Source organism: Mytilus edulis, chromosome 14, assembly GCF_963676685.1.
Source record: "Mytilus edulis chromosome 14, xbMytEdul2.2, whole genome shotgun sequence".
NCBI classification, from domain to species: domain Eukaryota; kingdom Metazoa; phylum Mollusca; class Bivalvia; order Mytilida; family Mytilidae; genus Mytilus; species Mytilus edulis.
The window spans coordinates 70,631,127-70,775,305 of record NC_092357.1 but is presented as its reverse complement, the minus strand read 5'-3'; the positions used below and the strand labels follow the sequence as shown (position 1 = coordinate 70,775,305).

Genomic DNA, 144,179 nt, shown 5'->3' with positions numbered 1-144,179 from the left:
ACCACCTTAATTGCTATTCTTCATCTCAAAGTCATAGTGCAAGTTTAAGACGGCCCCTCTAGCACTGGCCTGAAAAAAATTCTTTGCAAAAATTATTTTGATAGACTTAGTAAGATGATACACTACTACTTTCTCAAAAATGCTGGCTATTTAGAGAATCGGTTTGTTTATATTTAATCAGACTCTTCAGATAAAAATAAACCTTATGCAAAAATGTATAATAATGCAACTGTTTATCTATTTCGGGTTGAAAAAAGTAAATGCAAAGTCTTTTACCATTGAAAATTGAGTTGATATACATGATATTTGAACCCTACAATAAAGACCAAAAATAGTGATTTTTTTCATATTTGATTGTTCCAAAATCAATGAAAGTCTTATACATGTACATGTATACATGCACTTGCATAAGGTCAATTTCTATCCGACACAGCTCAAATGTTAATTAATTTCCCTTTTAGTCCCTCTTAACGAAATCTAATTTCTCTTTTAGTCCCTCCTAATGAAATCTAATTTCCCTTTTAGTCCCTCCTAATGAAGTCTGAAGTAGGAGGAGTTAAATCTGGAACAGACAACAGCAGTTCAATAGCAGACTTGGTTGCCATGGAGATAGGAAATATTGGAGAAAACATGCAACTAAGACGAGCCCTATTTTATAAAGCTACCAATGATTTACAATTAGGATCTTATGTGTATGGTCCTGCAGGTAAATATACAATTACCATGATTACTGTGGATTCATTATTATTCGTTGCATACGAATTTTCGTGGATTTCGTGTTAACCAATAACCGGGAATGTTCAACTAATCACAAATTTTATATAGGAATTTATGCAGACTTTTGCAAAACCACAAACTCAAATATCCACGATAATGCAAGTTTTCCTCAATCCACGAAAAATTGGTACCCACGAAAATAATTGAATCCACTGTTTAAGTTTTAGTATCATAATTCCTGGTTTTAAATTTTTGGGGTACTGATGAAGAAAAGTTCAGAAAATGATTAGACCCTCAAACTTTATTAATTGATATTTTCAACTAATTGCAATACTGTACATGTGTTTACAGATAAAAGATTAAGAAATATGAACCTCAGATGTCTGCAACACAAAAACATTTATTAGTTAGTTACAGTTCATGTAACAGGTATAAAAAAAAAAAAGGAAATTAGGACTGTTCCAAAATTGATTAAGAGTGATGAATGCGAGGCAATCAAATACGGTTGCTTAGAACTTTTAGAATAATTATAAGTAGAATTAAAATTTATTTTATGGACTTTATAAAATTGAGAATGATAATGGGGAATGTGTCAAAGATACAAGAACCCGACCAAAGATCAGAAACCAACGGGTCTAAAAAATGCTTCTTTTATGATTAATTCTGTAACATCTCTTGTGTAGGTAAGAGAAATGGTAATGTTTTCATATTTTTATACCAATTATTAAAAAAATTGAGAATGTTTGCTATCTTAAGGTCAGTATAATTTAAACCAAACTTTTCATTTACCTTTCAAACATTTGGCATTTTAAAAAAATGATTATACTGTAAAATTAGAAATTATTGAAAAACTTATAAATGTGAATAATGCAACTAGTTGAGTATTGTAGTAATAAGAACTCACATTTTATAACTAAAACATATATCTGTATGTGGATTTTTCTGAAATCACATTAATTAAACCTGCATTTTTGTCCATTTTTGAAAAATCACAATAATGAATGCAATAATTTCTGAATTTACAGTAATATATTTAAAGGGAAGCAACTCATAAAAATTATTTCCACAATTTTCTATATATTCTCTATGACACTGATATAATCAGACATTAAATGATTTTTTATTTATTTAAGGTAAACCACTGTGGATAAAAAATGTTCAGTTAGGAAAATATGCTGCTGTTGTTCAATTTAGTCAAATAATAAATGGTACAAAGGTCATCCCAGGTCATAGTCTAAGTCAGCAACTAGGTCAACATATTGTTGGCATGAATCCAAAAACAATTGGTAACTATGACGATATAGCTTTAGAGAGTAGTAAAGATGAAGAGATTGAAACTGATGAAAATGTGTCAAACAACAGCTCCGCAGAGAATGCAGAGAAATATGAAAATGAGGCTCAAGATTCAAGAGAAGGAGAAAGTGATGATGAAATTGAAAATTTACCGAAAGAAAAAGAAAAAGATGAATCACGATTCTTATTTCAAGAATATTTAATGGACCCTGATACAAAAGTGTATGAAATTTTAACAGAGAACAATATGAAAGTAATGGACTTTGTTAGATTTGAAGTTGGTGAAGAACTTCCTGAAGAATCAGAAGCAGATGACAAAGTGTCTACATCTTCATAATGTTTATTATCATTTCTAAATGTTGGTTAGATCGAAGCTTCTGATTTAGAAGATGAATAAGTGTCTTCATCATCATTATGTTTATTTTCACTGTTAAAAATATTGTTTAGAGCCAAGATGTTCATTGCTGTAGACAATGAAAAAATACACTACAGTCAGTAGGTTTTGTAATTTTTAACTGTCATGGTGAGAGAGGGTGCAATGTGGGGAAATTTCTACCTGGGAAATGGTATTAAAATTTCTTTTGAATGCAATGTTTTTAATTCTAAGGTTCAATTTTAGTTTGAAGAAGTGGTCTGCCCATGGTTGTCAAAATCTACTTGAGTTTTTTAGAATGTCAAATTTTCTAGCAAAAAAGGAAGTGTTTAATTTAAACAGCAAAGAAAATATTGGACAACTACCCAGTTTCAACAAAGATCCAGCAATTTAGATATTAACAGGAATAGCATGTATCATTATGCATTGTCATTTTAGACATCTGATCATTTGTATAATTAAAATAAAGAAATATCTGTATCATTGTTAAAGTGTTTATAGAAGTAAGATTATGTGGTATGACTTACAAATGAGACAACTCTCCACTAGCAACCAAAGGACATGGAATTTAACAAGTATAGGTCACTGTACACCCTTCAATACTATTTATAACGGTTTTCAAAATAATAACAAAAACTTCAATTTTCATCATGGTTGCCAGGCATTGCTATCAGACATAGTTTTTAAACTAGATACCTAAATGATGATTATGGCCAAGTTTTTATCATTTGGTCCAGTCGGTTCAAAGGAGAAGATTTTTGTACTGACGACAATGACAACCAGATGCTCCGCAGGGCGTAGCTTTATACGACCGCAGAGGTTGAACCCTGAACGGTTGGGGCAAGTATGGACACAACATTCAAGCTGGATTCAGCACTAAATTTGGATTGTGATTAAATAGTTGACACAGCATAGGTTTCTGACACAGAATGAATGTGTTCTAATGAACTTAAAATTTTTGTTTTCTCTTAGAGCAATTCACTATGCTGTTGAATATTAATCCTCTCAAAACAAGAATGTGTCCTCAGTACACGAATGCCCCACTCGCACTATCATTTTCCATGTTCAGTGGACCGTGAAATTGGGGTAAAAACTCTAATTTGGCATTAGAATTAGAAAGATCATATCATAGGGGACATGTGTACTAAGTTTGAAGTCGATTGGACTTAAACTTCATCAAAAACTACCTTAACCAAAAACTTTACCCTGAAGCGGGACAGACGGACGGACGAACGAACAGACGGACGGACGGACGCACAGACCAGAAAACATAATGCCCCTCTACTATCGTAGGTGGGGCATAAAAATGTTTGAAGAAATTTTCTTTTTTATTTATGAAATTTCAAATGAGAAAAATTGAACCCAATTTTTTTAATCACATCCCCCTTTCCCTTATTCCAAAACTAATCTCAATTAAAATTTCTAATGGAGTTTGCAACAATAGCTACTCATTTAAATACATCATAAAATATTAAGATGTAAAAAAAACTGCTTGTTATCACTGAATGTTATTTATTATAATTTATCAGTTGGTAGTAAAAAGTGAATATACATTGTATATTGTATATAACAAAGATTTAAGTTGATTCTGGACAAAGAAAGATAACTCCAATTAAAAAAAAAATCTTGCTATTGCACAATATTTTGCAATTAGATATTTCTTGCTTACTATTCTGGACAAAGAAAGATAACTCTAATTAAAAAAAAAATTGCTATTTCACAATATTGTGCAATTAGATATTTCTTGCCATTGCGCAATACTGTGCAATTGAAAAGACTTGCTATTGCACAACACTTAATATAATAATTTTAGATCCTGATTTGGACCAACTTGAAAACTGGGCCCATAATAAAAAAATCTAAGTACATTTTTGGATTCAGCATATCAAAGAACCCCAAGATTTCAATTTTTGTTGAAATCAGACTAAGTTTAATTTTGGACCCTTTGGACTTTAGTGTAGACCAATTTGAAAACAGGACCAAAATGAAGAATCTACATACACAGTTAGATTTGGTATATCAAAGAACCCCATTTATTCAATTTTTGATGAAATCAAACAAAGTTTAATTTTGGACCCCGATTTGGACCAACTTGAAAACTGGGCCAATAATCAAGAATCTAAGTACATTTTTAGATTCAGCATATCAAAGAACCTAACTGATTCATTTTTTGTCAAAATCAAACTAAGTTTAATTTTGGACCCTTTGGACCTTAATGTAGACCAATTTGAAAACGGGACCAAAAGTTAAGAATCTACATACACAGTCATGACAGTTAGATTCGGCATATCAAAGAACCCCAATTATTCAATTTTGATGAAATCAAACAAAGTTTAATTTTGGACCCTTTGGGCCCCTTATTCTGTTGGGACCAAAACTCCCAAAATCAATACCAACCTTCCTTTTATGGTCATAAACCTTGTGTTTAAATTTCATAGATTTCTATTAACTTATACTAACGTTATGGTGCGAAAACCAAGAAAAATGCTTATTTGGGTCCCTTTTTGGCCCCTAATTCCTAAACTGTTGGGACCTAAACTCCCAAAATCAATACCATCCTTCCTTTTGTAGTCATTAACATTGTGTTTAAATTTCATTGATTTCTATTTACTTAAACTAAAGTTATTGTGCGAAAACCAAGAATAATGCTTATTTGGGCCCTTTTTTGGCCCCTAATTCCTAAACTGTTGAAACCTAAACTCCCAAAATCAATCCCAACCGTTCTTTTGTGGTCATAAACCTTGTGTCAAAATTTCATAGATTTCTATTAACTTAAACTAAAGTTATAGTGCGAAAACCAAAAAAATGCTTATTTGGGCCCTTTTTGGCCCCTAATTCCTAAAATGTTGGGACCAAAACTCCCAAAATCAATACCAACCTTTCTTTTGTGGTCATAAACCTTGTGTTAAAATTTCATAGATTTCCATTCACTTTTACTAAAGTTAGAGTGCGAAAACTAAAAGTATTCGGACGCCGGACGACGACGACGACGACGACGCCGACGCCAACGTGATAGCAATATACGACGAAAATTTTTTCAAATTTTGCGGTCGTATAAAAATTGGTATCAGCTAATATTCTCAGTATTCATTCTTTTCCAAAAACAACAACAAATGGTAATGTTGATATATATTTTTGCCGGAATTAGAAATGTCTCATCGGTGAAAACAAAGAGCAGAAAACAGCCTTATGCCACCAATGAGTCCTCAACACAGCAAACAATTCCCCAACATAATCAGGGCATCTATAAAACCAAGTTCAGTGAAAATTTAATTCACACTTGACTTAACTTTGAAACAGGACTAACAAATATCAGAGGTTCCTGAAGATAAGAAGAAAAATATAACCTTGCCTAAAACAAAATTAAAAGGAATACTTTGAAAATTCAGGAAATTATTGTGTACAAAAGGGAAATTTTTATGTGGTTAAGCTGTGCCAAAATAAATGAGACTTACAAAAGCATAAAATTTACATACTTTCAGAAAGCAATCCTCCCTCCTCACACAATATAAAATAGTCCTCTTAAAACACTCAGAGACAAAGTTATATTAATACACAATATATAGTTCAGATTGATACAGATTGGAAAGCCTTTTTCAAGAAAAGGTCCTCACTCATTATTTTCTGTTCAAGTTCACAAACTAGTATAACATTGTGATTTCTTAATTGAGCAATCCCTTGAAAATCGGTGTTTACTGCTCTTCTGTTTGGCAATAGTTTCAACTTTCAACTAAGACTGTATACTGTAAATTAAGAAATTATTGCGATGCTTTTATTATTGCGAAAAATGTGACAGGGTTAAAATTGCAATAATTTAAACTTGCATTATAAAAATCTTTTTTATATGAATTCAACAGGATTTTTTGCCATATCGCAAAAATAAAAATAGCATTTTAGTCTAAAATGACAAAATTACAATAAAAAATGCATGCAATAATTTTTGAATTTACAGTAGTCCATTTAATCGATTTGAAATTATGTACATTGAACCTGTATAGGGTGACATGTATTCATGTGGACTGATGTGTGTACATTGTGTACCAGCACTTAAAATTCTCCATGTCTAGTACGTTAAATTCATATCGGATCAACATTTTCTTATCCTGATCTGCTACAAAACAACAAATCCTTTTTATGATCATCCCCAGTTTTACCAGGATTAGAAGGTATCTCATTCACTCTAAATTCAGATTCATGCACATTTATTTTGTACTAATGGTTTTGATTGTAACTAAGGAAATTGACATTTTGAATTCTGGAATGTATTGACATGTAATTTCTCCAATAATAAGCTTCGGCCAGTGACTTTAATGTTCATCAATTTGCCGCCAAAGAGTACCTCCAGCCATATTTGTTTTTAAAGTTTCGGTAAAGCAGATATAAAGATTGTTTTTTTTCATTTCTTCTAGTGCTGAATTCAAGCAGGTTTCATATTATGGTTTCAACTGGTTTTAACCTGAAGAATTGTGGTATTTGGAGGATTAAATGCTCAATAACATGTTTAGCCCTACCACATTTATTGTGTACCAATCCTAATTGTCTACCACATGTATTGTGTACCAATCCTAATGGTCTACCACATGTATTGTGTACCAATCCTAATGGTCTACCACATGTATTGTGTACCAATCCTAATGGTCTACCACATGTATTGTGTACCAATCCTAATGGTCTACCACATGTATTGTGTACCAATCCTAATGGTCTACCACATGTATTGTGTACCAATCCTAATGGTCTACCACATGTATTGTGTACCAATCCTAATGGTCTACCACATGTATTGTGTACCAATCCTAATGGTCTACCACATGTATTGTGTACCAATCCTAATGGTCTACCACATGTATTGTGTTTCAATCCTAATGGTCTACCACATGTATTGTGTACCAATCCTAATGGTCTACCACATGTATTGTGTACCAATCTTAATGGTCTACCACATGTATTGTGTACCAATCCTAATGGTCTACCACATTTATTGTGTACCAATCCTAATGGTCTACCACATTTATTGTGTACCAATCCTAATTGTCTACCACATTTATTGTGTACCAATCCTAATTGTCTACCACATTTATTGTGTACCAATCCTAATTGTCTACCACAATTAAATTTCTCTTTAGAACTGTTTCATATTTAGTTTTCTATGAGCTTTTTATTGCTAACTATGTGTGTGGGTTTGCTCATTGTTGAAGGCTGTACAGTGACCTTTTATTTACATCCTCTGGTAGATATGAGTCTCATTGTCAACAGATATGTATGTATACATTAGTTGGTTTTGTCTTTAAATAGTCAATTAGAAAATAACTACAATTTGAAATCATTAACCATAAATTTATTTCAATCATAATAGTCATGTATACACAATAATTTTATCATACAGAATATTGTTTGGTAAAATAATGCTTGCCCTTTACAAGGTTTAGAATCTGATACTGTTAACATACAAATTTTCATGCCATCCAAAACCAAACAAAAAGTAAAATAACAAAAAATACAAACCTCCAAGGGAAATTCAAGGGAAATTCAAAACAGAAAGTCCTTTAATATAAATTGGCAAAATCAAAAGCTCAATGGACATGATGAATTAAAATCAGAAATGACTCTTTCAATCTGAACACCTTAATCTTAAATACATTGAAGTTTATATTAATATGATGCAAGATATTTTACAGAGATGTCTATTGCCATACATCAACTTTTGTTAAGACACTTGCATGCAGTCAAGTCAGGTCAGATCAGTTTATAACAAAGTCTTTTGTGATCAAAAATATTGTGGAACAATTATATCTTATTTAACTAACAAACCAGTAAACAATAATTATCACGATTATATATATGTATGTTTGAACTAAATCATCAAACAATTTTTAGGTCTATCTATTGACTCTATTCCATTTAAATTGATATGACAGGATCGAAAGGGACTTAGGTCTAACCATACCCAACATAATTTCTTTGATTTATTTTTGGGTACATCAGAAGGAATTTCAACCTTTAAACATCCAAGTCAAAACCGAAATTTCCCTTCCCACCCATCACCATTCAGGACATTGGACATGAGGAAAGCAAGCTAGCTATCAGTCATTTAAATTAACTCTGTCAATTTAAACAACCAGGTAAATCTACAGGTAGTTAAATGACCACCTGTTGGTAATAGCTCTCACAATACCTACTGTACAATTTAAATGGACAAATTGTATTGACAATTTTTTAAACTGGTCAGGCAATAGGTAATTCACTACCACAAAGGTTATTGGCTAAGCACAGTAAATTCATGTTTCACCTGGTATCCAACGAATAATAATGAACTCACAGTAACTGTTGCATACCTTAATAAATAAATGATGAGCAAGCTTCATTTCAACAGATCTCACTGTTTATGATAATAGACATGGTAGAGTAACATGAATTGAATTAAAAGCCAATGTGTTAAATTGTTAACATACATGTATTCTTTCCCAAAAATGCAAATTCAGTATTTGACTTTTACAGACTTGAGTTGGACTCCAATACAACTTGAAGCAGATCATTTCCTGGCAAATGTTACTGTTTCTCAGCAACAATTCATTGAATAGATTGGTTTTTAATTCAAGGTTCTTTGCATATAACATAAGTGTATCTTTGACTATAGCATGTATAGGAATGTTTGCAATTTATTTTTGGATGATAAATACATTTGAAAAACAATTTTATTTGCAAAAAGATCAAAGTTGCTGATTTTTCATACAAATTCATTGGAAGGAATGAAGCGAATCTATATTTATCATTTGTGTCATATTTCAAATGAACTCTGATGGTTGTCTTATTGGTAATCATACCATATCTCCAATTAAAGACAGAGGGTACAAATTAATAAGGAAAAGTTAAATACCTAAAGGGATAAATGACTGGGGGTTGGGTTGGGGTATGATCCTTCATTTCTGTAAAGAGTATAATTTGAGTCAATTGACTGATCATTGTTGACTGATCATTGTTGAAATGTCTTTCTATACTTCTATTGTATGCTGTTTTTATGTTTGTTATATAAGTCCACTGATAGAGAGTAAAGAGAGGGAGTGTTGATCTAAAAACCCATGTTTCATCTTACCAAACAACATGTGCCTGTCCTGCTCAATCATTTTTTTATGGTTTTTTTTATCAAGTGTTGAAGGCCTAATTTATTTACAATTTTCCAGGATTTAAAGCTTAACATATTTATATACTGAGGCTGGTATAATGCAGAAGACTGAATGTTGCCTTTAAAAAAAACTCATCATAGATACCAGGACTAAATTTAGTATATACGCCAGACGCCATTTGGTTATTTTTTGCTGTTTGGTTGCTGTATCATTGACATAAACCCAACATCTCAGGTTTCCAATTTGTATTCATACCAATTAACAAATGACAGCATTATCCAAAAGTAACTTAAACAACTGAGGTCAAAAGTCAAATTTTAAAGGTCAAAGCACTATCACAAGGTCATTCATCCAAAACGTAATATGTTTTTTTTTTCTTTTCTTGTCTGTTTCAGAATGGTGGGGTCATTCTTCCAAATCTAAAGTTTCTAAATCTTCTTCTATTTGATCAAGATCTTCCCCGTCAAATAGGTCCTCGTCAATTTCAATATCACCGTTCATGTTCGCTGCATCTGTATCGGACATATTGTCTGTTGTAGGTAATGCACCAGCTTCATTTAACTTGGACTCTTCGTCTAAAATTATGAAAGTAAAAAATAACATATATTATATTTGTTCTGTTCATTTTGTACCAATAAATCAAGGTGCTGTCTGTTATGCCTTTTCATTTTGTTTATGGTCTTGTCATAAATCAAGTCCTTTGCTTTATCATTGAATTCTTTCATATTTTGACATGTGGAGGTCACCTATATGGTATATTTTGCATATTGTTGAAGGATAAAATGTGACCTGTAGCTGTTAACTTTTAAGTCATTAGGGATCTGTGGTGAAGAGTTGTCTCATTTGCAACCATATCACTTATCTTTTGGATAGCTGACTCATTGACAAGCATACCAAACCTCCTTATCTTATATCAATAATTCTATAATGAGGTTCTTTAAAAGCTTTGAGTACACCTGTTGTAAAATATGAATATATTGTTTCGGCTGTTCCATTCAAATTTCCACGTCATATGTTTTTTTAATGAATGAACTTCATGAAGCCATTGAACGATGGCGTAAGATTATAAGCATTTTAAGGGAATATGCAAGATTATGAAATTTAAAAATCATCACAAGGAAACATAAACAAACAATGATAAATGTGATACATGTATAAGCCAATTTTTTAAATATAAGTAAAATTGTCATTTTTCAATTATTCCAAACCTATCTCAACATCTTATAAAAAATAGTTTAAACATTAGCATGTCACTAATTCAATTTGCCTTGTTCATTTTAATCAATGTAATAGTGCGTTTATTTGAAGGAACAGCAAATAGTTGCTTTCATCTACAGCGCTTCAATTCATAAGTATTGCCGTCTTTTTCCTATAGAATAGAAATAGAGGGTTTGATACTGATTTTACCACAGGTTTGCCCATTAGGACTATTTTACCACAGGTTTGCCCATTAGGACTATTTTACCACAGGTTTGCCCATTAGGACTATTTTACCACAGGTTTGCCCTCAATGTAGCTCGTCGTCCAATATTTAGCATACAGGGCCAACCCAGGTAAAATTACAAGAAATATTTCTTTCATCACTTTATTGACTTGGTAGGAAATAACATGGGACTGTGCAGTATCTTGCATGCTGATTTTCTCTGCCAAGCTACCATAAAATCCCCTCTAGACCTAGTTAACCGTAGATAATGTTGGATAACCTTCTTTGGAATAATCCTTTGGCAAAGTTAACCTTAAACATTTGTTAAATGGTGTTTGATATTCTTTTAAGATCCCTATGAAACACCTAGGTGGACTTCATTTGGATATCTAGAGTAGATGGGATTGACATGATTATATATAACACCTGTTATAATTGGATATAATAGCTTTCCCACCATTAGAACTCGGGGAGCCCTGGATTGTGGCAGGGTTCCTTGAGATCGACTCGATATCCCAGATGTTATGATGTCAATCCAATTAAATTTGAATGTTAACATATTAAGACATTTAAGAGTAAGGGCCTTGTACTTCGGGTAATCTAGAGACCTTACTCTTCAAAATTATTTACTGTTCATATGGAACTCTAGTCAGAACTCTGGTTCCAAATGAAGTCGCCCCTATAGTCAAAACTAACCCTAGAAGGTTTTTTATATTCTTTCCTATGAAACACCCTCATGTAGGGGGGGGGGGGAGGCACATTATATTAATAATACATGGGTGATGGGTATCAGAGCAACTTTTCACACTATAATGCACTATAATTCTCAATTACAATTGTCTGGGTGGCGGGTGCTGACATAAACTGCCTTCCAACCAAATACATTTTTTTCTGGAATAGCCCTTAGTCAAAATTGACCCACTAGGTGTTTTATATACTTTAACCTCCCTATGGAATATCATATAGCATAGTTAACATTAGATGATGTTTTATATTCTTTAAATCTTCCTATGAAACACATTCAGTCAAAGTTAATTTTAGATGTTTTGAACATTCTTTAACCCTACCAATGAAACACCATAAGTCAACATTTAAAGGGATTGGACATTCTTTTAACCATCCATTGAAATGCCCTTATACAAAGTTAGCATTATTTGGTGTCGGATATTCTTTTAACCTCCATATGAATGTCTCTTAGTTGGACATTTATAGGGAGTTTTAACAACACTTTTTGGGCTATTTCATGGTGGCCAGTTGTTTCGGCAAAGGAAGCAGGAGTGCCCAGAGATAAACACCAACCTTAGATAGGGAAACTGACAATCCTAGTCAATTAAGATTGGAGTGGAGTGCACCTACAATTCAAACTCACATCAGTTTTTACTGGCTAGTGATTACAGTAGTAGCTTTTTAGACAATTTAGCCACCGATTAAGAAATTCTTTTAACCACCCTATGAACACTCATTATACAATGTTGTTGGATATTAATGTATCCTAGGTTAACACTGCTTAGGTTACAGTGACCTATATTTATCTTACCATTATTTCGTACAACACCATTTGTCATCGGTACCCTGGACTCTGGGGCTACTGTCCCTTCACCTTTACCCACGTAATTGTTAAATGAATCTAAATTGATTTCTTGGACGACAATTTCATCCTCATCCTGAAAAAAAAGATACACAAAAATGCATAAAAATAATAGCACTAAAATGATATATATATGTAAATTACACAAGAGCACATATAAAAATTCAATTTTTAACATGCTAGTTTCTATGTAAAAGACTCTAAGATCACAAGTCTTTATTTTTAATGTGTGCCTAGAAAGGCAGAAGCAAATACACCTCATCTTCAGTTTGACCTACACAGTTCTGAACTTGACCATATTTCCATCTTCAACCAGGTGCTCCGCAGGGCGCAGCTATATACGACCCCAGTGGTCGAACCCTGAACAGTTGGGGCAAATTTGGTCACAATACTCAAGCTTGATACTGTCTGAATTTGGATAGTGATCAAATTTTTTTACATAATACAGGTTTTTGTCACAAAATTAATGTGGTCAAAGATCTTACAATCTATTGCACAATACTGTGCAATTGAATGTTTCTTCTTGAAACTTTTCAAAATTTGAAATTTGAAAAATTTTGTAAAAATGGTAAACAAAAAATCCCCCCCCCCCCACTTTTTGAAACATCCATTGGAGCAATAACCCTTAAACTCAATCCCATGCTTTCTTTTGTAGTATTGAACCTTGTAGTACAATTTCTGAGAGGCCCCTAAATCCTTAACCCAAAACTTAATCCCAGCCTCCCCTTTTGAGATCCATACAATTACACACAAGTTATTGTCTGGAAACTAGAAAAATGCTTGTTTTGGCCCTTAATTCCTTAACTTTGGCCCCATAACCCTGAAAATGAATCCAAACCTTCTACTTGTGGTTTTAAACATTGCGATATAATTTCAGAGCAATTGAAATACTTGTACACAAGTAATTATCCTGAAACTAGATTAAATGTTTGTTTTGGGCCTCTTTTGGGCCCCTTTTTCCTAAACGGTTGGGACCATCATCCCCAAAATTAATCCCAGCCTTCATTTTGTGGTATTGAACCTTCTGAAAAAATTTCATAAAGATCTATTCACTTAAACTCAAGTTATTATCCGGAAACCAATGTGTCTTCGGACGACGATGACGACGACATCATTCCATTCTACAATCCCAAATTTTTTTTGGGGTCGTATAAAAAGGGGGCCTACAATACCCCCTCAAATCTTAAAAAAAACCAATGGTTTGCATAATCTTTGACATAAGTTTTCTCCCTTGTCATCTTGAAACATTTGCTGTCATATCAACATTTTAACCAGATGCTCCGCAGGGCGCAGCTTTATACGACCGCAGAGGTCGAACCCTGAACGGTTGGGGCAAGTATGGACACAACTTTCAAGCTGGATTCAGCTCTAAATTTGGACTGTGATTAAATAGTTGACACAGCATAGATTTTTGACACAGAATGAATGTGGTCTAATGAACTTAAAATGTTTGTTTTGCCTTTGAGCAATTCACTATGCTGTTGAATATTAATCCTCTCAAAAAAATTGAAGAAATAGCAATAACTACTCATTTTAATACATCATAAAATATTAAAATGTAAAAAAAGTGCTTGTTATCACTGAATGGTAAAGATTGTTTTAATTTATCAGTTGGTAGTAAAAGTGAATATACATTGTATATTGTATAAAAAAAATGATTTAAGTTGATTCAACTACTATTCTGGACAAAGAAAGATAACTCCAATCAATTGAAAATTTCTTGCTATTGCACAATATTGTGCAAGTAGATATTTCTTGCTATTGCGCAATACTGTGCAATCCAAAATATTTGCTATTGCACAATACTGTACAATTGAAGATTTCTTGCTTTTGCTGAATACTCTGCAATTGAAAATTTCTTGCTATTGCACAATACTTAATATAATAATTTTGGATCCTGATTTGGACCAACTTGAAAACTGGGCCCATAATCAAAAATCTAAGTACATGTTTAGATTCAGCATATCAAAGAAGCCCAAGAATTCAATTTTTGTTAAAATCAAGCTAAGTTTAATTTTGGACCCTTTGGACCTTTATGTTGACCAATTTGAAAACGAGACCAAAAATTAAGAATCTACATACACAGTTAAAATCGGCATATCAAAGAACCCCAATTATTCAATTTTTGATGAAATCAAGTAAAGTTTAATTTTGGACCCTGATTTGGACCAACTTGAAAACTGGGCCAATAATCAAAAATCTCAGTACATTTTTAGATTCAGCATATCAAAGAACCCCAAGGATTCATTTTTTGTCAAAATCAAACAAAGTTTAATTTTAGACCCTTTGGACCTTAATGTAGACCAATTTGAAAACGGGACCAAAAATTAAGAATCTACATACACAGTTAGATTCGGCATATCAAAGAACCCCAATTATTCAATTTTTGATGAAATCAAACAAAGTTTGATTTGGGCCCCTTTGTAAACTTTTAGTTATAGTGCGAAAACCAAGAAAATGCTTATTGGGGCCCTTTTTGGCCCCTAATTCCTAAAATGTTGAGATCAAAACTCCCAAAACCAATCCCAACCTTTCTTTTGTGGTCATAAACCTTGTCTTAAAATTTCATAGATTTCTATTCACTTTTACTAAAGTTAGAGTGCGAAAACTAAAAGTATTCGGACGACGACGACGCCAACGTGATATCAATATACAACGAAAAATTAAAATTTTTGCGGTCGTATAAAAACAATTTATTCATTTTACTTACATCTTCATCTCTTTCTCGTTCTATCTCCCCCTCATCAGCCTCATCGTCATCCATTCCTATCAAGTCAGGGTTAAACTCAAACATATCTCTGCCAGTAATCTGAAATTATAAATCAAAGCACTGTAGTCCTAAAAGTCAGGGTTAAACTCAAACATATCTCGGCCAGTTATCTGAAATTATAAATCAAAGTGCTGTAGTCCTAAAAGTCACGGTTTAACTCAAACATATCTCGGCCAGTAATCTGAAATTATAAATCAAAGTGCTGTAGTCCTAAAAGTCAGTGTTAAACTCAAACATATCTCGGCCAGTAATCTGAAATTATAAATCGAAGTGCTGTAGTCCTAAAGGTCAGGATTTAACTCAAAACATATCTCTGTCAGTAATCTGAAATTATAAATCAAAGTGCTGTAGTCCTAAAAGTCAGTGTTAAACTCAAACATATTTCGGCCAGTAATCTGAAATTATAAATCAAAGTGCTGTAGTCCTAAAGGTCAGGATTTAACTCAAATATTTCTCTGTCAGTAATCTGAAATTATAAATCAAAGAGCTTTATTCCCCACACTAACATTCAATACTGACAATGACTGATATAAGCTTGAAACACATCCTCTTCTGTTCTCCTAGGCCTTAAGGTGGTACACAACACTACAGGGAGATAACTCTGTAAAATTAGCTGCTTTAATCACATTCTTCTGATGCAGTTTAATTAAGCTTAAGTATAATTTGTGTTTGTCAATTTGCTATATATATCAAATGAAATTTTCTGATAAAGTTTTTTTTTTTTAAATGTTTATATTTTTGTCTACAAAGTAAATATTTTGTCAATATTAATTATAATCAAGGTGTTTTGTACAACATTGAAAAAATATTAATAGAGAGAACAATAGCTACTCATATCCATAATTCTATTATACTTACTCCCAACATTTTTCCAGCTTTAAAGTCACATTTCTTTTTGTCTTTAGCCTCTCTTGCAATTTCAATCTTTTCACTTCTCTATAAAAAAAATTTAAAAATCATCGATTTAAGTAACCATGGTCAGGTGATTCACTCGGCAAACAGGAAGTAGGTAAAACTTAAAATGTGTCACATGACATTGATGAAGATTGTTGTCATATAGTCAGAAATTAGGACTTGTAGGTACTAAGAAAAATGACAAAAAAATCATACATGTGTGCATGACATTTATTTTTTTTCAACACTTTTCAGCAAAGAAAAAGTAAAACATTTAAAAATGAACTGATAGCCTGCTATTTCGGTGTAAAATTTCATAGGAACCATTCACTTAAACTAAACATTATACAAACCAAAAAAATGTTTGCAGTCGTATAAATATGTAAAACAAATCACATTTATTCAATGAAACAAAATAAACTTCTTATCGAAATCATTTGTGGTTTTTAATGACATAGTTACATTAATAGTTGACCTGAGGTCAATTAACATTAATGTGGTCATTTAACAATCTGTTACCATGACAAATTAACATAAGCATTGTGACATACAAAATGTATGGAATATCCCCATGATGAAATGAATTTGAAAGTCATTTATTTATCCTACCTTTCTTTCCTTCCATTTTATGAATGTTTCATATGTAACCCTGGTAACATTAGCCCCTAAGGCTGCTCTCTGTAAAACAAAACAAAAAGATATTTTTGAACATGTTGAAATAAAACCATTAATTATCATATAAAAAAGGCACAATCGTCAAAATATCTTCTGTATACAAATATCCTATCCTAATTCATACAGTTCAAATTAATTACAACACACTCGTCCTTGGATGTGTCGAACCTCAGATAAGTCAAATACTTTTGTCCAGTCCTTCATCTTCCACTTAACAAGGTTCAAATGTATCCACAAAGATAAAGGTTTTCCCCAATCCACATAATTTGAACACAGGAAATCAATTATTCCACAGTAAATATTACCCAACTTAAGACCGTCCATTTATAACACTTTAAGAATTAATGTCAAAAGCCGATACTGTGGATTCATTTATTTTTGTGGGTACCAATTTTTTGTGGATAAACAAAAACTTGTTGTTTGTGGATACTTAATTTTGTGGTTTTGCCGAGGTTTGCATACAAGCTGATAAAAAATTTGTCTTTCGTTTAATTTCTTTTTTTACCTGTACTCGTGAAATCCACAAAAAATGTGTATCCAACGAATGATAACGAACTATAGTATATAGCTATAGACCATGTAAAGTTTTAAGTCTATATTGCCTAAAAGGGCAATTAAATAAAATAGATTTGGGTGGGCAGGAAGGTCTTCACAAATCTCTATACCAAATAAAATATTGATCACATACCGATATTAGTATACAAGAAATGGACAAGTATCAATAATTTACCAATGACCCGCATCCAAAATAATAAACTTCCAGTCCTACCCTCTACAATTGTTTTAATTTAATTTCTCTATTAATTACAACAATCAGACAAACCTCTTTCTCTATTAATTCCTCAATGGTAATCTGATCCTCTTCTGTATCCTTCTTCTTGTCTTTCTTCAGAACAAATCCTGCAAATATTAAGGGAAAAAAGTTAAAACAAATAAATAATATTTACATCAAACCAACTTATTTACAGATACTTTTTTTTCATGTTCAGCTAGTTTTTGCAGCAATTTTCCCAGAAAAAGTACTTAATTACCCACTAATTAATATTGTTCATACTGTTTACTTATATTTTGACATTTCACAAGGTAATGTCTTTCTTAGACAATGTTAGAGTTAAGTCTTTACACTAAATCAAATGCATGTGTACCGATTGATAATTCAGTCTGGGAATGCATGAAATATATAAGTTGTAATTAGATTTGAACTAGCTTTTAGTAACTGTAGGTATTCTTCTTTTAGTGTCTGTGTCATTCTTTTTTTATCATGTTTATTGCTATTCGTTTTTGTGACTCATGAAATTCTTATGAGATATGCCAATTGCAACTGATTTTTAGTTTGTTATTATGTTGTGCTGTTACGCCACTGTCCAAGGTTAGGTTGACTGTTCATATTTAACCCACCACATTATTTGTGTGCCTGTCCAAAGTCAGGGTCCTGTAGTGCAGTGGTTGTCTTTGGTAGCCAACTATTAAGTATGGGTGATAAGTAATCAATACACTATATATAGATAAATAATTTTAAAAGTACCTGGAGGTAGACAATGTCGATAATGACATTTGTCTGCACCGTTTGGACAGGCCCAGAACCATCCATATTTACCATTTTCGACAGCTTCCAGGAAAAATTTGCATATCTATAAATAAACAAAAATTTACATATCTATAAATAAACAAATATCTATTTATATTGTGTATACAAGTGTTGAAGGGTAATCTGTAATTTTAATGGTGTCTTCCTCAAATGCCAACATTTTATATGTTATCTATTCCTGGAACGCCAACAAAAATATTTCTATATAAGAACAATAGGTGTTTTCATAACTATTTAAATCATTTTACAAGTATTTAAATGTAAAAAATAATTAGAGAATTTGATAAAATTGCAACATTTTATCACTTTTTGATAAGAACAAAGTAGATTTTTGAGGTTAAAATTATCATGAATATTCAAAAAATAATTAAGAAAATAAAAACGTTTTTTATTACTTTTCATTAAAAAAAAATAATTTAGGAATGGAAAGGTTTATTAATATAAGACATGTTTTAAAAAATTTAAAAAGTCTACTTAAATACGATTATTTCTAACTAGAGAGGATATAAAATATTTATTTAAATCCATATCATTTTAAAAATTTTATTAGTTAGTATGAACTACTTATAATATGATTTTTTCACAATTAGTTAAACTTTACACTTGTAATAGACTCTTAAATGTGGAAATTGCTTGTATAGAATATTCAACAATAGTTATCAGATCACATATGTGTGCTTTTTGTCAATCTTCTTATATGTTTACTTATGTTATATGTATTGTTTTCTGTATATAAAAAATAGAAGATGTGGTATGATTGCCAATGAGACAACTTTATGCTATGAAAAAGTATGAGAATATCTTCCATAACTCTACAAAATTTCAAGTCCATAAAATAGGGTAACAAGAATTCTGATGAATTGCTAACATAACAAATACCTGAACAATATATTATAAATGACTTACAGTAAATAAAAACGGGTGTAATATTAAACCCAAGAAAAATATCCTGAACAACTGAACAAAATAAAACATAGTAATCTAACATTACATACAAAGTTTCGAGAAATTCAACATAAGGATATGACAGTCCACACAACTATAGAAATATTGGAAAAAAGTATATAAGTCCAAAAACTTTGTGATGCAATACATTTCGAAGTTTTATTTTTAGAGAAGAGCATACTGGTTAAAGCATGCGCAGTTACAGCAAAAAATGATTTTCAACAACTTTACAAACATGAATGTGATTTAGCTACCTGGAATATACCTTTCTGTTTAATTAGTATAATTGTTTTGATAAGCATGCACTTTTGTTGTGATAACTACTTGCACCTATTCCTCGAACGCCAACATAATTTTACAGGTAAATTGTCGGTAGATCAAAGGATGTTGGCATTCAAGGAATAAACCATTTTAATCAATTGTAACTTAATACATATTTTCAAGTAATCAACACTTATCTGTAATGGACAACATTTTTTGATTACATGTAATCTTAGTATCATCAAATACGTTTGACAGACACACACGTCCTCTGTTGAAAGATATACTGTAAATAAGTGCTTTCTCTTTTCAGTATAGAATGTATAGTATATATGGTAAGTGTCTCAACAGAAATTATATTGTGATTGATAACATTTGCAATGATTTGTTTTGTGAATTTTTTACACTTCTCCTTTTGTGAATTTTTTACACTTCTCCTTTTGTGAATTTTTTACAGTTCTCCTTTTGTGAATTTTTTACACTTCTCCTTTTGTGAATTTTTTACACTTCTCCTTTTGTCCATGGAGTTATGTATTATTGTTATACTTTATTGTCTTGTTGGGTTTCTGTCTTATTAATGTGTATTTCTCATTTTTACATAAAATACACCATATATACTTGATTTAGACCTAACTTACAATAGCCGTTTCCATTTTCTGTTTCTTTGTAACTTACAATAGCTGTTTCCATTTTCTGTTTATTTGTAACTTACAATAGCTGTTTCCATTTTTTGTTTATTTGTAACATACAATATCAGTTTCCATTTTCTGTTTATTTGTAACTTACAATAGCCATTTCCATTTTGTTTATTTGTAACTTGCAATAGCCGTTTCCATTTTCTGTTTATTTGCAACTTACAATAGCAGTTTCCATTTTCTGTTTATTTGCAACTTACAATAGCATTTTCCATTTTCTGTTTATTTGTAACTTAAGATAGCCGTTTCCATTTTCTGTTTATTTGTAACTTACAATAGCCGTTTCCATTTTCTGTTTATTTGTAACTTACAATAGCCGTTTCCATTTTCTGTTTATTTGTAACTTAAGATAGCCGTTTCTATTTTCTGTTTATTTGTAACTTACAATAGCTGTTTCCATTTTCTGTTTATTTGTAACTTACAATAGCCGTTTCCATTTTCTGTTTACTTGTAACTTACAATAGCAGTTTTCATTTTCTGTTTATTTGTAACTTTAAAACAATAGCCGTTTCCATTTTCTGTTTATTTGTAGCTACCAATAGCCCTTTCCATTTTCTGTTTATTTGTAACTTACAATAGCAGTTTCCATTTTCTGTTTATTTGTAACTTACAATAGCAGTTTCCATTTTCTGTTTATTTGTAACTTACAATAGCCGTTTCCATTTTCTGTTTATTTGTAACTTACAATAGCAGTTTCCATTTTCTGTTTATTTGTAACTTACAATAGCAGTCTCCATTTTGTGTTTATTTGTAACTTACAATAGCGGTTTCCATTTTCTGTTTATTGGCAGCTCCATGCTTCTTCTCAACAACTTCTTGTAATTTGGTTTCGTCCCAATCTTCAACGGTTTCTTAAAAAATATAACAAAGAATAAATCACTACCTCTACTATTACATTCACATGTTGTAGTGAAATAACTAATTGCTCATGGTAGCAGGTGGCTGGGGTGATAAAGTTGCTTTCCTGTCTTACTTTGCTTTGCTGGTCAAAAGCCATACCTACTCATGGTAGCAGGTGACTGGGGTGATAAAGTTGCTTTCCTGTCTTACTTTGCTTTGCTGGTCAAAAGCCATACCTACTCATGGTAGCAGGTGGCTGGGTGATAAAGTTGCTTTCCTGTCTTACTTTGCTTTGCTGGTCAAAAGCCATACCTACTCATGGTAGCAGGTGGCTGGGTTGATAAAGTTGCTTTCCTGTCTTACTTTGCTTTGCTGGTCAAAAGCCATACCTACTCATGGTAGCAGGTGGCTGGGTGATAAAGTTGCTTTCCTGTCTTACTTTGCTTTGCTGGTTAAAAGCCATACCTACTCATGGTAGCAGGTGGCTGGGGTGATAAAGTTGCCTTCCTGTCATACTTTGCTTTGCTGAACTGCAAAAGCAATACCTACTCGCCCTGTTGTTCACAATACTTGACAATTCTTGAATTGCTTTCAGAAATTTTGAATTTTGACCAAGTTGATGAAAATCAATTTTTCATTTAATAATAAAGAAATTAACAATTTATTTTCTTTAGAACATGTAGAAAAGAGGTTAAACATGCTAAAGCATTGATTATAAAGTTGGTTACATGTTATTTCATAAATAACAATTTGTTATCTATTCCAGTACTTGTTTCTCCATAGACCATACATCAATCATTGTAAATTTCAGAGAAAAATACTTGATTTGCATAATAAGGAAGTTCGCTTGTCGTGTTTTGAATTTTTTGTCAGATTTTCTAAATCCTCTGGTTTTTATCTATTTGATTGCTTTAAAAAAAATTGCCCACTGACCCCATTTTCTTTCTATAAATCTTTTACATGTATAATAATCATCCATCTGTAAAAGTCGTATAAAATCCTTGTTATTTTTTAATAGTTTTTGAGAACTTAAACTTGTCAATAATAAAGCTATGAAAAATCAAGACAGAACATTTTCCTGCCAAAATTTCAATGGCTAATATCTCGAAAACAGGCAAATTTACCCATATTTTATTTTTGGCTCTTTTGGTTCCGTTTATCATTCATCCATCAATATATACATGTACTAGTGGTGTGAAAATCTTGTTATTTTGAAACCTAGTAGGAAACTTCCTTAATGTAGTGATACACAATTTTATGAAAAGCTGAGAACAGACCAGAGTGATATTTATAGAATATTAACTAATTGAAGAATTCAAATATAGAAAAAATATTCAACGAGTGACCAAACAACACATTAATTCACAAATGGAGTTTGGCAAACAACTTTTTTTAAAGAAATTAATGTAGAACATGTGAGGAACTGTATCTTTTTTTCTATGCATTCACAATTTGTTATGATCTGCCTTTATCAACATCTTGACAACACCTATTGTTGTATGACGTCAGAGAGTGAAATAACCACGTTTATTTCAAATGCAAAATTAACGATTTTTATTTAACTGGGAAATCAATGTAATTCATTGCAACCAATGTAATAATTCGCTGTTTCAGAATCTAATGCATTCTGGGTAATATTTTCAAAAGCGTACACCAAAGCGTTGTGATTGGTTTAAAACGTTCTAAACAATGTAAATTCAACCAATGACGGAACGTTATTTTCATTTTGGGGTACGAACAATGAAATTACCCATGATTCTTTAGATTCTGAAACGGCCAATTATATTTACCTTTATCTTCACTTTTATCTTCATAAATATTTCTCTTTTCTGCTTTTCTTTCTACACCAAGGTCATGGGAGAATTTACACTTGGAACCTTTAGAACACTGGCCCTGTTTAAAAAAGGCACACAAAACAGATTTGGGGTCAGCACCTGAAAAAAACAGCATAATGATAAATCTCAGGGTGGGCATAAAAATAAATGGGGAATGATGGTCCCTTTTGCAAATAACGTTATAATGGGACATAACTCAAGAACCGTAAAAGTGACGCTTTCCCAATAAGCATTGTGTATCATAAGAATTGGTTGAAGCAAATCTAGATAGAGAACAGAAACTTTCCAAATAATAGATTTCTAAGCTGTATTTTGCAAACTTTTCTGAAGTTTTGTCTTCAATGATCCTCATCTGTGTTCTTTATTTGACCATTTTATCTTTTTTTATGTATATTTTGATGTATAGGTGAAGGGACACAACTCTTACATATCCTGTGCAAAGTGTCCATTAGTTTTGATTGGATGTTTACCTCAATGTTCAGTGAAAACCTCATTTTGATTGGATGACAATGTTCACCTCAATGTACAGTATAAATCTCATTTTGATTGGATTATTACATCAATGTACAGAATAAGCTTAACTTTGATTGGGTGTTTACCTTTGCCTACTGTCTGTACTGGTCTAAACAACATATTTAACTCATCTTGCTCTTTTTTCTTGTCTTCCTTTTTCTTGCCTGCTTGAGTCAATTCAGTAAGCTACAATAAAAAGCATCAATATTCATGAAATCACACTGAATTTCCATGGCTGAAAAATCTGATCAAATATCTATAATAACATGATTCAATTGGTCATGTTGGTTGAAACATTTAATCAGATATCAACAATAGCATGATTCTATTGGCCGAAACATTTGATCCAATATCTAAAATTACATGATTAGCACCATTAAATTGAGTTACTGTAAACTTCAGAATTAGATAGTAAAACCAGGACTTTCGTTCATGTGAACGTATTGGTTTCAGCTTTACCTTGTGCAGACAGAAAGTCATGGGTCTGTTAGTCTTTATTTACTTGAAGAAGTAATATTATTATACTTATTTAAGTAAATTTATAAGATACTTATTCAAGTGAATTTTATTTACATGTACAGGTATTTTTTTTAAGGTTAGTTATGTCCCTTACACATTCAGAATTTTTTACTTATGTAAGTGAAAAAGACATCCTATCTTCTTTTCTTAATTTCTTAGGATTTATTTGCTCTAATAGAATCTTAAATTGTCTGTCCTTTGCAAATGTCTGTTATCTTCAGAACACTGCTCATTTACAAGCCCCTAGGGGAAATATTTAAAGGCCTTGTGCAAATACTTAAAATCTTTGAGCAATCAGTTTATTTGTTTTTAATTAACATGATTAATGAGATGAAACATTGAACATATAATTTATAAAAAATTATGAGCTAACCTGGTAAAATCATTAAAAGCATGTTTTTACATCTCAAAACATCAGAACTTTTGTGGAATTGAAAAAACAATTTACATATATACAAGTGAATTTTTGAGAAAATTAAGGGGGGATTATTCAAACATTATAATTAACTTATATTAGTATATTATTTTTACTTCTTCAAGTAAATAAAGTATACTTGTAAAAGACTGAAGTAGAACCCCTGACTGTCTATAATACTCTATATGCACCCGATTAAGAAACCTCCACACAGAAAACTTTATGCTTGTCTGTAAACACTTTAGCTCCCACATGCACAGGTAGAAATGAAAATAATCTATATAAGCTGAAACACATACCTTGCTTGTTTTTACGTTCCCACATTTGACTTGTTTCTCCACATGCTGAATGAACTTCTGTTGCTTTGATCCTTTCTTGTTTTTCAATCCAAAGGTTTTATCCTGGAAAACAATATTACAAAATTATTTTTATTTTAAAAAAAAACTGAATTAGAATATGTTTTTTATGTATAAGTCCTATTATTTATATTCTCAAGAACAAAATTTGTGTTTTTTTATTATTACTGTAACTTGGTATTTAGAAACAAATTTTGATTTATTTATACGTGAAATTTTATTCATTTAAAAAAAAAATCCTGACCGTAGACCCAATTTCTTGAAACGAAGTTGGCAACCTTTGGCTTCCCTCTATTAGTTGAGTTTCACATTGTTAGTAAACATGCATTTATTTAGAGTCAAAATATGGTATATTGGTTTATATATGGTACTTATCAGTGATATGGGGATGAAGTCCCCAATTACGGAAGAAAAATCAATAAAAAAAAAATAAAAAATTCAGGAAAATTTCCTGAATTTTTCATTCTACTAATGAACTCAAAATTGGTAACTTTTTTTTTCAGATCTGCTTCCTTTCCGGTCTGCATCTGCGCACAAATGTTTTCCCGGTATCGTTTACGCTCGGGATTTGAGGAAAATATTATGGGAAATTACCTTATAACAAGCATGACAAGTAAGAAGGCCAATTAATTTTTAATAATTATTTGATATGAAGAAAACCTTTCCTGATGAAAGCGTTTCTTTGTTTTAATACATTGAATATGACGTCATAACTTAAATAACGTCACAACTAAATCCCTAACAACAGAACCAAAATCGGAAACGTTACGGTATTTCCGTTTCTTTTATTAATGTCTTTGAATTAAAAAAAATAAATCATACAGACATCATCCCCATTCACAGGTAATGCCTGCCTAATATTACACATTGAAAAATCTAGGATTTATGATAATAAGGTGAATGGGCTACGAGGGGCTCATAACAGGATCCTGTCCTTGAGCACCTATGACAGGTTCCCATAAAATTTTGATGTCATAAAACACCACAAAGGAAAAGTGATTGATGTATGAGGTAAAAAGGTCAAGGGGCCGGGTCAGCTGGGAAATTATAGCGATAAGGTGTATTGTACATAAATCATTGGTACATTTACTGATTTAGCATGTTTAGGAGAATTTTTTTTTTAAATTCCCAAATAAAAAAATAAAAAAATTGGTCTCTGTTCTCAGATTCTAGCCATACAGTTAATCATCAACAAATTCACTAAAAATACATTTGTCCAAAAAGTGTGTCGATTGTCCAGTTTCTAAGGTATCAGGTCCGTTCGCGCCCAATATACTTTCGCACCCTACACGTTCGCACCTCGCACGTTCGCACCCAAGGTCCGTTCGCACTCTACACGTTCGCGTCCAATTTTAATTCAAATTCCAGTTGAATAATTGGAAAATCATGATTGTCGTTTTTAATTGGATTCGTGTAAATACTGAATTTATTTATAGCTTGGTATGAGTAAAAGATTGAAGATTTTAAACTTGTAAAACACAAAAGATAATTTATTAATTGTTTTTTAACAGCTTGGTACCTTTGATCTGAAACTATGAAACAATAAAATATAGCAATACACTAACCAAAACATGATTAAGAGTTATTCCACACAAAATAAAACGTTGACAGAATCCCAATTTATTTAGAAAGGAATATTTTTTTTTTTAACAATACACTATCCAAAACATGATTAAGATTTATTCAACACAAAAAAAAACCGCTGTCTCACTTTATTTTGAGGACAATTATACTTATAAGAATACTACTTGCCAAAACTTGATTACAAAGTTATTAAACACAAAACCAATTAAAATTGGGCGCGAACATGTAGGGTGCGAACGGACTTTGTGTGCGAACATGTAGGGTGCGAAAGTGAAAGGGGGCGAACATGAGTGGGTGCGAACGTGAATGTGCGCGAACGGACCCGGATTCAGTTTCTAACATCAGTAAGTTGTTACTACTCAGACCGTTACACGAAAACATAGTATTAACCTCTATTGTTCTTTCTTTTTTCTTCGCCTCATTTTTCTTACTGGGTCCTTCTTTTTTAGGAGGCATGTTTAGAGGAAAAGATTCTCTTATTTACTGGGGAATCTTTGAAAATATTGCACAATACAGAAAATGTGTTCGGGAAAATTATGGCGGAGATGATCAATTCTCAGTTTCGAATTTACAAAGGATCATAAATTTTTAACTTGTTTTAGCAATAGAATATTTAACAAAACGATTAATTCATACCCTTCAGATAAAAAATACAAGGGTTTATTAACATTTGTATTGTTTGCTAATGTAGTTCGAAAATAATGTAAAGCTAGTCCGTTGTTCACGGTGAGGTCAAAATAAAGAAATCATTCCGATAAAGGCCCATAAATCACGTGTTTTGTGAATAAATGGTAACTATCGCTTAGTGATTTCCTTTAGTTAACAGCTAGTAATAATAACTGTAAACAGCCAAAAATATCCAATTCAGATACCGATACACTGTAAAAAAGTATTTGGATATTTGATAAAATTCATCCAAAACTTCTTTTTTTTAATTTTAATTACATGGTTGAAATGAATTTCCGCATAAGTTTAAAGTTTCTGAACAGGTAATCTGAAAAGATTTGCAGTATCATACAATTACATATGGTTTGTTTGTGTGCATGTGAAATTGTGTAAGTCTTAGGGAGCTATCATGTCATTCGAGTTTCAAGGGGGCTTGGATGCAATCTGCAAAAAATGGCAGAACAGGGAGGTTTAGTGTAAAAAGGTAAGACGAGACACTATGCCAAAAGAAAGGACAGCATGACAATTTATGTAAAAAAAGGGCCAGGATGAAGCAGGACCGAAAAGAGTGAAAATAAAATGTCGGACAGAGATTGCGATTCGAAAAAAAATCAGGACAATATTTCCATCCTAGAACCCCCCACCCCCCAAAAAATGAAGTGGTAGCACCTTTAGGACATAAGATTTGTTTTCTTCAGATCAGTGACATGTTAATGTCTCCAGTTGTTGTGAGTCTAGGAGGGTTAGAATTTGCCCTTTACTGTTAAGCGTCAAACTGCCATTTTCGGCCACCGTTAGCGTCAAATAGATTTAGATTATACCATGAGTCGTCAAAATTTTGGGATTCGTCAAGGATCTCAAATAATTATCGTAAATCGTTATTTTTGAGAAAAACTAACGTGATCAATCGTCAAAATCAGTCGATTTTCACAGTTTTTATCGTTTAAAAGAAATATGATGTACGTTTTATCGTCATGCATGCACCAAAAGTACCGATAACGTAATTTGGCAAGCCTTTTTACAGTTATTGTTATGAAGGTACCCCTCTTACGACCATTATGTTATGCATATGTTTTTTATATTCGGTAAAAATTTCCTTAGAGCTTGTGTTGTGTATTTAACTTATGCCGAATCAAAATATTTTTTTCTTATATATTTTCTTATCCACGACAATTCAGTGTTTTCGTTTTTTTTCAAAAATTATAAGAAAAAGATTTGAAATACAGTTGTGCACCACTTATTGCGGACCTGTTTTTGTATTGTTATGAGTTACAATTTATGAAAAAAAATAAGCAAAGACCCATCGAAACAACATCTGATAAACAAATTTAATAATACTTTTAGATATTTGGATGATATTTTGGCTCTCAATAATGACGACTTCAGTATGTATATTAATGAAATTTATCCTGTTGAACTTACTTTAAATAAAGCTAATACTAACAATGACCACTGCCCTTTTCTCGATCTTGATATCTATATCACTAATGGAAAGCTGAATACTAAAATTTATGATAAAAGGGATGATTTTTCATTTCCTATCGTTAATTATCCGTTTTTAGATGGTGACGTTCCCTTGTCACCATCTTACGGTGTTTATATATCTCAACTTGTACGATTCGCTCGTGTATGTAACTATGTTTTAGATTTTAACGAGAGAAATTTATGTATTACTGAAAAATTATTACACCAGGGTTTTCGATATCACAAACTAGTCAAAACATTTACTAAATTTTATCATCGGTATAAAGACATTATTCGTAAATATAGCTCAACATGCAGACTTCTAATACGTTCAGGTATTTCACATCCAATTTTTTATGGTAATATTCTTTATAAAGCACAAAGGTGTCAGTATTCACCTCAGAAACTTACAAAACCTTTGAATAGACTTATTAAGAAGGGATATAATTACGATACTGTTGTCAAGTCATTAAAGATTGCATATTTTGGCGTTAATATTGAGTCACTGATAAGGTCTTTGCATCGGAACTAAACACATTTATTCTAAAAACAGTTGTTGGCATGACACGGGTTATGTTCTTCTCATATATGTTATGATGGTATGATACTAAACCCCTAACGGGAAGGATTGTGCCTGATGTTCATATGATGAAATCATAATCTTTCAGTCAGTTTAGTTGAAGTCTGGAGCTGGCATGTCAGTTAACTGCTAGTAGTCTGTTGTTATTTATGTATTATTGTCATTTTGTTTATTTTCTTTGGTTACATCTTCTGACATCAGACTCGGATTTCTCTTGAACTGAATTTTAATGTGCGTATTGTTATGCGTTTACTTTACTACATTGGTTAGAGGTATAGGGGGAGGGTTGAGATCTCACAAACATGTTTAACCCCGCCGCATTTTTGCGCCTGTCCCAAGTCAGGAGCCTCTGGCCTTTGTTAGTCTTGTATTATTTTAATTTTAGTTTCTTGTGTACAATTTGGAAATTAGTATGGCGTTCATTATCACTGGACTAGTATATATTTGTTTAGGGGCCAGCTAAAGGACGCCACCGGGTGCGGGAATTTCTCGCTACATTGAAGACCTGTTGGTGACCCTCTGCTGTTGTTTTTTATTTGGGCGGGTTGTTGTCTCTTTGACACATTCCCCATTTCCATTCTCAATTTTATTCATTCCATTTTTGATACTTACCTCTGTACTTTCCGTAGAGCTCAGACAGGCGATATGCCTTACACAAAAACTTTATTCAGCCAGTATTATACGGAAGCGTATTCTCCAATAAAAATAACAAAGTAAAATATAGGCACTGTCTACCATTACGCTGAGATTAACCAGATCGCTTTATGACTTGAAATTTCTTCTTCTTCTTCTTCTTCTTCTTCTTCTTCTTCTTCTTCTTCTTCTTCTTCTTCTTCTTCTTCTTCTTCTTCTTCTTCTTCTTCTTCTTCTTCTTCTTCATGGTACGGGAAAGACTCCGGTGCCAGAAGGTGGAATATCCCGGAACTGCAAATGTGGGTCGAAACATTGTGTTATAAAAAAATAAAATATTTACCACAGTTCAATTATAATTTAAAATAACACTAGTTGTAGCTTAATGTTAAACATATTCACATTATGTACAGTGGTTTAAATACAATAATTAATTAGCCAGACAGGATCCTCCAAATGTTAAGGCGGATATATATTTGAAGGATTCTAGGGAGGGTGACATGCAAATTGCTTCTTGGAGATTGTTCCAGACAGCTTGGGAAAAAAGATGACTTAAAAAAGTCTTTATTTGTATAAATATGCCTAAATATATGCTGTCCTCTATAGCTAGTACGCCTGTCAGATTGAGTCGGGACATCATTAGTGACTTCGACTGACCCCCCATTAATCTTATAAATAAAAAGGTTTTGGATGTCAATTAACACGGGTAGGAGGGATACAAACCAAAATGACCTTCTCTTATACCAGAGAGGATGATAAAGAGCTATCGCCCTGGAGTCAATAAAATAAAACAAAATAATCGTCAAATTTTAGAAATTCGAGCTGTGAGGCAGCACAATTTTGGATACACCTAATTTGGCTAAGCTAAAAATAAAATTCAAGCTGGCGTGATAGGCTAAAATATTTCTATAATGTCTCGAAATGAGCAATTTGTAACTTTCCTTGTGGATTTTTAAGTTAAATCGAAGTGTTGTTTTTAAATTTCATCGTATATTTATTTTTTGAAATTTAGCGTAACATTGTGCGGAGAACGCCTTGCAATATTTAAGAAAGTTTAAATTTAGAGTCAATCGTTTGCTCATCGTTTGATACTGTGTTTTTTGTTCAAAATAAGCTTTTTGAACGCTTTTGCTTTTTGACCGATAACTTTGCTTTTTGTCCGACACTTTTGCTTTTTGTCCGTTGCTTTTTGTCCGTTTTGCATTTTGTCCGATAATTTTGCTTTTTGTCTGACGCTTTTGCTTTTTGTCCGTTTTGCTTTTTTAGCTCACCTGGCCCAGAGGGCTAAGTGATATTTTCTCATCCCTTGGTAGCCGTCTTCGTCGTTAACTTTTAAAAATCTTTTCCTCTGAAACTACTGACAAAAATCAAATATACACCGTAGTGTATCACGAAAGTCCGGAATTATTATCAAATTGTTCTTAATCTATAAACGGTGGTTATGAAGTGAAATTTCATCACATTTATTGTTAAATACTACACGGTGACCTCAACAATAACACTAAATTGTACTTAAGAATTTGTTATTTTGGTTGACCTCTTACTTAATTTGACCTCATACATCTTTACAACATCATAGTTTATTTCAATTGTCAACTAACAAAAGACAATTAGAAGAACATTTTCTAAAACAAGGATTTTAGATTCGGAAACATGTCACGACCCTAACAATCGTCTGCAAAGATAAGGTGGAAATATTTGATATATAAGATCTGACTTCGTATCTCGACCACTCGTTCGGATTGTACTTTAACCAACAATGGCGGCGATATTGTTATGCTTGCTTTCTCTGATGGTTTCAGCAAATGCTAAATATACCTCTTTACAGTGGAGCAAATGTGGTAAGTCACTATTTCAATAGGAAGGCAGGAACAGCTTACCTTTAGGAGAGTCTGGGCGGGGACGGGTCCTTCATTTCTGTATTTAAAAAAAAGAAAAAAAAAAGGAATTGTTTGCCTTTTTTTTTCTCTGTTCATTATTTTTTGCCATTTATTTTGCATATTTTTTCTACTTTTCCCCTATTCTATAAGCCTAGTCCAGACCCTCCTGAGTTAAGAATAAATTAGGCTAGTAATTACCTATTTACAATGTTGAATAAGATCTCCACAACAGACCCCCAAAAAAGACACAGAAATTAACAACTGTAGGGCTTTCAACAATGAACAACGTCCATACCGCATAGTCTATCTGCAATTTAAGACCCTAAATGATGACCAAATCCATTGAGATGTTGGCTTTTCATAATAATAACAAGCCGGGAGGCAGGGCTGATATGCATAAAACTACTTATGGTAATATTTGTTCCGAACAAACAGATTGTACTACATGTCTTACGATTAAATAGTACTACGACTGGCTATTGGAACTGAAGTGGTTTTATGCATATCAGCCCTGTAATTCAGTAGCTATCGTTTATTGCTGTATATCCTAACAATTTCCTTCACTGTTTTGTACATAAATCACGTCGTTAGTTTTCTCGTATGAAATGTTTTACATTTTTCCTTTCGGAATAGTATAATACATGTAGCATATATATGCAGTGTGGGTTTTTCTCATTGTTGATGGCCGCACGGTGACCTTTATATAGTTGTTAACTTCTCTGTCATTTGGTCTCTGGTGGAGAGTTATCTCATTGGAAATCATACCACATCTTCTTATTTTTATTTCATACATTGTATTGTTATGCGTTTACTTTTCTACATTGGCTAGAGGTATAGGGGGAGGGTTGAGATCTCACAAACATGTTTAACCCCGCCGCATTTTTGCGCCTGTCCCAAGTCAGGAGCCTCTGGCCTTTGTTAGTCTTGTATTATTTTAATTTTAGTTTCTTGTGTACAATTTGGAAATTAGTATGGCGTTCATTATCACTGAATTAGTATATATTTGTTTAGGGGCCAGTTGAAGGACGCCTCCGGGTGCGGGAATTTCTCGCTACATTGAAGACCTGTTGGTGAACTAATATAACCAGGAAGATTTGGACTATTTGCGATTAGATATAAATCAAGTTCAGACAATATATTTTAAGTGCTAAAGTGACAATTTGTTAATCCGTCTATCTAACCTTTTATATTTCTTTTTGTTTAATTAATTCTATTGTTAAATATATGTTTGTCGTGATGGAAATCACTCTGACCATGACAAGTTAATCCGTTGGACACTTATCCTTTTCTATAGTAACTGTTTTTTATATATGCTTTTGTATGTTATTTTGTGGTCAGTTTAGGTCTTAGGTCTGGTACTGTCCGGACCTTGCTAATAAAGTTTAAAGTATTGGTATTCCGTCTTTGCATCACTATAACACGGAAAACTCCCGGTTATATATTGGTGGAGGTACCCGCGGCACGATCTTGAGCTAGTTCCCCCAAACTAGCAAATATTAACTTCAGAAGCAACAATATGGAAGGATCCTGGATTTTCCAGCCTTGCAGAAATGGACATCCGTTTCCGATGAGAAAAGCCGATACCTGTTTGGACTTTCTGTGCAAATATTGCGGTAAGACATTGAATGTTTTCACCTACCATCGGTGTTATGCAGTTAACGCTTATTGTTACAAGTGCAGACATAATGGACATTTTGCCCGTATGTGCAATTTTCACGTTAAGTCATGTGAAATCCGAAAACCGAAGAAAAAGTCGAAATCCAAAATCCAAAGAGACAGCGATCGAATGAGAACGTTTATTGAGAAGAAACAAATGTCTCAATTTCCGTTTCAAGGACTTGAGGGCAAGGAAATATCTTCATTTACGTGCTCCGTACAGGACGAATCCGTGAAACAACACCTAAACAAGTTGAAAGAGTCTAACCGAAACTTCACCAAAGAAATCAGTATACTCAAGTGTGAAAATTCAAAATTGGATACCGTAGTGAAAGATGATGTGATATTAAGGAACAATTTGGACAAAGTAAATTTGGAACGTTTAGAACATGGCCGGATAATTCAAAAGATCGAACACGAGTTAGCCGAACATACCAGTAGAACTGAACATTTGGAAAGAGTAATAGTTCAACTGAAAGAGGAAAACCTAAATTTAACGAACGCCAGACAACGCTTAACAATGGAGTTTAAAAATACTGACATGCACTACAATCGCATCTTAAATGATATGGAAGACGAAATGCAGAGACTGAGGGAAGAGAACGTAAACAGTAGACACGAGATTCAACATCTAGATATAAAACATTCAAACCGAGGTGCGCGTTCGACCCTTGCAATTTGCTCGCGTGGCAATTCGCAGCAACATCATCGGCGTGGAGGAGGATACCCACGACGATAACAAAATTCATTCGGCCAACTCGGAGACCGAGTTTAGGTGGAGTAGTGGCGAATATAACCAGGAAGATTTGGACTATTTGCGATTAGATATAAATCAAGTTCAGACAATATATTTTAAGTGCTAAAGTGACAATTTGTTAATCCGTCTATCTAACCTTTTATATTTCTTTTTGTTTAATTAATTCTATTGTTAAATATATGTTTGTCGTGATGGAAATCACTCTGACCATGACAAGTTAATCCGTTGGACACTAATCCTTTTCTATAGTAACTGTTTTTTATATATGCTTTTGTATGTTATTTTGTGGTCAGTTTAGGTCTTAGGTCTGGTACTGTCCGGACCTTGCTAATAAAGTTTAAAGTATTGGTATTCCGTCTTTGCATCACTATAACACGGAAAACTCCCGGTTATACTTCTGCTGTTGTTTTTTTCTATGGTCGGGTTGTTGTCTCTTTGGCACATTCCCCATTTCCATTCTCAATTTTATTGCAACTCATGCACAAAATATGTTTTCCGGTGAACCCTTGAGACCTAAGTCAGACTAGTTTAAAAGTACGGCAAATGCTGATAAGATGATGAACCCTTGAGATCTAAGTCAGACTAGTATAAAAGTACGGCAAATGCTGATAAGATGATGAACCCTTGAGATCTAAGTCAGACTAGTTTAAAAGTACGGCAAATGCTGATAAGATGATAAGAAAAATAAGAGCAGATCCTGTTCTACTTTATGTCCTATATTTTCACATCTTTCTGCATAAATTTAGATAATGCTAAAATTATGGCGCTCACAGATTATAACGTACAGTTTGGATGACGTGGAACGGAGTATTGACTTTTAAACTTGACCAATTAGTTTTTTTTATTAAAATTTATAATGGCATGTATTTCAAAAATTGCCATTTGTGTTAATTTTCGTTCATTATTTTGAAAATAAATCTGTCTGTTAGTTTCTCTCGTTTGAATATTTTTTTATAATTGTCATTTCGGGACATTTTTTTGTCTCTCATTGTCGAAGGGCACGTCTTGAGTGGAATTTCATAACATTTTCTGTTAATTACAAGATAAATTAACCCTAAAATTCTTGTTAAATTTTTTTGTTATTCTAATCTAAATGTTGATATTTTGAATTTCTATAGTTTTCTATGTTACTTTTTAAATTTTTGCATTTTGTGACGAGTATTACCACATCCAACACATACAGAATGGAAGTTAAACACACAAAAAACGTCAAGATAAGTATATTATCTATTTTTCGGCTTTACGGTGACATATATTTGTTAATTTTTGTGTTATTTTGGTCTCTTGTGGAGAATTTTCTCATTCATTGGCAATCGTACCACATCTTCTTTTTATATATATATGAGCGTTTTTGGTGAAGTTAAATCTTATAAAGCTCATTGGAAGCATTATATTAAAGTGTTATTTTCATTCTTTATAAAGAGTATTTTTCATTTTCAGGAGCGACTCTGAAATCGAACCCACCTCTATCCCTCGGAAGTGTAAGCGTAACCCCAGTACCGGTAGTAATTCCAGGTGACATCAACCTATCAATCAATGGGAGCCTCACACGGAGTATCTCTAGTTCTTCTCTAACAATCTCTATAAAGAGGAAAACCTTCTTGTTGGATATCCCTATTCCGTGTATCTCCCACGTTGGTTCATGGTTTGTATTTCTTATTTCATAATTAAGATTATTTTTTATTTTTTGGGGGGGGGGGGTGGGGTTTAAGGGGACAATGGCATATAACAAAGACGACTGAAAGGCAACTTAGATTACATAATTTTCATTGAATAAATGCATATTTATACCCCAATGCAGACTTGCCTGAAGTGTGGGTCATGCTTCAGTGGTTCCCTATATCATCAACAAAATTTTTACCACAAAAAGGGGGGTCCAAACAAAACAAAATAAAAGGAAAACATTAACACCAACCTTTTTTCTTCCAGGAGACAGCAGACAAGTTTACGGTTACATATACATGTATAGCCTATATCCTCTTGATTTGAACTACGGAGATTATTGTCTCATTGGTAATCATACCACATCTACTTATTTCAATATATCATGTTATGCCTGACTGAATTGTGTTTGTTTTACAGTACACACAACGATATCTATATCATGTTATGCCTGACTGAATTGTGTTATCATGTTATGCCTGACTGAATTGTGTTTGTTTTACAGTACATACAACGATATCTGTATCATGTTATGCCTGACTGAATTGTGTTTGTTTTACAGTACATACAACGATATCTGTATCATGTTATGCCTGACTGAATTGTGTTTGTTTTACAGTACATACAACGATATCTGTATCATGTTATGCCTGACTGAATTGTGTTTGTTTTACAGTACATACAACGATATCTGTATCATGTTATGCCTGACTGAATTGTGTTTGTTTTACAGTACATACAACGATATCTGTATCATGTTATGCCTGACTGAATTGTGTTTGTTTTACAGTACATACAACGATATCTGTAGCATGTTATGCCTGACTGAATTGTGTTTGTTTTACAGTACATACAACGATATCTGTATCATGTTATGCCTGACTGAATTGTGTTTGTTTTACAGTACATACAACGATATCTGTATCATGTTATGCCTGACTGAATTGTGTTTGTTTTACAGTACATACAACGATATCTGTATCATGTTATGCCTGACTGAATTGTGTTTGTTTTACAGTACATACAACGATATCTGTATCATGTTATGCCTGACTGAATTGTGTTTGTTTTACAGTACATACAACGATATCTATATCATGTTATGCCTGACTGAATTGTTTGTTTTACAGTACATACAACGATATCTATATCATGTTATGCCTGACTGAATTGTGTTTGTTTTACAGTACATACAACGATATCTATATCATGTTATGCCTGACTGAATTGTGTTTGTTTTACAGTACATACAACGATATCTATATCATGTTATGCCTGACTGAATTGTGTTTGTTTTACAGTACATACAACGATATCTATATCATGTTATGCCTGACTGAATTGTGTTTGTTTTACAGTACATACAACGATATCTATATCATGTTATGCCTGACTGAATTGTGTTTGTTTTACAGTACATACAACGATATCTATATCATGTTATGCCTGACTGAATTGTGTTTGTTTTACAGTACATACAACGATATCTGTATCATGTTATGCCTGACTGAATTGTGTTTGTTTTACAGTACATACAACGATATCTGTATCATGTTATGCCTGACTGAATTGTGTTTGTTTTACAGTACATACAACGATATCTGTACAATGGTAGATGATATGGTCACACAAAACTGGGCAGGGATTATGGGAGGAATAGGGACACAGATTAAGGCCATGCTAGCCAAAAGTGGTGTCACATATAACGCATGCCCACAACCAGCTCAAGCAGTAAATATTAAGAGCTACAGTCTCCACATTCCTGAAATACCAAAGATACTTTCTTGGTTCGCAGCGGTAAGCCTGAAATTATTCTATGTATAGTTATCAACAGCTATTTCATCTACATCCCTCAATGCCAATGACATTTTCTTGGTTTGCAGCGGTAAGCAATCATTCTATTTATAGCTATCAACAGCTATTTCATCTACATCCCTCAATGCCAATGACATTTTCTTGGTTTGCAGCGGTAAGCAATCATTCTATTCATAGCTATCAACAGCTATTGCATGTTCATCCCTGAAATGCCAAAGATACTTTCTTGGTTTGCAGCGGTAAGCAATCATTCTATTCATAGCTATCAACAGCTATTGCATGTTCATCCCTGAAATGCCAAAGATACTTTCTTGGTTTGCAGCGGTAAGCAATCATTCTATTCATAGCTATCAACAGCTATTGCATGTTCATCCCTGAAATGCCAAAGATACTTTCTTGGTTTGCAGCGGTAAGCAATCATTCTATTCATAGCTATCAACAGCTATTGCATGTTCATCCCTGAAATGTCAAAGATACTTTCTTGGTTTGCAGCGGTAAGCAATCATTCTATTCATAGCTATCAACAGCTATTGCATGTTCATCCCTGAAATGCCAAAGATACTTTCTTGGTTTGCAGCGGTAAGCAATCATTCTATTTATAGTTAATAACAGCTTCAACATACACATTCTTGAAATACCAAAGATTCAATCTTGGTTTGCAGCGGTAAGCTATCATTCTATTCATAACTATCAACAGCTATTTCATCTACTTTTCTCAAATGCCAAAGATACTTTCTTGGTTTGCAGCGGTAAGCAATCATTCTATTTATAGTTAATAACAGCTTCAACATACACATTCTTGAAATACCAAAGATTCAATCTTGGTTTGCAGCGGTAAGCTATCATTCTATTCATAACTATCAACAGCTATTTCATCTACTTTTCTCAAATGCCAAAGATACTTTCTTGGTTTGCAGCGGTAAGCAATCATTCTATTTATAGTTAATAACAGCTTCAACATACACATTCTTGAAATACCAAAGATTCAATCTTGGTTTGCAGCGGTAAGCTATCATTCTATTCATAACTATCAACAGCTATTTCATCTACTTTTCTCAAATGCCAAAGATACTTTCTTGGTTTGCAGCGGTAAGCAATCATTCTATTTATAGTTAATAACAGCTTCAACATACACATTCTTGAAATACCAAAGATTCAATCTTGGTTTGCAGCGGTAAGCTATCATTCTATTCATAACTATCAACAGCTATTTCATCTACTTTTCTCAAATGCCAAAGATACTTTCTTGGTTTGCAGCGGTAAGCAATCATTCTATTTATAGTTAATAACAGCTTCAACATACACATTCTTGAAATACCAAAGATTCAATCTTGGTTTGCAGCGGTAAGCAATCATTCTAATCATAGTTACCAACAGCTATATCATACACATTCCTCAAATGTCAAAGATACTTTATTGGTTTGCAGCGGTAAGCAATAATTCTGTTAATAGTTATTAATAGCTACAGCACCACATTCCTGAAATACCAAATATACTTTCTTGGTTTGCAGCGTGGTGATCATTCATTTTATTTATAGATCATTCTATCGTAATTCAGTCTAGGTTTTTATGCAGCGGTCTTTAGCAATGATTATATTATCTGGGTCATTTTCAAAAAGTGTCGTATTTTGAAATTGAAAAATTTATTAAAAGTTACTTATTCAAACAACCCTAGCTCTACATAAGCAAATCAACACAAACAGTACTTTAAGAACAACATATTAAAAGATGCAATCTTAATGATGTCATACAAGAATATCTTGAAACATTTTTTGATCGGTGGTACAATATTTTGTCCATCCTGTTACCATTTTCAAAAGAAATTTTGGGTTATTAAGAAAAGGTTTAGATACAATATTAATTAAGCTTGTTTTAGGTAGTCAATTGTATGGTTTTCAAGAGAATAAACTTCTATATATATTCATTCTGTAAAATAATCATTGAGATTATTTGCCAATTTTCCAGGTTGTACTGAAAAATGCCTCTAAAAATTGGTTTTCAAAAGTTGTAAAAATTACCAACAGTAATGCAAGTCTATGATAGCAATTTATATTGTTCGGCATTTTTTCACCCTTTCAAATAAACCCAACATCAAGTAAATCCCTCATAAGTTAGTTTACTTTTCTCTTTATTTCATTGGTAACAGGAACGTACGTTTCTGATATATCACTATATAAAAGTCTATCCTGTTACCTTTTTGTCTATCCTGTTACCGATATCAGTATTGCACTTGCAAATACTTAATTGGGAAGATTAAGACGTTATAACCTTAAGATGAGTTCAAACAACGAAATATTTCATTCGTTTTGCACCTAGATATGTTGAGATAAAAACATTAACGACGTTTTTGTCTACAATTGTCTATTATGTTACTGTAACCATAGCAACCATAGTAAAAGGATAGACAAATTTCTTCGGTTTTGATTGTTGTTGTGAAATAACTACTCCCTTTGGTGAAGTGATTATGGTTTTCTATTGTGAATTTGGTTTCCAACACGTTATTGCACTTTTTACAAGCATACTGTTGGTGTAATTAATCAAAATTGTTGGTAACAGCATAGAAATGAAAAAAAGTACACTCTATTTTTTTTTCACTAAATGTCTTGAAATTTCTTTTCTCTACACTGTCGTTGAAGAAACGAGGCGTTTTAAATGTAAAGATTACTTTGCACTTTTGAAATCAACACTGACTGATTCAATATTCATAGGGAGAATATTTTAACGGCTGATTTAAGTAGCGGTAACAGGATGGACATGAACCTCCCGTACGCTGATTGAATTTAGTTTGTAGATAATATTTTACATACAATTATAAAGAAGCTACGATTTTTCGTTAGAGTAATAATTAACGTTCTTAAAAAGTCCCTTTTGCAGATATCAAGGCGATCAGAAAATCGGAAAAAAATCATTTGAAATGTGTTTTTCTGACACTGTACGCACACAAATACCCCCAAAATCGGACTTAAATGCAGTTTAATCTTATCAAAATAGATATAAGGTGTGTTTATTATTAATGTTCTGAATCACGAATCCGACAAGCTTTCATTTAAACCATTACAACTGAAATTTCCATTAGAAATACAAATTTTAGCATGGGTGTACTGAACATTCGACATTTTTTTGAAAATGACCCATGATCTATTAACATCTCTTATTTGGTAAATAATTTGATCGGTGTATAATCCAAATATTGGATTGCTTTACTAAAACAAGCATGGCAATACTAACAAACATTAAAAATTTACAGCTATTCTATAAAAACCTTTGATCAACTTGCTTACCATGTTTTTAGATGTTTGTAAACAACAGGTAGGTAGTCTGTTTTAGTCTGTTTACTTTATGCTGGAATTTGAATGGATAATAAACATTAACTCCATTTAAGTCAATTTTTATTTTTTATTGTCCAATCAAATCCCAGTATGTATAAAACAGACTGAAACTCCGCCTACCTATTGTTTGTAAACATCCAAGTACAAACATAGCAAGCAAGTTGGTCTAAGGTTTGCTTTGCGTGCTTTTATAGAAGAGCTGTAACGAAGTCAACCAACATAGAATCATATATTTAAATATTCTAGAGGATCTGATACTTTTGTAAATTTTAATATAAAAATACAATATTCTGAATGAGATTGTTATACATGTATATGTTGTGTACAAGATGTAAGTTTGTACAAATTATAATTTGTACAGGGTTTTTGTACAAGTTATAAGTTTTATGACACCTTCCTTCTTGCAACAGGTGATACAGGTGTGTCTTATAAAATGTACCAGTGGAATGTTTTAAATTCAAAATATTATACTTCAACCTAACATCTAGTGCTATTCTCCTTGTCTTCAAACTGGAAATGAGGATACCTGAATGGTTTAAATTCTAATTTTATTTTTTTCCTTATACCATATTCATCTCCATACACAATCTTTGTGTGGTCTTATAATGTTTTTGTATCAATGCTCAGTATTAGACTGTATCATGAAGTTGTAAAAAATATGACAGAAATATGCGAAACAAAAGACTGTGTGCTTGCATCATCCATTTGTGTTCAGTAGGTCATAAAACACTGATAACTTGTACAAAATATTTGTACAAATTATAATTTGTACAACATTACAACTTGTACACAACATATATATATCATGTATATGAAATATAACAAAACAAATATATATGCAATATCCACTTTATTTGAACATTGATGGATAATTGTGTCATCGCCAATATTATCACATCTCCTTATTTTCCTAATAAAGAAAAAAATAATCTTTAATCCCGTTAATCATGTAAACAATACATTACAAGAATATTTCCCTTTCAATTTACTCAAAAGAAAAGGAATGAATTCTCTAATTTGTTTTTCTATTCCAGGGTGACTATCATGCACACATCGAAGTGAACGAGAATTCTTCAGGTGAACAGATTCTGTGTCTTGATGCTGATTTGACTGTCGAGCATGCGTGCTCTGGATTCGGATGTATATTTGGATAGTAAGATCAAATAAAGATTATTGATAACTTATTGTTGTCTATTTCTTTTTACTTTTTAGTATCAGTGCTTGTTGATCTCACTTATGAGTTTTATATAAGGACAGGTGCGATAAACGTCAATGATATACGGGGAACCCAAGAAGAAGGGAGAAATCCGTTTGCGCCAAAAATGCGTCCTTTTGCGCCACAACTATTTTTTACAATGCTACGTCTTGTGGCAGATGGGGTTTCAACTCATGGATGGTTGGAACAAAGCACTGTCATCAACATATATATGGCTTATAAATAATCAGCAAAAGTTTTATTTTTTTTCTCTGTTGGCTTATCTGCTACTAAATCTTCACCAAAGTTTTTTTCTCTCTCTGTAAAATCATGGCTTTCTTAATATGCATTTTAACACCAATAAATGAGGGTCTGGAGTTGGGGGCTTCATTTTTGTACTCTTATATTTTTTATGCAATTTTTCTTTATTCTTCTTACTTTTTGCCCATTATTCTCTATTATCTTTTAGCACCTCATTATTCTCTATTTTTCTACTTTTTTTTGTCCATGTTTCGCTATTCTGTAAACCCCAATCCACACCTTCATAAGAGAGACGAAAGAAACAAAAGAGATGGTCAAACTTATGTCGAAAACGAACTGACAATGTCAATCCAACTTGAACACCAAAAACTACCAAACGGACAGACAACAACCTATAATATACAACGACGTAGACAACTAAACACTAAGCAACATGAACCCTACAATAACCTAAAGAATTCCACATACAGTTTATAACAAGAGACGGGTATCACTTTGAATTAACCATAAGGCTCCAGCCTTGTCGATTAAGTTAGTGGATTTAGGATGTAGTTATAAATTACGACATATAATTTCGTTATTTAGGATGCAGTTATCATGGTTATTACCACATGCATTTGTCTCTGATTCCTCTGATTGTTTTATTGTTTACACCTGTCCTAAGTCAGGAACCTGATGTTCAGCAGTTGTCGTTTGTTTATGTGGTTCATAATTGTTTCTAGTTTCTCGTTTTTATATAGATTAGACCGATGGTTTTTCCGTTTGAATGGTTTTACACAAGTATTTTAAGGACCCTTTATAGCTTGTTGTTCGGTGTGAGCTAAGGCTCCGTGTTGAAGGCCTTTAATGGTATCCTGTTATTGTGACTTGGATGGAGAGTTGTCTCATTGGCACTCATACCACATCTTCCTATATCTATAATATAGGATTTGTTTATGTTACTAGTTCAGTGGTAAGGAACGTCATACAAAACTCCGAATTATACACCGTGGCAAGAAACTAAAATTAAAAATCATACAAGACTAACAAAGGCCAGAGGCTCCTGACTTGGAACAGGCGCAGAAATGCTGCGGGGTTAACCATGGTTTTTAGATCTCAACACTCCCCCTATACCTCTAGCCAATTCAGAAAAAAAAAAAAAAAAACCCAACAAACGCACATCAATACGCACAGTAAAACCCATTATTATGTATTTATTTCTGTACTTTTCACCTGAAAACAATTAAAAAAGGTGGGGTTTTTTCAGCAATCAAATGACTTAGCTGCGTACCTTTAAAATGGAAAACAACGAAAATCATTTGGTAGTCCAAAACATTCAATTGAAATTTCAATAAATTCCAAAAAGCGTGTCACTATAGACAGTCTTATACATGCTATATAAATTAGTATAATATCATTCTATTTGGAAATTATTTTTTTCTCTATTTTTCATGTGTTTCACATTTATTTATCCAACGATCAAGAATATCAAGACTATTGGAATAATGGAGAAATGCCTTTACATAGGCATGTCTAATTTGATAATTTTGCGTACAACTTTGGCTCTTTGAATTTATAACTGAAAAAAAAAAAATGCATTAATTTTTCAAAACATGTGAAGCGCTTCATTCTAAAAATGTACGCACGGTCAACGCTTTTACAACCCTATAAAGTTACAAAAAGAAGCATTCAATACTTATAATTACATTTTTTAGCTAGGATCATGAAAACACGATTTTTATCAAGTTTTATTTAATTCACCTGCGAACTTTATTGTGGGACCTCGTGTCATCATGAATGATAAATTTTATTGTCATTGCAATTGCTTACGGAATAACATGTGATGTGCAGTTAGCCAATCAGAATAACATATTATAATGAAACATACATCTAATGTAATTATTACCGCATATAGTCAGTAATAAAAGGCCCAAAACTGACAAATATAAACGTGACAATTCAAACGAGAAAACTAACGGCATATTATAGGTACAAAATAATGAACGAAAACGAAATATGTAACACATATATATAAACAGCAACAAACGACAACAAATGAATAACAGGTTCCGGATTGAACAGCAACATTTCGTGATAAACAAACCGCAAGCTAGTGATAAAAACTGTGTAATTGCAGTAATATGCGAACACACAATTAGGTTTCAATTTTAGACGTTACTGGTTATCATATTAGGATTTGGATGAGGGGTGTTGTTCAAATATTTATCTTAAATTCCTTTTATTCTTGTTACCCATAATTTCCATTCTTTTATATGATCTTATATGTTAGCTCCCTTTAAAATTGTTTTCCTGTAGGATAATTTCAAGATGTTTTTCTGTATTATGTAAACCGGTAGACCTTCAAATAATACAAATTGTTATTTGCATGTTCAAATGGTTCGACCAAAGAGGCTCGTGAGTTGGATTTTTTTTCAATCAAGTTTGCTTGGGGTATGATTAAATGAATCTGTCAGTTTTAATTGTGTCGATTTTGTTGACTCCGATATATATCTAAGATTACTGAAAACTACCGCCAACTAGGGTGTTTCCAATTAGGGAGGGAAATGTTGTCATACTTGAAATCTTGAATGTACAAAAGGTATCATGAATTAATGACCGCAATAATACGACACAAGTTGGTGTTTAGTATAAAGGACAACTGTTTTTTTCTTCATTTTGTTCATGATAGGTTGCCTCAATGTATGCTACGCCAATGATTTGATAAGCTTATGATTTGATAAGCTGTAAATAGTCCTAGGATACACGAAGAAGGGCCAGAACTTTCATATAAATTATACAGTATCAATATGGATTATTCCGAATTAGGTTCTGCTTTCCCTTTCAAATTCTTCTAAGGCTACGAATATTTCACAGATCAATTGTGAAGCGCAACCGGTGCATGGAGCCTTTTTGCAGCTTTTTTTTAAAATAGGGTTTTCGGAATTTCTCTTTCTTTTAAAATCTTTTCAGAATTTTTTGAGTAAGTTTGAGTGATAGTAATTCCCTATCATTTTTGATATCCCTTTTATGTTTGAACACCGGAAATAAGTTTCCACTTTTCAATAAATCTGGTATGTAAAAGAATTGAAAGCAAACATCCAAAAGGGTTGTAAATATAGAAGATTAGAAAAGAATCGAATATTTTTATTTGTTAGGGCTCCTTGAGGGTATATTGCATACAACAATATCATTATAAACAATAACAAGTATGCAATACAATCTAGACAATAGATATGTAACATGCGAAATAAAAGAAACAAGACAATATGAACGCTGTCACATAAAAATATATTTACAACATATTATAATAATATTAACATTGACTCAAGTGCACCAGGTATTTTGACTATAAAATAAACAGGAGGCCTAAGTAGTTTGTGTCCTATGGAGAAATCTCTCTTAAAAAAAACCAAAACAAACCCTCACTTTTAACTATGAGGTACATTTTTTTGTACATTGCAAATAATTATTTTAATAAAGGAAATGTATTATGACTAATCTGCTATAGGCACCAAAAGTCGAGGATAAAATGTATTTAAGTCCCTACTTGTACTTGATGCAGATGAGTCAAACTCCAAAATAGTAGTAGAGACTCGCCGCCATGCCTGAATATCATTGTCTACAGTAAAACCGTATAGAAGTCCTCAGATTTGTTTGTAGCGAGTTTGAAACATCTATATATCGTTATTTCTTTAGTGGAAACTTGATGAATATATTTAACGTCACAAATCTTACTGGATAATATGGGTATCTTTCTTTTCAAATAATTTCAAATATTTCAAACAGATATAAGAAGATGTGGTATAAGTGTCAACGAGACAAACTCTCCATCCAAGTCACAATTTATAAGGTAAACCATTATAGGTAAAAGCACGGTCTTCAACACGAATCCTTGGCTCACACCTAACAGCAAGCTCTTAAGGGGTTCTTTTCAATTGTTATGTCACCATTTTTATCTTTAAAAATGTCCTGTACCAAGTCAGGAAAATGGCCATTGTTATATCATAGTTCGTTTCTGTGTGTGTAACATTTTAACGTTGTGTTTCCGTTGTGTCGTTTGTCAGTTTCTCTTATATTTGAGTGTGAATTCACATTACTATAATTAGACGTGTCACGGTACTTTTCTATCCCAAAATTCATGTATTTGGTTTTGATGTTATATTGGTTATTCTCATCGGATTTTGTCTAATGCTTAGTCCGTTCCCGTGTGTGTTACATTTTAATGTTGTGTCGTTGTTCTCCTCTTGTGTTTAATGTGTTTTCCTCAGTTTTAGTTTGTTACCCCAATTTTGTTTTTTTGTCCATAGATTTACGAGTTTTGAACAGCGGTATACTACTGTTGCCTTTATTTATGCAAATATGTATACAATAATAAGTTATTCTCCAATAATACAATAAGTTACACATGTTAAAATAATGGTTTTACAATTGAGAAAGTGAAACATCATTTAATCATTTCAACAATAATAATTTAATACATTTTCGTTTTTCAGTATCCTGTGTATATGTAGATTAGTTTTCACTTGAAGTGGGGCGAGTCGGCAGAGCTGAAAATTCAGTATACACGTATCTAGATTTTACCTTTTTAAATTAAGTTGGGCGAAATGGCAGAAATAAAAAATTAACGAGATTGGGATACATGTCAACTCGTACTTTCGGCAACTCGTACTCAGCCAACTCGTACTTTCGGCAACTCGTACTTCTACCAACTCGTACTTCTACTAAGTCGTACCCTATATTTTTTTAGCATTATAATACAAGTTTTCTACGTTTATATCCGTAGATATGAATATTTTAACTCCCTGAAGTATCCCAATGCATCCTGAGGTAGATCCATATAGAATATGAAAAGGATATTTTTTAGTGAACATTGCGTTGAACATGCCTGTCTTAGTTTTTTCGTGTAAGTAGTAAATATTTATCTCTTCTTCCTGTTGTACTAGCTGATTATACAACTCTTTATAAATGCCTATAAGAATTAAAATGTATTGGTTTAATTTTTTATAATTATGATAGATAATTTTATTTCATAATCCAATTTACTTACAATTCTATGCAAAGGCACTTGACATCACGTATATTTAAACATTATTGATAATTTTTTAACCTATAAGAAATCACAAGTAATATGTGACACTTTAATAAACAAATTATGTATTGCAGTTCGCGTGCCGGTGATTCATTGATCATTGTTTCACACCTGAAGCATGTCGATTACCAGTAAATCGGCCCTTATTCACACACGAAGTGTGCCATTAATTAACCGTTATCAAAACAACTTCATGTCTGATCTAATCTTTCTGCATGTACGTTTGCACAATATTTTAATATGTATATTTCATCACAATACTACTATCATTTATATACGTATTGACATCAATTATACAGTAGCACATTTGGCTTGTAAAAGTATAAAAGTTAAAACAAAAATTAAGCCAATATTTAGAAGAATTATGAGAGACGTATTAAAAAAAAACTACTAGTATCACTAATATTTACACACACATTGTAAGAGTTTTATCATAAAACATTTTTACAAGGCTTTGTTGTTATATTAATAATAGTAATATGGGTTTCTCAAAACTTGGTTTTTTTCAACGTTTAAGTCATGCATTTTCTTTTCGGTGAGGATGGTGATTGTTTAAGTATAACTCAACGGTCTTTGATGTTCATAGTGCCGCACTTATACCGATTTTTTGTTTTCATTTACTTCTCTCTGATTATTCGACTTTTAACAAATCCATTCTATTTTTGTAAGTATGTTATCCACAGATGACCACTGATTAGCATATTTTAACGATTAGCATTACATAAGCTTATTTAAAACAATTATAATTGCATTTTATTAACATTTACGCAAGTGGGATGATTTTTTTTAAAAGTGAAGCCAGCTCGGAAGCCAAGTTGATGAAACGTGGGGCGATTTGGTGTGGGGCGATTTGTCCTACTTCCCAAAGAAGTATCCAGAAAGTTCCGAACAAGAAAGTGTGTAAATATTTTTATGATAGATTTTACATTACTACATGGTTTTAGGACAACAATATTCTTGTAAGGATTGTATATATTCTAATCTAGTCTGCTCCATGTTTTTAAACAGTATTAAATAAAAATAAGGGATTTTTTACCGTGTGACACGGGTGCTCCGTTGCGGAGGGGGTCTCACTAATTAGCGACAAGAAGCGTCAAGAAGCGACAAGAAGAATAAATTTAGCGACAAGAAGCGACAAGAAGACTATTTAGCGACAAGAAAACATTTTTTTTTAAATTAGATATAAAGAAATTTGTATTTAATGTTTTTTTTTTTTTTTTTATATATATGAGCAGATATTTTTTATATTATATTGATGACCATTGATAGATGAAGAAATAAAACATTTGTGTGGAAGAAAATAAACTCATCATAGATACAGAGATTGAGCTTCTTCTTCTTTTTTTTTTATATTAAATATGATGAATATGTATAATATAATGTATGTATCTGTTTTCAGCAAAGTCAAAGTATGAATAAACGAATGGTGATATAGATGGAGTGGGCATAATGGAATATAATCTTTTGATTCATGTGCTTAATCATGTTAATGCTATGCTCTAAGTAAACTATAATCTTGTTATGCTTTATTTGTAGAACTCTCAGCCACGCTTTGTCATCTCTATTTTTTAAGCATTTTTCCAGACCCCACGACGAGGACGTGGTTCTACCTTGGGTCCATTTTTTTTTTTTAAAATTTTTTAATTTTTAAAAACATGAAATATTATTTCCTTTTTAACAGTATAATTCATTGTTCTTGATAGGAACAACATTAGATGTGGCTTCACTCTAAGGTAATAACAGTACACACAATGTGGAACATCAAATGATTTTAACGAGGCGCGTGTCCCTTGTTTTATTGCTACAATAACACCCAATTAACACCTTCAACTTTGTACACGCGTCAGACTATACAATTACACGCGCCAGAATATACATTGAAAAAAGAAAGACCTGTTGAAAACTCAAGCTTGTCATGAATATCCTTTAATCTTCAATCAATATGCATAAACATGATAACTATCGTTTAATGAGGCTATACACACAAAATAAAATGATGAAAATATTCACATTTTAATTTTCTTTTCCTCTTGTTTGATTTCAGTTCTTTGTATTTCACGATTTGTGTCTGTATTTTCAGGATAATGATGCACACATAATTCATTTTAACGTAACATATATTGTACTAGTCCAAATGATTATGACGTCTTGAAAGGCTATTATAATTTTTTTCTTTGAAGCCTTGTCTAAAACACAAGGAAAAGTAATCTCATAATACAACAGGGTAAACGTAATACTGGCTGTTATACATATTAAATGATAAAATATTTTGTAAAAAATGGATCAATTTTTTTCTATCAATGTCAACTTTCTTGTCGCTGAAATTGTTTTCTTTTGCATATTCTTTTAATATATATTTGGAATATGTCATTTTAATTTGAAGAAATATGTTTTCTTGTCGCTAAATAGTTTCTTGTCGCTTCTTGTCTCTAAAATAATTCTTCTTGTCGCTTCTTGTCGCTTCTTGACGCTTCTTTTCGCTAAAATTCTTCTTGTCTTCTTGTCGCTAATTGGTGAGACCGGCGGAGGGATTTACTTAGAGAAGAAGAAGCTTACCAAAACGAAAGTAACATTATAACGTTTAATAAACGTTATATCAGCCATTTTCTTAGATTTAAAATAGTCTACAACACAACTACTCTACAAATCCTTGGTTTATCGAAATATTAATTCCCCTTTATTTGACCAGACACACGATATACTGAGAAAATTGCACCGTTCAATTTGCCAGCATACATGTCAACCTCTGACAATGGGAAATCATGTCATGACATGTGTGAAAACGCGTGACGTAGATGCGGACTTGTTAATATGAATGTGGTAATGTTCATAATTTCATACAAAATTTTGAATATAAAAAAAACAATGTATATTCTACTATGAACTTTTATTGTATTAAACAATAAACAGTGGTCTGTTATGTTGCTTTTAAAGCACCACCACTAGGCACATATTCAAAACAACTGCCAGTTTCAAGTTTAGTTACATTTATTTGATAACAGCGCACAAACAAATGTACCATAGTCAAGTTCTGATCAGAATTCAGTGTCAATTTCTTTATAATTGAAAAGGCTTTCCCACAGTAGGAATTGATAGCTTCATCAAGATTTGAAAGAATGTCATAATGTTTGTTTTTTTATAGCAATGTAAAATGTCATCTATTATCTCTGCCATTACTCCCATTGCTATTGCCTGGTTAAAACTGGGTAGTTCATCAGAAGAAAGCTGGTACTATGAGAGCTGATCCAACAGTTTTGTGATATTTTTATCCCCATGGCCTGTAGAAATCTGTTGCTGTATAGGCTAGATTTGAAACTGAAATTGAAATTGAAAAATGTTTTATAAATTTGATTTCCATTAGGCCAACTAAAATTAATTAGTAGATTTTCATCCAAAATTTTGAAAAAAATGGGGCGGGTGGGAGGATTTAATTTTTTAATTTTTATTTCTTATGAAACCCTCTGGTGACGTGTTCTTCATATATGCAAGTGTAACAAGTAAAACTGTGAGCTACTTCTCACTGAGTAATACCCCTTTCTCAATATTTTGGTAAACAGGAAGTTGTTGAGTGATGAATCGTAAAACCCATCACAGGGTATAGCTGACTTATATAACCCTGTAACCCAATTTCAGAAATCCTTGTCGAGGAGTTCCTAAAAAAAACCGGACAGACTGACGGATAAAAAGACAGAGGTAAAACCCCTTTTTAAAAGCGGAAGTATAATAATAAGCTTAAATCATATATATAGAACTAGGTAGATTTGGTATGAGTGCCAAAGAGACAACTCTCCATCCAAATAACAATTTATAAAAGTAAACCATTATAGGTCAATGTACGGCCTGTATAAGGAATTGTACAGAATTGTTCAAGTCTTAATTTATACAAATCCCTAGTTGGCAACCACTGTTCTACATGTAATTGCTGCTTTAAAAACCTATTTTTAGTAAACAGCAAAAACATAGAGAAATGCTCTCTTCTCACAGAATTTATTTGCCTTTCTAAGCAATATTTTTTTTGGTCTCCATAAAATGAAGCAAATATGCATTTGTACGAAACAGTGCAACACAAGTATCATGAGTACAGAATAAAATAACTCAAAAGTTTTGAAAATAATAGGGTTGGTGCTTTTCTGATTCTTTTTCAAGATGCATATATAATTATAATGTAAAACATGAACTCAAAAAAAAAGTTGTTTAATGACTCTATTGAGGGTATTGGGACTGAGAGTGTTTGCTGTTTGTCAACAACAACAGAAAAACAATCGGCAAGGGTAAAATTTTCTAAGTGAATGTTTGCCGACTTTTTCAACTCAATATATTGTCATAAATCTAACAAGTTCGTGCTTGTGTCAATTTGTTTAATCAGTTATGTTTTTATACCAATGTGTTCCACGATTCTTGCTCTTTGGATACACAGTCCAAAATTCCTGACACAAAGTCATTTTATTAATGAAAAAATCAACCGTTTTCTTATCACAACAATTTGTGTCATTCCGTGATGTGCAGACTTGGACACAGAGTATAACTTGAAAGCCTATTATTTCATGCCCTTCTCGTAATCAATCTCTATTCTCGGTAGATGATTTTGTCTTCATAGTGCTGCAGAATTATTTTTAGTTACTTGAAGAAATATGAAAACCGAAATTTGAAACAGGAAGTTAAAATTGAAACAAAATGTTGACGGTTACCGGAAACGGATATGAACAAAATCCGGAAATCGTAAATTTGTAAAAATAAAAAAAAATCGGGGCGGGATGTTTTCAGAGGGGCGGGCGGGGATGAAAATCTATCAATTAATTTTAATTGGCCTAATAGATAAACATGTTAAATGCTTATTCAAATAGCTACATTGTATTTCTCCTCTCACATGTATTGGGGTTTTTATCATTGTAACATAGAATGCACAAATTATGCGTTACTTGTCACTCGATCATTGAAACTCGAACTCCAAAAATATAATTTATAAATCTTGAATCTTGCTGTACACATCGTTTTGGCTTAACAATCGGCACTTTAGACGACGGTACAGGCCCTGAAAATGACCTCTTTCTGTGCACATTTCCCCTATAAAGTGAATTTGAAAGAAAGTCACAAAATCATTAAAACTAATCACAAACTACCTTTTACTGTTTGTCCATATAGAAAAATAAACAATAAGGCAGCCAAACAATTACTTCGAATTTTTCGGTATTTATCACCGAATAAGGAAAAAAACCGAGAATAGCGATATCACTAACGACCAAAAAATGAAAAGAACGAAAAAGCGAGTAATTGCGTGTAAAGTGGTGAAAAGCGTGTACACGCCATGTGACAAAATCCTCGCGTGTAAACCGTTGAAAAAGCGTGTATTACACGCGAATATCATGTCACTTGACATGTATGTTTGCCAGGTAAGGAAAAAGTAATTACAAAAATACTAAACTCAAAGAAGAAAGAAGAAGAAAGCCCTAATCAAATGGCAAAATCAAAAGCTCATACATGTCATACATATTGAACATAAATCACATCATTTTAGGTATTTAAAGTATTGCTGTAACATTGGTTTTTACACATGATTTATGAGGGTAGTAATGCCCTTTTACGTCAGGCGTCAACCAGTCATTTTCGGCTACCGTTAGTGTATAGTAACTATAGTTGGTTAAAATTTTACCATGTTTATATGTATGTATGTATGTACGAAGATCCCTCCGTAAATGGAGCACCCCTTGATTGCTGCGAGGGTACAGTGGAATCTGTGTACTATCCCTATCATGGAGATGTGTCACTAACTTGTATACAACCCACTACCAGGACAATCCCCAACCCAGCACAGTGGGAGTGTTAGGAGAAACTTGGCTGGTCAAAGTGGTCCCTGACATTATCTGTTATTATGGTGGAGGAAACCGAAGAACTCGGAGAAAACCACCGGGCTTCTTGTGGGAACAGACAAACTGAGAGATATCTATAGATTGATCTCCAGGTCAAAGTCGGGGACCACTTTGACCAACCAAGACCTCCAAAGTACCCATTCTAGTTTAATCTCCGGTCTAGGTCTCAGAGATGTGTGTGGGAGGGTGAAAATCACCCTACTAATAGTACTGAACTTCCAGTGTCCTGAGTCAGGATCGAACCCAGGACCTTCAGCACTGTAGCCATCCATACCTGTCAACCTGTGACGATGAAAATGCAGGTCATGACCTGCATTGAAGAATCAAATCTCGGGTCATAATGCGTACAAACTTTTTCGAGCTGAATTTCAGTATTTATGGTACATTTTCTTATAACAGTCAGGGGACTTACTGAAATAAGTGATTTTTAAATCACTTATTTGAGTAGCAAATTGGAGGTTTGTCACAAATTGGGATTTTGTAGTTTTTTCAAAATTTTAAACACATAGGTTTAAATAACATCTTTCAATTAGTAAAATTAAAAAACATGAACTTTTTGCTTCTTTTAAGTAGCAAGGTTTATGCCTTTGATGCTATCATTTACCTGAAAATTCTATTTTAGTTGAAAAAATGCTATAATAATGGCTTTACATAATGAACTGATACTTTCTTAAAAGATTTTTCACAGCAGTGGGAGTATTTTTCTTTAATCAAGGTTTCATCTTATTATGTAATAAAATTCTACTGTTCTCGATAAAAATTTCACTGTTCGGGGGTGTTGAAATTAGTGGGGGTTATTAAAAGAATGATACTTAAAGAAGTGATTTTTGGGAAGGAAATTGAGATCTGATACTTAAACAAGTGATTTTTATGTCATTATCCTAGATTCAGTACAAGGTCATCACCTGAAATGACCTGGTCATCCTAGACAACACAGATGTTGGTTCTGATAAGTTTAGAAACATAATTAGTCCCTGGATCATTAGTATTCTATATTTAAAGCTACACTAATATTAAATCACTTCTTCTAGTGATTAATTTGTACTACTTAAATAGTTGATTTTTAAAGAAAGACAACTCTAACTTCCAACCTTTATGGAAATAATGTTACTTGAATCAGTGATTTAGAAAATCACTTGTTTAAGTAAGTCCCCTGACTGTATAATGTATATCAAAGATACCAAAACATCAATGCATGTTCACTTGGTTAAGTAATTTTAAATCTTATTAATTATTATTTCATTGCACTTTTAAAGATTTTTATAAATTTGTGTAACACAGTCTTATGTTCTTTACTTTTTGTAATCATTATTTACAAGAATTTATTTTTCAAATGTAAATTTAAAATGTTTGAGACTACTGGCTAAGTTGCCATTATACATATCGTTACTAAAATTTACAAGGAAATTATACTATGATAAAATATAGTAATACAGTTAAAGGAAGTAAATAAAGAGCTGCTGAACCAACGCCTCTTATGTTTTGTGCTGGTAGAGTTCCCTTAAGTGGATACCAGATGGTATGCAGGGTTGTCAGATAAAAAATCAAATACCGCTACATTGACAACAACACTTAAGTAAACTGCATCTTTTATTGTCAACATGTTTCGCCGATTAGATCGGCTTCATCAGGACAAAGTATACAAAATTAGAACCCCTGAAGTACAAAAAAATGGTATCATGTATGTGACGTCATAATTGTCCATTGTTGACGTTGCTATTGGATACTCTATATCATTATGTAATGTTGAACAGAAAATGAATCAAACATAGTACAATGCTAATGAAGTTACTAAATTCAGAGTTAATCTATAATTTTTCGAACTGTCCTTAACTTTAAAATGGTTGTAAACTACTACAACGGTAAGTGTATAAATAAAATGTGTTTTTAAATAGAAATTAAATTTGTGTACAGTAACATGAATGTAAGTACAATGTCAGTGTACAGTTTTATAAAGTTTCTTCCTAATTTGGACAACACTTATAGGGCACACCCCTACCAAAATACAAAACAGCCAAGATAGATTTCCAGTACTATTTAAAACCTGCAGGAAATTAAAGTTAAAAGAAGTAAGATACAAAGAACATAAATCCTTCCCACCACCATTTCCAGTTCAACCAACATTGCCAAGAAATTTTGCGACAGTAAACCACTTTACGGCATTCCTGACGCGATTGGAAGTAGTACCTCCGGCCAAAGGGAACCCAGTCGAAGTGGTAGGGGTGTGCCCTATAAGTGTTGTCCAAATTTTATTAGGTCAATGGTATAAGGGAGATTATTCCAATTGATGTTATAAATAAGGGATCCAATTGACATAATAAAAAATTGTACAGAAAATTACTAGGACAATACCAGCCAATCAAATTGCGAGAAATTACTCTCAATCAGGATACAAATAATTATCGTTAAGTACTGTCATTTTTGGAAGAAAAAGACACGTAATTCGTCACAATCAGTTGATGTTTTTATGGTCTTAAAGAAAGTGTTCATTAGATTGTCATACACCAAAAATTACTGTTAAAGTCATTTGGCAAGAATTTTTACCGTTATTCATCATGAAGGTACTTCATTACAACCCTCTTTTATGGGCATGATGGGTAGTAGAATGAAGGATTTTTTTAGTCAATCAATTTTTGGTTACAACACATACACAGGTGAGGTACACACCTCAACACACAATTTTAACATGGCTAATTTCATTTGCAATAAATTAGATATATTTTGTTGATAATTATTTTGGGATGACTTATACATATATTGTTTTTACTTTTATTTTCACAGTAATTGTCCAATAAAAAGCTCTTTAAAGATTGACTGTTTAAATAACGAGAAGTGAAGAGTAGATTTCATATGACAGAATGACTGAACCAGCAGAAGATAGACCACTAAAACGGACAATACCACCTGATTTACAGAGACTAGTAGAGGACATACAGATAAAGATACCAAGAACTACAGGTATACAAAATATATTTAATGTTATCTAAAAATTTAATCCTGGTAAATTGCACCAATGTAGGTCAGAATAAGAGTAAAAAATGACTGAACCAACAGAACCAGGGTCACTAAAACGGACTATACCACCTGATTTACAGTAACAAGTAGAAGACATACAGACAAAAGATACCGATAATTATAGGTATTATCCTATTCAACAGGTTTTGTTTTATATATTTTAAGTTGGAATGATACAGAGAACACATATTCTCTAATTTTTGTGCTATTTTCACATTTCCTGACCGGTGTGAGAAAAATATTTCTCCTCACTAGTGAAAAATCTGTTCTCGGCAAATGATTAGTCGAAATTTGATTATGACGTCTAAATGTTTTGTTTTCTTCTGAATTTCCTATTGTGACGCCATGAAAAAAGGCGGTGTCATATGGTATTTTGAACCCCATGGTAAAATGACCCCGGGGTCAAAATACCGCTATGGTAAATTGAACCCCCCCTGTATGGAAAATTGAATCCCCATGGTAAATTGAACCCCCCTGTTTTTTTCATTCTAGATGATTAATAAAACATTTAACATTATATAAAAGCTAATCAAATATTAAAAATCATTCATACTAGAAGGGGAGGTCAATTTTCAATGATTGGTTAAAAGAAAAATATTTGCTTGGTATAAGTGCTCTGAAGTCTTAACCAACAAAATTTCAATCAAAAAACTTCTGAAAGCATTATAACTAGACCATGTAGCTTGGACACTTTAATTCTTTGAAATTTGTAATATTTATGTAGAATGGTAGACTTAAGTTTTAATTCTCCATGGTAAAAAAGGGGGAGGGGGTCGTATTACCATGGCTCAGTTAATCTAAAAAGTAAAATTTTCAAAACATCTTTTCAAGCTACTAAAATAAATACAAACTTCTTATTGGAGTATAATAAATATGAAAAGGAGTTACAGTAGCTAGATATTTTAGCATTAAAGGTCTTTAGATGTATAGTAGGGGGTTCAATTTACCATGGTAGGGGGGTAAAAAAAACATGGCAAAGTAAAATTTTCTAAACATCTTTTCCAGCATGGTAAATACATTCAAACTACTATTTGGAGTATAATAACTATATATATAGATGTAAAGGAGACTTAACAGCTGAAATTTTGAAATGCAAGGCCTATAGTTGGGGGTTCAATATACCATGGTAGGGGGTCAAAATACCATGGCAAGGTAACATTTTCAAAATATCTTTTCAAGCAAGCAAAATACAAACTAATTATTGGAGAATGATCACTATGTTAAGGAGTAAGAATAGCTAGAATTTTTGAAATCAAATGTCCATAGTAGGGGGTTCAATATACCATGGTATGGGGGTTCAAAATACCATGGCTTAGTAAAACTTTCAAAATTATCTTTTCAAGCAACTAAAATACATACAAACCACTTATTTGAGTATATATACTATGTAAAAGGAATTGCAGTAGCTAGAATATTAGAAATTAAAGGTCTATAGTAGGGAGTTCAATATACAGCAAGGGGGTCAAAATACCATGGCTAAGTAAAAAATTTAAAATATCTTTTCCAGTATGTAAAATACATACAAACTCCTTATTGCAGTATAATTACTATGTAAAGGAGTTAGAATAGCTAGAATTTTCGAAATTCAAGGTCTATAGTAGGGGGTTCAATATACCGCAGGGGGGTCAAAATACCATGGCTAAGTAAAAATTTTAAAATATCTTTTCCAATATGTAAAATAAATTTAAAACTCCTTGTTGGAGTATTATTACTATGTTTAGGAGTTAGAATAGCTTGGATTTTTGAAATTCAAGGTCTATAGTGGAGGGTTCAATATACCGCAGGGGGGTCAAAATACCATGGCTAAGTAAAATTTTTAAAATATCTTTTCCAGTATGTAAAATACATACAAACTACTCATTGGAGTATTATAACCATGTTAAGGAGTTAGAATAGCTAGAATTTTTGTCGAGCCTGCAACTTTTGTTGCAGAAAGCTCAACATAGGGATAGTGATCCGGCGGCGGCGGCGGCGGCGGCGGTGTTAGCTAACTTCTTAAAAGCTTTATATTTTAGAAGGTGGAAGACCTGGATGCTTCATACTTTGTATATAGATGCCTCATGTTACGAAGTTTCCGTCAGTAACATGTCCAATGTCCTTGACCTCATTTTCATGGTTCAGTGACCACTTGAAAAAAAAGTTCAAATTTTTTGCAATGTTGAATTCTCTCTTATTATAAGTAATAGGATAACTATATTTGATATATGCGTACCTTGCAATGTCCTCATGTCTGTCAGACAGTTTTCACTTGACCTCGACCTCATTTCATGGATCAATGAACAAGGTTAAGTTTTGGTGGTCAAGTCCATATCTCAGATACTATAAGGAATAGGGCTAGTATATTCAGTGTATGGAAGGACTGTAAGGTGTACATGTCCAACTGGCAGGTGTCATCAGACCTTGACCTCATTTTCATGGTTCAGTGGTTATAGTTAAATTTTTGTGTTTTGGTCTGTTTTTCTCATACTATATGCAATAGGTCTACTATATTTGTTGTATGGAATGATTGTAAGGTGTATATGTCTAGCGGGCAGATTTCATGTGACCTTGACCTCATTTTCATGGTTCAGTGGTCAAAGTTAAATTTTGTGTTTTGGTCTGTTTTTCTCATACTATATGCAATAGGTCTACTATATTTGTTGTATGGAACGATTGTAAGGTGTACATGTCTTGCGGGCAGATGTCATGTGACCTTGACCTCATTTTCATGGTTCAGTGGTCAAAGTTAAGTATTTGAGTTTTGGTCTTTTTATCTAATACTATATGCCATAGGTCAACTATATTTGGTGTATGGAAATATTTTATGATCTTTATGTCAGTCGCACAGGTTTTATTTGACCGTGACCTCATTTTCACGGTTCATTGCACAGTGTTAAGTTTTTGTGTTTTGGTCTATTTTTCTTAAACTATAAGTAATAGGTCAACTATATATGTTGTATAGAAGCATTGTTAGCTGTACATGTCTGCCTGGCATGGTTCATCTGACCTTGACCTCATTTTCAAGGTTCATTGGTCTATGTTTAGTTATCTTGGTTAATGTTAAGTTTATGTGACAGTTGTTATAAAGCTTAGCTTTATACTAAGGACTATCAACATAATATCAATGATTAGTATAGAAGGCGAGACATTTCAGCGTGTGCACTCTTGTTTAATTTAAGGTCTATAGTAGGGGGTTCAATATACCGCAGGGGGGTCAAAATACCATGGCTAAGTAAAACTTTCAAAATATCTTTTCCAGCATGATTAATACATACAAACTACTCATTGGAGTATTTTTACCATGTTAAGGAGTTAGAATAGCTAGAATTTTTTAAATCAAATGTCCATAGTAGGGGGTTCAATATACCATGGTATGGGGGTCAAAATACCATGGCTTAGTAAAATCTTCAAATTATCTTTTCAAGCAACTAAAATACATACAAACCACTTATTTGAGTATATATACTATGTAAAAGGAATTGCAGTAGCTAGAATATTAGAAATTCAAGGTCTATAGTAGGGAGTTCAATATACCGCAGGGGGGTCAAAATACCATGGCTAAGTAAAATTTTCAAAATATCTTTTCCTGCATGATTAATACATACAAATTACTTATTGCAGTATAATTACTATGTAAAGGAATTAGAATAGCTAGAATTTTAGAAATTCAAGGTCTATAGTAGGGGGTTCAATATACCGCAGGGGGGTCAAAATACCATGGCTAAGTAAAAATTTTAAAATATCTTTTGCGGTATGTAAAATACATACAAACTACTCATTGCAGTATTATAACCATGTTAAGAGTTGAAAAGCTAGAATTTTTTAATTTAAGGTCTATAGTAGGGGGTTCAATATACAGCAGGGGGGCAAAATACCATGGCTAAGTAAAATTTTCAAAATATCTTTTCCAGCATGATTAATACATACAAATTACTTATTGCAGTATAATTACTATGTAAAGGAGTTAGAATATCTAGAATTTTCGAAATTCAAGGTCTATAGTAGGGGGTTCAATATACCACAGGAGGGTCAAAATACCATGGCTAATTAAAAATTTTAAAACATCTTTTCCAGTATGTAAAATGCATACAAACTACTCATTTGAGTATTATAACTATGTTAAGGAGTTAGAATAGCTAGAATTTTTTTATTTAGGGTCTATAGTAGAGGGTTCAATATATTGCAGGGGGTCAAAATACCATGGCTAAGTAAAATTTTCAAAATATCTTTTCCAGCATATTTTATACATACAAACTACTAATTGGAGTATAATTACTATGTTGCGCATTAAAAAAAGCTGGAATTTTTAAAATTGAAGGTCTATGGTAGTCTAAGTAGTTTGTATGTATTAAACATGCTGGAAAAGATATTTTGAAAATTTTACTTTGCCATGGTATTTTGACCCCCCTGTGGTTTATTGAACCCCCAAATGTAGACCTTAAATTTCAAAAATTCAAGCTATTCTAACTCCTTTACATAGTAATTATACTGCAATAAGTAATTTGTATGTATTAATCATGCTGGAAAAGATATTTTGAAAATTTTACTTAGCCATGGTATTTTGACCCCCCTGCAGTATATTGAACCCCCTACTCTAGACCTTGAATTTAAAAAATTCTAGCTATTCTAACTCCTTAACATAGTTATAATATTTCAATTAGAAGTTTGTATGTTCAGATGTATTAATCATGCTTGAAAAGATATTTTGAAAATTTTACTTAGCCATGGTATTTTGACCCCCTGCAGTATATTGAACCCCCTACTCTAGAGCTTGAATTTAAAAAAGACAAGCTTTTCTAACTCCTTAACAGAGTAATAATACTCCAATATGTAGTTTGTATGTATTAAACATACTGGAAAAGATATTTTGAAAATTTTACTTAGCCATGGTATTTTGACCCCCTGTGGTATATTGAACCCCCTACCATAGACCTTGATATTCAGAAATTCTAGCTATTCTAATTCCTTAACATAGTAATAATACTCCAATAAGTAGTTTGTATGTATCTAACATACTGGAAAAGATATTTTGAAAATTTTTCTCAGCCATGGTATTTTGACCCCCCCTGCGGTATATTGAACCCCCTACCATAGACCTTGAATTTCAAAAATTCTAGTTATTCTAACTCCTTAACATAGTAATAATACTCCAATAAGTAGTTTGTATGTATTTAACATACTGGAAAAGATATTTTGAAAATTTTTAACTCCTTAACATAGTTATAATATTTCAATTAGAAGTTTGTATGTACAGATGTATTAATCGTGCTTGAAAAGATATTTTAAAAATTTTACTTAGCCATGGTATTTTGACCCCCCTGCGGTATATTGAACCCCTACTTTAGACCTTGAATTTCAAAAATTCAAGCTTTTCTAACTTCTTAACTGAGTAATAATACTCCAATAAGTAGTTTGTATGTATTTAACATACTGGAAAAGATATTTTGAAAATTTTACTTAGCCATGGTATTTTGACCCCCCTGCGGTATATTGAACCCCCTACCATAGACTTTGAATTTCAGAAATTCTAGCTATTCTAATTCCTTAACATAGTAATAATACTCCAATAAGTAGTTTGTATGTATTAAACATGCTGGAAAATATATTTTGAAAATTTTTCTCAGCCATGGTATTTTTAACCCCCCCCCCCCCCCCTTGCGGTATATTGAACCCCCTACCATAGACTTTGAATTTCAGAAATTCTAGCTATTCTAATTCCTTAACATAGTAATAATACTCCAATAAGTAGTTTGTATGTATTAAACATGCTGGAAAATATATTTTGAAAATTTTTCTTAGCCATGGTATTTTGACTCCCCTGCGGTATATTGAACCCCCTACTATAGACTTTGAATTTCAAAAATTCAAGCTATTCTAATTCCTTAACATAGTAATAATACTCCAATAAGTAGTTTATATGTATTAAACATGCTGGAAAATATATTTTGAAAATTTTTCTTAGCCATGGTATTTTGACCCCCCTGCGGTATATTGAACCCCCTACTATAGACTTTGAATTTCAAAAATTCAAGCTATTCTAATTTCTTAACATAGTAATCATACTCCAATAATTGTTTGTATGTATTGAGCATACTGGAAAAGATATTTTGCAAAATTTTACATAGCCATGGTATTTTGACCCCCCTGCGGTATATTGAACCCCCTACTCAAAACCTCAAATTAAAAGAAATGATAGCCAAAAAATTGACAATTAGATTATCTGCCATTCTTTTTGTCGAGCCTGCAACTTTTGTTGCAGAAAGCTCGACATAGGGATAGTGATGCGGCGGCGGCTACGGCGGCAGCGGTGTTAGCTCACTTCTTAAAAGCTATATATTTTAGAAGGTGGAAGACCTGGATGCTTCATATTTTGTATATAGATGCCTCATGTTACGAAGTTTCCGTCAGTCACATGTCCATTGTCCTTGACCTCATTTTCATGGTTCAGTGACCACTTGAAAAAAAAGTTCAGATTTTTTGCAATGTTAAATTCTCTCTTACTGTAAGTAATAGGATAACTATATTTAGTATGTGCCTACTTTGCAAGGTCCTCATTCCCGTCAGACAGTTTTCACTTGACCTCAACCTCATTTCATGGATCAGTGAACAAGGTTAAGTTTTGGTGGTCAAGTCCATATCTCAGATACTATAAGCAATAGGTCTAGTATATTCGGTGTATGGAAGGACTGTAAGGTGTACATGTCCAACTGGCAGGTGTCATCTGACCTTGACCTCATTTTCATGGTTCAGTGGTTATAGTTAAGTTTTTGTGTTTTGGTCTGTTTTTCTCATACTTTATGCAATAGGTTTACTATATTTGTTGTATGGAATGATTTTAAGGTGTACATGTGTAGCGGGCAGATGTCATCTGACCTTGACCTCATTTTCATGGTTCAGTGGTCAAAGTTAAGTTGTTGAGTTTTGGTCTTTTTATCTAATGCTATATGTCATAGGTCAGCTATATTTTGTGTATGAAAATATTTTATGATCTATATGTCAGTCATGCAGGTTTTATTTGACCTTGACCTGGTTTTCAAGGTTCATTGCTCAGTGTTGAGTTTTTGTGTTTTGGTCTATTTTCTTAAACTATAAGCAATAGGTCAACTATATTTGTTGTATGGAAGCATTGTTAGCTGTACATGTCTGCCTGGCATATGGTTCAACTGACCTTGACCTCATTTTTATGGTTCATGTTAAGTCTATGTGACAGTCATAATAAAGCTTTAGATTTAGGAGTATCAACATAATATCAATGATTAGTAAAGAAGGAGAGACATTTCTGTGTGTGCACTCTTGTTATCAAAAACAGGGGGGTTCAATATACCGCAGGGGGGTTCAAAATACCATATGTGAAAAATGACCCCGGGGTCAAAATACCATGCGGTATAATGACCCCGGGGTCATTTTACCGCATAGTATTTTGACCCCGGGTTCAATTTTTAGGGGGTTCAAAATACCATATGACACCTGTCATGCCTGATGACGTCCCATATAAAGAACACAAGTTTCTGAAAATCTTTGAAAAGAAGGATAAAAATCATTAGAGAAACAGATTCTGACACTATAACTCGTGTATTACGATATTTCCCCACTCTCGACAGTTAAATTTTAGTTATTTAAAGAGCTCGGCAAGCCTCGCGCTTTAAATAATAAAATTTAACTGTCTCGAGTGGAGAAATATCGTAATACACTTGTTGCAGTGTAGGAATCTGTATCTATTAGTAACAAATTAAAAAAATAACAAATAAGAGAAAGATGTCGGCTGGGATCACACAATCCTTGTTTAACAATTTTAATAAATTAAATATTGTTTTTATACGACCGCAAAAATTTTAAGTTTTTGGTCGTATATTGCTATCACGTTGGCGTCGTCGTCCTGCGTTGTCTTGCATCGTCGTCGTCGTCGTCCGAAAACTTTTAGTTTTCGCACTCTAACTTTAGTAAAAGTGAATAGAAATCAATGAAATTTTAACACAAGGTTTATGACCACAAGAGGAAGGTTGGGATTGATTTTGGGAGTTTTGGTCCCAATATTTTAGGAATTAGGGGCCGAAAAGGGCCCAAATAAGCATTTTCTTGGTTTTCGCACTATAACTTTAGTTTAAGTGAATAGAAATCTATGAAATTTTGACACAAGGTTTATGACCACAAAAGGACGGTTGGGATTGATTTTGGGAGTTTTGGTCCCAACAGTTTAGGAATTAAGGGCCAAAAAAGGGCCCAAATAAGCATTATTCTTGGTTTTCGCACAATAACTTTAGTATAAGTAAATAGAAATCAATGAAATTTAAACACAAGGTTTATGACCACAAAAGGAAGGTTGGGTTTGATTTTTGGAGTTGAGGCCACAACAGTTTATGAATTAGGGGCCAAAAAGGGGCCCAAATAAGCATTATTTTTGGTTTTTGCACCATAACTTTAGTATAAGTAAATAGAAATCTATGAAATTTAAACACAAGGTTTATGACCATAAAAGGAAGGTTGGGTTTGATTTTGGGAATTTTGGTCCCAACAGTTTAGGAATAAGGGCCCCAAAGGGCCCAAAATTGAACTTTGTGTTATTTCATCAAAAATTGAATAATTGGGGTTCTTTGATACATGCCAAATCTAACTATGTATGTATATTCTTAATTTTTGGTCCCGTTTTCAAATTGGTCTACATTAAGGTCCAAAGGGTCCAAAATTAAACTTAGTTTGATTTTAACAAAAATTGAATCTTTGGGGTTCTTTGATATGCTGAATTTAAAAATGTACTTAGATTTTTAATTATTGGCCTAGTTTTCAAGTTGGTCCAAATGGGGGTCCAAAATTAAACTTTGTTTGATTTCATCAAAAATTGAATAAATGGGTTCTTTGATATGCCAAATCTAACTGTGTATGTAGATTCTTAATTTTTGGTCCAGTTTTCAAATTGGTCTTCATTAAGGTCCAAAGGGTCCAAAATTAAACTAAGTTTGATTTTAACAAAAATTAAATTCTTGGGCTTATTTGATATGCTTTATCAAAACATGTACTTTGATTTTTGATTATGGGCCCAGTTTTCAAGTTGGTCCAAATCAGGATTCCATATCAAGTATTGTGCAATAGCAAGAAATTTTCAATTGCACAGTATTGCACAATAGCAAGAAATATCTAATTGCACAATATTGTGCAATAGCAATTAATTTTCAATTGGAGTTATCTTTCTTTGTATAGAATAGTAGTTGATAATATATGTTGGAAATTTGCCAGACATGACTATGATGTCATTTTCTATTTTTATTTGCCAATAACTTTATGTAAATAACTTCATTGGAAATTTGCCAATATAAAATGTTGCTGATGGAGGTTTTTTTCCTTATCTTATCTAAAATGTTTTTAAATAATGTATGTTGGACATTTGCCAGACATAACTATGATGTCATTTTCTATTTTTATTTGCCAATAACTTTATGTAAATAACTTCATTGGAAATTTGCCAATATTAAATGTTGCTGATGAAGTTTTTTTTTATTGTTTTATACAATAAACAATGTATATTCACTTTTACTACCAACCAATCTTTACCATTCAGTGATAACAAGCACTTTATTTTACATTTTAATATTTATACCCCCGCTTTAAAAAAGGGGGGGTATACTGTTTTACCTCTGTCTGTCCGTCAGTCCGTCCGTCAGTCCGTCAGTCCGTCCGTCCGTCAGTCAGTCCGTCCCATGAAACTTTCGTCACATTTTTCTCAGGAACTACACATCCACCCTTTCTGTAATTTGGTATCAACATTTATATATGTTAGCCATACCGTGTGATGCGTTTTCAGATTCATCACTTGACAACTTCCTGTTTACCGAACACTTGTATGATTTTACACATAATAGCCAAGTTGAAAATTTTCGTCACATTTTTCTCAGGAACTACACATCCACCCTTTCTGTAATTTGGTATCAACATTTATATATGTTAGCCATACCGTGTGATGCGTTTTCAGATTCATCACTTGACAACTTCCTGTTTACCGAACACTTGTATGATTTTACACATGATAGCCAAGTTGAAAATTGTTTACCGAACACTTGTATGATTTTACACATGATAGCCAAGTTGAAAATTTTCGTCACATTTTTCTCAGCAACTACAATACAAGGATTTCTGAAATTTGGTTTCAGGATTTATATAAGTCAGCTATACCGTGTGATGCGTTTTCAGATTCATCACTCGACAACTTCCTGTTTACCGAACACTTGTATGATTTTACACATGATAGCCAAGTTGAAAATTTTCGTCACATTTTTCTCAGGAACTACAATACAAGGATTTCTGAAATTTGGTTTCAGGATTTATATAAGTCAGCTATACCGTGTGATGCGTTTTCAGATTTATCACTTGACAACTTCCTGTTTACCGAACACTTGCATATTTTTACACTATTAATATTATCCACTTGCGGCGGGGGTATCATCAGTGAGCAGTAGCTCGCAGTTTCACTTGTATTATTAACATTGACCTTGTATTTTTGTATGATCTTTTTTAGCCCCATAATACTGTTGGTTATTTCCCTTCAGAGTTGACAGTCCATTTACACCTAGTTGAAATATCCTGTTGAAAATATTATGCTGCACAAACACCTATCAACTTTCTGTACATTTCTATATCAACATTTATAAGAATTAAGTTTTTAATATTTTATGGACCAGCTAATATCAGAAAAAAAAATCCTGATTTGAATTGATTTTTTAACAATTTCTGCTTTATTAAAGTATTTCTGTATGTTACAAGCAACCCTTAAATTTTTTTCAAATTCTCTCTTTATAAATCATTGAAGTAAACTTATTAAAATTATTGGATCAAATGATTTTGAAATTTTTATATTTTGGTCAAAGTAAATACTATGTCAAAATTTTATGAAAATAAAAAGAGACAAATTAATTTTAGGGAAGGTGTTGGGTACCAACTTAATCATTATGTTGATATCAACAAGAGAATTAGAATTTACAGGTGTATATTTTTCAACAGCATATTTAAACTATTTGTATTTTAATAATGATCTGGGTTCATATTATTTGTACAAGGATGGTGATACAGAAAAAACAGTGTAACATGAAATTGTTTTCCCCAGTATCATCATCAATGTATTGTGTTTGTTGTCCTGTCATGGTGTATTTAAATCTTTGTTCTAATGGTACTAAGTCTTCATTGTTTTTTAATGGGAAAAGATTTTTTCTTATTGGTTTTGGTGTATTAGTTACATTCTATGATAATAGGGATAATCCACAAGCCTCTTTCTTTTTCTTTAAAAATGTAACTTCAATTGGTGCTCACAATAAACATATTTTCATTGAACAAGAATTCTAGCTCCTAGACGTCATAATTATCAGAAAGTTTTTTTTATTGCACAAGAATTTAAACCTACTCGTCATTATAGTTATCAGATAGATTTGTAAAGAGAATATGTATATTAGGTATAGATAAATTTGAATTTGAAAAGTCATTTCTTTAACTTTCATGTTGTCCTAGATACCTGTATTGGGAGTCACTATATTGGTTCTGTGACTGAAAATTGTTTAGTTCTGTTTTGATAACGCAGGTTTCTTTAAAATTTTGAAGATCTTGTAACTTTAAAAGATAAACAATATTGCTCTTTAATAAACGAAATAATCGATTATTGATACGAAAATGTACTTTTCTGACATTTTTTTTCTTATTTCAAAATATCAGGACGTCCTCCTTCTAAAGGAGTTCAAAGCCAAGGTATCACTGTAACACTGCATTTAAAAGTAAAATTGAAAGTAAATTATTGCATTAAAGATCACGGTTTGAATCGTGGCTAAAAGTACATACATGAATGCTGATCTTTAATCAGATTAAACACTTTCAAGGATATTTTTAAGCACAGTGTATTTGTGTGTATGAATATGCAGATTTATTTACAAATAATGTCATGTGTTGTGTTATTGTGAAATATGCAAAATCTGTTCAAAGATAATCATTTTTGTTGCAGTTTTCAGAATGATTTTTATAATTTGTTTTATATTTAACACTTTTAATGATATAATCTTGTTGTGTGTTAACCCTTTGAAGAAGATGAAACCTCCCTTCAAAATAACAGCAGTTATTACAAAATTTTATTCAACCTATTTTAAGTTTCTCATATAACTGACTGACTCTTAAGGGAGATAACTCTTTAAATCAGTTAAGCGTTTGTAAAAGTCAAGTTCATCCATGTATTTTAAGCATTTACCTGAAACAGATTGAAAATAATCTATGTAACCTAGAAGCTTAGAATATATTCTTAAAAAATGGTTGACATAAATGTACTGATGATTTTAAGAGTTATTTCCCTTAACCTAGGTCTACCTCCTTAAACCCTTGACTTTGTTGGTCAAAATTCTATTTTGAGTTATTGAAAAAAATCTGTAAAATTAAAATGTTTCGGATCGTTTTCTTAAGAATATTAACTAACGTCAAGTTAGTTTTGATGTCTGTATTACAATGTGAAACAGACCTAATTTGAATTTTGGCTGTCCAAAAAATTGGAATATAATTTAAAAAAAAAGTATTTTTATTATTCCTTTCCCTGTTTAGATATTAAGGCCTGCTGTTATTTCAAACAATTAAGGCCATGCAGATTGGTCCATGTAAAAGCTGGCATTTAGTATAAGTTCAAACTCATCTCTAAAACTTCAAGATGAATAAGCAATGAAGCATATATTACAGGGTGTGACCAGTCTGTTTTGCCATTTTTTAATTGTTTCCCTGCAAACCAAGTGTTTTAACAAACATGTATATTTTTTTTCAAATGACTCATGCTATACTATAGAAAACAGTTTAAAATGCAAAAAAAAACCATGTTGCTCTTACAGTAATATGTGGCATAGTATTTTTTATATAAAAGAATAGAACATTTGTTTTTTTTGTTTTCCAAAATGAAACCACCGAAATTTCAGGAATGAACAGATAACAATTAAAAATATATACATTTAGTTATTTGTTCTTGTTTTTACAGAAATGAATCGATTAAGATATAAGGGAGAAATCATTAATTATGGTGACACTCTAGAAGTATCAGGTTGTACATTTCAACAGTCACCCTGTGCTTAAAATAAACATCATGTCATTTTAAAAAACATCTGTCTAAAACCATTTTATTTCATTTTGAATTTATTTTTTTGAATTTTTAAAAATAAAATTGATAATATCTCCAAAATTTATATATTTTATTTGTTAATTTAGCAAACTTATATGTCTTCAATAATCAATTCAGATTTTATATTTTTTGTAAATTACATATGGGTGTAACCTATGACTACAGAAAAGTTATTCCAGAACAAGGGGAGAAAACTCTTTGTTGATTAGATTGTTTGACAAGGGGAGAAAACTCCTGAGATATGAATGTTTGACATGGTGCTTATTTTTCTCGTATGCATGATGTAGTACATGTTATTGTTAATTACTCATGTTACTGAAGATACTTAAGATAAATGCATCTTGAGGACATATACACTAAAAGCCTAGCTACCATTCATTCTCTTTGAATAACCAAATGATATTATTTTGGGCTGTAAATATGTCGAGAAATATGTGAAACAAGGCATGAGAAATATGTGAAACAAGGCATGAGAAATGCATGATTGAAATATACTGATTTATTTGTGTGTCAGATTGAATAAATTTTAGTTAATATATTTGTTCCTTATTCCCCTATTTTCTTTTCAACTGTTCAGACATAATTTGCAATGCACTTTAGCCCTATGTGAAGTCAGGTGTAAAACCAGTTTTGTCCAAAAGGGGAAGAAGTAAATATGATAAAGTTGTTTCCTTTCAGTTGTTTAAGGGGTTAGACCTTGGTTCAGGGAGATAACTCTTTAAATCAGTTAAGCGTTTGCAAAAGTCTAGTTCATCAATGTATTTTAAGCATTTACCTGAAACAGATTGAAAATAATCTATGTAACCTAGAAGCTTAGTTGTTTAAGGGTGCAATCAACAGTTTTTTACGTGACGTCATTCTGTAACAGGGCATGTAATAGTGGACCCATCATGCAGAAGTCAGATATTCATAGTTATATAGATATCTATACATCAATGGAAAGATAATTCTATGAACTTTCTGATTAAATAAAAAAAAATCCAACATCTCTTGTTTAAACATGCAAATTGGTACAAGTTATCAGCTGGAAATTAGGCATTTTCCCCCTAAAAAACTTAAAAACAGACCACCTTTGGACACGCGGATCAGTAACCTGTGCATATATTTGAGATTTCTTATAATATGTATTTCGAAGAGCTTATCCGGCTGATTTAAGAAAATGTAGTTTCAGCCTACGTTCGCCTGCTCCGAAAGGAGCTATCTTACCTGACAAATCAAAGTGCTTTTTGCAACAGGTGAAAATCAGCTGTTTATGGAGTTGCCTCCCATATAGTAGGAAGTCACAAAAACATTTTTTTTTTTTTAAATCTTGACAAAAGTGGCATTTTAATTGAACTTCAATATATGTTTTTCACATTGAACATAAAAATCAATCAACTTTTTCATTTAGTGGTATATAAATAGCAGGGAATTCCATCAGTATGTAAATCTCACTGGGGAAATACCCCTAGTTTTTAGTACGAAACTGTTTATAGCACCCTTAAGCAAAACCTTGTATGCGATATATAAAAAATTCTCAGCTTTTCTGAATCTGTACACTATACCGATTAAAATGATGTCTTACTTTAAGGATTGTGACCACAAATAGTGAAACTACAGCTCTTTTTTTATGTCGCGCGGTAGAGGCATATTGGCCAGTGGCAAACAGTTTAACTGGCAAATCCCAAACATTTCCTGTATCACATTTTCATCAGTTTTACAAAGAAAATAAATCATAAAATAGGGTTTCTTTTAAATAAATAGAATAAAAACTATGAAATAGGCATGAATAAAGTTACTTTAAATAGATTTTGTTCCTAGTACTATATGAACTAAGTTATAGCTGAGTTGAGAAAATATTGAAATAGTGTTTTTCTTAGGAATGGCATGTGTACCTTTTTGACTATAAAAAGTACCAAATATATATTATAATGAATAAAACTTTATGTAACACTGATCAGGAGTAAAGGTCAAAGTAGAAAAAATCTACACTTTTCATATGCAACTTTTGGTTCCAAATATATGAGGGATTGAATAAAAATATCATGACGTCGCAAAAAATTAAAAAACTTCAATATTCGCACGGAGTCTGGTTTTCTTATATCTGGTTGCTATGTACAAATCTGTAATATTTGCATTAAATATACCAAACTGATGCTTTTAAATTAATGTATACATGCCGTACAATATTTTTCAGAATTATTTTACTCCATTCGCAAACACATGTCTATGCTAAAACATCACTAATATTTTGTATTTGTCCCTGTATTAATTAACCCTTTCAAGGCGAACAATGCGTTGAGGCATCCCCGTAGCCAGGCCGAACAATGTGTTGAGGCATCCCCGTAGCCAGGCCGAACAATGCTTTCAGGCATAGACAATCACGTGATAATCATATTTTTTTTGTCTTTTAACTCATTTCCCCCCGTAAAGCTACGTTTAACCAATACATATAGAGGTTTTCAGGAAGCTTGTATATCACAGTTAAAGAATACCAATTCTGACCGAATTTGATATCTTATATATACTTCAATACAATGAAAGATCGGTAGCGTCAACAAACAAAATAAGCCGCCGCCATTTTGTACAAGACATGTGATGCGAACATGTGATCTTTTTCGTCGAAAAAAGGTTATTTGGATTGAAAGTTGAATTTAATTTCATGAATATTTTGATTAACATTATGATACAAATTACGAAAAACGATTTTAAAAATTGCACGGAGAATAAAATCAAGTAATAATCCGACTTCCGTCGGCGCGGTAATTGGATTTTCCCCACGAGTGCAAAAGGTCGCACTCCTTTTATGGAAGTTCTAAATAAAACAATCCAATCACATTCCTCTCTCACTTGCCGATGTCAAGGACGCAAAATTATAGTAAATATTAGTAAAATGTCGTTTCATGGTCTGTATCGTGTCTGTAACATTCTGAGACAAAAATGTCCGATAGTTCTGAGAACGAGTTTGAGGGATTTTCGGTGGGAGAAGTAGATCTTCTTGGTCAACGGTATGAAATGCATTGACCTCAAAATGACATCGGTGATGATTTCATGATCACTCCTGAAGTGATGTTGAAAGAGAAGGGGTCAGCGAACTTTCAGACGAAAAAAATTACAGCTGGCAGATGTAAATATGTCCCCCAACAATGACTGATGGCACCAAGAATTTTATATTTTGAAATTTGAAAGCGGTCTTCCCCATTCATCCCAGAAGTAACTGGTCCACAAAACATATGAGACCCAAAGAAGGATATTTTTTCCAGATGTTTCTATCTCACAACCAAATAATTGATAGTTATAATTAGATAAGATAAGACATTTTTATTCCAAAGATAGGATATTTTGATTACAGAGATAAGATATTTTTATTCTAATTAAAGGGCCCATGAAGAGCAAAGTAATATTGCAATGATTTGATAATTAACATGAAACCGGTAATGTTTTTATAAATCATATATAAATGTGAATATAATCATCTCAAATCTAAGATGTTAAACCGCAGCCAGATCAGAGCCACACACATATATAATTAAAGTAAAAAATATTTTTATATTAACAGGCAATTATTCTCATATTCAATATATATGTACATTGACGGAAAATAAAATATAATTGTATGAGCTTTAGAATTTAGGACAAAAATGTTATATTTTCTGACAATGTACATAGATTGTTTTTATCCTGAAATTTATTAATCCCAACACTTGAAGGTTTTATCATGTTTAAAGTTATTAAAAATATAAGTCATGGTCTCTTAATTTTTCAAAGAAATGGACGTAATTATGCAGATAATAAGGTATCTTCACTTCACTGATACGCACCAGCGAGGTGAGCAAAGATGGGAGGCTAATAATGATGTATCTTACAAACTCAGAAATAAAAGACCCCCTTAACTGACAAAAATGAGGGACCAACATGTCCCCAAACGATAGGTGACCATTCATGATACCTTACAAAGTGAGGGATGCATTCAAGCAATTCATGCCTCCTAAAACAAAGAAATGGGCCATCAAACTTTGGGTTTTGGTAGCGTCAGACACAGTGTATGTCATATTGTGAAATCTACCAGGTCAAGACAGATCAAACACATGTAGGTTAACTCTGTTTACCAGTAGACTTTGGGAAACAAGATAAGGTGTCACATATGCTGGGCTAGGGTAAATATTAAAGGTACACAGGAAAAAAGGTTTCAAAATATGGTTGTGTTGAATGTAGAAAACCCCTTTGCCTACCCCATTGCTTCAATGTCTCCCACTCAGTCAAAAATTAAACTTTAACAGTTATTTTGTTACAATTTTTAAGTTGAAAGGATATTATATACATAATTTGTTGAAAAGGTTTTCACAGATAAGTTGTTGAAAGGATATTCATAATTTATATTTGTTGTTACAGTTGACATTTTCATTTAATAATTTTTGTCATTTTTTTTTAATAAGGAACATTAAATTATCTTCATCATTGAACAATACAAAACCAAAGACAGTGAAAATTCTAGCATCCCATGGAGTCAGGACACTTATAATAAATAATTTTAAAAATAAATCATAGACTTTTTCAAAGTAATTTTATTTTTAAAAGTTCATGATTGTCTTTCAACATTTAATTATGTCTCACTTAATTTATCAACACATTATTAAAGTGAGTGTTAAATGAACATGGATTAGTGTGTCAGGTCATCTTACATTTAATTAATATTTCCTTGCAGTCAGTGGTTTGATACAAAAAAAAACAGAAAAAAATATTGGCACATTAAAAAAAAAGCACATATTAATCTCAAAAGTTTTGATTTTACCAGATTAAAATATCATTAGATATCTCCATTAAAATATCAAAAATTCCACAAAAGATCCCAATAGTCAATTTATATCTATATTCATACAAAAATTCAAAGAAAACATCGGACTAAGAAAGACAACTCCAACTTATCCAGGGACACAACTTCCTATCTGGTGATTGCATTGTACAGGTAAAAAAATGGCCGCCGCGGAATTTGACATACCATTTTCATTCGTATTTATTCTGACTAATAAGCTAGAATTTTGACTCTGGAGTTATTTTTTTCTATAAAACTTCGATAAAGGAACACTCGAAATTGTTAATTACCGTTTGTATTGTTAATTTAGAAGATGGGAGGCAAAAATGTAAACCGGTCACAAAAAAAAATAGATTTTGCAAATCAAACGTCATTTTCTTTCCACAAAAGGTTAAACAAAATCAAAAGTAGGTATTGTCATGTAAATTTATTTATATTGCAACACTCCTTTGATACTTAAGTGTAACAATATCGAGTTTGAAACCGATTTGATGAGAAACAACAAAGATACACACGTTTTTTCTAAAACGTCATTTTTTCCCCATTCACACGTCAAATTAATTCAGGCCAGGCAAACTGCGCGCGGAAATTTGATCAGGTCACACAACGTCGCGGAAAAAAACAATTCAGTAAGGAAAGTGTTAATTAAGGGTGCAATCAACAGTTTTTTACGTGACGTCATTCTGTAACAGGGCATGTAATAGTGGACCCATCATGCAGAAGTCAGATATTCATAGTTATATAGATATCTATACATCAATGGAAAGATAATTCTATGAACTTTCTGATTAAATAAAAAAAAATCCAACATCTCTTGTTTAAACATGCAAATTGGTACAAGTTATCAGCTGGAAATTAGGCATTTTCCCCCTAAAAAACTTAAAAACAGACCACCTTTGGACACGCGGATCAGTAACCTGTGCATATATTTGAGATTTCTTATAATATGTATTTCGAAGAGCTTATCCGGCTGATTTAAGAAAATGTAGTTTCAGCCTACGTTCGCCTGCTCCGAAAGGAGCTATCTTACCTGACAAATCAAAGTGCTTTTTGCAACAGGTGAAAATCAGCTGTTTATGGAGTTGCCTCCCATATAGTAGGAAGTCACAAAAACATTTTTTTTTTTTTAAATCTTGACAAAAGTGGCATTTTAATTGAACTTCAATATATGTTTTTCACATTGAACATAAAAATCAATCAACTTTTTCATTTAGTGGTATATAAATAGCAGGGAATTCCATCAGTATGTAAATCTCACTGGGGAAATACCCCTAGTTTTTAGTACGAAACTGTTTATAGCACCCTTAAGCAAAACCTTGTATGCGATATATAAAAAATTCTCAGCTTTTCTGAATCTGTACACTATACCGATTAAAATGATGTCTTACTTTAAGGATTGTGACCACAAATAGTGAAACTACAGCTCTTTTTTTATGTCGCGCGGTAGAGGCATATTGGCCAGTGGCAAACAGTTTAACTGGCAAATCCCAAACATTTCCTGTATCACATTTTCATCAGTTTTACAAAGAAAATAAATCATAAAATAGGGTTTCTTTTAAATAAATAGAATAAAAACTATGAAATAGGCATGAATAAAGTTACTTTAAATAGATTTTGTTCCTAGTACTATATGAACTAAGTTATAGCTGAGTTGAGAAAATATTGAAATAGTGTTTTTCTTAGGAATGGCATGTGTACCTTTTTGACTATAAAAAGTACCAAATATATATTATAATGAATAAAACTTTATGTAACACTGATCAGGAGTAAAGGTCAAAGTAGAAAAAATCTACACTTTTCATATGCAACTTTTGGTTCCAAATATATGAGGGATTGAATAAAAATATCATGACGTCGCAAAAAATTAAAAAACTTCAATATTCGCACGGAGTCTGGTTTTCTTATATCTGGTTGCTATGTACAAATCTGTAATATTTGCATTAAATATACCAAACTGATGCTTTTAAATTAATGTATACATGCCGTACAATATTTTTCAGAATTATTTTACTCCATTCGCAAACACATGTCTATGCTAAAACATCACTAATATTTTGTATTTGTCCCTGTATTAATTAACCCTTTCAAGGCGAACAATGCGTTGAGGCATCCCCGTAGCCAGGCCGAACAATGTGTTGAGGCATCCCCGTAGCCAGGCCGAACAATGCTTTCAGGCATAGACAATCACGTGATAATCATATTTTTTTTGTCTTTTAACTCATTTCCCCCCGTAAAGCTACGTTTAACCAATACATATAGAGGTTTTCAGGAAGCTTGTATATCACAGTTAAAGAATACCAATTCTGACCGAATTTGATATCTTATATATACTTCAATACAATGAAAGATCGGTAGCGTCAACAAACAAAATAAGCCGCCGCCATTTTGTACAAGACATGTGATGCGAACATGTGATCTTTTTCGTCGAAAAAAGGTTATTTGGATTGAAAGTTGAATTTAATTTCATGAATATTTTGATTAACATTATGATACAAATTACGAAAAACGATTTTAAAAATTGCACGGAGAATAAAATCAAGTAATAATCCGACTTCCGTCGGCGCGGTAATTGGATTTTCCCCACGAGTGCAAAAGGTCGCACTCCTTTTATGGAAGTTCTAAATAAAACAATCCAATCACATTCCTCTCTCACTTGCCGATGTCAAGGACGCAAAATTATAGTAAATATTAGTAAAATGTCGTTTCATGGTCTGTATCGTGTCTGTAACATTCTGAGACAAAAATGTCCGATAGTTCTGAGAACGAGTTTGAGGGATTTTCGGTGGGAGAAGTAGATCTTCTTGGTCAACGGTATGAAATGCATTGACCTCAAAATGACATCGGTGATGATTTCATGATCACTCCTGAAGTGATGTTGAAAGAGAAGGGGTCAGCGAACTTTCAGACGAAAAAAATTACAGCTGGCAGATGTAAATATGTCCCCCAACAATGACTGATGGCACCAAGAATTTTATATTTTGAAATTTGAAAGCGGTCTTCCCCATTCATCCCAGAAGTAACTGGTCCACAAAACATATGAGACCCAAAGAAGGATATTTTTTCCAGATGTTTCTATCTCACAACCAAATAATTGATAGTTATAATTAGATAAGATAAGACATTTTTATTCCAAAGATAGGATATTTTGATTACAGAGATAAGATATTTTTATTCTAATTAAAGGGCCCATGAAGAGCAAAGTAATATTGCAATGATTTGATAATTAACATGAAACCGGTAATGTTTTTATAAATCATATATAAATGTGAATATAATCATCTCAAATCTAAGATGTTAAACCGCAGCCAGATCAGAGCCACACACATATATAATTAAAGTAAAAAATATTTTTATATTAACAGGCAATTATTCTCATATTCAATATATATGTACATTGACGGAAAATAAAATATAATTGTATGAGCTTTAGAATTTAGGACAAAAATGTTATATTTTCTGACAATGTACATAGATTGTTTTTATCCTGAAATTTATTAATCCCAACACTTGAAGGTTTTATCATGTTTAAAGTTATTAAAAATATAAGTCATGGTCTCTTAATTTTTCAAAGAAATGGACGTAATTATGCAGATAATAAGGTATCTTCACTTCACTGATACGCACCAGCGAGGTGAGCAAAGATGGGAGGCTAATAATGATGTATCTTACAAACTCAGAAATAAAAGACCCCCTTAACTGACAAAAATGAGGGACCAACATGTCCCCAAACGATAGGTGACCATTCATGATACCTTACAAAGTGAGGGATGCATTCAAGCAATTCATGCCTCCTAAAACAAAGAAATGGGCCATCAAACTTTGGGTTTTGGTAGCGTCAGACACAGTGTATGTCATATTGTGAAATCTACCAGGTCAAGACAGATCAAACACATGTAGGTTAACTCTGTTTACCAGTAGACTTTGGGAAACAAGATAAGGTGTCACATATGCTGGGCTAGGGTAAATATTAAAGGTACACAGGAAAAAAGGTTTCAAAATATGGTTGTGTTGAATGTAGAAAACCCCTTTGCCTACCCCATTGCTTCAATGTCTCCCACTCAGTCAAAAATTAAACTTTAACAGTTATTTTGTTACAATTTTTAAGTTGAAAGGATATTATATACATAATTTGTTGAAAAGGTTTTCACAGATAAGTTGTTGAAAGGATATTCATAATTTATATTTGTTGTTACAGTTGACATTTTCATTTAATAATTTTTGTCATTTTTTTTTAATAAGGAACATTAAATTATCTTCATCATTGAACAATACAAAACCAAAGACAGTGAAAATTCTAGCATCCCATGGAGTCAGGACACTTATAATAAATAATTTTAAAAATAAATCATAGACTTTTTCAAAGTAATTTTATTTTTAAAAGTTCATGATTGTCTTTCAACATTTAATTATGTCTCACTTAATTTATCAACACATTATTAAAGTGAGTGTTAAATGAACATGGATTAGTGTGTCAGGTCATCTTACATTTAATTAATATTTCCTTGCAGTCAGTGGTTTGATACAAAAAAAAACAGAAAAAAATATTGGCACATTAAAAAAAAAGCACATATTAATCTCAAAAGTTTTGATTTTACCAGATTAAAATATCATTAGATATCTCCATTAAAATATCAAAAATTCCACAAAAGATCCCAATAGTCAATTTATATCTATATTCATACAAAAATTCAAAGAAAACATCGGACTAAGAAAGACAACTCCAACTTATCCAGGGACACAACTTCCTATCTGGTGATTGCATTGTACAGGTAAAAAAATGGCCGCCGCGGAATTTGACATACCATTTTCATTCGTATTTATTCTGACTAATAAGCTAGAATTTTGACTCTGGAGTTATTTTTTTCTATAAAACTTCGATAAAGGAACACTCGAAATTGTTAATTACCGTTTGTATTGTTAATTTAGAAGATGGGAGGCAAAAATGTAAACCGGTCACAAAAAAAAATAGATTTTGCAAATCAAACGTCATTTTCTTTCCACAAAAGGTTAAACAAAATCAAAAGTAGGTATTGTCATGTAAATTTATTTATATTGCAACACTCCTTTGATACTTAAGTGTAACAATATCGAGTTTGAAACCGATTTGATGAGAAACAACAAAGATACACACGTTTTTTCTAAAACGTCATTTTTTCCCCATTCACACGTCAAATTAATTCAGGCCAGGCAAACTGCGCGCGGAAATTTGATCAGGTCACACAACGTCGCGGAAAAAAACAATTCAGTAAGGAAAGTGTTAATTAAGGGTGCAATCAACAGTTTTTTACGTGACGTCATTCTGTAACAGGGCATGTAATAGTGGACCCATCATGCAGAAGTCAGATATTCATAGTTATATAGATATCTATACATCAATGGAAAGATAATTCTATGAACTTTCTGATTAAATAAAAAAAAATCCAACATCTCTTGTTTAAACATGCAAATTGGTACAAGTTATCAGCTGGAAATTAGGCATTTTCCCCCTAAAAAACTTAAAAACAGACCACCTTTGGACACGCGGATCAGTAACCTGTGCATATATTTGAGATTTCTTATAATATGTATTTCGAAGAGCTTATCCGGCTGATTTAAGAAAATGTAGTTTCAGCCTACGTTCGCCTGCTCCGAAAGGAGCTATCTTACCTGACAAATCAAAGTGCTTTTTGCAACAGGTGAAAATCAGCTGTTTATGGAGTTGCCTCCCATATAGTAGGAAGTCACAAAAACATTTTTTTTTTTTTAAATCTTGACAAAAGTGGCATTTTAATTGAACTTCAATATATGTTTTTCACATTGAACATAAAAATCAATCAACTTTTTCATTTAGTGGTATATAAATAGCAGGGAATTCCATCAGTATGTAAATCTCACTGGGGAAATACCCCTAGTTTTTAGTACGAAACTGTTTATAGCACCCTAAGGGGTTAGACCTTGGTTCAGGGAGATAACTCTTTAAATCAGTTAAGCGTTTGTAAAAGTCAAGTTCATCAATGTATTTTAAGCATTTACCTGAAACAGATTGAAAATAATCTATGTAACCTAGAAGCTTAGAATATATTTTTAAAAATGGTTGACACAAACGTACTGATGATTTTAAATGTGTGCTTATTATGGGTTCATCTTGTGTAATCAGTATATCTTGTTTGGCTTTTTAATTGTTTTTATTTTGAGTAAAATGTTGTAAAAAGTTGTGTAAATTAAATTAGAAAAGAAAATTAGTTGATTTATTTGCAATTTAAAAAAAAAAGTGATTTGAATCAATTTTTTTTAAAACTTATATAAGTAAGTTGGTAGTCCATGGTAATTAGCTATTAGCATTTAATTTAGTAGCAATCACTCAAAAATTAGTACAAAATTATTTAAATCTGTAAACTGCATGGATTATTTATTAGACTAACTGCAGCTATTCTAATCTTCATAAAAGGCCTAATCTATTTAAGCTTTGAAAGTATGTAGTATATGATCAAACAGATTATATCTGTTATCGTCTGTGCATTGACATTGTATATATGAAAAAAGATTTCCATTTTAAAATGATGTTGGGAGAATAGGCAGTAAAATATTGATTTTATACTGAACTTTTATTAAACATGATTAAAGGGGGTGGGATAATTGAGCATGCATGGTGACCATTTTAGGGGTATAATTTTACATGCATGTTGCCAATCTAAAATAATAATTTATTTTGCATTGTAATGTTAGTCTCGTGGAATTTTGAGCATTACCTAACGTATTTTATTGCTGCTAATAATATTACTAGGAGAGTAGCAGTTCAGTTGTGAATTGTGAATTTATTTACTCCTTAACAGCATAACCTTTTCCATCAGCAAATTGATCTTAAGCTTTTGATTACACATGTATTATATTGTATAACTAATTTTGATTGATTCATTTCTGTAGAAATCATGTTTTGGTTCATGTTTGGTTCCTTTTTGATTGAATAAAAATAAAATTAGAACATTATTCATATTTGAAAATTTAGTAATTATTCATACATATATGATTTGTTATATACTAATGCTTTATTACTGTTTTACAGAAGTTGTAAAGGAGGTCACTGTAGCCTTAATCAAACCAGATGCTGTGGAAGCTGGAAAGGTTGACCAGATATTGGAAGATGTAAGTTATATTGATCTACAGATGGGTACAGTCTTAACATTGCAATTTGCATGTACGCTCTCACAATAATTTACATGATCTACAGATGGGTACAGTCTTAACATTGCAATTTGCATGTACGCTCTCACAATAATTTACATGATTTACAGATGGGTACAGTCTTAACATTGCAATTTGCATGTACGCTCTCACAATAATTTACATGATTTACAGATGGGTACAGTCTTAACATTGCAATTTGCATGTACGCTCTCACAATAATTTACATGATCTACAGATGGGTACAGTCTTAACATTGCAATTTGCATGTACGCTCTCACAATAATTTACATGATTTACAGATGGGTACAGTCTTAACATTGCAATTTGCATGTACGCTCTCACAATAATTTACATGATTTACAGATGGGTACAGTCTTAACATTGCAATTTGCATGTACGCTCTCACAATAATTTACATGATTTACAGATGGGTACAGTCTTAACATTGCAATTTGCATGTACGCTCTCACAATAATTTACATGATTTACAGATGAGTACAGTGTTAATATTACTATGTGCACATACACACTCAAAGGAAGTTTAATTACAGATGAGTACAGTCATGACATTATGATATACACATTCAAAGTAAGATTACATCATTTATGGGCGATTACAGTCATCACTTTGCCATGTGCACATGCATCCAAAGTAAACAACATGGTTAACAGATGAGTACAGTCCTAACATTACCATGTGCACATACATACTCAAAGAAATTACATTATTTAAAGATGAGTGCAGTCATCACATCACTTCATATGCAATAAAAGGTACAATTCATGATACATTTTGTTGCTGTTATGTTGACTTGACCGTTCAATTAGAGATAGATTCCTAGTAAATGTTTAAGGCTTGAAATTATCGTACTAGGGTGTTTCAAGTTGAAATATCTTTTGAATTTTGTCATAAATGATCCCAATCATGGTGAAAAATTGTTTTGTATTACAACAAATAACGATTTAATTTTTACATAGATAAAAGCAGCAGGCATTGAAATCTTGAAACATGAGGAGAGAAAGTTAACGGAGGATGAAGTTAGACAGTTCTACTCTCACTTACAAGACCAGGTAAATAACTTCCTCATTTGATGATTTCTCAACATTATGAATATTTTAAAATTAGAAAATAAATTTTCCAGAATACATTCCAACATATTTTGATTAATTTCAAATTATTTGAAATAGCATTTTTGTTGTCAATATGCAACAAAAAATAAATTTGGCACTTACACAGGCAAATTTCACTAACATCAAATTCATGTAAAAAATTTCATATCAGATTCATGTGAATCTCAATTCACGTGAAATTCACATAAAAATTTTCATGTGAGTTTCATGTATAAGCTTGATTGAGGTGAATCTCCCGTGAATTTTTATACGACCGCAAATTTTGAAAAAATTTTCGTCGTATATTGCTATCACGTTGGCGTCGGCGTCGTCGTCGTCGGCGTCGTCGTCGTCGTCGTCGTCGTCGTCGTCCGGCGTCCGAAAACTTTTAGTTTTCGCACTCTAACTTTAGTAAAAGTGAATGGAAATCTATGAAATTTTAACACAAGGTTTATGACCACAAAAGGAAGGTTGGTATTGATTTTGGGAGTTTTGGTCCCAATATTTTAGGAATTAGGGGCCAAAAAGGGCCCAAATAAGCATTTTCTTGGTTTTCGCACTATAACTTTAGTTTAAGTTAATAGAAATCTATGAAATTTTGACACAAGGTTTATGACCACAAAAGAACGGTTGGGATTGATTTTGGGAGTTTTGGTCTCAACAGTTTAGGAATTAGGGGCCAAAAAAGGGCCCAAATAAGCATTATTCTTGGTTTTCGCACAATAACATTAGTTTAAGTAAATAGAAATCAATGAAATTTAAACACAATGTTAATGACTACAAAAGGAAGGTTGGTATTGATTTTGGGAGTTTAGGTCCCAACAGTTCAGGAATTAGGGGCCAAAAAGGGACCCAAATAAGCATTTTTCTTGGGTTTCGCACCATAACGTTAGTATAAGTAAATAGAAATCTATGAAATTTAAACACAAGGTTTATGACCATAAAAGAAAGGTTGGGTTTGATTTTGGGAGTTTTGGTCCCAACATAATAAGGGGCCCAAAGGGTCCAAAATTAAACTTTTGTTTGATTTCATCAAAATTGAATAATTGGGGTTCTTTGATATGCTGAATCTAACTGTCATGACTGTGTATGTAGATTCTTAACTTTTGGTCCCGTTTTCAAATTGGTCTACATTAAGGTCCAAAGGGTCCAAAATTAAACTTAGTTTGATTTTGACAAAAAATGAATCAGTTAGGTTCTTTGATATGCTGAATCTAAAAATGTACTTAGATTCTTGATTATTGGCCCAGTTTTCAAGTTGGTCCTAATGGGGGTCCAAAATTAAACTTTGTTTGATTTCATCAAAAATTGAATAAATGGGGTTCTTTGATATACCAAATCTAACTGTGTATGTAGATTCTTCATTTTTGGTCCTGTTTTCAAATTGGTCTACACTAAAGTCCAAAGGGTCCAAAATTAAACTTAGTCTGATTTTAACAAAAATTGAAATCTTGAAGTTCTTTGATATGCTGAATCCAAAAATGTACTTAGATTTTTTATTATTGGCCCAGTTTTCAAGTTGGTCCAAATCAGGATCTAAAATTATTATATTAAGTATTGTGCAATAGCAAGTCTTTTCAATTGCACAGTATTGCGCAATGGCAAGAAATATCTAATTGCACAATATTGTGAAATATCAAATTTTTTTTTAATTAGAGTTATCTTTCTTTGTCCAGAATAGTAAGCAAGAAATATCTATTGCAAAATATTGTGCAATAGCAAGATTTTTTTTTTAATTGGAGTTATCTTTCTTTGTCCAGAATCAACTTAAATCTTTGTTATATACAATATACAATGTATATTCACTTTTTACTACCAACTGATAAATTAAAATAATCTTTACCATTCAGTGATAACAAGCAGTTTTTTTACATCTTAATATTTTATGATGTATTTAAATGAGTAGTTATTGTTGCAAACTCCATTAGAAATTTTAATTGAGATTAGTTTTGGAATAAGGGAAAGGGGGATGTGATTAAAAAAATTGGGTTCAATTTTTCTCATTTGAAATTTCATAAATAAAAAAGAAAATTTCTTCAACATTTTTTTGAGAGGATTAATATTCAACAGCATAGTGAATTGCTCTAAGAGAAACAAAATTTTTAAGTTCATTAGAACACATTCATTCTGTGTCAGAAACCTATGCTGTGTCAACTATTTAATCACAATCCAAATTTAGAGCTGAATCCAGCTTGAATGTTGTGTCCATACTTGCCCTAACCGTTCAGGGTTCAACCTCTGCGGTCGTATAAAGCTACGCCCTGCGGAGCATCTGGTTTTTATGTGAGATTCACATGAAATTCATGTGAGCAAATTTTGCCTGTGTAGTTGACATGAAACTTGTCCCAACCATTAATTTATGCATCTATGGCCTTTTTAATCAATACATTTTTCATACCACAAATGTTTGATAATGCAGTCCATCGTAGAAATAACCACAAAAATCATACTTTCCATTGAAAAAAACCTAAATAAGGCCACAATTAAAAATATTTTGGTTTGCCCAAACCCTACCCAAAGGTTGAGACAGTGGGTAGGTAGGTAGGCATTTTATTTTATTTTTTTTTGAAAAAGAGAAATTGAAGTATCGGGTGTCTATTAGTCTTAATGCCTATCTGATAAAAAAAAACTTCTTCAAATCAGGACAAAAAAAGAATTTAAGTAGGCAGCTTTTTTCTGGGTAGGTAGCGTTTGGGCAAACATACCTATTCTTTTTTATGGCCTAATAAGTTCAAGGGTATTTGATTTTTAAAGTAAGGTTACTTTTACTTGGTCCAAAAGATGGTTACTTTTTCTTGGTCCAAAAGAATTGCTTTACAAGGTTTTAACATCTGTTATTACAGGACTTCTTTGAAGACTTAGTCAAATTTATGACAAGTGGTCCCAGTCATGTGCTTGCCTTGACCAAGGGCAAGACTGGTGAAAATATCATAGATGAGTTCAGAGATCTGATTGGACCAACTGATGTGGAAGAGGCAAAGACACAGAAACCAGAAAGGTTTGTTATATGCTGTAACGTAAACCTTAATATTCATATTCAATTAAAAGATATGTATTAATTGGTTATTGTGGATTCATTGACTCTCGCTACATTGAAGACCTGTTGGTGACCTTCTGCTGTTTTTTTTTTTTTGTTGTTTTGTTTTTTTTCTCCAATGGTCGGGTTGTTGTCTCTTTGGCACATTCCCCATTTCCATTCTCAATTTTAATCTCCTGGTTTTTTTGGTTTTTTTTCTCCAATGGTCGGGTTGTTGTCTCTTTGGCACATTCCCCATTTCCATTCTCAATTTTTAATCTCCTGGTTTGAGGAAAAATTATATTTTGATAAACCTTTGGTTTTGTGGTTTTGCTTCATCCTTTCAACAGACTAAGAAAAGGTTTGTTGTATGCTCTATGGTAAAACCTTGGTAAATTTTTCAGATTATTGTGGAATCTCTGATTTCCCTTGATTTAGAAAAATTGTATTTCGTAGAAATTTGATTTTGTTGTTTTCTTAACCACTAGACACTTAAATTACATACCAATGAAATCATGAAAATTGGTACTTTGGATTTAACTTATTATTGTCGGTACTTATTTTTGGTGATTGAAAAAAACAGTATTGATTGTGCAATTTAAATGATAAAGCTTTTGCACTGATATCAAATTTGAGCCAGAAACTGTCAATAGTGTTGAAGCACTAAAAGAATGATTTAGCTATAGATGTAATACAGCAGTTATATGTGTTTTATTTATGATTTTTTATTTGTAGTTTGAGAGCCAAACATGGACAGCAAACCTTCATGAATGCACTCCATGGAAGTAGCTCAGCAGACATGGCTACAAGGTATGACGATTCAAATATTTCATGCAAAACAGGCTATTAGCAAATTCCCTTTATTGACCCGTTATAAGAGATCCAGTAATATATTTTAACACAGGTATACATATACTTTAACTCATCTAAATTGGTTGAGTAATATATCGAGGAACATCTACATATATTTTTGATAATTGAAGGCCTATGCATATGCTCCTAAACTCCAGAGAACACTTGAACACCTACAAATATTTTCACCAATCCTGACTGGTCGAGTAAGATGTTTGAATAGAAATAAGAAGATGTGGTATGAGTGCCAATGATGCAACTCTCTGTCCAAGTCATAATGAATACTGATTTATGTTTATGACAGTCTTGACTGGCTGAGTAATATATTTGAATAACTGCCTATATTTTCAACCATCTTGACTGGTGGGTTAATATATTTGAACATCTACATATATTTTTGATAATTGAAGGCCTATGTATATCTTCACCCATCTCAACTGACGATATTGTCAAGTATGATATTAAGTTTTGTAATACAGCTGTTTTTATTTTTCAGGGAACTTGCCTTCTTCTTCCCCGATTTTGTAACACTTGCTTTAGTTAGACCAGAGGCCTTTAGACTGCATAAAGGTATTTGACTTTAATGAAACTAGTGAAATATTCATTCAAATTGCACCATTGGCATTGCATTAAATGTTGATTGTCAGTGCAAAATATTTACAGTGATGGCAAAAAATAAATAAATACTGCTTCATGCTGTTGTGCCTTAGCTCAACACTGTTTATAAACTGTTTAAATGCAGACATTTTTGGAAGGACTGTTTTAGTCGAGACTTTTTTTAGATTGAATTTTAGTTAAAACTGAGCATTTAATTTTGTTGGTAAATTATATGCATTTATTAATGCAGGTTGTATACTTCAATTCGTTTAAGGAGGTAGACCTAGGTTAAGGGAAATAACTCTTAAAATCATCAGTATGTTTGTGTCAGCCATTTTCATTATTATTTTCTAAGCTTCTTGGATACATAGATTATTTCCAATCTGTTTCAGGTAAATGCTTGAAATTCATTGACGAAACTTGACTTTTACAAACTCATAACTGATTTAAAGAGTTATCTCCCTGAACCAAGGTCTACCCCCTTAACATGCATGTTTACCCATTTGTATTCCTCTGTTCTTTCATGCAAAATGTCGAATAAATTACATGAGAAAAAAGAACAAATACACTGTATGCACTTAACACTATTTTGGTATACACTTACATTTAACACTATTTTGGTATACACTTACATTTAACACTATTTTGGTATACACTTACATTTAACACTATTTTGGTATACACTTACATTTCAGGTTTTTATGCCTCCTGCCGCAAGGCAACAGGTGTCTTAAGTGTTACCCTTAGCTGTTAGTCCTATTTTCTTTTAAAAAGCCAGATTGAGCTATTTATACCACTCAAACATTAATATATCTAACACTGTTTTTCAGACGAAATTATTTCTAAGATTCGTGAATCTGGATTCAAAGTTGCCATGCAAAAGGAGATGCAGTTGACGAAAGAAATGGCAGAAGAATTTTACAAAGAACATACAGGCCAAGAATATTTTGACCAGCTTGTTACAAATATGTCTAGGTAACTTATAGACAAATTTCTTTGAAAGATTTATAGCTCCATGTTAGAAAATTCAGGGGCGGATCCAGCCATTTTAAAAAGGGGGGGTTCCTAACCCAGGACAAAGGGGGGGTTCCAATTACATGTCCCCATTCAAATGCATTGATCGTTAAAAAAAAGGGGGGTTCCAAACCCCGGAACCCCCCCCCCCCCCCCCCCTTTGGATCCGCGCCTGAAATTGATTTTAATATGTTATGTCAAAAATTGCACTTTATTTTACCTTTATTTATTTGATTACATGTTTATAATGTCCATGTTTATTTCTCAAAAACTTAAAATTGTATAAACATTTGAATTTCTTTTACACTGAAGTTAAATTTCATTTCCATAAATGTTTTAGATATTATACAAGGTTAACACTGGCATTTTGGGTAACCTTTGTTATTGACGACTACATTACTAACCATTTAACAAAATCAAGTAGTTTTTATTGTAATATTAGGGAGAACTGATTGTATTTGACTTAATTCCAGTGGTCCAGTGTTGGCCCTTGCTCTGGCCAGAGAAGATGCTATTGAGGGCTGGAGAAGTATGTTGGGTCCAAAGGAAGTTGACAAAGCTAAAGAAGAGGCCCCAGAAAGGTGAATTATAGTAACATTATCTGTTTGTATGGAAAAATGTTGTTGGATTTGTGGATTACTGCCTGATTTTCCAACAAGAACCTACCAATATAATTGCTGTTTCTAAAACAAAAGATATGGGTAAATCATGTGAAAAGGCCAATTGCTACCCGATTTGGTCTTTAAAAAAACCCCATTATTTTAAGATTACAGTTATGGATTATTGGTGTTGACCCACAACTGTCAAAATGTCATGGCAACCATAATTATATGAAGTATAACATAATTTGCAATACAAAAAAATAAATTTGTGAAGACACAAATGCTATTAAATACTGGGAAAAGGATTTATTCATGTTCCCATTTGTAATTATGGTTGAGGATCAAAACTGATGTCACATATGACCTTTAACATTTCTAAATCAGATAATTTGACAAAGAATCAAGTAAAACAATTACAATATTATAAGAAATTCTGTAAAAATGCCAAATTTTGCATAAATTGTACTATTTGGATACCTGATTATGCATATTGGTGAAGTTGACTGAAATAATTATTTTCCAGTTTACGAGCAAAGTTTGCTGTGGATGATGCAATTAATTCTTTACACGGCTCAGATTCAGAAGACACAGCCAAAAAAGAATTAGACTTTTTCTTCCCAATGGAACAAACAGTTGCTGTTATCAAACCAGATGCTGAAGGAACTAAAGGTATGGAAATGAGTTCACCAAAAATAAAATTAACCATTTTTACCGTTAGTAATGATAAAGCCAACATGGCCATCATCATTATAAAAAAAAAAATTGGCTAAAAATTCTTTAAAGAAAATATAAGGAAAATATGATAACAATCTTGGGCACAAATGCTGTTAAATTTTGGGAAAAGATTATAATAATGTTAATAATTTTAAACAAAGATCTGATACTCACGTTTGCCATATTTTTGAAACATGATGTTTTTTTTCCCTCTTAAAAGTATTCTACACTTTTCACACTGCACAAAAATGTATTTGTGAACTTGAATTTAAAGCATATCATTGCTGGTATTGGAAAGGCCTCTTTCTCCTTTCAACCTTTAGACAAGTACTGTATATTTATTCCTATTAAACAGGTCAGCTGAATTCTTATTTTGACATCAGACAGGAATGCCCTTCATTGTCATGCTTCCAACGACTGTTTTTCACTACCATTAACATCAAATGAGCCTTAAATTTTAATCATCATTCGTCAAATCTCATTTTGTAGCTACCATTAGATTCAAATGGAGTGAATGTTTTTATGCCCCATGTTTTTATGGGCATTATGTTTTCTGGTCTGTGTGTCTGTTTCGTTCGTTTGTTCGTTCGTCCATTTGTTCCTCCGTCCGTCCCGCTTCAGGTTAAAGTTTTGGTTAAACTTTTCGGTCGAGGTAGTTTTTGATAAGTTGAACTTGAAACTTAGTACACATGTTCCCTATGATATAATCTTTCTAATTTTAATGCCAAATTAGAGATTTTACTCCATTTTCACGGTCCACTGAACATAGAAAATGATATTGCGGATGGGGGTATCTGTGTTCTGGGGACACATTCTTGTTTATGATGTATTTAAAAGAGTAGTTATTGTTGCAAACTCCATTAGAAATTTGAATTGATATCAGTTTTGGAAAAAGGGAAACAGGGATGTGAAAAAAAATGGGGGGGGGGGGAGGGGGTGGGGGTAAATTTTTCTCATTTTAGATTTCATAAATAAAAAGAAAATTTCTTCAAACATTTTTTTTAGAGGATTAATATTCAACAGCATAGTGAATTGCTCAAAGGCCAAAAAAAATTTTTAAGTTCATTAGACCACATTCATTCTGTGTCAGAAACCTATGCTGTGTCAACTATTTAATTTTAGATTTAAATAAGTTTGAAGAAGAAATCTTTAATTGATTTGTAAAATCTTGACATTTGTTTTGTGTAAAAAAAACCATGTAATGTCAAAAATTTGATCACAATCCAAATTCAGAGCTGTATCACGCTTGAATGTTTTGTCCATACTTGCCCCAACTGTTCAGGGTTCGACCTCTGCGGTCGTATAAAGCTGCGCCCTGCTCGGAGCACCTGGTTCACAATTTGTTCTTATATTCCGCTTTTCTTAATGGAATGGGGTTCTTTGATGTGCTATTTCAAAGCATGTATTCAGATTTTTTATTGTTTGCACAGTTGGTCCAAATTGGGGTTCAGAATTGAACTTTGTTTAATTTCATCAAAAATTTAATTATTGGTGATCTTTCATTTGTGCAATCTAACATATTTTAAAATTTTGATTTTTATCGCGTTTTTATAGTTCCTTAACGAGACGTTATATTGTATACCTTTGTCTGTCCATCTGTCTGTCTGTCTGTCCATCTCATTCAATGTTTATATTGTGATTCCAGATAACTCTGCCTTCAGTTTGAAAGCTAGCAGGTTTTCATTTTATATGCACTCACTGCTAAAAATTGGCGTATTGTTTTACTCCTTTCTGTCCGTCTGTCCCCCGTCCGTCCATTAATGCGTTTTTCTCATTATGAGTTAATACAGGTACATATTCCAAATAACTTGTCCTACAAATTGATGGCTATGAAGTGTTCACGTTGCTAGCTGTTTGTACATATACTGAGCCAAAAAAGTTTAGCAACAAAAATGTGAAATTTTATTTTATTACAAAATCATAGCAGCATATATAATTTTGATAATAACAAAATGGAATAATGACAAGTCAGAAGCAACATGAATGTCTATCACTCACATTCATGAGGATTTTCTTTGTATGGAGTGCGGGAGGGTCAAAATGCAGACATGAGTATAGTGTTATTCAAAATAAATTTCTCAGCCATGCCCTATGTGTACCAATGAAGGATTGGCAGGCACACCAGCAGCTGCCCTTGGGCAATGCATTACTTTTGTGGCCTGAAAAAAAACTTGTCACATGTTGACGTAAAGCAAAAGTAACTCTCCTCCCTTGACAATAGTTTATTTTGGTCTACAAGATATCGACCTATCCCGTGCAGTTGTAATTTGTCGATATCTGTTAATTAGTCTCTAAACTGCTGTCTTATGCACATTAAATCGAGCCACGATGTCAGCAACACTCATTCCTTCATCAACCATTCCAAGAGCTTTCTGACTGTAATTTTCGAGGAGGCCTGGTTGACGCCCCATGCAATTTTTTGTTTTTGTGTATGTGTTTTTCTTACCAATGGTGTGTTTCTGAACGTTAATGAAAAAGAAATTTTTAATATCATTTTAAAAGTACAGGTACAGATGGTAAAACATCAATTACACATGCAAAGCTCCAATGGTGCGAAATCAAATACCAGGAAAAAAGAATGACTGTTTTAAATTACAGGTAAAACTAAGGATTATATCAATGATGTTTAAATAATGTTTCTCCAGAAAGAACCAACAAAATTTAAAAAAAAAAGTGTTCCTAAACTTCTTTGTCTCAGTATATATCGAAGGTGTGCATGTGGTCAGGATTTTGATTATTGCTTCTTTGGAAATTGTTGAACATTGTCATTTTTTAGTATATACTTGTATACGAGATGTATAGTGTTGTCTGTTTGTGATTTCTTAGGTTTTACAAGAAAAGAACGATGTATGAGTAGACAAGTTTTGTATGAGAATTTGAAAGGAGGACGAAGATATTTGCGCTTAATGTTTTGTGGTAAAAAGTAAAATCTCAAAATACTAAACTCAGAGGAGAATCCAATCAGAAAGTCTATAATCTAGGGTTGGCAAAAACCCGGGTTTTATGAGTTTTGCCCAGCCTAGCGGGAAATACTGGGAAAACTTGGATTTTACTGGGTTTTAGTGGGTAATACTGGGCAATACTGGGTAATATAAAATACTGGTCTAAATTTTATAGATGATTCATTGATCAAACACAAATGTTATACATTAAAGATGTTTATAACCTATTTTGTTTCTTTGGATTGGTAAAACTGTAAATATAGAGCCAAAAAAACTCCATTTTTTTTTCAAATAAATATGTATCCTAAAAGAATTAACAATTACATGTAAGAAAAATTGGCGTCATCCTGGTTTGCCCACTTTTAATTACATGCATATGTAAACATAGAGGGAATTGTTGTTTTAACAATTATAGTTTATTTCTGAGTTATAGCCATAATTTTTACCTGTTTTATTTAAAATGATATTATATTCTGCTATATAATCAAGTAAAATGTGCAAAAAAAATAAATTATTTGATATTTTTGAGCAGGAAAATGTATAGAATTTGATAATTTACCTCTGATTTTACATGTAAATATTTTTGATAAAAGAAATTATATTCTACTCTAAACTCAATGAAAGTGTGCAAAGATATTTTTAATTTGATATAATTTTTGTAAGAAAATGTATCAAAAGTGACAAATATAAATAGACAAAAATGTATATTACTTTAACAACATATCATCAAAAAGTTTAAGTTTTTGGTACATTTATGGTACATACTGAAAAAAAAGTAAAAAGTAAAATAATGAATTAAAGATTAATATATATATTCTTATTATTTAAATAAATACACTGTTCTGAAATTTGATATAAAAAATATCATATTAGTCGTAACAAATAGAATATAAATGCAACTGCAGCTTTACAAATGCACAATTTGAACAGTAAATCTGTATTCAAGGTAGCGTTTTCTCATTTAAAAAAAAATTCAGGAGCTAAATAACGATACATCGCTAAACAACTTCAGTAAAAAATTCATTCAGAAAAAAAATAGGAGACAGAAACCATGGAAGTATTATATTGACGTCAATATAATACTTCCATGCAGAAACCAACAACGCAGCACAGATGGTGTTCCTAGTAGTATACATTTAAGGTTGCTAATTTTTTAATTTTTAAGTATATTTGTCGAAAGGCACAAAAAAATGTTGACTACAGTAGTGTAATAAAGAAAATGAAGACATCTCTTGATTTAGAAAACGAATCGCAGTATTGCCTCTTGTTAGGATGTTTTGCATAAAAGTTTAGAAGACATCGGTGAAGCTAACAACATACTCGCTACAACATTATTTACTGATTATGTGACAGAGATTTCTGGGTTGAAATATACCGCTTTCTATGGAACAACGCAATTATGATGAGACTCCAACATGCCCATTCTTACATCTACAAGATCATTGAGTTACTGAATAAGTCACAGGCACTAATATAATGTAATATAAACCAGCATGCAGTAGGAGGAGTCTTTCACCAAAAAAGAAGAAGTTACAGAGTAAAAGACACCAGACTCCTACTTTTGAAAGGCAGATACTGACACGGAATCGTCAGCGTGATAGACTACTCTGACATAGCATCCCATCATCTCCATTTCAATTGAACATATCAGTGAAATATTGTTATTAGTGACCTTGTAAATATAATGTTTTATGACTTTTGAAATATATATAAAATATTGTATTTCCCATTATTATACATACAGTGCCCATGGTGCTCCATTCTTCTTATTTCACCATAGTGCTTTATCTATTTCCTATGTACTGCACTTATAAACTTTGATTCATATATATTGTGTTTGCAATATAGAGAATTTGTATTGCAGTATTTATATCATGAAAATCATAAAGAAACTAATAAATTAAGAAGACACTTTAGTAACTGAATGTCATTGTTTAGTCTTTAAATGTATGTTATATGATAATATTGAATTGATATCAAATTATGAAGTGAAATTTTTATTTTTTTATCATTTTTCTTAAATAATATATTTATACTAATTAGAGTTAAGAAACACTAATAAACTATATACCTAAGTTGGAACAGACTATACAATTGTATGCTCATTAAACCTTTTGTCTTTTTTGTTTTCTTTGCTAATAGATAATTGGTAGAATTAAAAGTGGGCAAACCAGGAGTAAACCGAAAAATTACAATTAAATAATGTATATGTACTGTCACTCATTAATAAGTAATTATTAAGAATAGAATGCAGATTTGTTTATGTAACAATAATCAGCCCTTTCAATTATATAAGTGTTAATAGCATGACCCTTAGGGTGTTTATTTAGCAATATGAATGTAAAACATTTAAAATTAACAATTCACTTAATTACTGCAATAGAATGTATATTTTCAAAGTTTGAATTGAATTTGAAAAAAAATGTTTAGTAATTAACAAGGTATCCTTATCTTAATATGCAAATCTTATATACTGTCTACATAGAAGAGAATGAAATTGAGTTTTTCATTCCTCTAGAAGTGACTGTGTCAATGTTTATCTGTATAACAAGTAGATATTTAGCTGTAATACTATGATACTACACCAACTCTTTACTATTTTGTGTTAAAATAAGCTTAAAAAATCATATTGCCCAGTAATGCCCAGTATTACCCATTTCTGGGAGTATTGCACAGCCCAGGAAAACCCGGATTTTCCCACCCGGTAATTCCCGGGCGGGTAATACTTTGCCAACCCTGCCATAATCACATGGCAAAACCAAATGACAAAACACATCAAAAATGAATGGACAAGCAAGAACTGTCATATTCCTGACTTTTGTTACTGACATTTTCAAATGTAGAAAATGATTGATAAAACCCTGTTTTAAAGTGCTAAATCTCTATCTTTGATGACAGTCTCATCAGAACGTGAACATATTATTGTGATCTTAGAATGAATCAGGCTATAAACATGATAAAGGTAAGCCTTCCAATTGATATTTTTATCATGTGTTTTTCTATGTTGTGATGTTATACTATTGTTTCAAAAAAAAGGGAGAACTTTTGGTACCATTAAAACATTTAATCCCCCTGCAAAATTTTGCACCTGTACTGAGTCTGAAATCTGATGTACAGTAGTTGTTGTTTGTTGATGTAATTTATACATGTTTCTCATTTCTCGTTTGTTTTGTATACTAGTAGCTAAGACCGTTGGTTATCTGTTTGGTTGGTTTTACACTAGTAATTTTGGGGCCCTTTATAGCTTGTTGTTCGGTGTGAGCCAAGGCTCCGTGTTGAAGGCCCTTCATTGACCTATAATGGTTTACTTTATAAGTTGTTATTTAGATGGAGAGTTGTCTTGTTGGCACTCATACTACATCTTCCTACTTGTATATCCATTCGTTACAAGACGGACACACTGAGCTGAATTTTTAATGTACTAGATCACAAAGTAATAGTCTACAGAAGGACAAGTCTCCTATCACAGACAAATCATGCTAGATCTCTGAGTGGACAGGATAAATGGAGAAGCTGCAAATACCTTTGAAATTCACTAGTATAACCAAGATGGCAAACGAACCTAAACCTTCCTCACTCGAGGACCTCAATCTTCCACTAAGCAACAGAGGCGGATAATTTGAAAATATTCAGCAGTTGTCACTGCAAAAAAAAAAATGTGTCACAAGATATTGTCAAATTCTGATGTCAAAGTAGATTAAAAAAATGAACATGCTTTACCGTGATTACATATAAGGTCAGTTTGTTAAGTGATTTCATTTTCATTCTTAACAAATCCTCACACGAAATCAAATATAAAAAAAAACTGTTTGAAAAGGAAGGCAAGAGAATATATTAAATTTCGTCTTCTCTCTATGACATACATTATCTCACATTGGTTTTCTTCTAGGTCCACCAGGAGATTTAGACGAGGAGAAGAAAAGATGGCTGATTGTTGGAATATGTCTTCATTCAATTATTTCTCCTCTACTGAGAAAATATGCAGATCCTATTCTTAGAAACTTGTATAATTCTCTAGTGTCCAGCGATACCATTGATACACAGGGATATAATCGATATCTAAGGAAATACCCAGCATCAAATAGATATTTTCTTAATTATGATTCAATAAACAACAACAATAGTGTACCAAAGAAGAAGATCTACAACAAATGGATAAATGATTACCAGAATTTTGATTACAAAGTAGCAAGCCATGTTGATTTGTCAAAGTTGTTTCTACAGCCTAATATGGCTCATTACTCTGGCTTTAATGAGTCATGTGACTCATCTGCATTGCTTGGTTTAGTCATCAACATCAGTTCATTTCCACCAATTATACAGACTGATGCTGAAAAGGTATACATTTTCTAGATATTTTAATATATATGCACTATTGCATGTGTACTTTTAATTTGTCTTTTGTTTTTTTCTTGTATGTTGCTATGCCATTGTCGATTTTCTTTGACCTTACAAGTTTAAAAGTTTCCTTTTTATATCCTGCCTCTTTTTTTAACACTGCGAATTGAACACTTTGAAACATATAAGATTTTAGGTCAGTTAGGTTCAAAATCATTGCTTCTCTTTAAGTTTTTAAAAAGAGGTATTTTTCTGTCATCAAATATGAAATGGACTAAATAGTTATCTGTCTTTTTTTATCTATTTTTTTATTTTATAGATGCGATCAGACATACGTAATCCATGGGCACACTGTGACTTCAGAGAATGGACCACAGGCAAATATACACATTCCTTCAATGTAATGGGACAACTTGTTAAGGACATTGGACTAACTAACAGAGAAGAAAACAGGATCTTGGGAGAACTCAATACCTGGGCAACAAATGGTAAAATGATAAAATGTATTGTGTTACTAAATGTAATATTGTGCTGGGCTAACACTACATGTACTTCAGAATCATATTGAAAAGTGATTTCTCTTTTTGAAACTGATTGGAAGAAGTGATGAGATTGTTGGATCGTGCCGCTACAATTTTTTAATTTTTTTAATAAAGGCCATATTTAACATGTTTAACTTATTTTCTTTTTTCTTTTTTATATTGTTCAATTCATATCTGAGTATGCAATTTTAGTAACATTTTAAATTCAATGTGTTTTAGTTCTTGTTTTAGGTTTCAAACTAAATATCTAGGACAAAAAAGAATTTTTAATTTATGTCGAAAAGAAAAAAGATAGAAAAATATATTAATTACAATTAAATTAAAAAAAACTACATGAACTCTTCTGTGTCTGTTTTAGCTCATTTGGCCCTGTAGCCAAATGGTCAGTTGACCTCTTAATGAGGAATTGCCGTTTATAGTCAATTATTTACATTTTTTTTTTTTAATTTTTGTAATCTTTTACAAAAATCTTCTCCTCTGAAACTACTTAGACGAATTTAAACTTGCCCTGAAATTTTCAGATGAATCTGACGACCCCTTTGTTTGGTAATAAGAGTTAATTAAACTCTAAACAACAATAATGTTTAGCAAAGTAAGATCTACAAATAAGTCAACATGACCAAATCGATCAGTTGACCCCTTAAGGAGTTATTGCCCTTTAAAGTAAATTTTTATAGTCCAGCAACAAAGTGTTTGGTGCAATATAGTTTTACCCTTGTCCATCATTCTGTCATTCCACAACATTTAAACCATTGTACAGACTTTTTTTCTAAACGCCTTGAAATATTGGGCAGATTTTTGGTATGTGAGTTAACCATGAAGAGTTACAGATCGAGTTTAGGTTAAGTTTTGCGCCGCTGATTTTTACCGAAATAAAGGGTTAAAGACTTTGATAACTGTTGTAAATCACAGTTGCAAAATGTATATGGAATTTGTTTTTATACGCCTTCAGATTATGAGCTGGTTTTTTATATGTGAAAGTACATGTACAATCATGTTAGTGTCCATAATATGCACATAGACCAAGGTGATTGACACAGGCTCTGTGGAGCCTCTAGTTTAGGAAATTAAGTGTTTCTCATTAACAAATATGTAAATTTAACAAAGTAAAGCTGGGTCATAATCATGATTTTATATATATAAAAACCAGAGTAAAACAACTTTAATTGATAAATTGAAACAATGCATATACGTGAAATTATATATATAATTTATATATTAATCAAGTAAATCTAACCAAAAGTCTGTTAATGTGTGTTGAATGCTTAATTTTTACTTTTGGGATAAATATTCTTCTATTAGTCCTGGCTGGTCTTTGCAATTAATCCAGCCTCCGATCAATAGTTTGTTTAAATATTTCAATGCCGGACAAAAAACAATTTACAAAAATAGACGATGTTTGATATAAGGAAAGGCATAAGACGTTTTTAATGCAATAAATGGATTAAACATTTGATGAAGGCAACTTTCGTCACATTCTGATAAAGTAACAATCTTATTTTGCAACAAAAAGTTATTATAATTTGATGTACGCTTTCAACTCGAGTAACGCGTATGGGAAGTGATAAAAAAAAATCTTTTTATGAAATAACTTGAAACAAACTCTAAAAGTCAATGCTTTAACTAGCTGTTTTATAAACAAGATGAATTATTCTTGTCTTTGAATTTCTTTGATTGATGTTTCATCGATTTCTTAAAAATTAGAAATGTCTAATGATGAAATGTTTAATATGCGCTATAACTTGTTGTAAAATGTTCCATTTGATTGACCATATGTAACTGCCTTTTGCGGTGGATATCTGCCTAAACTATTGTGTATGTGATTTTCTTATTTTAGACTCTGTTGGTATAAGGACTAGCGATTGAATTGCAATAAGTCAATGAATGAATTTGTAAAACATAATCAATCTGTTTGTAAGGCCGTTTAAAGCAAGTTAGGTCCATTGAAGAATGTTTATCATGGATATAACACAACTAAATTTAACTGTAAGGTTACACCAAGATATTTTGATGATGCAACTGGATCTAAAGTATGGTAATGCAGATTGTAATCGTGTTTGAATGGTTTTTTTTTTCCCTCTGTGATGGTTAAAAACTAGTATACCTACCTGCTTACTGTTACCTTAATTATATAATTATACCCCACGCAACGGGTTGCGAAGGGTATAATGTTTTTGACCCGTCCGTTCATCCGTCTGTCAGTCCGTCCGTCAGTCCTGTTTCTTGTCATCGCAACTCCTCTCAAACCACACAACAGAATTTCACGAAACCTTTACAGATATTAAGGACATACTATGTAGTTGTGCATATCGACGGGAAATTGCGATTCAATTTTTTTTCTAGGAGTTACGCCCCTTTGAACTTATTTACTTTAATGTACTACTGCAACAGTTTGTCATCGCAACTCCTCTCAAACCACACAACAGAATTTCACGAAACCTTTCCAGATAATAAGGACATACTATGTAGTTGTGCATATCGACGGGAAATTTCGATTCAATTGTTTTTCTAGGAGTTACGCCCCTTTGAACTTATTTACTTTAATGTACTACTGCAACAGTTTGTCATCGCAACTTCTCTCAAACCACACAACAGAATTTCATGAAACCTTTTCAGATAATAAGGACATACTATGTAGTTGTGCATATCGACGAGAAATTGTGATTCAATTTTTTTTCTAGGAGTTACGCCCCTTTGATTTTTTAACCCTGTATGCGTACATTGCCTATGTAAATTTTAAAATTGTTTGTATGCACATTGAATGACAAATTTATGTGAAGTATATAATTTTTCTGACGTCAGACACTCAAATCAATCCATGTGTTCGTAGATAGTAGATGTTTTTGTGTCCTGTTAAATTGTTCCTTTTAAAAGTTTTGGATTCTCATAAATTCTATGTATAACTTTTGGACTAGTTTGAATCTCAGTCTATTTCTGTGATTTATTCTTACATACTTTTGATTTTTTAACCCTGTATGCGTATATTGCCTATGTAAATTTTAAAATTGTTTGTATGCACATTGAACGACAAATTTATGTGACGTATATAATTTTTCTGACGTCAGACACTCAAATCGATCCATGAGTTCGTAGATAGTAGATGTTTTTGTGTCCTGTTAAATTGTTCCTTTTAAAAGTTTTGGATTCTCATAAATTCTATGTATAACTTTTGGACTAGTTTGAATCTCGGTCTATTTCTGTAATTTATTCTTACATACTTTTGATTTTTTAACCCTGTATGCGTACATTGCCTATGTAAATTTTAAATTTGTTTGTATGCACATTGAACGACAAATTTATGTGACGTATATAATTTTTCTGACGTCAGACACTCAAATCAATCCATGTGTTCGTAGATAGTAGATGTTTTTGTGTCCTGTTAAATTGTTTCTTTTAAAATTGTTATACGATGATGACTGATGTACCCATATTTTGACTATTTTATTAATTGTGACTGTTTATTTAACGCATCATGTAAATGTAGCGGAATTTGATGAGACTGTTATTAAAGTGAGAGGGTTAGTGCTATAGAACCAGGTTTAATCCACCATTTTCTACATTTGAAAATGCCTGTACCAAGTCAGGAATATGACAGTTCTTGTCCATTTGTTTTGATGCGTTTTGTTTTTTGATTTTGCCATGTGATTATGGACTTTCCAAATTGATTTTCCTCTGAGTTCAGTATTTTTGTGATTTTACTTTTTGAACTTATTTGCTTCAATGTACTTCTGCAACAGTTTGTCATCTCAACTCCTCTGAAACCACACAACAGATTTTCATGAAATTTTGTAGATAATAAGGACATACTACATGTACTATTTAGATGTGCATATTGGCAGGAAATTAATTTTTCTTATACAATTTTTTTTTTCTTACACTTATTTAATTTCTAATACGTGGGGTATGTGAGCGTGCTCACTAAGGTTCTTTAATTTGGTACTTTGGTGAATATCAAACACATACATGCAATATGAACTAAGCTAGTAATCAGTATGTTTTTGGAACAGGTAATCTCCATCCATGTCTGAATATGCAAACAAATAGTCTTGTTTTACAGGTCAAAACTTCATGAGTGGAACAACACTTGGTTTAGAGATAGTGGGGGAGATTCGTCAACAGACACATGTTCTTAGTAGATATGTACAGACTTTGTGTACAGAAACAGACAGCCAGTTTATCAGAGTGCAAAAAGAATTATCAAACTTAGTTAACAGTTTAGAGGAACATGAGGAAAGATTAAAGAGTTTAGAAAGTGTACGTAAAATTAGATAAAATAAACAACTACTGTAACTCAGTTAAAAGTTAGAAATCCACAAAGGTATTAGCTGAAATCCATTAAAAGATAAATCTTTGTGTTTCCTTCAGCAGTATGATGAATGATAAAATAAACATAGATACATATAGAAATTGTAGGAATAAGCTGACAAATAGATAGTCCTGGTCTGTCAAAACATGATAGAAAAAGTGCAATAATCTGTCAAAATTTTGTCTGTCAGGTAGTAGTTATGTCTGTCCTTCTTCTTTAATTGTTTTAAACCCGTGCTTGCTATATAAAGGCAACAGTAGTATACCCCTGTTTGAAACTGATAAATCGATTGAGAAAAAAATAAATCCCGGTTACAAACTAAAACTGAGGGAAACGCATCAAATATAAAAGGAGAGGAACAACACAACAGAAACAGAAAATAAAAAATGTAACACACACAGAAGAGAACTGTTATAAAACAATGGCCATTTTCTTAACTATAGTGAAACATCGCAGCTACATTAAGGACGCAATTTTGTAAATTTGCAAAAAAAAGGGGGGGGGAAACGGAATTGTCAGAATCGGCTTAATGTCAAATATTTCATAGTCGTACATGGACAATAACGAAAGGCCGTCTGATTTCTCATCACTGAACATAAAAATATGACCCCGTGACCCTAACACTGGCACGTGACATGCCATTTTCATATGTTAAAACTGTCGTCTGTATTTGGCTCGAGCACAACCTTTTACCCTTCACCATTCTCATCCAAATTTTAACAATAGATTAAGCAACTACCAGTGTCACTTAAAAGTGCTGGGGGTCAGAACAGTTTGTTAAAAAGGTTTATTTAGAATGATTTTACGTCTTTGAAGGTCAAATTCCGTGATTTTGTCATCTTTGCTTACCTCGTATGACTCTCAGAAACAAAATTGGAGAAACCCCCAGCAAGATTCATGATCGTATTTAAATTCTTAAAATAATTTTCCTCAGTTGGTGGCATTTGTTTGAGATTAAAAGGTTGTGCTAGGTCAAAATATTGAAAATTAAACGAAAATTCTATTGTCGGCAATATTTTAAAGCGCAACAAAGATAACGATTTTGAATCGGTACCGGGGAAAGCGAGGGTTGTTTCCGCGCTTAATGAGAGATGATATAATACGTTTTTGTCGAGCCTTCGACTTAAGTCGAAAAAGCGAGACTAAGCGATCATACTTTCCGTCGGCGTCGTCGTCGGCGGCGTCCACAAATATTCACTCTGTGGTTAAAGTTTTTGAAATTTTAATAACTTTCTTAAACTATACTGGATTTCTACCAAACTTGGACAGAAGCTTGTTTATGATCATAAGATAGTATCCGGAAGTAAATTTTGTAAAAATAAAATTCCATTTTTTCCGTATTTTACTTATAAATGGACTTAGTTTTTCTGCGGGGAAACATTCATTCACTCTGTGGTTAAAGTTTTTAGAATTTTAATAACTTTCTTAAACTATCCTTGGTCTGAACCAAATTTTGACAGAAGCTTGTTTATGATCATAAGATAGTATCCAGAAGTAAATTTTGTAAAAAAATAAATCCATTTTTTCCGTATTTTACTTTTAAATGGACTTAGTTTTTCTGCGGGGAAACATTACATTCACTCTGTGGTTAAAGTTTTTAAAATTTTAATAACTTTCTTAAACTATCCTGGGTTTGTACCAAACTTGGACAGAAGCTAATTTATGACCATAAGATAGTATCCAGAAGTAAATATTGTAAAAAGATAACTCCATTTTTTCTGTATTTTACTTTTAAATGGACTTAGATTTTCTTCCAGTTAACATTACATACAGTTGGCAGTTTAAGTTTTCAAACATTAATTAGATTCATTAACTATCCTAGATTTTTACCAAACTTGGACAGAAGCTTCTTACAATCAAAAGATAGTATCAAGAGGAATTTTTTTATTTATTTTTTTCCTCATTTTTTGTTGAGCCTGTGATTTACAGCAAAAGTAGGCGAGACACTGGGTTCCGCGGAACCCTTACAAATTTTTTAAATATAAAAGCCGGTGTTTTTAAAATTCATAAGAATATTTACACTTTGTGTGAGTGAATAAAAGTACTCAAGATATATAAGATGTGTCCGTTTTTATTTATGGGACCTTATATTGATAAACTAAAAACGGCAAAGCTTTCAATCTACATGTATCTGCAATGATCATGTTAAATACAATTTTGTCAACATGTGACTTTTCATTTTAAAAGAACCTATAATCTTTAAACTTAACAAGATACATTTAAGTGTATACAATGTACCATGTATACTCTGATATATCTGAAAAAAAACTGCAAGCATAATATTCCAACAGAAATTAAGGAAGAAAAATTACTCTACATTTTGTAATGAACTTAGACAAATGTTAGACAAAAATAGATTTTATTTTTACAAACTTATGAGTTTTCAGTCTGTGATCTTACAAATCTAACAATGCAATAACAAAATCTCCAAATTTCAGTAGTAATATAACCCTTTTTTGCAACCCCATTTATACCAGTAATCAGTGTCAGATATGCAAGAATAAATTTACAGAAATTCTATTTGTTAAATTGTGACCGCAAAATGAACCATTGACATATTTGCAACATAAAAACACTAAACAAAATATAGAGATAATATATCTTTAACATCTCTTTAATGTTATAGAATGAATTTTGCACCCATTAATTGTATATTTTATTATTTTAAAATCTCATGGTAAGATTGTATTGCAAGAATTTACAATTAATTTATGAAATAATATTGTTACAAACTTATGCTATAAGCACGAATTTAACCATCTTTTAAATCATAATATATCTTTGATATATTGGTAAAGGGAATCAAAGCAATATGTTTTTTAAGTTTGGATATAAAAAAACTATCATGGTCCTATAATTTGGTTTAAATTAAAATGATATGAACTTACAAGTATCTCAATTGTAACAGTTAACTGTTACATATAAAAAAATAATGTACAAATATATTAAATTCAACATCTGTTACACTTACTTTTAAAATGCAAAAAGCGTGAGTGACCTAGGGCATGTAGGGATTATAGTGTTTTGTCATATTAAATAACGGTCCATAATTTTTTATTGTCAGCAATAAGAACAAATAATTTTCATTCCTCACACATATCTTCTTCAGTTTAATTTTAATTTTGAATGTATGATGCTCTCTACGATTGAATACATTTATTACAGTGCTTACAATGAATTACCGTGGTTTAAAGTGATATAAAATTAATGCGTTGTTCGGTCATTTGTTGACTATTTTTCTCTATTTAAATCTTGTTTTATTATATTTAGCAACTTTACAAAAAGTGCAAATGCTTAGGATCATGCATGAACTGCAACATGTTAATATGAAAAAATATTACATTACTTGTGGTAGCAAGTGTCACCTTGGGCGAGAGAACAAAAATAGCATTCAGATTTACAATTAATCAAATGTCTAATTTCAATTGCTCGCTTGTTCACTTTATCCATCTTATGGTAATAATTTCAACTTTTAAAACTAAAAATAAAGATTTTGATAAATCTTTATTTCAATTTAACCCAAATGCGGCGTAAAGCAACCAACAATCAATCAATCAATGATTTAAATACATGTATGGTCAGGTCCAAATACTCATGTGGTCTGGAACACCTATATGGTTTTATAGCTGACTATGAGGTATAGGCTTTGTTCATTGTTGAAGGCAGTAAAGTGACCTATAGCTGTTAATTTCTGTTACATTTGGTCTCTTGTGGAGTGGTCTCAATGACAATCATATCACATCTTCTTTTTTGTATATAATATCTTGCTTAAATAACTATATCATTTTAGTAAGTTGGTAGTCATCCAGAACCAGCTTCAAATATATTATATTCAAGATGTACATGTACAAATGTATGTTGGTACAAATGTACGTACATGTACGATGAATGTATTTAACTCAAAGCTGACATGTCAACATAGCTGGCTAACTTAGCATACATTTGAATTTTAATATTTATTTCTCACTTGCCTACCTTTCTGGCATGCAATTTCTGGATATAGTAAAATTGTACCCAGTTTTAGTGAAAGGACTGAAGCTCTCACCGAGTCATTATAATAGTGACATCATGACATGACAACAAGAGATATGTCCATATTAAAAGTTATTTTAACATAGATGACGGGAAATGTTAATTAATGTTTATGTATATACAGTGTATCTGGCACATGACTTCTTTTCTGGCATATATGTGTCTATGTCTTGTATGTACAGTATATTGAATTTTTGTATCCAGTATGAAATAAAACACCTCCCTTTTGCCTAATATAGAGTATTCAGGGACAAAACACCACTACTAACCATGTATGAAATAAGCCACGTCTCCCTACTAACCTGATATCAAATATACACAGTCTCCACGAGGACGCTTTTAACCGATCATATTCCTAGAAATGTATAGGAGGTAAGATAAATACTCATATGGTCCAACTGTACGCATATGATCTGGGTAATTAACACGTTTTCTAAACTCTTCGTAAGGTATGTCAGACCCTTCTAGTTGTCATGTCATTAAAATGGTAATTTTATTATATTTTTATAAGAATTTTTTTTAACTAAATAAAAAAAAGCAGTTTCACACATTGAAGTTTACTGACTACTTGTAAGAACAATAAGAAGATCTCAAAAATCAATTGCACTTATTGTAAAATGAAGTTTTGTTAAGTTGCGCATATCGGTGGTTAACAGGGCAGGGCGTCTGGTGATTTACCACGTTTATTGTGTAAAGTAGATGACATCACCGCCAAGGACCATAGTTTAAAGTTAATTTATAAATATTTTTTCTGTGAATATACTAGAAGTGTACTGCAGTCATGTTACGATATTGAAGATCTAGAGCCTCTTAAAGACACTGCAGACACATCGGTATGGCCCGAGACCTTGATATCACTGCACGCAGCTGCAAAGAATGCTAGTTTAATTGTCACTTACAAGCAAAACATGCACAAGATGTTAATAAAAAGATTCGTGCACAACCAAGACGTGCAAATGCAAAAAAGCTAAGATATAAACGTGTGGAAGTAAATGCCATCCTAAACATACAAGCAAAAGTACAGTTAGAGATGAAAACTTATGTACATGTATCTCAAATTATCATTATCGTTAGAAACTACTGACTCAATATACTGTACAGCATAGACGAAACGCGCGTCTGGCGTACTAAATTATAATCCTGGTACCTTTGATAACTATTTTAAACATCTGCTAACTAAACTAATCATTAAGTCTATTCCAATCGGTCATAGGCATGATAGGAAAGTGCCAAAGTAAAAATAACAAGCATTGAAAGCGTGACATCACAATTCTTAATGGCAAGAACAACCAAGAGACGAGGATAATATTGAGCTACGCCTATTAAACGATAACTTTTAGAATTTTTAGAGGAGCTTTAAGTTAATTGCTGCATATAGCTATCACAAAATGAATGACTGAAAGGGCTTGACCACACATTCAGCAAGATGGTCTGCATAACTGCACCAATTCTGGTATAAATATATCACTTTCCTGGCTTGAAGACTATATGAACATGATAAGGGGGTATAATTTCACCATCTTGAAACAAATGTGCCCCCCCCCTTTTTTGTGTATATCTTCATTTGTAAAGGATATGCATCAAACATTCATTAAAATCAACAAAAATGTGAAAACAATAGATTGGATCAGTGCAAATAACTTCTTTTAACCGAGAGAATGCATAAATTAGGCTAGTTATACCCCCGACACTGTCGGAGGCACAACATCACAAGTCGGAGGCCTGAGATTTGCAGACTACTCCGTTTAAACGTACTGTTTCCATTTTTTGTGATGTTGTTGGGTTAATTCTAACTAAATATCTATCTAGATTAACACAAATTCCACATTTCTGTCCATATTTCCTATTTTTCGTCACATTACAGGTGCTTGAGAAAAATATTGATGCAAGCTTCTAAATGAAGCAGGTATTTTTTGATTGGCTAAATATTCGTAGAGGGCGGGGCTTAATACTCGACAGAAAATCGCCTAAATCATATAATTTATCCATGACTTTTTACAATTTTTCTATAATTACCCATTCCGCATCCTAAGGCAACGATTGCTGCAACGCTGCTTCATCAAAAGATGGTAAACTGGACATTTTTTCTTCTCCATCATGGCGGCGTGTACAACGACGCATGAATATTTAATGAGATTGAACGGAGTTATCTGCCCTTGTCGAAAGTAGTGTGAAAACGGCCTTAATGTAGCTGCGATGGCTAAATCATCAAACAATACCTAACATGAGTTTGTTTTCTTCACTAAGGATGTTATCTTATAAAATTATAGAAAATTATAATAAACTGTATAACAAAAATCAAATATCTTAAAACTATATCTAGCAATTCAGAATAATAAAAGATCAACTGAGTGTTTGTCCTTTTAAGTTAATTTTATCATTTTGTATTTTTTCTAATATATTGAACACTTTTATAGACACTAGAACCACACATGAGTCAAAATGCATAATATTGCTTAGTAAAGTAAAGGCAACAGTAGTATACCGCTGTTCAAAACTCATAAATAAAAAAAAATGGACAAAAAACCAAATCGGGGTAACAAACTAAAACCAAGGGAAACGCATTAAATATAAGAGGAGAACAACAACACAACACTGAAATGTAACACACAAAGAAACGTACCAACCATCAGACAAAATCCCACAAGAATAACAAATATAACATCAAAACCAAATACATGAATTTGGGATAGACAAGTACCGTGACTCGTCTTATTGCAATGTGAATTTACACTCAAAAAAAGGAGAAAACAAAAGACCCAAATTTATTTTAGAAGTGTTATTTAAGAGATAATTCTTGGAAGCCATAGATTATTGGAAATTTACACATGGCCTGGGCCGTGATATTCGAACTTTATCTTGAGCGTTAGCGAGGGATAAAATTAACGAATATCACGGCCCAGGCCATGTGTAAATTTCCAATAATTTATGGCTTCCATGAATAATTTCGATTCTAATGGGACAAATATGATCATTAAAAAAATTGAAGCCAGGGGGGTAAAGCTGTGTGTGGCTGTTCTTTTTTACTCCCTGTTAGATAAATCTCAAACATTCTAATTAATCCGTAGCTTGCATGGATCATTTGTGAACAATCGCTAAAATAAAAATCTGTTACATTCTCAAAACCAACAATTGTCATTTTGATTTACATGTTTTTCTCGTAATCTACCGTCAAATCCAAAGTTGATATTTCGTAACTAAGGAGCCACAATGTTGACCTGCTGAAATCAGTAAATATGCGAATAATACAATAGAAAAGAAAATCAAACAAAACCTACCTTGATATCAATAATTCAACATTTCAAGGGTTTAGGTAACAGAAAAATTTTCAACTTTAGCGTTTTCATTTGTATGACGTCATGTTTTGAAATGATTTAATGCACCAAAAACATTAATAGACTTTCGCGGAATTTTATTTTATATTTATTTTGTTGGTTTCTTTGAGGTTTTGTGAATTGCTTTTTTTTTATTATGCATATGGATAAGAATAAAGGTGATTTTGTCTTTTTTTTAATTGCAATTTTTAAAACAATAAAATCGGCAAAGGGTTTGCAAATAGGTTTCAATACATGTGGAATTACGTGGGAAGTGTATTGTAACAGCCATTATCAAGTACACCACAGAGTCTGCGCTAAGTATAGATATATCGAGAATTTTATCACAGTGTTGTTTACAAAGCGAAAGAAGCACGTCATATAAGAATCCTGTATAATGTTGACCATTTTTTAAAGTTTGCCTATTTTCTTATAAAATGCTACATACAGACACACATTTGATTCAGCAAAAACAAATATCAAGAGTTAACCATTTTGGCGTACTGTTTCAATTCAACACACATATTCTTAATGATTAGTATTAAATGCGAGGGAATCCATATTGTATCTCATATCCAGGGGCGGGTCCAGCCATTTTAAAAAGGGGGGGTTCCTAACCCGGGTTTCCGCTGGCAGTCCCATTTTCGCAATTTGCGAAAAAATAATAATTGTGGCGATAAAAATTTGTCATTGCATGGCGAAAGAATTTGGCGAATGAAATATTATAACGATTTATTTTCAGCCATCTTGTTTATTTACTTTTTTCGGGTTTAGCAGACTTTACCAATCAGACAATGCTCTGAATTCACCTTGAACTCTTGAAGATTTTGACAGAAAACCAATAATCAGCTGATTGCATTCACAGCTATTGACATCAAAGGACTAATTAACAAAGGTGTTGATTGTATTTTATAACAAAATGATATGGTTAAATGGCTTATGTCACATGTCACAAACAGGATTTATTTACCACTTTGCGACGCACGTGTTTGAAGCAAAGTTTTTACGCTTCCTCTCCTTCTTTTAATGATAGTCCAGAAAAAAAAATTGTTGTTATGACGGAAAATGTTCAAAAGCAAGAAAAGTCTCTAATTTAAAACTTAATAATTTAACTTTCATATAGATTATCTATTTGAGTGGGTACTTCAAAGTCGTTTCAATGAACCAAGTGTTTCAAGCATATAGTTTTACTTATTTTATACGATGATCTAGAAAAGAAAACTGTCATTATGAAGAAATCTATTCAAAAGGTTGGCATGAGAGTGACTCCTCAATGTCATGATGACACCTTACACGAGGGTGTTCCAATTACATGTCCCATTCAAATGCATTGATTGTCCCCAAAAAGGGGGGTTCCAACCCCTGTAACCCCCTTCTGGATCCGCACCTGTATATCTTATTCTTTTATGTTGACTCCCCCTGAAAGATTTATAATTTTCTTTGCCATTTATTTTCACAAAAATGAAACTTAACAGCACCACTGTCAGACTGACTAAATTGATTCTTATTTTTGAAACTATAGTGGCATTTGAATTATATTTCAAGATAAATTTGTTGACTTTTATTCAATTAATTTTTCAGATAGCAAAGGAGAATAAGGAAACAATAAGTGAGTGAATTTATTGTGTCAGTCATATATTAGAAAAACAAAGGATATCAATCCATTACACAAAATCAGTACATAAACAGAAAATAATAATCCACAAAAATCAAAGACAAAGCATGTTTATTGCTGTTCTTCATCTATTAGTTTAAATAGATATTTCTCACATCTCATACACTGATTGATAATTATACAGCCGACAGCAAACAACAAACAACAACAAACTTTAACAATAAAAATAGTGGGTAATCCCATATAATCACAAATAATTCACAGGCAGGACTGTTGAGATCATTTAATTTGATAAGAGTTCAAGGAATATCTTTTCACTGTTTCATTCATTCATTTCAACTTATTGATAGAAATATCTTCAACTTCATACTTTATTTGGTCTTTTAACTTTTTTTAATTCAAGTGTCACTGATGAGTCTTTTGAAGAAGCAAGTACAAAATTCTGAAACAATTCAAATGAAAAAAGAAATGAACCCATCCAAGACAAAAAAATAAAAATAATTACAAGCAAACACTTAAAAAAAAATACACAGAAGGGCCAAAATATATTGAAAGATCTTCGTATTAAAACAATAAAAGTAGTCTTATTTAAAACAGGTGTTTAATGATAAGCTTTAGACAGAAAAGATAGAATTTACATACAAAAATATGTCTGTTCTATTGTATTTTGAGTAAATGAATTATTTTTCAGAAGACGTAAAAAACCGAGTTGAAGATCATATTCCACAACATATTCGAGGTAAACATGATTAAAGTTTACTAAGTCTCTATTTCCAATAATCATACAAGCCCATCAGTTGTTATATATGATTGTATTTATAACAGACAGACAATTATATAAACTGGTACAAATTGATGAGGTAGAAAATATTGAAAACACCACATTTAATAATTTCATTTGTCCTAAGCGCTTTTCTGTGATCTGATAAATATTTAATGTTGAAAGAAAAATATTACTTATATATTTGATGATAATTTGAAAATAGATATACATGACAGTTCTTGTCCATTCGTTTTTGATGCGTTTTGTTATTTGATTTTGCAATGTGATAATGGACTTACCGAATCGATTTTCCTCTGAGTTCAGTATTTTTGTGATTTTACTTTTTGCATTACATCATATCTAATTTTAGAGATCTATGATCATATCATCATATCCAATGTTAAGAGTATTTTTTCTAATTTTTGTGCTATTTTCACCTTTCCTGACCAGTGTGAAAAAAAAGATTTCTCCTCACTAGTGAAAAATCTGTTCTCGGCAAATGATTGGTTGATATTTAACAGTGACGTTAAATTTTCTTGTTTTCTTCTGAATTTTCTTATTGTGACTTCATGAAAAAAGGCGACCATGTCTGATGACGTCACATCAAAAGTACAAAATTTTCCTCTAATCTTTGAAAAGGAAGGATAGAAATCATAAGAGAAACAGATTCCTCCACTGTAACTCATGCATTACGATATAGCTCCACTCTCAACAGTTAAATTTTAATTATTTAAAAAGCTCGGCAAGCCTCGCGCTTTAAATATTAAAATTTAACTGTCTCGAGTGGAGAAATATCATAATATACTGGTTGCAATTGTGAAATCTATATTTCCACTCTTTTTTTTTCATCATGCTTGAAGATATATTGATTGATAATTGGTATATAGTTTTATCATGAATAAGTAACAGACCAATTTCAAATTTTTTGTTTTGGTCGGATAATTTTCTGCATGTCATGGTCCTTGGACTTGAAAAAGTCATAAAATTCCTAAAATTTATAAACGCACAATTTTAAAAACGTTTGTTATAAATCATGTCAGTACCAAAGTACTGATAACTGAGCTGATGATACCTTCAATGACTGATAGCCAACTAGCAGAGGTATCAACCCAGTGCTGTAAAAAATTGAAAACAATGTCTTATCCACCTGCGCTTAGCGAAGCAATTTATTAAGATCTTTCACTAGTTCATGGAGATTTGTAATTGAAAATTGCTGCCTTGCAATAGCTAATAATAAATTCCCATATTGTCCAAAACAGGATGATTTTAAGTTGCTGTTAGTATCGCATGACTGAATGGTGGCAGGTTGAGATTTATTTGTTCATTTTATGATCGATGCAGACATTCGGGCTAAGCTCCACCTACTGAATGTACATTGTATATACTTTTGGTTGATTAAATTATAGAGATGAACAGTACTGGAATAGCTTATTTTAAAATCCATTACAAAATAGATCTATCAAGAACAATGTATTAGTTCATACAATATTAAATTATTGTTTCCTATGCTCTGAAGATAGATTAAGAAACTTTCAGTTACAATCAGCATGATCAGTTAAGAGAGTGAGGCATTTGAGATTGGATATGTTTTTTTTATTGGTTCTAGTACAAAATTGATCTTACAAACTCATCTTTCATTATTTTTGTTTGCAGCTCACCATGGACAAGAAATAAGAGAATGGGAGCAAGACCAAACTACCTTTTTCGAAACCAGAGCAACACGTCACATACTGAAGTCTCTACCCTCACATAACTGTATTATTGTGACAGGAAGCTCGGGCTGTGGTAAATCTTCAAACATACATCATGCTGCGTTACACTTGCGTGACAGTTTGGAATATGAGATAATACCAGTGTTAACAGGACCATCAGACATAATGAATTATTACAATAGAAACAAAAAACAAGTGTTTGTTGTAGATGACATATGTGGGAAGGAAACAATCAACACACAAACATTACAGATGTGGAGAGATTATTCAGAAAAATTGGGCAAAATATTTAGAGTTGCAGAAACAGATGTTAGAAGTATAAGTGATGGCACGGTTTCCAAGATATCAAATCCAAGATTACTGATTTCTTGTAGACTGCATATAAATAAAGAATCACAGTTTCAACGTATTGCATTGTTCACAAAAAAAGTATTCAATTTATTATCACCCGAGTTGTGTCTGCTGGAAGCTGAAAGAATTCATATGCTGCATAAGTATGTTCCTGATGACATAATTGACAATATAAAACAAGTCAAGGAGAACTTTGATTACTTTCCCTTGCTTTGTAAATTGTCAAAAGACAAAACATGTGAGGAAGTGGAGAAACTATTTACAGCTCCTCTGGACAGTATTAAAACAGACATAATCACAATTATTGATACAAACAAAGAACAATTCTGTGCTCTTGTTCTGTGTATTGTTTTTAACGATGGATTTGATACAGATTGGCTTAAATTAGGATCAGTGTCAGAAAAGGAAAAAAAGGACAAACTTGAGCACATTGTCAAAGAATTTGACATAGACTTAAGCAAAGAGAGGCATATAAATTCATTAAAAGCTGGCTTTTCAACATTACATGGCACATATTTCAAACTGAGAGGCACAGAGTACAGAATGATACATGACAAAATCCATGAAATGGCAGCTGTAATCTGTGGACAACACCTTACCGAATGTTTTATGAAATATGCTACTCCTGAATTTATTCAGGATCATTTCATCCTTGAATCTTTAACAGAAATTCAAGAAAAGGATGATTTAATAGTACTATTGAAAGATCAAGAAGAAGATTATTTTGAACGACTGTTATGCGACTTAACAAAACATGTCATTACAAGCACATTCAATAATGCACAGTTAATTAGTCAGACATTTAGAGATAAGTTATTAAGCTTTTTAAGAAAGAGTGATGTAAAAACAGTATTAAAGAGCTTTGATACAGAAAGTTGCATTATAGACAATAATTATGATGAACTAGAATATAGAGATCAGAAGAAACACTTTAATACGACACCTTTAATAGAATCAGCAACAACGGGATACTTTGATATCGTTGAATTTCTAATTGTTAATGTTAAATGTAATGTGAATAACGCAGACGAAAGAGGCAATTCCCCTTTACATAAGGCATCTGAAAGAGGACATACAGCTGTAGCTAAACTATTATTAGAGAACAATGCTGATGTATCTCAATGTAACATATATAAAGATTCTCCATTGTATGCAGCCTGTGCAGGAGGACATAAAGATACAGTAGAACTGCTTCTTCAGAACAATGCTGATGTCAATCAATGTAATACATATGGAACACCTCCGTTGTGTGTGGCCTGTACAGGAGGACATAAAGATACAGTAGAACTGCTTCTTCAGAACAATGCTGATGTCAATCAATGTAATACATATGGAACACCTCCGTTGTGTGTGGCCTGTACAGGAGGACATACAGATACAGTAGAACTGTTACTGCAGAACAATGCTGATGTCTCTCAGTGTAATACGTTTGGAATGTCTCCATTGTATATGGCATGTGAAGGAGGACATACAGAAACAGTAGATCTGTTATTTCAGAACAAGGCTGACGTCAATCAGTGTGATTGGAATGGCCGGTCTCCATTGTATGTTGCCTGTGAAATAGGACATAAAGATATAGTAGAACTGTTACTTCAGAAGAAGGCTGAAATCAATCTGTGTCATGAGAATGGTGAGTCTCCACTGTATTTGGCCTGTAAACGAAGACATACAGATATAGTAGAACTGTTACTGCAGAACAACGCTGATGTCAATCGGTGTAATGAGAATGGTAAGTCTCCTTTGTATGGCGCCTGTGAAGGAATATATACACGTTTGCCAGAAGTTTTACTAAGATACAATAAAGATGTGTCTGGTCATAGTCTTTTTCTATCGTTTGAGGCACATACGATAGAAACTAAAGGTATAGTAGAGATGTTACTGCAGACCAAGGCTGATGTCAATCAGTGTGATAAGGATGGATGTTCTCCATTGTTTGCTGCATGTAGAACAGGACAAAAAGAAACAGTCGAACTGTTACTTCAGGAAAAAGCTGATGTCAATCAGTGTAATAGTAAGGGAGAGTCACCTTTACATGCAGTTTGTTCATATCATTACCACTTGCAATCATTATACAGTAAAGATAGAGTGGAACCAGTTTTAAAAAGATACATTGAAACTGTTAAAATATTACTTGCTTGGAACGCAGATGTTAAAATGTTTAATAGGAATGATCATACACCACTTGATATTGCCCGTGAATCACATTTTGTTGAACTTGTAAATCTTTTTGAGGAAAATCTCCAGCTAAAAGAATCACAATTAAAGTAAACATTTCATAAATTTGAATTTTACGAAGAAAATATTGTTGCAATGTTAGAAATGTATTACAATGAAAATGAAAGAATTCACTCATAATCCAGGTGTTACTTAAACCAGACATTATTTTTAATTACCGGTAGTTATTCCAGTAATTTAAAGGAATATACAACAGAAATAACTAATAAAATTTATCTAAAATTACAATAAATGCCTGGACAAGATTTATCTAAGATCACAATAAATGCCTGGACAAGATTTATCTAAGATTACAATAAATGCCTGGACAAGCTTTTTCTGAGATAAAAATAAGTGCTTGGACAACATTGATCTGAGATAACAATAAATGTCTGGACAAGATTTATTTAAGATTACAATAAATGCCTGGACAAGATTTAATAGTTTATATATGTAAACAGTGTATGTAATTGATCAGTATAAGTATACATCTATGTAAATGTTGCTTTATATATGGAGTGCATGTAATTGATTAGTATATGTATAGGTGTATTTAAATTATCAGTTTATGGATAACTCTATGTAAATTGTTGGTTTATGTATGAAGTGTATGGAATTGGTCAGTATATGTATAGGTCTATGTAAAATGTTTATTAATGAATCGTTGTTTGAGTGAAGATCAGTGGCAAATATGTCTGTGTACACTCAGTCGATTCGGAAAAACCTTTTCAAATGAATAATGTGTTTTGCAATGATAATGTTTGAGTCTTGATGAGGGGTAAATAAAGCTATGTTAAGTTTTTTTTATAACAAATAAATGTATCAAGTTTAAACAAATATTTCTGTAAAGAACTTTATTAATAATTGTCATTAACATCCAATTTTATTCAAATTTCGTTTCTTCCTTAAATATACATGGGAACATTATTTTTTCAATGCATAGTTTTGTGTACACTTAACCTACACAAGGCCTACATTGAGTATCGACTGTATGTAGACAAAACATGATTTAAACTACAAGTAAACATTGAGTTTTTATCAATGGGAACGTAATTGTATTTAGTTTACGGGTGAGTTACACTAACACAACACCGAGTTTAGGTCAATGTGAACACGGCCTAGGTCTATGTAAATTGTCGGGTTATGTATGGAGGTTATGTAATTGATCAGTATATATATAAGTCTATGCAAATTGTTTGTATAATTATGAACTGTATGTAATTGATCAGTACATGTACAGGTCTATGTAAATTGTTGGTTTATGTATGAAGTGTATGTAATTGATCAGTACATGTACAGGTCTATGTAAATTGTTGGTTTATGTATGAAGTGTATATAATTGATCAGTACATGTACAGGTCTATGTAAATTGTTGGTTTATGTATGAAGTGTATGTAATTGATCAGTACATGTACAGGTCTATGTACATTGTTCCTTTGAGTTGGTGTTTTTTGACTTTTTTCATGTCTTTGTATTGTAATAACCATGCTAACCACAAATATATAATTGTATTGTAATAAGGAATTTGATTAAATTGGTAAGATTGAAATACTAATATTTTGCATTCAAGCAAAAACCGTTTACTAGATATATGTAAGACATCATGTACAATCACATTTAGTCGTCAATAATTTATAACGGTTGATGTTTAAGGTTGAACAGGTGCTACTGTAATAGAATTATGAAACTTATCAAACATTTTAAAATCACTTTTGAACTCAAATGCATTTGTTAGTGTATATAAAAAAGACAATGCAATTATTGTTGTTAAAACATTAGTACCTATTATTTTCTGTATACTTTTTAAATCCTTGTGTGTCCAGGAATTCATATGTATTCAATTCACAGTCAAATATATATGTTTTGTGTGTGCTTAAATGATATATTTTGTTTACATATTACGTATGTAGAAATTATGTTTATAAACCATGGTACTGTTAATAAATGCTTGACCCATATTTATAAAAGTATACAATTTTTTTTATCAATGACTATACTTGAATTAACTTGATTTGCTGTTGAACTGTGTTATTATAAAAAGTGCAAAAGGCTATGGGATAAAGTTCTTTTTTTGACACCGTAACAACTTAAAAATAGAATTATATAGAGGAATCCTTCTGTGTACATGTTTAGAGTAAACGCATTGCGGGTAGTTTCCATCCCTTTTTCGAATACAGCTCTCAGAATTCAGCCATAGAACACGTTTTCAGTTCAATCAGAACAAAAATAGATTAATAAAAGTCCCCACAGAGTAAGTTTAGTACCCTGCCTGATAATATGTTTAATATGTATTTAGAAGTATGCACAAATAGTGCAAGGTATTATTTAGTGTGTTTTCAACCCGTAAATAAGGGTTATATGTTTTGGTTAATACGAACTGAATTTCTGACTTGTTGCAGGCAATACACACTTTGTAAACCTATAGATAGTACCTTTGTAGACATATATACATGTTTTTGGTGTTTTGCATTTATTTATTACACACAAAAATGTAAAATTATCTGTCTAGGTTATGAACCATTTTTTTTTTATTACATATGGTATTAGGCAAACTTACACACTAGGAATTGTTGGTTATGTATCTTAACATCTTAGGAATGCTTATGCTAGTTGGTCAAAAAGACATGCAAAAAGCCAAACAGTAGACATCCAAAATGTTTTTATATTAAATCTAACAGTTTCCAATGATATTCTGTCGTCAAATAACTGGAATCTAGAATATGAATTATGTCGACAGTAATTTATCAATGTGGACATGGTAAACATCACATTAATTGATAGACATATCAAGGTGACAATGAGGAAAATGATCTTTGCTCTTTTAAATAACACATCATCTTTTAATAATCTGAATATGACGAAATACGGTGGAAACGTCTTAAAATCAGGAATGCAGAATAAGATAAGGCATAGTTCAACAAGTGTCTGGATCATCTATGTATTAGATCTTCTGACCTGAAAGGCACGCAGACTTTTTTCATTGGTTTTCATCCGTCGTCCATAATTTTATCGAAAGCTATTTAGTGTGAAGTTGGGGATTTTCCTCCAGGTTGTTGAACCAACTGCTCCGCCAGGTCATTAACAAGAACATATGGTCACACTACAGATGTATTGGCCAATATCTTTTTAACTGTAGTAATACATACAATGGATATACCTGCTCTAAGCAAGGAACTGATGTTCAGTGGTTGTGGTTTGTTGATGTGTTTCACCAGAGTTGCTCGGTTCTCGTTTTTTTTTTATAAAGATTAGACCGTTGGTTTTCCTGTTTGAATGGTTTTACAGAGACCTGCATAGCTTGCTGTTCCGTATGAACAAAGGCTACATAGTGAAGACCGCACTGTGGCCTTAAATTAATTGTATTTTTTTAATTGTAACTTAGATGGAGAGTTGTGTCACTGGCAGGCATACCACATCTTTTTATATCTAGCATAACAACCTCGGTCTATCATGAAAAATTTGGAGAACAAAAATTGTCCACCCGTTTTTACGTTATAGTCCCGATAATGTTGTTTTTTATGTTTATTTGCAATGTTTTTTTTCCAATATTAAAAGATCTACGTTAAAAGTGTAATAGCAGAATTAATTACAAAGTGTACCTACCTGATCATTGGATAACTTTAAATATTGTGAACAACACATTATCAATATATAGTGTCCGAAATGTTTATCTCTAAGTAATTGACCTTTAATAATAGATCGTTTTGTCAATAGAAGGCATTTGTTGACTGACAACGTGAACACTATTTGAGGTATATAGTATTATGAAGATATAGCATGATTGCCAACGATACAACTCTCCACATAAGACCAAATGACGTCGAAGTAAACGAATTATAAATCCCCATACGGCATTCAACAATGATCACAATAAATACAACATAGTAAGCTTCAAAAACAACAGAATATGAAACAACTCACGGCATGATTTATGCACAAGACAATAATGTTAGACGTGTTAAAGAAACGAGAAGATGCATCTACTCTAGAAATATATGAAAAATCAATCGACCTGTTGAAAAGAAATTGCCTCTGAAATGTCAATGTTTAAAGTATGTTACTATTTACTTTGAAAATAACTCAAACATTTGTTAGTTTGTCATCAGATTAATGCGGTTAAATGTTTTTTGAAATGCTTTGTTGTTGTGTGAAAAAATATTGAATCTATAAAAAAATATCACTAGTCTATTACTATTATTCGAGGTTAGACAAAACAGTTTTTAATGATACACGAAAAAAAGAAAAAACACATTTAGTAACTTATCAAGAACCTTTGAACTGTTTTTGCGGATTGAGATATCATAATCTTTTACACTATTAAATCAGCCCTCATCATACTTTGTGTCACTTAACGATGCTTTTCTTTTTACCCTTTGTAGCTTGCTGATTGGTGTGAGACAAGGCGCTTTGTTGACCTATAATTCATTACTTTTACGCAATGTGACTTAGATGGAGAGTTGTCTCATTAACACTCATCTCCTTATTTCTATTCTATTAGGAAAAATACCCATTTTGTGAATTATTGGCTCATTTGTTGACCTTTAGTATGATGGAATGGTCATATGTAAACTTTAATTAGTTCTTCGCTGATATAACATCGCTGTATAAACTGGTATTCTCAATTGCTTTAGAAAGACAATCTGTGTTATGCAGTAATTAGTTGGAAGAAACACATGTGCTCATTAAGTAAACAATTTTTTTTCTTTCGTGTCTATACTGACAGTTTCCTCAATCCATAATTTGACACCTCATTACCATCACGTCAAAGTCACATCGACATGCTCGAATAGATGAATGTCTTTATGTTTCATAAAAGTTTGTGTAAATCGAATTCGTCCCTTAATAGCAGCTAAACAGTTCATAGCCAGAATATTGAGACTCCCAGACTGAGTTTTTGGTGGGGTTCATGTTGCTCAGTCTTTAGTTTTCTATGGTGTGTTTTGTTTACCGTTTGTTTGTACTTTTCGTTTGAAGTCATGGCGTTTTCAGTTTGTTATCAACCTGCAAGTTACTTTGGTATCTTTCGCCTTTCTTGTACTTAAGGTGGTACCCAACACTTGCACTTAAATTAATTTGGCTTCTTTAATTTTCATATTTACTTTGAACCTTTAACAAAAAAAATAAAAATTTCTAAAATTTTGAACCAACCGTTTTGTTAGAAAAATTACACTGGTTATATAGCAGTTTGACAAACACCAATTTTGATCATTGAGAAGCTTAATATTCTTTTTACAACACAACGTAGTTAAAACGTTTAGCTGACTTTACAGAGTTATTTCCCTGTAGTGTTAGGTACCACCTTAACCTGTCAGAGTGAATAGTCTACATGGTAACTTTCAAGAATAATAAATGTAATTGATGACCTATTTGAGCTCTACTATCCATTATACAGGTGACAGTTATTGTAATAACTACATTGTTTATGTCGTTACCTATAACTTTCTATCATTATTTACAAAGGATTTCTCCCTCTCAACACATCCCAAAAACAAGTAGACAATTATTTCGGCGGCCTTTTAAAGCTGAGTATGCGGTATGGGCTTTGCTCGTTGTTGAAGGCCGTGTGGTGACCTATAGTTGTTAATTTCTGTGTCATTTTGGTCTCTTGTGGAGAGTTGTCTCAACATGGCACATACCAACATCTTCTTTTTTTGTTGTAATCAATGAATTTTGTAAAAGATTTAATGACAGAAAATTTCAGAAAAGGTATCAAAAATTCACATGTATATTATGAACATTCATTACATGTTGAGCTATATTTACGAATGATGTCCTTATACCGATGATAAAATTTAGTAAATGTTTTGACTAGTTTGTGATATCGACATGTATGATTTGTTAGATAAACTGCACAAGCATGACACGGGAGTCATTTCATTTTTTTTCTTCTTCTATATAATAAAAAGAGTAAAATATTTGCCTTCAATTTTCCATGGCTACCATATTTTTAAAATATCGACTGATTGTTTTTTTTTCCATTTTTCTATATCTGAATCTTGAAAATGTTGTTTTTCTTCAATAAATACATCCTACGTATCCGTGTCGTTCAAGTACATGATAACAGATTTTGATATTTGTATGTCAACGCAATATTTAAAATGTAATACTTATGTTTGTCAGAGTAGTAATTTTCTCTGCTGAATTTAACACCCACACATTTATTATGTCACTGATGCCGCTTTCAACGTACAGCATGATAAATGCTACAGTACTATAAAGATATTGTATTACATTTTGTATTTGTCTTCTGTTTAAAACTTCGTGTTGCAAAAGAAGGTCACCACTTGAATACATTTAAAGGAAGATGAGGAAAAAGAAAAGACAAAGACAAGGAATAAAGAGGTATGGATACATTCAGTGTTTACACAAACATGTATTTGTTTTGTTGCATGAAATATTTGCCACTGGACATTAAGCAATCAATAAGTTATCTCATTAAGCTACAATTTTCTAAACTATGAGGAGATTGTACACCTTTAGTCATTTATTACCGGAACTGCTAATGTACCCTTGTTTCATTTGGTCAATTGAATGTGATGATATCTGAAAATAATTGTTTTAGAATATAGCTTAAAATTCTTATTACCGAAAGTATTTGCAAGAATGATTGAACAGTTACTTGCTGAATCTTATTTTTACATGTTTGTGAAAAATCAGAACACTTTTTTCCAAAAAGCGTTTTTTTTCAAACGAAATTTTAACCAAATTATTTCATGATAGATATTTGAATACAATATTAGAAGTCTAAAAGGAAATGATGCATTTTTACCCCAGTCCCACTAGGCCACGATCGCACTACGATCTGTAAAAAAATGCATATTTTGATGATCGTAGTGCGATCGTGTAGATCGCAGTAAGGTCGTATCACGGTCGTGGTGAGGTCTTCAAGATCGTGAAGAGCGTGGCCAACTTTGAACATGTTCAAAACAATCGTGGTGCGGTCGTGGCGAAATCAGGTCGTAGTAGAAGCGTAGTAAGATCGCAAAGGTCGCTGTACAATCGTAGCGAGAGCGTAGCGAAAGCGTGATTCTATTCGGAGAGACTGCGCTACGATCGCAGAGCGATGTTATCACGACCTCACCACGACCATCACGTTCTCACTGCGACCCAACTACGCTTCCACTACGACTATACCACGTTGTTTACGACCATAGTACGATTCTAGCACGCGCTTGCCGTCCTCATCACGCTCTTCTTACGGCCTGACTACGTTCACACTACGATCATCATTCTCATGGTCATTTTCACATGAAATATATAAAAAAAGCTCCCTAGATTTCGTTTGTTTGAATGTAATTACCCATTTCCTCTAACGGCTCAACCATGCTTCTCGTTTTTATATAGATTAGACCGTTGGTTTTCCCGTTTAAATAGTTTAACACTTTTGATATTTTGGGTCCTTTATAGCGTGCTGATTGATTTGAGCCAAGGCTCCGTGTTGAAGGCCGTACCTTGGCCTATAATGGTTTACTTTTATAAATTGTTACTTGGATGGAGAGTTGTCTCATCGGCACTCATACCACATCTTCCTTTATATATTGATACATCTATGTCATCTCTCTGCTATCGTTCACTAGAATATCGTCATTGAGCTTTATGGACCAGCAATAGGTTGTAATTTAGGTTGGATTGGTCGGTCCGACATCTCTGCTTGATCAGGATTCGTTACTTCGTTACTTTGCTCCCTCTGCCTCTACATCAACTCCTACCACCATGCCCACGTGTTCTGGTATATTTTTTTTTGTTTAGTATTGTTTCAGAGAAATCTTCGATTTAATCAGAAATAGAAGTACTTGAACTGTATTGATATGGAACACGATGTTGACGTTATTGCTGAGAACGTAGTAAGATCGTGCTATTAACGTAGTATAATCGTGGTAAGAACGTGTTTTAATCGCAGTAAGATCGTGTTGCAATCGGATAACTCGTGGTATGGTCGTAGTGAGAACGCGAAGAGCGTAGAAAGATCTTGATAAGCGTAGTGAGGTCGCAGAATAAGCGCGGTCAGAACGTGGTATAATCGTAGCGGGATCTTTGTAGAAGCGTATAGAGGACGTAGTAGCATCGTGAAAGCAACGAAGATTTACATTTTCATGCCGCTCATACCGCGACCTCACCACGATCTAAATTTATTTTCGATCGCAGTGAGCGTGGTGCGATCGTGGTCTAGTGGGACTGGGGCTTTTTAGACCACAATCAGAATCATTCTTTCTTCTTAATGCATGTAATTGTAAACTTGTTTAACATTTTATACGCCCGTCAAAATTTTGACGGGACGTATTATGGTATACAAATGTCCGGTGTCCGTCCGTCTGTCCGACTGTCCGTCTGTCCGGCGTTAGCATGTCGCACCGTATCTTGAGAACGACTTATTCAAATTTCATGAAACTTAATATAGTGGTTACTTATGATGGTCAAATGATCTGTATACTTTTTAGTGAAAATAAAATTAACACTTTTTGAGTTACGGCACTGTGTAACGAAAACAGGGGTGTGTTTTTTTCACATGTCGCACTGTATCTCAAAAAAGATTTTTGATTATTGCATAAAACTATACACACTTCTTAGTTATATTAATCTTAAGATCTGTATACTTTTTGGTGATGATTCAAAATTTCATTTTTGATTTATTGAGTATTTTGTAAAAAAGGGGGAGGTTTTTTGTATATGTCGCGCCGTATCTCAAAAATGATTTATGGTTATTGCTTAAAACTTTAGACACTTCTTTGTTATATCAATCTTAAGATCTGTTTACTTTTTGGTGATGATTCAAGATTTATTTTTTGAGTTATTGAGTATTTTGTAAAAAAGGAGGAGGGTTTTTTTCACGTCGCGCCGTATCTCAAAAACAATTTATGATTATTGCTTAAAACTTTACACATTTCTTTGTTATATTAAACTAAAGATCCGTATACTTTTTGGTTTTGATTTAAAAAAAAAATAAGTGATATTTAGTTTTTTGTAAACAAAACAAAGAGGGGGGAGGGTTTCACATGTCCCGCCGTATCTCAAAAACAATATATGGTTATTGCTTAAAACTTTCTCGGAAACTATATATGATTATTGCACAAAACTTCGACACCAGACGTCGGGCGTATCATGCGCTCGTGGCGCAGCTGTTAATTACTACTTTAGTCTAGTATTTTGGAATATCTTTTATATTCCTTTAGGTTTCTTATTCTAAGACAAATTAAGATATCAGTTTTTAGTTTCGATGTAAGAACTATTTATGATGATTCCTGTAACAATTGATTGATAACTCTGAACAAAAAATGGTTTTCAACTAAATTTTGTAGAAGTGAAAAGTGCAACCATGTCCTGATTATAAACACTACAGTATGTGACATTGGTGTATTGCTAAAACAGAGATCATAAAATTTGATTTATCTGTTACAGCTAACAGCTTTTATCAAGTTAATACTCTGACCTCCCATAAAGTAATGTAACCTGACATGACCGTTATATTGTTTCGAAATTTTTAGCGCAGACTATTCCTTACAAACTTGTTTAACTTGTGTTTCGAAGGTTAATATTAACACAGTCAGACTTATCACAAACGAATCAAGAACATTTTCCAAGTAAGCATTTGTTTTCAACGATACACGCATATCTCGTATACACATTTTTGAAATCTGAATTACAGAATTAAATTTAATTAAAATCTATAAAGATACGGATTTAATTTTTAAAACGTTCAATTTCGGTATCATGTATTTCTTTCATTGAAAATTCTTTTTAAAACAGAATTTTGAATGAATTTCAAAGTATTGAGTCAATTGTTATTATTCGAAAATGCGGTTATATTAAATCAACAATCACTAGAAAAAACGAACTTAATTCTGTAAGAACTAATTCAAACTTGTAATTTGTGCTTCCGTTTACGGATGTATTACGGTAAATCTTTGTCCGTCCGTCTGTCGTCAACACATCGAAATTTAAAAAAAAAAATGGAAACCACAACCATATTTAAATTTAAGGAAGCCTTCATAGTGCCGTATTATACAATCGTGTATTATTAATATCAATGTGTTGTAATTATATATATATACGTTTCTTTTTATAGTTAGAATTTGGCAACAAGAGTATGAAGCAATTATTTCAGGAACCATGCAATCAGGCACATCTTTACCATGTATGGATTATGCTAAAAGACAAAATATAATTCGAATGGGTGAGTTAACAAGTGTGTATGGTTCACAAATATTTGAAGAAAACGTGTCATAGACAGTCTGTCAATAGCATGTACCGTAAATTCGTTACAAATGTCCCCATGCAAGTTTTTTTTTATACAATATACATGTAAATATAACTTTCTTTTTCTGAAAGAATTTATTAAAACATCAAAAGATATCGGTAAATATACAAATAAACTACGAAAGAGATGTCTCATTGGCAATCATACCACATTTATTTTTGTATTTTTATGGGTTCGTATATGCTATAATGTCGACGTCGGTGTCATCGTTGATTTCCGGAAAATAACTTGAGTTTAAGTGAATGGATCTGTATGAAATTTTACAAGAAAGTTCAAATCCATAAAAAAAAGATTAGGATTGCTTATGGGGTTATGGTACCAACAGTTTAGGAATAAGGTGCCAAAAAGCGCAAAAAAAACCAAGTATTTGTGTAGTTCCCGGGCTATCACTTGTGTGTAAAGATCTCTCTAAAATTGTACTACAAGTTACCATACTATTACAGGAAGGCAGGGATTGAGTATGGGTATAAAGGAGGGGGAGGGCGGGGGTCAATAAGTTTGAGGTTTATTTTTTAAGTTTTTTAAGGGGTTCATATTTTTTTCTTCTTCAAAATTTTACAAATTTTACCACATTTATTTTTTGTGTCAGAAACCTATATTTTGTCAAAAATGTTATCACAATCCAAATTCAGACCGTATCATGCCCTATCTGCCAAGGTCAGAACTCTGCCTTCGTATCAGGCTGCGTTCAAAGAAGCATTTCATTCAATTTAGTATTTAACAATTAAACTTAATATGCTAAATATGATAAATCAGCAATGATCTTGTTGCTATTTTATCCATATCCCTTGTTGGCAATTATTTTTGTTACGTTTTCAAGTAAGATATCATATGTGTGTTCATTTGTTTCAGATGTAATGCAAGTTCAGAAGAAAAGAAGGGTTGATGACTGTTTAACGTCCAGCAACAAATGTAATACAAATTCAGGACGAGAACATGATAATGTGACATGAATATAATCACTGTTTTGTACTGGACCTACACACTGAGCGCTAATTCACTAGATACACAGAGCGCTAGTTCACAAGAAACTAGTCAACACGAAGACCCGTGCACATTATCTTACTACTAAATACTGTGTGTTAAGAGGTAAAAACAGCAAATACTCGTTTTCAAGTCATGTGGTTTGACTCTGCCGGATATCGAACCAACAACTTCCTGAACTCGAGCCAAATATGGGACAACCGAGGCCACTATGTAAAAACAAAGTGTAGCATATAATATTGTTTGGAATACCATTAAAATATATTATAAAACACTTTTATACAGATATGTACTTGTACCTGCTGGCAAGTTTTAACCATAACGTATTTTTCTTGTAGCCATTACAAGGCAGTAACTGACACATTTTGGCCTAATGTTACATGCACCATATATTGTCATGCATGCTATATTTAGACTGATTAACTGATTAAAACAATGTGTGAAAGGAAGTGCATCAGGAGATAAAGTAGGATTGCCAATGCGACAACTACTAGTATCTAGCATAGTCCATTTGCATCGGATTAAATCATTTACACGTTAGGTAAATGTAAAACCTTCAATAATGAGCAAAATCCATACCGCATAGTCGGGTTTACAAGGCCACGACATCAAAAAAATTGTGAATCAATACAAACGAAAAAAAAACCTGTTTGATTTATGACAAAACGGCATTGTGACTGAAGGAACAATGTTGTTACTAATTAAAGATAATAGAAAACATATATTTTACGATATTTCCTTTTGTCTTGTTAGTCATGCAAACTGATATTTTCTTTGTTCTTGCACTTATCGGAAAGTATGATAAACTCTAAATCTTTCTTTTAAAAAATATTTTGCGGCAAATGCCCTAATTCTACAATTTTCTTGATCGCTTACAAAACTATGTCTCATTTGAATCAACTACATAATCATATGATACAGACACATTGTATGTTGTAATTTCATTTTGGGTATTTTGCTCCAAACTGAAAATGATGGAGATAGTTCGCTTCGTCATTGAATGCTGCTTTTTCAAAAATATGTTATTTTAATATCATTTTGGGGCTGTTGCCCCAAAATTTTAAAGCTTACCAATATAAAATCTATACAAATTTCATTCAAGTATAAAGTGGAAAAAAGAGACTAAAATAGATTTTCTCCTTTTCAAATAGAAACCGTTTTAACTATATAGACAAAGGGTATTTACTCTCAATTCTAAGTTTACTAATCGATCCATGGTGATCATTGATATAGTATACAGACCCTCTATTTAATAAACTCTGTGACCGCCGTGGATAGTAAACTTCAAAATGAAAGCAGATAGAATTAAAATACACTTTATTCGTAGTATATATGTATGTTCAAAGTAAAGTGGCACGGTAGTAGTTGCTTCCAACGTTTTAGGTTGCTCCTTTGTGTACTTAGGTGAATACTCATGACACTGTGATTGGACATTGACATGGATTATCAACCAGAAACATTTTTTTCAAGTATTTTAACCAATTATGAGTCTGAAAAATACCAATTTTTAAATGTAGCTATTGGAATAATTTTTTTACAATTTTTTTAGAATATTACATTTACTGCGGCCAAATATGATGTAAATGACTTGTTCCCTTAGACTGGTGACAATAGCTAAAAAGCTAAACGGTCATGATGGTGTTTCTCATTTATTTTTGAATATCTGAATGAAAGTACTTGAAGTTACAGTAGGTTTTGGGTCTTGGGGAGTGTGAGAAAGTCATGAAAATCTGAAAAATGTTAACATTGTCGCCTATGGCAGGGAAATACTACCGTGCCACCTTAACCGAGATACATGTCTCCAATGTTGTCATGATAATTGCCGCTGTATTCAAATTCTTTTCTGTTTTTTTACACATGTAGCCTAAGTCATTAATTATGGAAGCATTCTTTGAAAACATTTTACTTGAATTATGCAGAAAAAGCTCTATGTTACCTCTCGGCAATAAATGCATGCAGTGGAATGGTGCCTGTTCTGAAGCTGGCTATGGCAGGAAGAGAGTAACCTGGCCAGATGGAAAAAACTGTTGAAAAGACTCACAGACTTGTATATATGGCACACAATAAAATATAACATCCTCATTTACAAAATAAAAATGAATATGGAGAACAATAAGATGTCAGCCATCTATGCAACAATAAGAAATGTATCCTAATTGAACATCTTGTGCATGAGCCTCATTGTATAAATATGAACAGACATGAATGTTTTAAAAAAGGAAACTGTTCGAAACTGCACTATCCGTACTGCATGGTATGATACAAAAGGTATTCCTATGATTTTTTAGCCTTCTTCGTGTACGCTTCATGATCACCTCTTGCTGTGTCGGCCAGTTTTTGTCGAATATTTTTTTGGCTCTTAAGTAGCATACCCTGCTCAAATTTATTTACCTCCTGATTTTTAGAGTATAATTAAAATTTTGCTTTATCTTTCTGTTTCCTGTTCTTCATATATTTAGCTAATTTTTTATATTGTTTGTGGTTTTCATAAATGTTTTGTTCTTGCTGTAGGTGTGTGTGAACTTTAGATCCAGCTGTGACTGGGGCAACAACAGACAAGCATAAAGCCATCACGGATTCACCTGGGCCATGGTTTGCTGAAGAAACAGCGCTATTCGCCCTGCGTTGTACTTTTTGCTGAATGTATTACTTCTAGGTAAGGAAATCCTAATTATTCTATTGACACATTCAGATTTTTGGGTATTTGTTCCCAGTTTAGTGCGCTCTAATTCTTTTGGGCCTAGTCTGTAATTAATACATTTTCTTAATTCTGTCTGTTGTTTCAGAGTTAGATTTAATTTAAAAGTTTTAGGCAAATAGATGCTCCTGTTGATCCATGGATCTTCTATCCCCTTGCAAACAACGGAATTTCTTTTACAGATACAATGTTTACTTTGATAACAAAGAATAATAGCATCAACTGTGTGAGACAGCTTTCTTTTGAATGTTTGGAAATTCCCATCACATTGTTTTAATGCAGATTTGTATCCAGTATGACATCTTTGGCTTAGAGCTAATGCGAATCTGCCGATTACATCGTCTCGCTGGTTTTTAGTCCTAGCCGGCATCAAACTTGTTAAAATTTCATTTTTCTTTATCTGTTTTCGGTGATTGTCGGAAAAGTGTCGCGTATCTATTAAATGCTCAGGTGTTACTTTTGAATTATTATTAGATGCCAATTGCTCAGCTGCTCTTAAGCACTGCTGTCAGGATCTGTAGTAATGTGTCTTACTTCAAAACCCTCACTGTACAGTTTGGATAAACTCTCACTTGCACTCCGCTGCTCATTCTCTATGCTTTCGACCATTTGTAAGTTTTGTGTACATTTACAATTTTTTTTGTTGATGTTTTCATTACTCTGATTCTTCCCATCACTGCACAGTTTATTTTGTGTGACAAGATTGATTACTAGCTTTTTATCTGTCATGTTTTCAACAACAGCATAACAACTTTGGGTTGCCGGCTGAAATGGAGTTTTACCAATACCACTGTATAGGGGATTATTATAACATTCGTTGCCTTCAACATCAATATGAGATTATGGATGACCCCGCATTTTATTAATTGTTTTCAGTTCAGTTCTTATATCAGCCATATCAGCTACATTTTGAATTTCAATCTTTTCATTCACTTTGTTGGCAGAATTTTGCATACTCTTTGTTGAAGGAGCAGGAATGTTGCCGCTCAATAAAATTTATCGAAGTCCTGATGAACGCATTGAAACTTGCGAAAGTCCTACTTGCATGCCATAATAAATTGCGGCAGGCTTTGGCCCCTTTTTTGTTGTTATTACTTCTTTACATAACTTGTACTTTTTGGAAATGAAGTTGCAATTATCACAATTGAGTGTAGCTCCCCATACAAAGCCTCTTTGTTCTTCTTTATCAGTATTCCACTGGAGATTGCCTTTACAGGTTGGTCTTTTACTTAAATGTTGTCAAAAGCCTTTATTCCACATTTCACTGCTTTTTTGTAAATGTACCAGTCTGTACGTGTCTTGTTCTGCCCTACCGTAACAAAAAAAAATGTTCAGGAATAGTGTTAAAATTTATTTAAATGGGAAAATAGAAGTTTTTCAAGACTGAAGTTTTCAACGAGAATTACCTCCCTTACACCAGATGTTTTAAATTAATGTAAAAATATATTTTGACAGCTGTACAGGTATTATTTGTGTTATAAAAGTAGAAAAGAAGTCTTAAAGTATTAATTGTAGTAAGTTTGACAACTATTTTTGTTAAAGTTTGCTTTTTTTCATAAAAATAATTGAATTTATTTTATGTAAGGGGTAAAATAACAGTACAATTCAGTTGATTTTTATTTATTTCATTGCCCTATTTCTTAAATAAATGTTTTAAATGGGTAAAAAAATAATAAAATTAGTATTTACCTTATGATATTTTCAGCTGTCATTGATTTACAGTCCAGAAATGAAGAGTCCTGCTTGGGTTTTAGAAGTACAGTAGTTTCAAAGTTTTCGGGCAGTTCATTATTGGCAATGCAATTCACTTTTTTTTGTGTTGTCTTTTTAAGTCTCAAATAAGTCCTGTTAACATCCTTTACTTTAAGACCTTTGGAACTTCCATTTCTGTTTGAATCAGGTTGTTTTAAGGTAGAAAAGTGTCCTTTTTTTTCTTTTAGTATTGCCTTTCATGGTTAAATATTTCACAAATTTTTATAAAAAAGTTATCTTTGTCTAAAGTTAGAGAAATTAAATTGGGTTTTTGTATCAGGGAAAGGTCAGGACAGGTGGAATTGGATCTGTCAATAGTAGCATAAAAGTTGACTCAGCATCTAGTTAGTCAGAGTGTGTTGAATGATTTATAGTGCAAGAAAGTAATAGATATATATATATACCTCTGACATCATACAACTAATAAAATGCCATTTCAATAATAATTTACCTCTAATTGACAGAAATGCATTAAGTTATCAACTGTTTTAATATTACACTAGAAATAAGCACTCTACTTGTCACTTTTTTTATGAAATAGGAATAAATACTTTGAAATTTGACAAAAAGACACCGGAAATAATTACAAATAATGATACTAAAAGGTTCAAGCTGGCCTTAAATATGACCATCAGTCTCAAATTTCCCTTTAAATGAAGTGCATTTCATTTCTACTTGAAATGAAATATAATAAGATGCAGTGCTTATTGTATTTAATGTAAAAAAATATATGAAATACTAATTAGTCTTATTTCTTCTTTTTCAGAGTTGAAAACTGGATTTCCGCAGCATATGGGTAGTCGTTTGATTTTCCTCTGTTTTCATGGAAGATTTCTCAGACAGTTTAAAAAATGATTATAGATAGTGAATAAAAGACATTTACAGCATATTCTTTTAATTAAGTGGTGGTTAAGGTGGCACGGTAGTATTTGCTTCCAACGTTTTAGGTTGCTCCTTTGTGTACCCTACTTAGGTGAATACTTATGACACTGTGATTGAACATTGAAATGGATTATCAACCAGAAACATTTTTTTCAAGTATTTTAAGCAATTATGGGTCTGAAAAATACCAATTTTTATATGTAACTATTGAAACAAATTTTTAGAATTTTTTTTAGAATATTACATTTACTGCGGCCAAATATGATGTAAATGACTGGTTCCCTTAGACTGATGACAATAGCTAAAAAAGTAAACGGTCATGATGGTGTTTCTCATTTATTTTTGAATATCTGAATGAAAGTATTTGAAGTTACAGTAGGTTTTGGGTCTTGGGGAGTGTTAGAAAGTCATGAAAATCTGAAAAATGTTAACATTGTCGCCTATGGCAGGGAAATACTACCATGCCCCCTTAACCGAGATACATGTCTCCAATATTGTCATGATAATTGCCGCTGTATTCAAATTCTTTTCTGTTTTTTTACACATGTAGCCTTAGTCATTAATTATGGAAGCATTCTTTGAAAACATTTTACTTGAATTATGCAGAAAAAGCTCTATGTTACCCCTCGGCAATAAATGCATGCAGTGGAATGGTGCCTGTTCTGAAGCTGGCTATGGCAGGAAGAGAGTACCCTGTCCAGATAGAAAAAAAAACTGTTGAAAAGACTCACAGACTTGTATATATGGCACACAATAAAATATTACATCCTCATTTACAAAATAAAAATGAATATGGAGAACAATTCGATGTCAGTCATCTATGCAACAATAAGAAATGTATCCTAATTGAACATCTTGTGCATGAGCCTCATTGTATAAATATGAACAGACATAAATGTTTTAAAAAAATGAAACTGTTCGAAACTGCACTACCGTACTGCATGGTATGATACACAAGGTATTCCTATGATTTTTTAGTCTTCTTCGTGTACGCTTCATGATCACCTCTTGCTGTGTCGACCAGTTTTTGTCGAATATTTTTTTGGCTCTTAAGTAGCATACCCTTCTCACATACATTTACCTCCTGATTTTTAGAGTATAATTCAAATTTTGCTTTAGCTTTCTGTTTCCTGTTCTTCATATATTTAGATAATTTTTTATATTGTTTGTGGTTCTCATAAATTTTTTGTTCTTGCTGTAGGTGTGTGTGTGAACTTTAGATCCAGCTGTGACCGGGGCACCAACAGACAAACATAAAGCCATCACGGATTCACCTGGACCATGGTTTGCTGAAGAAACAGCGCTATTCGCCCTGCCTTGGAAATATTTGCTGAATGTATTACTTCTAGGTAAGGAACGCCTAATTATTCTATTGACACATTCAGACTTTTGGGTATTTGTTCCCAGTTTAGTGCGCTCTAATTCTTTTGGGCCTAGTCTGTAATTAATACATTTTCTTAATTCTGTCTACTGTTTCAGAGTTAGATTTAATTTAAAGGTTTTAGGCAAATAGATGCTCCTGTTGATCCATGGATCTTCTATCCCCTTGCAAACAAAGGAATTTCTTTTACAGATACAATGTTTACTTTGATAACAAAGAATAATAGCATCAACTGTGTGAGACAGCTTTCTTTTGAAGTTTGGAAATTCCCAGCACAATGTTTTAATGCAGATTTGTATTCAGCATGACATCTTTGGCTTAGATCTAACGCGAATCTGCCGATTAGATCGTCTCGCTGTTTTTTAGTCCTAGCCGGCATCAAACTTGTTAAAATTTCATTTTTCTTTATCTGTTTTCGGTGATTGTCAGAAAAGTATCTATTAAATGCTCAGGTGTTACTTTTTAATTATAATTAGATGCCAATTGCTCAGCTGCTCTATAGGCACTGATGTCAGGATCTGTAGTAATGTCTCTTACTTCAAAACCCTCACTGTACAGTTTGGATAAACTCTCACTTGCACTTCGCTGCTCATTCCCTATGCTTTCGACCATTTGTAAGTTTTGTGTACATTTACAATTTTTTTTTTTTATGTTTTCATTACTATGATCCTTCCCATGACTGCACAGTTTATTTTTTGTGACCAGATTGATTACTAGCTTTTTATCTGTCATGTTTTCAACAACAACATAACAACTTTGGGTTGCCGGCTGAAATGGAGTTTTACCAATACCACTGTATAGGGGATTATTATAACATCCATTGCCTTCAACATCAATATGAGATTCTGGATGACCCCGCATTTTATTGATTGTTTTCAGTTCAGTTCTTATATCATTGTATATCAGCCATATCAGCTACATTTTGAATTTCAATCTTTTCATGCACTTTGTTGGCAGAATTTTGCATACCCTTTGTTGAAGGAGCAGGAATGTTGCCTCTCAATAAAATTGTTCGAAGTCCTGACGAACCCATTAAAACTTGCGAAAGTCCTACTTGCATGCCATAATTAATTGCGGCAGGCTTTGGCCCCTCTTTGTCGAGCCTGCAACTTTTATTGCAGAAAGCTCGACATAGGGATAGTGATCCGGCGGAGGCTACGGCGGCTACGGCGGCTACGGCGGCGGCGGCGGTGTTAGCTCACTTCTTAAAAGCTATATAATTTAGAAGGTGGAAGACCTGGATGCTTCATATTTTGTATATAGATGCCTCATGTTACGAAGTTTCCGTCAGTCACATGTCCATTGTCCTTGACCTCATTTTCATGGTTCAGTGACCACTTGAAAAAAAAGTTCAGATTTTTTGTAATGTTAAATTCTCTCTTACTGTAAGTAATAGGATAACTATATTTTGTATGTGCGTACCTTGCAAGGTCCTCATGCCCGTCAGACAGTTTTCACTTGACCTCCACCTCATTTCATGGATCAGTGAACAAGGTTAAGTTTTGTTGGTCAAGTCCATATCTCAAATACTATAAGCAATAGGTCTAGTATTTTCGGTGTATGGAAGGACTGTAAGGTGTACATGTCCAACTGGCAGGTGTCATCTGACCTTGACCTCATTTTCATGGTTCAGTGGTTATAGTTAAGTTTTTGTGTTTTGGTCTGTTTTTCTCATACTTTATGCAATAGGTTTACTATATTTGTTGTATGGAATGACTGTAAGGTGTACATGTCTAGCGGGCAGATGGCATCTGACCTTGACCTCATTTTCATGGTTCAGTGGTTATAGTTAAGTTTTTGTGTTTTGGTCTGTTTTTCTCATACTTTATGCAATAGGTTTACTATATTTGTTGTATGGAATGATTGTAAGGTGTACATGTCTAGCGGGCAGATGTCATCTGACCTTGACCTCATTTTCATGGTTCAGTGGTCAAAGTTAAGTTTTTGAGTTTTGGTCTTTTTATTTAATACTATATGTCATAGGTGAACTATATTTGATGTATGGAAATATTTTATGATCTTTATGTCAGTCGTGCAGGTTTTATTTGACCTTGACCTGGTTTTCATGGTTCATTGCTCAGTGTTAAGTTTTTGTGTTTTGGTCTATTTTCTTAAATTATAAGCAATAGGTCAACTATATTTGTTGTATGGAAGCATTGTTAGCTGTACATGTCTGCCTGGCATATGGTTCAACTGACCCTGACCTCAATTTCATGGTTCATATTAAGTTTATGTGATAGTCGTAATAAAGCTTTATATTTAGGAGTATCAACATAATATCAATGATAAGTAAAGAAGGCGAGACATTTCAGTGTGTGCAATCTTGTTTGTTGTTTGAACTTCTTTATATAACTTGTACTTTTTGGAAATGAAGTTGCAATTATCACAATTGAGTGTAGCTCCCCATACAAAGCCTCTTTGTTCTTCTTTATCAGTATTCCACTGGAGATTGCCTTTACAGGTTAGTCTTTTACTTAAATGTTGTCGAAAGCTTTCATTCCACATTTCACTGCTTTTTTTGTAAATGTACCAGTCTGTACGGGTCTTGTTCTGCCCTACCGTAACAAAAAAAAACGTTCCGGAATAGTGTTAAAATTTATTTAAATGGGAAAATAGAAGTTTTTCAAGACTGAAGTTTTCAACGAGAATTACCTCCCTTACACCCGATGTTTAAATTAATGTAAACATATATTTTGACAGCTGTACAGGTATTATTTGTGTTATAAAAGTAGAAAAGAAGTCTTAAAGTATTAATTGTAGTAAGTTTGACAACTTTTGTTGTTAAAGTTTGCTTTTTTTCATAAAAATAATTGAATTTATTTTATTTAAGGGGTAAAATAACAGTACAATTCAGTTGATTTTTATTTTGTCATTGCCCTATTTCTTAAATAAATGTTTCTAATGGGTAAACAAATACTAATATTAGTATTTACCTTATGATATTTTCAGCTGTCATTGATTTAAAGTCCAGATATGAAGAGTCCTGCTTGGGTCTTAGAAGTACAGTAGTTTCAAAGTTTTCGGGCAGTTCATTATTGGCCGCAACCAGCTGCACACTTCTTGGAATGCAATTTACTTTTTTTTGTGTTGTCTTTTTAAGTCTCAAATAAGTCCTCTTAACATCCTTAACTTTAAGGCCTTTGGAACTTCCATTTCTGTTTGAATCAGGTTGTTTTAAGGTAGAAAAGTGTCCTTTTTTTCTTTTAGTATTGCCTTTCATGGTTAAATATTTCACAAACTTTCATAAAAAAGTTATCTTTGTCTACAGTTAGAGAAATGTAATTGGGTTTTTGTATCAGGGAAATGTCAGGACAGGTGGAATTGGATCTGTCAATAGTAGCATAAAAGTTGACTCAGCATCTAGTTAGTCAGAGTTTGTTGAGTGATTTATGTGCAAGAAAGTAATAGATATATATACCTCTGACATCATACAACCAATAAAATGACATTTCAATAATAATTTACCTCTAATTGACAGAAATGCATTAAGTTATCAACTGTTTTAATATTACACTAGAAATAAGCACTATACTTGTCACTTTTTATATGAAATAGAAATAAATACTTTGAAATTTGACAAAAAAACACCTGAAATAATTACAAATAATGATACTAAAAGGCCTCAAGCTGGCCTTAAATGTGACCATCAGTCTCCATTTTTCCTTTAATTGAAGTGCATTTCATTTCTACTTGAAATAAAATATAATAAGATGCAGTGCTCATTGTATTTAATGTCAAAAAATATGAAATACTAATTAGTCTTATTTCTTCTTTTTTTTGAGTTGAAAACTGGATTTCCGCAGCATATGGGTAGTCGTTTGATTTTCCTCTGTTTTCATGGAATGGATGTAAGAACACCTCAAGATTTCTCAGACAGTTTAAGAAATGATTATAGATAGTGAATAAAAGACATTTACAGCACATTCTTTTAATTAAGTGGTGGTTAAGGTGGCACGGTAGTATTTCCCTCAAACGTTTTAGGTTGCTCCTTTGTGTACCCTAATTAGGTGAATACTTATGACACTGTGATTGGACATTGAAATGGATTATCAACCAGAAACATTTTTTTCAAGTATTTTAACCAATTATGAGTCTGAAAAAATACCAATTTTTAAATGTAACTATTAAAACAAATTTTTTACAATGTTTTTAGAATATTACATTTACTGCGGCCAAATATGATGTAAATGACTGGTTCCCTTAGACTGGTGACAATAGCAAAAAAAGTAAACGGTCATGATGGTGTTTCTCATTTATTTTTGAATATCTGAATGAAAGTACTTGAAGTTACAGTAGGTTTTGGGTCTTGGGGAGTGTTAGAAAGTCATGAAAATCTGAAAAATGTTAACATTGTCGCCTATGGCAGGGAAATACTACCATGCCACCTTAACCGAGATACATGTCTCCAATGTTGTCATGGTAATTGCCGCTGTATTCAAATTCTTTTCTGTTTATTTACACATGTAGCCTAAGTCATTAATTATGGAAGCATTCTTTGAAAACATTTTACTTGAATTATGCAGAAAAAGCTCTATGTTACCCCTCGGCAATAAATGCATGCAGTGGAATGGTGCCTGTTCTGAAGCTGGCTATGGCAAGAAGAGAGTACACTGGCCAGATGGAAAAAAAACTGTTGAAAAGACTCACAGACTTGTATATATGGCACATAATAAAATATTACATCCTCATTTACAAAATAAAAATGAATATGGAAAACAATTAGATGTCAGTCATCTATGCAACAATAAGAAATGTATCCTAATTGAACATCTTGTGCATGAGCCTCATTGTATTAAGATGAACAGACATGAATGTTTTAAAAAAGGAAACTGTTCGAAACTGCACTATCCGTACTGCATGGTATGATACAAAAGGTGTTCCTATGATTTTTTAGCCTTCTTCGTGTACGCTTCATGATCACCTCTTGTTGTGTCGGCCATTTTTTGTCGAATATTTTTTTGGCTCTTAAGTAGCATACCCTTCTCATATTTATTTACCTCCTGATTTTTAGAGTATAATTCAAATTTAATTTTAGCTTTCTGTTTCCTGTTCTTCATATATTAGGTAATTTTTCATATTGTTTGTGGTTCTCATAAATTTTTTGTTCTTGCTGTAGGTGTGTGTGAACTTTAGATCCAGCTGTGACCGGGGCACCAACAGACAAACATAAAGCCATCACGGATTCACCTGGACCATGGTTTGCTGAAGAAACAGCGCTATTCGCCCTGCCTTAGAAATTTTTGCTGAATGTATTACTTCTAGGTAAGGAACGCCTAATTATTCTATTGACACATTCAGACTTTTGGGTATTTGTTCCCAGTTTAGTGCGCTCTAATTCTTTTGGGCCTAGTCTGTAATTAATACATTTTCTTAATTCTGTCTACAGTTTCAGAGTTAGATTTAATTTAAAGGTTTTAGGCAAATAGATGCTCCTGTTGATCCATGGATCTTCTATCCCCTTGCAAACAAAGGAATTTCTTTTACAGATACAATGTTTACTTTGATAACAAAGAATAATAGCATCAACTGTGTGAGACAGCTTTCTTTTGAAGTTTGGAAATTCCCATCACAATGTTTTAATGCAGATTTGTATTCAACATGACATCTTTGGCTTAGATCTAACGCGAATCTGCCGATTAGATCGTCTCGCTGTTTTTTAGTCCTAGCCGGCATCAAACTTGTTAAAATTTCATTTTTTTTTATCTGTTTTCGGTGATTGCCAGAAAAGTGTCGCGTATCTATTAAATGCTCAGGTGTTACTTTTGAATTATAATTATATGCCAATTGCTCAGCTGCTCTATAGGCACTGCTGTCAGGATCTGTAGTAATGTCTCTTACTTCAAAACCCTCACTGTACAGTTTGGATAAACTCTCACTTGCACTTCGCTGCTCATTCCCTATGCTTTCGACCATTTGTAAGTTTTGTGTACATTTACAATTTTTTGTTGTTGATGTTTTCATTACTATGATCCTTCCCATGACTGCACAGTTTATTTTTTGTGACCAGATTGATTACTAGCTTTTTATCTGTCATGTTTTCAACAACAACATAACAACTTTGAGTTGCCGGCTGAAATGGAGTTTTACCAATACCACTGTATAGGGGATTATTATAACATCCGTCGCCTTCAACATCAATATGAGATTCTGGATGACCCCGCATTTTATTAATTGTTTTCAGTTCAGTTCTTATATCATTGTATATCAGCCATATCAGCTACATTTTGAATTTCAATCTTTTCATACACTTTGTTGGCAGAATTTTGCATACCCTTTGTTGAAGGAGCAGGAATGTTGCCTCTCAATAAAATTGTTCGAAGTCCTGACGAACCCATTGAAACTTGCGAAAGTCCTACTTGCATGCCATAATTAATTGCGGCAGGCTTTGGCCCCTTTTTGTCGAGCCTGCAACTTTTGTTGCAGAAAGCTCGACATAGGGATAGTGATCCGGCGGCGGCGGCGGCTACGGCGGCTACGGCGGTGGCGGCGGTGTTAGCTCACTTCTTAAAAGCTATATAATTTAGAAGGTGGAAGACCTGGATGCTTCATATTATGTATATAGATGCCTCATGTTACGAAGTTTCCGTCAGTCACATGTCCATTGTCCTTGACCTCATTTTCATGGTTCAGTGACCACTTGAAAAAAAAGTTAAGATTTTTTGTAATGTTAAATTCTCTCTTACTGTAAGTAATAGGATAACTATATTTTGTATGTGCGTACCTTGCAAGGTCCTCATGCCCGTCAGACAGTTTTCACTTGACCTCCGCCTCATTTCATGGATCAGTGAACAAGGTTAAGTTTTGTTGGTCAAGTCCATATCTCAAATACTATAAGCAATAGGTCTAGTATTTTCGGTGTATGGAAGGACTGTAAGGTGTACATGTCCAACTGGCAGGTGTCATCTGACCTTGACCTCATTTTCATGGTTCAGTGGTTATAGTTAAGTTTTTGTGTTTTGGTCTGTTTTTTCTCATACTTTATGCAATAGGTTTACTATATTTGTTGTATGGAATGACTGTAAGGTGTACATGTATAGCGGGCAGATGTCATCTGACCTTGACCTCATTTTCATGGTTCAGTGGTTATAGTTAAGTTTTTGTGTTTTGGTCTGTTTTTCTCATACTTTATGCAATAGGTTTACTATATTTGTTGTATGGAATGATTGTAAGGTGTACATGTCTAGCGGGCAGATGTCATCTGACTTTGACCTCATTTTTATGGTTCAGTGGTCAAAGTTAAGTTTTTGAGTTTTGGTCTTTTTATTTAATACTATATGTCATAGGTGAACTATATTTGATGTATGGAAATATTTTATGATCTTTATGTCAGTCGTGCAGGTTTTATTTGACCTTGACCTGGTTTTCATGGTTCATTGCTCAGTGTTAAGTTTTTGTGTTTTGGTCAATTTTGTTAAACTATAAGAAATAGGTCAACTATATTTGTTGTATGGAAGCATTGTTAGCTGTACATGTCTGCCTGGCATATGGTTCAACTGACCCTGACCTCAATTTCATGGTTCATATTAAGTTTATGTGATAGTCGTAATAAAGATTTATATTTAGGAGTATCAACATAATATCAATGATTAGTAAAGAAGGCGAGACATTTCAGTGTGTGCACTCTTGTTTGTTGTTTGAACTTCTTTATATAACTTGTACTTTTTGGAAATGAAGTTGCAATTATCACAATTGAGTGTAGCTCCCCATACAAAGCCTCTTTGTTCTTCTTTATCAGTATTCCACTGGAGATTGCCTTTACAGGTTGGTCTTTTACTTAAATGTTGTCGAAAGCTTTCATTCCCCATTTCACTGTTTTTTTTGTAAATGTACCAGTCTGTACGTGTCTTGTTCTGCCCTGCCCTTGTAAAGTCTTGGAGTTGAACTAAACGGTCTTTTTTTAATTGGTAAAATCTTAATAACCTTCTTGAATATTTGATCCTTGTGTATACGAATTTATTGATCAAAGGTAACATAATTATGATTTAATACGTCATACGCGCGTTTCGTCTACATAAGACTCATAAGTGACGCTCAGGTCAAAATAGTAAGATATCCAAACAAGTACAAAGTTGGAAATCAATGAGGTCCCAAAATTAACAAAAAAAGTTATGCAAAATACGGCTAAGGTAATCCATTCCTGGGATACGAAAATCCTTAGACGAAACGCAAGTCTGGCGTAACAAATGTGTTTGTTATCCATGGCGTTGATATTTTATTTTCGAGCTATTACTTTCACTGTGTCTCTGGTATCTTTAGTTCTTTTTTATAAGCAGGGTACCTCTGATAACCTTTATCAATTTCGGGACGAAATTGTGTATGGGGATTTTGTTGGTTCTTTTTCTAAGTATAACTTAAAACCTTTTTGGGAGTATGTTTAACAATCATCTTTTTTTTTATTATCTTTAATGATGTTCAAAACCAAAACTAAAAAGTTCCAACTGTTGATAATGAATAACGAAGTATGCTGCAGGCTACGTATTCTTTTAACTCCTTTCTGGTATTATTTTCACTTGGTGCATTTTGTGTAGGAGAATCATCTGCAAAAGAGACATGCATTGGAATTAAAATGGATATACTTCAGAAATAATAATAATTGATAACATTCTGTTCCATATATTGTTTTTAGTTTTCTATTGTTTGTCTGTTGTTCGTTTGTGTGCTCATAGCGTTGACAGTTTATATCCGACTTATGAGTAAGAATGTCCCTTTGGGGTTCGTTTGTGTGCTCATAGCGTTGACAGTTTATATCCGACTTATGAGTAAGAATGTCCCTTTGGGGTTCGTTTATGTGCTCATAGCGTTGACAGTTTATATCCGACTTATGAGTAAGAATGTCCCTTTGGGGTTCGTTTGTGTGCTCATAGCGTTGACAGTTTATATCCGACTTATGAGTAAGAATGTCCCTTTGGGGTTCGTTTGTGTGCTCATAGCGTTGACAGTTTATATCCGACTTATGAGTAAGAATGTCCCTTTGGGGTTCGTTTGTGTGCTCATAGCGTTGACAGTTTATATCCGACTTATGAGTAAGAATGTCCCTTTGGGGTTCGTTTGTGTGCTCATAGCGTTGACAGTTTATATCCGACTTATGAGTAAGAATGTCCCTTTGGGGTTCGTTTGTGTGCTCATAGCGTTGACAGTGTATATCCGACTTATGAGTAAGAATGTCCCTTTGGGGTTCGTTTGTGTGCTCATAGCGTTGACAGTTTATATCCGACATATGAGCAAGAATGTCCCTTTGGGGTTCGTTTGTGTGCTCATATATAGCGTTGACAGTTTATATCCGACTTATGAGTAAGAATGTCCCTTTGGGGTTTGTTTGTGTGCTCATAGCGTTGACAGTTTATATCCGACTTATGCGTAAGAATGTCCCTTTGGTATATTTTGCCTCACTTTTACTTTAATTACAAGATAGGTATAATTCTACATTATTATATGTTTTCAGTAGAAGAACAAAACAAATATTATTGTATTGAAGGCACGAGTTACTCTTGTGAGATACATGTTAGTACTTTTTACGATATTCGATACTTTGGCACAATCAGGACGACACAACCTTCTAATGCTCATGGATTCTGAAGCTTATTGATTTTTTCTGGTTCGTTATGCTCAGTCTACTTCTGGTTTTTATATAACTATTTGATTTGAATGTGTATATCATGCATTTGATAGGATAAGCTGTCACTTACTGTAAGGTTTTATAACTAACACTGAACCCACGGTATTGGACTGCATCATCAGTTACGAAGTGAATGATCATCTTATTGGAAGTGGAAGTAAATTCTTTTCCTTTAAAAGGACCGGAAAACAAAGTAGCTAGTAATGCTCCGGTTTTAACCTCACCATCATATATCTAATCAAAATCATTTATTATAAATAGATAATGATGTTTTAGTATCACATTACATCTACTGTCCACTGGACGATAACATAATGTAAAACAGAGCATTGATATTGATTTTTCATTACAATAAATATGTTGCTTACAATGAAGTACATATAGTCGACTGTACATTGCATTGACTATCGAGACGTGTACCAATAAATACTTGATCTGCTTTATTTCCTTTCCAGTGTATCTGATATCAACCTATAATTTATAATGATGCATGCTTCTTATTTGTTACTTTCTGTGTCTGGTTTTGCATACTTTTTTTATAATTCGTTGCTGGTTTTTTGACGGCTTTAACTACAATAACCTAATTTTCTCGACTGTTAATTTTAATTTTGCTTTTAGGTTTGATTATTCTGTTTTTATTTGTATAAAACAATTTTTAAAGAAAGAAAAATACGGCAAAAAGAAATAAAACATGTGTTGGCAAACAAGTCTTCTATCAATGTTTAGAATCCCCAAAACCATATATGAATACAATTATATAACTTAAAAAGCATGTTTTAAATATTTTTATAATCATTTGAATATGTATATACCTTCACAAAGTCAAATAGTCGTCGTATATGTACTCCATCCTCTAAATGAATGTAAGTGAAGGTCAGCATTACTTTTGAATCTGCCTTAACTGTGATATTGTAATAACAATTTAGATTATTACAATAATTAGAAGGATAGTTCGGTGACGTGAAACTTCCAACTGGTCCATTAAATATTCCACCACAAGAATCTGTCATAGTAAATAAGTCAGATGTTTATTAGTAGAATTCTTGTATCGAATTGAAATAGATGGTTGTTTTTAAAAGATAAGGGACTACTTTTCATCTTATGAAAGCATTGGAACCAATTGGATCATCTTTCAATTTTTATGAAAACCAATTTTTGAATTATAGCATGTTGAATACCAAACTTTATATGTGTAACGTTGTTACCGTTTTCCTTTAAAACAAAAATATCATTTTAAAGAAAAATTATCTTTTGTTATAACTGTTGGTC

General features: G+C 32.5%; 4 protein-coding genes across 4 annotated transcripts in view; 3 read left to right on the top strand and 1 right to left on the bottom strand.

Moving 5' to 3' along the window:
- Positions 1–2,868, top strand: part of LOC139503898 (elongation factor Ts, mitochondrial-like) — a 10,015-nt gene extending 7,147 nt beyond the window's left edge. Inside the window, exons 5-6 of the mRNA XM_071293898.1 lie at positions 526–706; positions 1,851–2,868. Of these exons, the coding sequence (XP_071149999.1) occupies positions 526–706; positions 1,851–2,347 (678 nt within the window). The 3' untranslated portion in view covers positions 2,348–2,868. The remainder of the gene's footprint in view (positions 1–525; positions 707–1,850) is intronic.
- Positions 2,869–7,699: 4,831 nt separating this feature from the next.
- Positions 7,700–26,979, bottom strand: LOC139503520 (zinc finger CCCH domain-containing protein 15-like). The gene is made up of 12 exons (XM_071293314.1): positions 26,799–26,979; positions 24,768–24,869; positions 23,621–23,720; positions 22,977–23,120; positions 21,106–21,197; positions 18,383–18,488; positions 17,681–17,757; positions 16,792–16,860; positions 16,147–16,224; positions 15,229–15,327; positions 12,468–12,594; positions 7,700–10,082 (listed from the first exon to the last, which is right to left on the bottom strand). The coding sequence occupies exons 1-12, from the start codon at positions 26,862–26,864 to the stop codon at positions 9,913–9,915; spliced, it is 1,230 nt and encodes a 409-aa protein (XP_071149415.1). The 5' UTR covers positions 26,865–26,979; the 3' UTR covers positions 7,700–9,912.
- Positions 26,980–31,432: 4,453 nt separating this feature from the next.
- On the top strand, positions 31,433–42,031 carry LOC139503777 (ganglioside GM2 activator-like). Its single transcript, XM_071293650.1, has 4 exons — positions 31,433–31,589; positions 35,482–35,686; positions 37,290–37,500; positions 41,882–42,031. The coding sequence occupies exons 1-4, from the start codon at positions 31,508–31,510 to the stop codon at positions 41,999–42,001; spliced, it is 618 nt and encodes a 205-aa protein (XP_071149751.1). The 5' UTR covers positions 31,433–31,507; the 3' UTR covers positions 42,002–42,031.
- Positions 42,032–56,016: 13,985 nt separating this feature from the next.
- LOC139504446 (uncharacterized) lies at positions 56,017–115,396 on the top strand. The gene is made up of 15 exons (XM_071294531.1): positions 56,017–56,196; positions 81,187–81,266; positions 82,287–82,379; positions 85,262–85,416; positions 86,170–86,244; positions 86,783–86,856; positions 87,714–87,858; positions 88,371–88,478; positions 89,023–89,168; positions 96,045–96,493; positions 96,813–96,981; positions 101,093–101,289; positions 110,269–110,296; positions 110,994–111,041; positions 112,719–115,396. The coding sequence occupies exons 1-15, from the start codon at positions 56,097–56,099 to the stop codon at positions 115,394–115,396; spliced, it is 4,545 nt and encodes a 1,514-aa protein (XP_071150632.1). The 5' UTR covers positions 56,017–56,096.
- The last annotated feature ends 28,783 nt before the right edge of the window (positions 115,397–144,179 follow it).

Excerpts from the sequence above, each read along its gene's own strand:
- LOC139504446 (XM_071294531.1), top strand. The coding sequence starts at position 56,097 with ATGACTGAACCAGCAGAAGATAGACCACTAAAACGGACAATACCACCT. Across the intron at positions 88,479-89,022 it reads AAAGAAGAGGCCCCAGAAAG|TTTACGAGCAAAGTTTGCTG; the intron begins GTGAATTATAGT and ends ATTATTTTCCAG. Across the intron at positions 96,494-96,812 it reads TACAGACTGATGCTGAAAAG|ATGCGATCAGACATACGTAA; the intron begins GTATACATTTTC and ends TTTATTTTATAG.
- LOC139503520 (XM_071293314.1), bottom strand. The coding sequence starts at position 26,864 with ATGCCTCCTAAAAAAGAAGGACCCAGTAAGAAAAATGAGGCGAAGAAA. Across the intron at positions 21,198-22,976 it reads AGATAAAAGTGAAGATAAAG|AAACCGTTGAAGATTGGGAC; the intron begins GTAAATATAATT and ends ATATTTTTTAAG. Across the intron at positions 18,489-21,105 it reads AGAAAATGGAAACCGCTATT|ATATGCAAATTTTTCCTGGA; the intron begins GTAAGTTACAAA and ends GTTTATTTATAG.
- LOC139503777 (XM_071293650.1), top strand. The coding sequence starts at position 31,508 with ATGGCGGCGATATTGTTATGCTTGCTTTCTCTGATGGTTTCAGCAAAT. Across the intron at positions 31,590-35,481 it reads TTTACAGTGGAGCAAATGTG|GAGCGACTCTGAAATCGAAC; the intron begins GTAAGTCACTAT and ends TTTCATTTTCAG. Across the intron at positions 35,687-37,289 it reads ATCTCCCACGTTGGTTCATG|TACATACAACGATATCTGTA; the intron begins GTTTGTATTTCT and ends TTTGTTTTACAG.